The following is a 121,791-nucleotide window of genomic DNA, read 5'->3' as shown; positions in this document are numbered from 1 at the left end:
GAAGAGCTGAATTCAAGCAGAGCCCTGTATTTGACTTCAGAAGAGGGGTTTTAGTCATTTTAAGGAGAGCTATCTCTGTGCTGTGTGTAAAACAAAAGCCTGCCTAGAATTTATTGAGAATTCGTCAACTGAATGCAAATTACTTTTTTCCAAAACCTTTGATAAAAATAGCAACTTAGATGTGGGCCCGTGGATTTTTTTTAAGAGGGGTTGTACCATATCATGTTTAAACCTGGATAGGAGCTTCCAGTGACTAGATTTATTTTTATCAATGATAGAAACAATGGAAAGAGGAGGTCAAAACCATGAAAACTATTTTTTTTACCATCTAACATAACAGTGTTAATATAGCCCAGATGACATTTTAAGGTTACAGCTGCAGCATTACAGTGACTTCAGTTGTTCACACACACAGCAAAAAGTCTATTTTTACATGCTGATTTCTCTGAAGGGCCTAAAAGTGAAGTCTGAATTGTGTTGCAGCATTGTGCCTGTGAGGTCTGAGGTTGGACACCACACCGCTTTCAAGAAGCTACAAGATGTCCCTAGCAAAAGTTAATATTATGACACAAATTTGCTCCCATACAAAATGTATAGTTTGATTTTAATTGTAGCTTCTCAAATATCACATGGCTGTTGCACAACTTATCCCATCTGATGCTGTTTTACAGTAACTGCAAATAACAACATTAGATGTTGATCTCTGCTACAATCAAGTGTCCCAAAACATCCTTTTAATGGAAGACACTTTTTAAAAAAACATGTCGTACCAGGAAAAGCACAGGTAAAATTCATAGAATGAATCATTGATAAATTCCATTTACGTGGGCAGGTTTCAGGAGCCCTAGTATTTTTCATACTTGTTGGCTTACTGGTACATCTTAATGGAAAAGAGCCATTGTTAGGTTATTAGTCACAGCTTTTCCATCTATGGGTTAGAGTCTATGTGTTTCATAAAGGTCTCTCAGTGTGTCAGTGAGCCAGCAAGCAGGATAGCAAGACTGTAAAACAGATAAATAGGATCCAGACAACATTATTTAATTATATAATGTATACCTGGGATTTCCCTCCTGTTAAACCCCCCCCCCCCCCCCCCCCCCCTCCCACACACACACACACACACACACACACATTTAAGGCCTACAACACTTTGCAGTCATTTTATAGGATGTTGAAATAAAAAAGTAGAGACGTCACAAATGAACAGAATTGAAAAGTGACGTTCTCCTGGTCAATCAGTTTCATTGTGCTGAATCTTTTCCAAAGATGTTATATAGTCAGCTTCTCCGGGTGTCAGAGTAGGTCAAGCCCGTGGCTCTACGTTGACCTCTTGTGGCTGAAAACAGAACCTGCATTTCATGTGCAAAGTCAGACTACATAGTGGTAGCAAATGGAACCATCTACTTTTTAAGAAACCTGAAGTAAACCACAATACTTCTCTCCTCAGATAATATTGAACAAGCAGTTTTAAAGATATGACTTTTATTCAAAAGATGCACTGCAACAGTTATACATACAGTAGCATGCATCTTTATCTCATCTTCTTAAATAAAATACCTCCGAGAAACCTTATAGCAATTCTGCAAAGGCCTAAACCTAAGATTTATTTTCAGAATGAAATGTCCACGGGTGCAAATGATCACCACAAATCAAGAATATCCCCCCAAAATCCAAGTGCGATTTGGCACTCTCTTTCTCACCCACACTCACATACTGTAAATGTCCCACTCCATGGCAAATCCATTACTGTCTGGTGTTATAAATCCTGAACAGAACTAAAGAATCTACTGCATGAGCACCAACGATCACGCAAGTTTTCTTTTTAGCGGAATCAGAATGAGAGCACGAGTCAAGAAGAGGTTGGAGATAAAGTACAGAGGAAATGACAGCCGTAAATGAGGGTGAGGAAATGACCTTGATTAGTTTATGCTGTTGTGTCAAATCAGGTCATACTCATATCCATGCGTGCACACACACACACACACGCACTTATAATGATTTGTGGTTAATGCAATGCTTCCTGTCTTTCTCATATTGTACACTCACCAGCACAGTCATCTATTATCTATAATCTAAAGCTCTATCTTTTGTTACTCTTATACATGCATGGGATAACTCAACCACAGTGTTGTGACAAACCTAGAACTAAAAAGTAAATTTCTGGAGTGTCATAAGCGCCTATACACCTTTAAATGCTTTAACTCTTGTTTAACATTTTATTCCCCACCAGATTTGATCACAACGGACCAGTTGAATCCAGGCAAAGTTTCAGACCCCTCAGAGTTTCAACCTGCAAATAGAATGGATGTGCACACATACAGTACATACAACCACACTAAGCAGGGAAATCACCAAAGAGATCAATGAAAAAAATCATTCATTTTTATTGCAAAAACAAAACAAAAGGCACATTGAAATTTTGCATGTCACAGAGTGGATGTATATCTCTTCAATGAGACGGTTTGGCAGGTTAAATGCACAGGAATCATTGACAAAGCTATAGCTGGTTGGATGATTACAAGAGTACAGACAGAGGCATAACCAGTACACCCCACACACTTGTTGCTTCATTTAACTTTGTCCTCGGGTAAAGTTCAATGAATTTACATCAACCCGCTTACATTTTTTGCAATATCAAAAGGCAACAGACATAAAAGAAAAACACAATCAGGAATTACTTCAACTAATCTATGTACTGAAAATTAAAAGTAAAACAACTACAACAAAACAAAAACAACCAATGGAAAATAAAGACTGCTTTGAATGACAGCAAAAATAATTCATTTTATGTCACATGGAGATATTTACTGAGCTTAATTTGGGAAGAAAAGAACAGAGCTTTGGCACAATGGTGTGTTTAACAGTAATGGAAAGAGTAAAGAAGTTGCTAATACATTCAACATGATGTGAAAAAATAAGGATTCTTTTTTTTTTTTTTTTTAAATTGACACAATCATGGAGGGATTTAACCCTCAAATGGTACCCTAGTACAAATCAAAGCCTGAAACTGGAAGATTTCAAACTCACACAGCACTCACAGGGCAAGATTTCTACTAATTAAGTCGCCAACTCTCAATCAAGTATTATCTATGAATTTACAAACTCACAGTGCTTTGAGTGGCATCATAAAAGCATATTAAGCACCATATGAGGGCGAAATGTACAAACTAGGAACACCTTCCTGATATTTGGGTTACAGCTAATTTAACAGTCGCTGTCTGATGTGTCATAAAGCTTTTCTAACTTGTCTTCTTCTTCATCAACAGTTCATCCTTGGTTCTAGTTGTTATATTATTGTACTGAATCAAGAATAATGCCTTCATCAGTGTATCATTTCTACTCGCTGACACTATTACAGAAAGGAAGAAAATAAAAATCCTGTGGCTGTTTCAGCCACTAGGTGGCAAATAGGGTAACTGTGAGAAAGTCAATGAATGAATGAATATATGAATATATGAGTGCATACACAAACGCTCTTAATCTTAAAACATACATACAAAATGTGCGTAAGTCCTCACATATAAGACATATGCAAATGTATGGCTCAACTTTAAGGCCAACAACAAATTTATGAAATATACTGTATGTCAATAAAATACAGTACAATGAATGTCATTTGTTGATATGGTAATAAAGTGTAGAAAATCATAGTGCACTACAAACAACATCACCTCTCTGTCGCCCTGAACATCTTAATCAAATTTATATCCTTACTAACAAAAAAAAACAAAAAAATCAATAAAGTACCTTACATTCATCAGCATACAATTAAACAGAACAAATTCAACCAGTATACTAAAAAGGGAACCAGGGAAGTGAGAGAACTGCTAGACGTGCAAGCCATAACACTGCTATATGGCTCAAGTTGTGAGCACATTTGGTCATTGTCTGCACTTCTATCTGCTTACTAAAGCTTAAGAAACCACCTTGGTGTTGCTGTAAGAAGGCACAAATAAAGGCTTTGACATACTTATTGCATTGGTGTTGCTATAGTATATACGGAGCAGGTACAAATAAAACATAAAAGCTGATGAAACATTAGATGTGGTGCCTATTTTCCTTGTGCTGCCACCACTGCAAGGTTGCTTTAGCCCTCTAGAGAATATTTTTGGGGAAATTTACATGTCTTTTAGAACTGTTCTGAACAATATAAGTGTACCATGAATGTGCAGGGAATGATACGATAAAGACATTTTGGGCTCTAAAATGCCAATTTAACTCTCCTATGACTAGTAAAACTGTTGCTACCGCACTGAAATCCAAAACAATAGCTTTTATATTGATGATCCACCAAATTCTCCTTCATCTTATTGTCTTCACAGAGCATTTTGTGTGTGTGTGTGTGTGTGTGTGTGTGTGTGTGTGTGTGTGTGTGTGTGTGTGTGCATGTGTGCATGTGTGTGTACCTGTGCTCTAACGGTGGCTGTTTGCGAGTCTGTTTGTGTCTGTCTCCTCTGTGTGTGACCTCTGTGTCTGTGTGTGTCTGCGTGTTGCAGTGTGTATTAGATGGGCGCAGGGACCTGTTGCCTTGCAGGTCCAGACTGGGTAGAGAATTTCTGAGAGTGCCAACGGGTCTCCTTGTACACAAACCAGGCATTGCCTGCCCACACAAACATGTTGAGGTAGCCAAACACCTGGAAGAATGAGAACATGGGAAGAAAGTATAGTTACTAAAACAACATTTTGAACTCTTGAAAACACAAAAGAAAACATTTCAGACAATGTGTGGATTCTCACACTGTGGCCACATTTGTGTTCATCCCAACAAATTTGATTTTGGACATGTAACACAGGAAATACTGAGCAGAGCACGGCAACAATGTCTGAGGTAAATGAAAGTCTTATTGCTCGCTGTCTCATGACTGTGAGTCAGGCTGCTTGATGTTTATGATGCAGTCTGCTAGCATACTATTATATAAGCTGCGGTGATGGGACGCTGCCAGAATCAATGACTCTATATTTCAACTGGTCAAATTCACAGGCTAGAACCAAATAGATGAACTCATCATGAGTGTGGGTTTTAAATGGAAATGGATACATCTTTTTTGTTTCTTCTCACCACTGAGATGTTGAGCGTCCGCAGGTTGGCAAACTCTGTGACCTCACAGGTGATGTTGTTCCCCTTGCAAAATCCCAGTGTGGCGCTGAGGCCGTCAGTGTCTGTGGCGTCCTTCACATTCTGCAGGCCCTTTGCCCAGGCAGATGAACACACCAGCCACAGGAACACCAGGGCCGCTGTGATCAGAAAGTCCTGGAAATAAGAGTGAACACGTGAGAAATTTCAGCTCTGATACGTAATTCATTTCAGGATTTGATTTAAAGGACCTGTGTGTAGGCTGCAGATTGCAACCAAAATGAGTACACCTCCCCTTCACGCTCCCCTTCCAAGCGTGAGAACCTACACACAGTGGCTGCAAAAAAACGCAAAAGACCTCTCTAGAGCCAGTGTTTGGTTTCTCCATTCTAGGCTACTGTAGAAACATGGCGGTGTAACAAGGTGGCTTCAGTGGAAAAGGACCTACTCCCTATGTAGATATAAAAGGCTCATTCTAAGGTAATAAAAACACAATGATTCTTACTTGTATGGGATTATACACTGATTAAAATATACTTATGAATATTATATTCCATTTCTGCCATGTCCATTTCGCTAGATGCCACTAAATCTTACACTGGTCCTTTAAGTTTCGATCAGTACTCACAAAAATGGGTCCAAAGTCAGAGTCCTTGTAGACGTGCATGTAGCCCAAGTAAACCAACAGAGCTATCATGCTATACAGGAAGCAGATGATGGCGATGCCCACGAAGAACTCAGACGAAGAGGCAGAGTCTCCCACCATGTATGTTGCTGTGACGGAGTTATTACAAATAGTGGCGTTTCCCTCAATGAGTGGGAACTGGCTTAACCTGGCCAACAACACACGATGGAAGGTTAAAAAAATTGACTGTTATTTAATTTTCATTCCTACACATGCTGTCCTAGAATTGATTTCTTATCTGTGAAGATGATTAATCGATCATTTAACATTTCAAACCTGCGCCCGATGGTGAAAATCACCAAAACGCGCTGGAATTCTCACCTAAATGGGTAGTGAAAGTTGGCGTTGAGAGTTTCGTTTCTGCCATCACCACAGAAGAGGGATATGATGTTCCTCCCTGAGAATCCACCACAGCTTCCAAAAGCAAATATGGCCGTGAGCTGTTTGGAAAGAGAAAAGAGGGCGAGAGATAAGGGGATTTATTAAACAGGAAAGGATGATTTTATAACATTCTTTCTAATAAAGCTGTGATGCAAAATGTTTCTTTTAAATGACAGACTGATTATTGAATGTTTGTTTGAGAGCACAGTATAACAAAACTGGAACTTAACATACAGAACAAAGATGGAAACTGAGAACACAACATTAGCAGTAAAGAAGAACTAATGTCTTGTTTATAGAACAGTAACTTCAAGGACTTAATAAATCCTGATTAACGAATGAATCAAATGACTTTTAATATCTTAAGATAAAAGGAAAATTGAATTAAATAAAATACAATAAAGTGGGGCTAATGCTGCCATTTTTCTTGCAGGGGCAGAAAAGAATCTGATTCAGCGTGTAGGCCATGTGACACTAATACTCTCCTTAAAACCAACACATGCTGAATTCTTTTAGCCAGAGTGGCTGCGACTAAGCTTAACCCTCAAGCTGCAGCGGGTGAAACACTGATCATATAATGTGATGGTTATTAAGCTCAGTCCGACTCCCACCGATATCGATTTACTATAAAATAAAGAAGATCTGACATGAAAATATGCAACATAATTTACAATATTCTGTAGAAAGGATCCGAGCTGTCAACAGTTTTCATAGCTTCATATCTTCATATATTTAACACTTAAAAATGCTTTTGATTTTTATTATACTGTAGCAGACAGCATGCAGTGCAGTGGACAGGAAGTGGGTCACATCACATGACAAAGGTTTTGATCTTTATCGTAAATCACACACTGAAAGGTAATGACTTCTCTAAATAAAATATTTTCTTAAATTCTGTTTCATCAGCACGACTGTATCGCACACTCATAAAATGCTTACAACAGGGCAGCTGAAGCCTTAAGGTTTACACCACAAGACCCACACGCACACACACACACATACTGTATATTTACACCCACACACCCATACACACACCTCCAGGCCCCTTTCCAGATGTTTCTCCAGATGTCACTGGCTGCCACTTCCTGTTTTTCTTGCAGGAGACACCACAGTAAGCTACTTTGCTCGCACTCTTGTTTCACTGTAACACTTCCATTACGAGGTCATGGAGTCACAGCATGAACAACTGTAACAAGCCTGCATCGACCGAACACACAGATTTAGTACTTAGTCATGCTTCCACTAAGTTAAGTTAGAGGTTTGTGTGGATAGCTTCCGATAAGGACCTGTAATCTGACTTTAGCTGTAAAAAAAAAAAAAAGAAGAAAAAAAGAAAAATATCCTCATAAATCTGAAGTAAAACAATCAGAATAATCAGCAGTGTTCCCTCCTGTTCTTACACAGAGGTCATTGAGTCCAGGTCAGTCTGACTTTACCAAATAGCGAGCAAAGCTTGTGTCCATTTTACCACAAAGTTTCCTTCATAAGACCAGAAAAACCTGACTCGCCCTCCAAAAAGAGAGAAACAGCTTCATCATCACAATCCAGCATATTGAGTTAAGGATGCAGCCTTGTATCGTCTGCTACTCTGAAGCCCCTCTTCCTGTTTAAGATAATATCTCTGGAGGTATGAGTGTTTAGGCCAGACCACTAGTGTGCCAAGTAAACAGCCTTTTTAATTTGGGTTACTCAGAAATATACAAGCTAGACAGACATGGGACAAAAATGGTCATCCAACTATAAAAATAAGTTGGAAAAGCATGAAGTGCAGCAGTGTAACTTTTTCATACCTATAATATCTTTAGCCTTTAAATGTTTGTAGCTGAAAGTAAATAATACATTTTCTAAGATGTTATTGTTAGTTGGATAAGCAAACTAACAATAACAGAACAAGTCTAGAGTTAATTTTTTTCACAGTGATATTTGGTACCAATAAAAATCTAGTGTTTGCTCAAATATTTCTTGGTATCCATTCAAACTCTTGGATGTGCTTAATTATGTTTTATACACAGTAGATATTACTACACACTGTTGCACTATTGTGTAGGTCGGAGCCCTGTATCAACACATACTGCAGGACGTTCCAAGTAGGGCTGCAACTAAGGATTATTTTCATTACTGATGAATGTGCTGATAACTCAGTCAGAGCGACGTCCTCAAATGTCTTGTTTTGTCTGACCAAGCAGACCAAAAATATTCAGTTCACTCTCATGTATGACAAAGAAAAGTATTGAATCGTCACATTTGAGAAGCTGAACCCAGCAAATTTCTGGCATTCTTTCAATTAATCAATTAATCGTTGCAGCACGAGCATTAAATGAGTGCATAGTTGCACACAAATGTATTGTTCAGGCCCTTGTGAAGAAGAACATTTGTTAAATAAGTGTTACATAAGGCCAACACAGTTATACACACACTCACTCACACAGAGCCTTGTCCTGAGTCAGATGACTGTGTCTTTTCTGTTGCTCTATAGTTCTGGATGTCTATGAATGTGCATGGGTGTGTGGGTGTGTGAGTATGTGTGTGTGTGTGTGTATGATGAGAAATAAAACAGCTGAGAAAAACTGTAGCTGAGTTGCATTACCCACATTGGATTCCTCTAACTACTGGACTTTCAGTGTGAGACTGTTGTATATTCTCTCATGACAGACAAAATGAGTGAGTGAGTTTGAGAGAGTGTGTGTGTGTGTGTGTGTGTGTGTGTGTGTGTGTGTGTGTGTGTGTGTGTGTGTGTGTGTGTGTGTGTGTGTGTGTGTGTGTGTGTGTGAGTGACCAGGCTAAATACTTCAACCATCTGCACAGTTATTCAGGGGTAAATTATTGTTGAGAGATGCATTAATCTATAACTGTGTTATTTGAAGGGCAGGCCCATGCAACCAGCATATCCATTTGTAGCTGACATACTTCACCTCACTTTTTCTTTCAGTCTATGAATATTAATGCTCTAAATTCACAATGTTCGAGGTAATAAACTGACGCAGACAGACAAATGCAGGAAATCCTCAATTGGTCATAAACTTGTATGTTAGTTTTGGAGACAACTGTTAGCTGCAGATGTATGAAAGCTTTTAATCCTTTGTATGAGTATGATAGACTTGTGTTAATATTTGTGAGGTTTACTACCATTTTTTTCCATCTTTATTTCTAACAAATAAAGATGATTTCAGTGACTTTTCTTAAGGAATGTGATGAAAATCACCAGGGAAAGGGGGGGAAAAAAGACCAAAGAAAATAAGTGAACCTCCCTGTCCTCTGGGTATGACACACACACAGAAAGAGACACACACACTCTTATATATACACATCTAACTTACCCACTCCACCAGCTTGACGAAGCCCAGCGGCTCCTTCAACGGCGACAAGTTCAGCCGAAATCCGGTCATCATGATTTTGCTTCTGATCCAAAAATCTTTATCCAGTTGCTGCTTAACTGTGGATGTTGGTCCAACAGGGAGGAAAAAGGGGGAGTTTTTTTTTTTTTTTGACAGAGTGACGTGGTTTTACTGCCAACACTGCAAAAAATGACCAGTTGAAGTTTTTTAAAAAGTGAGTCTTACAGTCCAACTTTTCCCCAAATAAAGTGAAAACGTCCAATATGGAGATGAAATCAGCGCTTCGTAGTAAAAATGCAGCTTCAGAACTTAAATCAACAGATGTTCATAGAAAAATAATAAGTGGAGGTTTTATATTTTTGCAGTGTAGGTTGAAAGACTGGCGCTCCGCTTGGTTGGTGATGCGAGCAGGCGATGTAGCGGATAAAGCGTGGAAAGTGTGCCAAATTGCGCTTTGCTTTCGGTGAGAAGCGTCATGTAGGTTTAGTTACAGGAAAGGGATGCCAAATGAAAAAAGCGTCACACTATCCAATGGCTTCCGCACTGCTGCAAGAAAGTTTTTTTCCCTTTAGTGGACTGGAAAAGTCTCCAACTATCAAATACCAGAGAGACAGCTTCAAATAACACGCAGTTACTATGTAAGCAGTTGATTATCAGATGAAATACGCGCGCAGAAGGATTTAGGTCTTCATGAAAGTTACATATCTCCAGTGCCAAAAGGCATGGGAAGTGTCCTACAGGGAGGTTTCATTGGATTGTGCTTTTCTGTTCATTGGGTCATATGACTGATCCACATCACACCAAAGTTTTCTCAAAATCCTTTCAACACAAAAAAGGGAAAGAGGTTTAGGCTGCTTGATTGCATGTCTAATATGAGACACGTGTTATGATGAGGCTCAAAGTAAAGTTTTACCACACTTTATTTCTCTATACTAGAAAGGACACCAATTAAATTCCTCTTAAAAGATTAACAGGTCACTCTACTAATTTTACACATGAACATGAGTCTAAGTCCTCATGAGGAAAACAATTGAACCACTGATAGAGTCAGTATATCTCGACCTGTGGTGTAACAATTCTGAGCATTCTTCTTTTTTTAAACCCATCTCTTCTTACCTTATTGTGCAATGTTAAATTGCAAAACAAAAACTGATTTACTTCTTAAACAACAGCATGCTGATTTGTCTGTTGATGGCAAACAGTACATAGAAATGGATCCCAGGGATTGCAAAAGTGTGGATCAGAGTGTTTTGATTACATTTTTACTAAATGTGTTCTAAACCTTTTTGGATATATGTCTTTTAAGGTATTCAGTAAAACTGGCTAAATGTTTTTAAATAATTTTGTAATTATTTCCAAGGTTTTTAGAAAGGAGAGAACGTGGTACTAACCTGCAGTGTCTTAGTCAGTGAAGCTGAACATGCACAAACTGTGAAACAAGCATGTGTTTCAACAAATATGAAACATAAAATTCTCCTAAATCCATATTTACTTTGGTTTAAAAGTAGTTTTTAGTTGTACTAAATCACAAGCCTACTTATCTCCTGGAAACTTCTCCATTTAACATATGACTATGCCATTTTGGTACATGCATATAGTTTTTACATGTCAAAAACACAAGGTCTAAAAAAGGTCAATACAGAACAAGTGAAATGACATTTTAAAATTCATCCTATACCAAATGAAAGAAAAATAAATCAAACATTTCAAACTGACAGGGTGGCATCTTTAATTGATGTATTGTTGACAATATAGCAAGTTAGGTTAGTTAAAATATCAGTTGTGTTGGGAGAGAATTTGGGACAACCAACATATACATACAAGTAAAACAACAACAACATAAAGAGAAAAAAAAGTATTCACAAACATGTTTTCATCCATCAGACATTCTCTCTCACACACACCTGACAACACACACACACACAAACAGAAGCTAAAGGCTTGACAGTCACAAAAAAAAACATTCGCACTGCCAATTCTGTCAAGCAGTTTTGGATATTCTTCTGTTGGTACAAAAAGGGTCGTTTTGACAAAAATAATAATAATATTATCTAGTGTGGTCATCTCCCTAACCTGCCCTCTCTGCTTTCAAACTAGTTGCTGTATGTACAAGTGAGAAGGCAGTATGGCCGCATCGTTCGTAAGTAAGGATATTTACTGCAATGTGTCTGGCGTTTGTTTTTCTCCTTTGTCATACAAAATAATATTTCTCAGAGGTAAGAACAGAGACAGTATCAAAATAGTAAAATCAAAATTTTACACCCCATAATTGGAACAAAAGAAAAGCCAAACTGTTCAGAACAATTAGATAACAAATGATTTTGACAGTTACAGTAACATTAGTGACAGTTGCAAAAACAAAAAGGGGGAGGGAGAAAAAAGAAATAAAAAGAAAATAGCGTGACATTTGTTTTCCTATTTGTGACTGGCTGTGTGTGTTTATCAGCCTGTCGATGTTGGAGGAGGATGATCTGAGCCAGAGGCGAGGGAGGGGAGTCAGTGACATCACAGGTTGTGGTAGCACCCCCAGTGCCAGGAGGATGTGTTATGCTGTTAATGTAAAGCAGCATCATGTCTGAAGATTGTATGCAGGCAGATAACAAACCTGGAGTTGAATGTTTAGAAAAGATTGAGTGTCTACAGTCACGCTAGCGGCTCTGTGAGGCTGTACTTAGGCACAGCGGTTTAATTGAGCTAAATGCTAACAGACAGCATGCTAAAAAGCTTAAAGTTTAAGTGTTGGACAATTAAAAGTTTGATGGCATTACAATAAAAGTGCTAGATGCATGGAGGGATCACTGAATTTATTTCCTTCTTTTTTTGTTGTTTGATAGTGAGGTGGGAGAAATGTTGCATCCACTGCCCATCTTCTAACAAAATGTTTGATTCCTGTGATGTCACTAGCTCGTAGCCCCCCTCTCATTAAATCTGTCGTAGCTCTGCAATATGAAAAAAATCCCTTCATTCTGAAAAGGACAGCTTAGCAATGTGATGACAGCGCACCTGGAAACAGGAGTGACTTTCAACTCAGATGCTCTGAATGGGAAGATAATTATCTCCGAAAATGCATCATCATCCGCGAGATCCCATTTAGACCTGGGCAATAAATTCTACTGTAAAATCCAAGCAGGAGTGCAAGGTGGGCACATCAACATCCTTTGTTTTCCCCAGCAGCACCTTTGTTGAAAGTTTCCCTGCTTTTCACAAGTTAAGGCAGTGATACCAAGGGACACGGTGCTCCACCAACTGACAAATCATAGCTGGTTTTTAATCACACAGGAACGTGTTGCTGTCGGGAAGTATTTCTAACGCAATGTCTAACTTTTCTGCCTCTGTCAATGTTGCTCAGGAGAAACACGGCGCATCACTCCCTGTTTGTCACAAAACTGCGTTTCCCTCTGGAATGAAAGGCCGGCAAAGTAAAAAGGAAAAGTGTTTCTCTATTCCCCCGATCGACAAGTACGTTTGCATAAAGGAATACTACACGATCCTTTAAAGGAAGAAGATGTCAGCAAACACACACGCGCACACACACACACACACAGATCCAATCAGACTCACACACACACACACATCAGAACCAACATTTAACAAACATTTCAGCCCAGAAGCCACATATGTAATCTTCCATAAACACATAGTTAGATCATCTTCATTCCAGTGAAGACAATTTCTGTGATGCATTTTTTCTTTTTTTTTCTTGTTTTTTTTTTTACATCAACTCTTGGTCTTATACAGCAAAGACTGGTTTCAAGAGCATTCGCCACTATGAAGACCCAATCCAAAAATTTGGACTCTTTCTAATCCACTAGAAAAATCCAATCTTGCCAACTTATTCACTGTAGTTTTGTAAAGATTTTGAGCTTCTCCGAGAAAATTATTGATGGAAATTGAGCTTTTCGCATCACTTTGAGAATGAAAAAACCCTTCATGTACAATATTAATGATTTTGTGGTATGATTGGATTGTGGATTGGGCATTTATGATGTGAATGCTCTCCGGGCAACATAATGGCAAGCAGATGATCATTTCTATACCTTCAGAGATGCACCAATAACATTTTTTTTGGCGGAGTAATAGTACAAAATATTCAGGTAGTACTTGATACATTTTGGCCTTTTATAATTTTGGCCGTAGCTACTGATTAAAAAGAAAGAGAGCTGTGAAAAAAAAAGAATACCTTCATCACCCATAATTACGGTAAAATACATACAGTGTTCATTATTTCCTGTTTCAAAGAAGAAGCAACATACAATATTAGCCGTAAATGTTATTGGTGCACCGTTATATACCGTGATCATTGTTTTCTTTTCTTCACATAAAAGACAAAGCTAAGTAGATTCAGACATGTAGTTTTTTCTTTTACTAAACACTTCTGTACACAATACACGGGGCACGGTCATTGGTGTGGGTGTGGCTTCATATTTCTCTAATTTTGTCTCTTTCTCTCGTAAACTTTCTGTCTTTTGACTCACCATGGGTTCACTCCACGTGCAGCGCCCAGAAACTCCTCCAAAAGAAAAAAACCTACAATCATCCGGTTTGTTTGGGGGGTTTTTGTGTGTGGAAAAGTCTGCTGACACACTGCTGACACATTGCCTATCAGCAGCCAATCACATTTCTTACCTTGCAATATGTCCAGTCTAGTGCAACATGCCATAGTTGAATTTGACGTTTTTTTGGGTGGGGGGCGGGGCGGTGGCATGGGGATGTGAACGCATGGTTTATCATCATAATCTGCAACTTCTCTCCCTCTGCATGACTCTCACACATCAACATCTTTCTTTTTTTTCTCCCCACTCTAAAACTCACTGGGGCTGTTCATCCGAGGTGTGTGAGTTTTTCCAAATCTCTCATTCCCCATTCCGTCGGAGAACTACTGAGCTGAGGGTGAATTTTAGGATTTTAGGAACGTTTCAGGGACTTCTCAGGCTTTGGGGTGTGGGGTCTATTAGCAGTGCACGCTACCTCCATAGTCTGGGGTGACGTCGGAGGCCAAAAGGTGAAGGGTTCAGGGGATGGGAGGGAGGGAGGGAGGGAGGGGTAGTTTGGAAGATAAGGGTGGTTGGGTGGGGGGTTCATAGCGCTGTGCTTCAGTGCAGCAGCTCTTCAAGCTCACTCTCTTTGAGCTTAGCATTGTCTCTGACATCGTCGAATGTGTACGTTTTCACAATCTTCCCGTTCTGAAAGACTGTGTGCAACAGGTCCTGGAGATGAACGGAAAGGAAGAAGAGGAAAGTGACAAGGGAGAAAGAGAGAGAGAGGGAGGGGGCAAGAGAAATAAGGGAACAGAAAATGTGAAGGTGAGTGTTGGAGAAATTCATCCCTTAGTGCTAAAATGTTACAGGGTATATCCAAACTTTTGACTGGCACTGTATACAAAACTGTGTGTCCTATTGTAGGTTGTTGAACTCACCACGCCATACTCCTCCAGGTCGCCTTTGCCCTCTTCCAGGGTCACAAAGTCTCCACTCTGAGTCCGGTGCAGAGACAGGCGGCCTTTCTTTGACCTCTTGTTGGGGTCTGCCACTGGATCCTTGAACACATTCACCTGAACCACAGCACGGAAAACAATATCACGTTAAAACGCAGGTATTGCAAGTCAAAACTTAAAAGTAGAAAGATACTGCAAACTAACTAAATGCATGGTTTACTCTGTGTAATCCTCACCCCCAAGCCGTTAGTGACCACGTAGCTGCATTTGAAGGAGCAGTTGAGCAGATCTCTGGTCAGTTTCTGCAGCAGAGCCCCTCCAGAGCCAAAGGCAATGTTCTCAATGGACCACCTGTGTTGCTTCATACCCTCCACAATCTGTAAAAGACAAATTCAGTCAAAACAAGAAGCAAAACATCTAGTCTTCTACTGAACAGTGTGGTGGGGTTTGTGTGGCCATACCTCTTGCAGTGTGTTGATATCCACTCCGTCTCCTTGTATGACTCTAATGTAAGGAGGGAGCACTTTATAACCTTTAGAGTTCTCCTTTGCATTAAACTTCTTACCAAGGATCTCCAAAACCTGACAGTAGTAAAGGAAAAGAAGAAGAGATGACAGATATGGTCATCACACAAGTTACATATCTGAGTGTCTGGGCTTGGGTTAAAATCCCTTAAAAATGTAATTTGAAAGGCAGTCTGGTCATGTGAACGCACCTTCAGAACCGTATCAAGCGGGTTTCCTGAGTCTGGTCGGACAACCAGTGGGGCGTCTGCGCTGCGTGACTCGATCAGCCCCCGGAGGTCTTCGCCCCAGATCTTCTCACAGGCGTTGTAGATGTCATAGCTGTCGCTGACTATGGATACGGGCACGCTGGGAAACTGCTTGATGATGTGCTCGAAGGCATCTTTCTCATGGTCCTTACCCCATGCTGTGATGGTACTGTGGAAAAAGCAACAGACATTTAACACATTGTAGACCAGCTTCTTAGGTTGTTGTTAGAGACAAACATAAGGAAGGTGTTTTTGCCCACATAAGGAACAACTGAATACAGTCACAAGATATTCATCATGTTGCAAGTACTTAAATTGTCCACAAGAGGGCAGCACACCCCAGGTTTTAGTCTTGGATGAAACCAGCTTTGGGCTACATTTAAGGGTTTAATAGGTTTATTTTTGCCAAGTTAGATACCATATTTATATTTATGTTATTAGGTAAGGCACTAGAACATGCATTAGGACTGTCTTCAATTACTTTTTGATTATTAAATTAAAGGGTCAGTTCACCCAAATTGAAAAACAACATATCTTTCCACCCTGAAGATACTTTTGTTTAAAGGTTTCTGAGATATGTGTCATCACCCAGTACAGTTTCACCCATGTTTAACTGGAAGTGCTATCTACAAAAGAAATAGTCCTTGTGAAACCTTTTCACAGCCTACGCAGAGTAAACTCAAGCTGCCTGGCACTCTGTCAAGATGAGAACAAACTTTACACTACAACACTATTTGATACAAAAGACAGACTTGCTCTGAATTGTACTTATAATTTAGCCTTTACAGTAAAGATCTGACTATTTACTAACTTGTGTTTTTTATTTGAACATTTTCTACACGTTTTTACTTTTCTTCTCAGGGTATTTCTGTTACAGTAAACTTGTACAATAACTGCTGGAAGAGACTCAAAAGTTTTGCATGCAAGCTTTGAAGGTGACACACCCCTGCTCTACGACAACTTCCCTCCCTTTCCTCTACATCAAAATCAAAGTGGAATTTCACTGTGACTCCTCCCTCTGAGGTAAAAACCAAACACATTTTAGGAGGGAGCTGTTACATAACGGTTGCTATGACAACTACTGCCACCATCCCACAGTGCGCTGGCGCGGGAAAGAAGGGTGCGCTGGAGCAGCAGTAAATGCCCTGGTGGTCAGGAAGAGGCAACTCTGTGTGCATACGAGCAAAAACAGAAACAGTGTGTGAATGTGTGTGTGTGTGTGTGTGTGTGTGTGTGTGCACGCAGGATTAATGGATCATTTCCATAAAACAACGCCAGGGACATGTGACGGACATGTGCGTCAGGGCAGCAGCAAATCAAAATCTTCACCTCCAGCCGATCACAGCTCCATGAAAGTGAGATAGATGAAGCACATAATGAGTGTGAGGGTCACCACGCTCTAATCAGGGGAGCAAATTAACACCTATCTCAGCCAAATGATGGGTACATTTTCACTCTGGCTGTTAAAATCCATCAACTGCTTTTGGCAGATGACCAACTGTTATTTGGAGCAATTTTGCTACTTTGAAAATCAATTTGGCTTGTGGGTGAAAAAGTTTGCTTCCAGACCTGGCTTTTAGCCAAAACGTGGACAATCTCACTAAAGAGCCCTGGAGATGAACAGAGCCGAGACGTGCCCAGTGTAGCACTGTGCTTTCTGGGAATATGTGAAAATGCATGGTCTGTGATATTAATTAACATCGAGCAAAGGAATTTAGAAACCTCAAGGGCTTCAATGTTATGCTTGAGGTTTCTGCGAACATTGTACATCCCTTAAAAATGAGTGTTGGACACTTTGGCATCGTTACTTGGAGGTCTTATTACAACTGGTGTAATAATTAAAGTGGGTGGTGAGCTACTGCCCTAAATCACGCTGAAAACAAACCTTCTGTAAAAGCCAAGAGACGTTCCAAAGCTGAGAAAAGTAGGTTACGCAGCGAGATCTCGTATCTCTAATTAAGCACGATAGGGACGATGTGAGGCTTTTGTAAACCTTAAACAGAAGTCTGTGTGTGTGTGTGTGTCTACCTGTGCTCTGCAGCAGGCACGGAGAAACCTGGCACAGGGTCCTTGGTGCCATAGTACTTCTTAATGACTCCGATGCCAGCGACCGTGTCTGTGCCCTTGAAGTTGACCAGATGGGCGGAGGCCCCGATACCTGCAGTCTGAAAACAGGAGGGAGAGGGATACATACATTTTGAGGGATAAATGGCAAAGATATCACTGTTTAATCTATTTATCTTTCAACCTTTTTTAACTTAATAAGATGTTTTATTTTAGTTAATTCTCATGAAAAGCTGGTCCACTTTACTATGTATCTCGACTAAATTTACTGCATACCTCTTGTGAGGAGACGCCCCTGTAGCCGAAGTCATGGAGTTTATACTCTAGTCGTTCCAAGTTCCCAGAAGTTTCTAGGAGGTACTTGGCGAGGATCTTCTTCTGCTCTCTGGAGTTGGTCGCCACTGTGATGGGGTACCAGATCTGCACCAGGATGGTCTGATGGACGAACAACAGTTTTTATTTTTATATCAGGGTGATATTCACTGGAAACCGTCACTTCCTCTAATATTCCAACATCAATGATTAAACAAGTATTGTGTTATTTTTCTCAGGAAAGAGGAGGAAATTTTTATTTTTATTTTTTTTAAGTATTCAACTGGTACTAAAACCCAAAACTAACAGGCTCAGCGGGATCAAAGGGATCAAACAAACGCTGGGAAGAGTACATTCCTTGAAGCCCCTTGTCAACTCTGGACCAGAGTCATAGATTACAATATGAAAACAAGTGGCTTATCTGTACTCGCTGCCACCTGGGAAATTTTATGAATACACAGTTTCTACAATCAGAAGAGGACAGTGCATGTGTGTGAAGGTCCGCCTGTCTATACTTCTGTACAAACATTAATTTCTAGGAAAAGGCACTGAGGCATGACATCTTCATGTGGGTTAATATTTTAATATAGTGATTTATTTAATTAATTTACCCCTAAAAAGAGAGATAAACGTTAAACAGAGACAACTGTGTCCTACAATAAACAGCAGATGTTTACTGTAATTAAGGCTTTTCATACATCCATTTATTTGTGGCGCTACACTCTAATAAAAGTTTGCCCAGCACAAATTGATTTTTGAGAGTTGCGCATCCCACTATCACACTCTCTTTCTCTGATTCACTCCCAAACAGATGCGGGCGCACCTGTACCAACACGTTCTCTCCTTGTGGCACACCAACACACTCCTCTGATCTCTCTCTCTCTGAGCTTTTACACAGCAGTCACACCACGCCATCTCCCCCTCCATTTAAAACATGTTAACACTTAAAGATCAATCGTGCATCTACATCGCTTTGTGAAGCGTAGACCATCGACTGTAAAAATAGGGGATTTCATGGTGCATTCAGGTGCTCCTCGTAAACTTGAAATCTATTCTCAAATGGCCACAAAGGTTGTTGAAAATGTGAAAGCTTCTATTCTTTTTTCTTTTACTGCAGCATTTTTAATAATTAGATCCTAAAATCATAACAACAATATCCCATTCGTTCCAACATAAAACACATTTAAAAGTCAGCTGCCACCACCACAAATAGTGTCTGATTCTGTGGGAAACTCCTGTAATTACACACTGTGTTTGCATCACAACTAATATGACAGGAATGACAGCTACAGTAAGTAAATGTGTGTCAAAAACTCAGGAGCAATGGAGAGATAATGAGTAAACATGATTTTCAGAACTATGCAGTGTGTGTTTTCTCTCTGACCCTTAGTCGGTCACATGCCTCCTCAGACTAATCATAATCTAAACCATAATATGGACTCGTGACTGCAAGAGCAGGGCCATTTTACTCTCACACATACAGACGGGGTTTGCCGTATTTGCATGTTGACCTTCTTTATGTGACATTTAACATATAAAAGAACTATAATATGACTGAATGTTCAAGTCTGAATTGTGTTTGTGTGTATTGTGTTATTGTGTCAATTCAAAAAGTATCCTAGAATTAAGCTGATTGCGATATTTGTAATATTTAAAATACAGTTTGTGATAATCATGTAACAGTGTGTCAGGAATAATGGGTCTGCACAAAAGTAAAAACAACACTCGGGAAAGAATGTGTGCACCCACACACCAACACACACACACACATACACACACACACACACACACACACACACACACACACACACACACACACACACACACACACACACACACACACACACACACACACACACACACACACACACACACACACACACACACACACACGGACATACACACACACGGACATACAATCACATACACACACACGGACATACAATCACATACACACGTGCCAACATAGCTCCTCGGTCAATGTCCCAGAACAAAATGGAGGGAGATAAGGAATGAGAGAGGGGGATGAGAATGAGGAAGGCAGGGGGTAATAGAAAGTAAAAGAGAGCGAGAGAGACAGAGAAAAAGGATGTGAAAGAGAGAGTGACAAAGAGAGGGAAACGACAGAAAGTAACAAGCGTGGGGGAGAAAAAGAGAAAGAGCGTTTAACCTAATGACGCGGCCCAAGGACACCGGCCGAACGTCTAAATTTACATCAGCTGTGAAGAATGACCATGCATGTGTGTTTATGAGTATATTTATATCAGCTGTGGGGACTGACAGTGTGTGCATGAGTGGTGTATCCATATTTATCAGGGCAGTGTGTGTGTGTGTGTGTGTGTGTGTGTGTGTGTGTGTGTGTGTGTGTGTGTGTGTGTGTGTGTGTGTGTGTGTGTGTGTGTGTGTGTGTGTATGTGTGTATGTGTGTGTGTTTGTTACTGTGCTCTTGTCCAAACACTTTTCACTTTTATTGCCAATAAAGTTGAAGGAATGTTCTCCAAAATTGAGTCAGCATTCAGGGGACATAGGACTTAATAAACCTGTTCAGATACCTTTAAAGCTAACTGCTTTTTTTTCTGCATCGAATGATATAAACAGACCACGTTGTGCTGTCGGTTTAATCATATTCTTAGAAATCACTGCATGGTTTTAACTGTGGAACATCATATTTATGAATGGGGCCAACATGGTGAAAGAGAGGAGTCAGATAAAGAAGGAGCCAGGGTGAAGATGTTACTCATGGTAAATGAATTTAGTTCTGCAGAGTCATTGCGGACAGTCTGTTCATGCAGCATTAAGTTCATGAAATCTTCCTGATGCATTAGCAACCGAGGCGGGCCCATTAAAAACTCCAGACTGCCTGCACAAATCACAAAAGTCAATCAAATTCTGCAGCGCTTTTTGTCACACAAAACACACATGCTTTAAAATGACAAACTATCAAAGCTGCTCACTTTCACTGATGCCACCTGTTTCTAATAACATGAGTATGATGATTAACCAGTTCAGTATTTTTAGGAAATACACTCATTCACATTCTTGTCTGGTATTGGATAAGTAGCTCTCGTGTCTGTGTAGTAAATGTAGCTGGAGTCAGCAGCAGGTTAGCTTAGCTTAGCATAAAGACTGGAAACAGGGGGAAACAGCTAGCCTGGCTCTGTCCAAGGGCAACAAAATAAAATCCACCTACCAGCACCTCTGAGGTTTACTAATTCAGACGTTATATCTGCTGTGTTTAATCTCTGCTGTGTAAAATTGTTTACAGGTGAAATTAACGGTCCTCACTCTCTGGTACAGTCTTAAAGTGAATCACACTGAAACTGAATGAAGTCGGCAGACATTCTCTCCTCTGTTCAGAATACTTTCAGTGGTGTGATACCTCAGGGTACAGATCATTGGTCAAGGCAAGGACTTGATTTAGGACTTCAATCATGTTGTCATCTATAGAGACATTTCAAAGATTTTTTTTCTGGTACTTGACTCGCTGCTCTTGTCCTTTTCAGCAAACCTGCGTGAATCACTTTGCTGCAGTCACAGCACATTTCTCTGCAGTGATTAAGCAATACGCCATGACGGGACTGTAGTTCAGTGAGATTTAAGAAGAGGTAAGAGGTGCCTTTGGGCATGCTGCCGAGCTAAATTCTTTATGGCTTTTATAAAACTGTTAACTCTCCATGGTAATAAAAAGAACATAAATGTTACAAATATCTTTTGTATTTAATCAATAATCAAATAAAGCAAACTATTAAATCCTAATGATGCGCCTATCTGTGTAGTTTTAGTAGCAATACAAGTAGAACATTACATTTTAAACTGCTTTGAGCTCATAGGGATGAGAAATCTACAATTGCTTTCCACATGATAAAGAACTGAAGACTGATATCATTAAAGGGGCACTCCAGCAATTTAGTATTGCACTTCATAAAGTTGGGGGACTCACAAGAAAAAAAGTTTCCCGTAATGAAATCTACCTGTCCCGCCTCAAGTCTGTAACACAGGTTTTCTGTTACGAGTAACGCTTTCAAGATAATATGATTAAAAAGCTTTACTTTCCATATCCAGTGGGCCTCAAGCCCAGAGAGCTTTTGTTAAAAGTGCACACTTGCATCATGTCAGGACCCACAGGGAAACTAAACAAACTTACCTCCACCCAGTTGGTGAGCCAGTAGCATTCAGGGTCTGTGCTCTCCACTGTGAACAAAACATTGCCTCTGGGAATGACGCTCCCCTCTGGCACCGCCTTGATTTCAATAGGCAGGTGTCCATTGTATTTCTGCAAACACAAAGACACACAAACGTCCCACTTAGAATCGGTTTTCTGATGAATGATGAATGAAAATGAACTAAATGACTGTTGCAGCTTCTTCTGTGTGGCTTGTGTTGTACAATACTGAGATGATCTGCAAGAGAAATACACATACAGAATTCCTGTATGCTTTCTTAACTTTTCATGCCTGGTTTGGAGCAAACTCAAATGTTTGGGTTGGATTACCAACTAGTAAAATCACAGTCCAAACCTCAGTACCGAAACCTGAGCATCATTTGTACTCTTTAAATTGATGATCATGATAACAATTCACATTATTGGTAGCTTTCAAAACACAATGAAACTGGGGAAAACACTATACTTTCATCTGTTTCTGCTACACAGGGGGATGCAGGATTCAGCAATGATTTGCAAAAAACAAAGCAGGAAGATAGAGATCTAATTAATCAATGTAGTAAGAGATGACAGAGAAAATGACTGATGTGGATAAATACGTTGTGAAGTTTTATTAACACTTCTTCTCACATGAGAAAATCTGTCAGTACAGAGTGCTGTGCTCTCTCCAAGGTGCTGAAACAGAACAGTTACCTCTCAACAATCAGAAACCTTAAACTGTTCCTGATTAATTGCTAGTTGCTGAATCTGACTTGTAACTGAAGGATTTAATTAGCTGATCCCTTCTTTCCTCTTATAGAAAACGACAGCACGTAGTTTTTTAATCATTTCCAATTTTTCTTCAATTACTTCAAACTCAAATCTTGCAACAAATTCAATCCACAAAGTAATGAGGTTGCAAGCCTGCTTTATGTGCGATATGTGTGTTTATCAGGAGAACAATGCGTGTTGTTAGTGTGTGTCTGAGACAGACCTTCAGTCACTCTGATAATAGAGGCATCACCTTCAAAATGTTGCATGTATAAACATAAGCTGGTGCCTGTGTTTACATACATCTGCGTACTTAGTTTCCACTTGCAGCTTTTTCCTCAATGAAGCATTCCTTGAAAATATTCCTTGCTACTTTTCTGGGAATGTGCTAAAAATACACACAGACATCTACAAAGTAACACCTTGAAAATGAGTTTTTCTGGGCACTTTAAGTTGTCTCTTACCTCCAAAATGTAAGTCCATCCCTTCACATTAAAAACATCATCTTGGAAGTGTTCTCTGTATACCTCCTTTGCCTCCTGGATCTTCTCTGGGGTCACTACCTTTCCTGTAAAGGAGGAAGGAAGAGGAGGGGGAGAGGGTGAGAGGGAGGAGTTGGGGAGTGGAGGGAGGAAGAGGAATAGAGAGAGAAAAAAAATTGAGAAGGATGTGAAGGTACAGGCTGACATTTTTGGAGAAACACACACTGACAAACAGAAGTCACTGGAATGCTACATTACTGTCCGCTGTTGTAATTCAATTAGAAGCATCCCGTGCTGACAAGGCGTCTTTGTCCTCACACACACACACACACACATATAGAGAAGCCAGCTCCTTGTTTCATTTTATGTTTGGCTGTTTCATTTCAAGGCTGTAGAAACGGTTATACAAAACAAACAAAAACAGGAAAAATTGTATATAAACGCAAGAGGAAGTCTTGAGTTATATCAGCCTTTTGATTTTAGTGTAATACTTTTGATTTTTGGGAGTATTCATAGAAAACTATTTTAAAAATGGTCTCCTTTAATGTGAGAACATATGGTTAAAACTCCAAATAGTAACGTCTCCTTTCATATCAGACAGACCGGTTTGGGATAATAGATGCTTTCCCTTCAGTTATGACTCTGCTGCACCACTTCACCCTTCTGACAAAAGTAGAATTACAACAACTGGACTCCACTTTATGACTTAAGTGCACTCATGATGTGTGCTTTGGTTTCATAAGTTCCAGGATCAGGGATGCATCTCTAATAGCTGGCCTGATCATTCTGCTCAGAGGGACGTTCTGCGCAGACAGCTGGCCTTTCTCCCTCATACGGTGAAAGAGCAGCTGTGCTTTTGTCTTCGCCCTCTCTGTTATCCCTGGCTCTCTGTCTCCCTCCCGCACCTCTGCTACCACACCATGAAATCCTCTTAAGAGAGACAGGAGGGAGATGAATTCTTTCTTTCTTTCACCTCTTTTTTCTATATGTCTCTCTTGCGCTCTCTCACACCGCCGTTGGGTTCACACTAAATAACTTAAACAGCTATCTTTACAAACTTTGAGTTAACTAGGGGGCACGGAATATATTGTATGCGTTACACTTTGTCTCATTTCAACTTTTCCCCCTTCCCGACTAACTTTTCTTCTTCTTAACCTGCTGGCTTTGTGTTATGCTCTGTGCGGCTTAATCAATCTGAAGCACAATGTAATCTTGTGGGTTAAGGGAATGTTACTGCGGGCCACAATAGCAAGCACCTGCACTACTGAAGTGTCCTCGAGCAATGCGCTGAATGTTGAGCAGCTGCAGACACGCTGTTCTGCCGCTGACCCTGTACTCTACCCTCACCCAGGAAGGGAGACAGCTAAAAAGATGAATATTATCCCACAGGGTGCAATTAAGGATCACAAAGCTTGCAGTGTTGACTTTTCTTACCTCCAAATTGTTAGTACCTAGTTATTACAGTTTAAAATATTTTGATATACAGCCTAAACTGGATAACAGTAGAACAGAGGTTGCACTGTGCAGCTCCCGCAGTAGGGGAGAGGGAAAACATTACATGCATAGTTGACTTCAATAAATGAAAAGGAAAGGCAACGTCTGTGTTAGGTAATCCAAGTATGGGAATGTTACCCTTATTTTTTTTGGTAAGTTGACTGAAAACAAATTTTTATTTACACAAACTGCTATAGCAGAGGTGGTGCAAAGTCATACAGCCTGGGTCGAGACTTACCTTTTAGGTATTTATGGAGGATGTACTGTAGGCCGTAGAAGACAGTTTTGTCATATTTGACTTTTCTGTTTTTGCTGGGATCGGTCCTCTTCTCACGACACTCGAAGTAGGAGTACACTTTACTTGTGTTGGGAGGGTATTGTTTGTAATGTGTTACCTGCAGAAAACAGACAGAAAGGCACATTAGCTGAACTGAGCTGGGTTAATATTAAAATAACACATTAAACTGACAGCAAAGTCGCACAATTCCCAGACACACAGACATCAGGTGTGATGTTTGAAGAGTCACAAGATTTATCAAGACCTTCTTTTAAACAGCTAAACCTCAAACTTACTGAGCTAAGTGGAAAAAGGGGGCTGTTGCTTTCTATGCCTCCCAACCTTAAAATAAGCAACCACCATACTCACGACTGTGAGATAATTCATAATCACTATCTGTTTGCTCTTACTGAACCGCTGCCAAATCAGTTATTAAAAGGAAATGAGCTCTCCATGTCTTCAAGCAAGGAGACTTAAAAATGCATGATTCCTTAATGAGGTTAATATACACCAAACGATGTGAGTACATCACTCTTGTTGAGCCCTTCTCTGCCCCACACCACACACATGTTCAAAATTAGGTCTATTTCCTGAACAGGGGTTATTGCAATTACACAATTACTCACGCTAAACCACATATGTGGGTTTTTCGGAGTAATCTGGGTCTTGTGATATCCTGGCTTTGCTAATCAGGAGCAACTTGACCTGCTATGTAGTTGACGTTTCATAATGTATAAGTGTAACATACTGGATGCTGCCAGCTTTCTGAGGAAATGATGAAATCCCCCTGATAAATGTTGAAACACCTTTCTATTGCAAAGCAAACCTTCCTTGCTGGCTAACATGTCGAATTGAAAACAGCAAATTTAGCCTGCACAAAGTCTGAGTCATTCAGGGTCACAACCTAAAAGTTTAAGGAGCACTGCCATCATGGTATTTTATCTGCGATTACAGCATACATTCCACTTCAACAAAAGACCCAGCACTCAGTTCTGTGTGTGACATTTTACGTCTATTGAAATAAATCAAATAACACTGTGCTAAAATGTCACAATCGGGTTGAGACGTGCCAAGCTTTTCCCCACAGATGCACGTTTCTCCATTATTCTACCACTCCATTATGATTCAGAGAATACAAGCTTCAGTGTTGCGTGTGTGTGTCTAGTGATCATCTAATCTGCTGCTGTCAGCTGATGGACACCAGAAGCATTGATAGTTCAAATCAAGACAATGCAATGGGGCAAACGCATTGAAAGCATGTCCAGGCATGTTTCTCACACACACACACACACACACACACACACACACACACACACACACACACACACACACACACACACACACACACACACACACACACACACACACACACACACACACACACACACACACACACACACACACACACACACAGAGAGAGAGAGAAACTGTTTCAAAGAAGGGAAAGGTTAAAGTGGCTGTAGTCATCCGGCCGTCAATTAAATCCTGAATGACTCAAGGAATTTCTGCTGGGTACACTGGGACATTTGAGGATGTAGAACTCATCCCTGTGCTGGCTCTTGCTCAAGTCATTAAACGCATCTATCATAACTTGAGTGGGGTGAAGAAACGAAGCAGCATTTGACCCTGTCTTCTCAATATCTGCGCCCAATGTAATCAACTTATTTACACGCGTTCAATCTGACCTACCTCTGTGAAATCAGCTAACATCAACGGTAAAGTGCTACAAGTCGCGTCAGATGACTTCAGGAAATACTATTGTGAGCGGAAAATGGTGTTGATCAATTATAAAGAAAAAAAATGAAGTTACAGTTCCCTCAGGGGTAAAGGATGACATTTTATTTCCAATTTCACAGGGCTCATCTCTCATTTGACAACAACCTTTGCAAATGATTTGTCACCACAGTAAATACATAAAGGTTACCGTGGAATAACGGGTATAATTACGTGTGAAAATCACCTAAAGGCTAGATCGTAAGCTAGATAAACAAGCATTATTTATGGACGGGAAAACTAAATGGAGAAGAGGGGAGAAGATAGGAGATAAATGTCAATGACCTACTCAGTTTCTTTGACCCCATCTGTCCTTTCCTCTGAGCTTTCGAGGACTCAAAATAGAGTCAAGATACACAACATGACATTAAGCCGGACCACGTGTGTGCACACATTTGATGGAAGGCGTGCCGACGAATACACACAAACACAGTTTTAAATTCACAAAACAAGTATCAGGTTCGTACACACTAACTGAACCCCTTCATTCATGATTACAAGGTTAACCACTTATATTATAAATTGCCATCTAAATGCAGCTCAAATTCTGGCAAAATCTCCACATCATATGCAAAAGACTTATGTGAATTAATAACTATTTCCATAGACTACTGCTATGCAAATATTAGTAGTTGTGGACATTTTTACTTTTATCAATACAGTTTTCCACCTCAGGCCTTTTTTTTTGTTCAGCACACAGCTTTTATAAGTATGTGTAATCTGAAAAAAAGTTGCTTGTAGTGACGTGCACCCGGAGAATTATCATCTGAAATCATTTTGTGCTTCTTTTCAACTCGCATTTATGGCACCCAGCTTCACCAAAAGCAGACAAAGGTAGCGAGTGAACATAGAGGTGCATTTATCTGCTACAGAGCCAGATATTTCCCACGGGAGTTGGTGAAGACCAATATGGAGCTAAAAGGAGGCTGAATAATGGGTTTGTATTCATCAGGTGACAAGACACTTGAGTCTTAATGAATCCTAATGTTGCTCAATGTCTGCTGGATGATCATTTTTGATAGTTTTACATGAGAAACACAATCAGTGACATCTTTAATGTTTGATCTGACTGAAGCTGACTCTACAGATTAATGTTCAGTTCAGTCTCTGCTCTTGACACATTGATTTGTATAATACTGAGGTTTTTTTCCACTGAAATATAACACCTACTTCCTCCTTTTGTCTGCACTCAAACACTGATCGCAGTGAGATAAAGAATTAGAGAATGCAGCAAGATGACTCAAAATACTCTCATACAAGCACTAATTTGCTGTGTGTATATATTTTAGCATGTTATGCATATGAATACATTTGTAGCACTGAGACGGTCAACACCTTGCAAGTTATGCCATGGTTGGCCTGTCAAGACCGTCAGCTATGTGTCGAAGCACGAGCTGCAGACTGTGGTGGAAGCCACTGCTATCAACAAAATCTGCAGAATACTCTGTCACTATTCACAGAGGTTGATAAGATGCAGATTATAGAACCAAACCTGACCACCAGAAACACATTTCCAGGTGCTGCTTCTCTTTTCAAATAGCACAACATTTGAGGCATGCAGCAGCTGTTAGCGTAGCATTATCATACCTAACGGGACCAAGCCATTACCTAAATGCCACCTTCACCATAGTTATGTTGCAGCTTCAATCCCCCCCCATCCCCCAACTAACTCACAGACCCCTACCTTCTCACTCACTGTAATTCTCTTTGGGGGTCACAAGATGTCATGTTATGTGAATGTGGTCATAAAGTGACAGACTTGTGTTGTGGCATTGCCTCAAAATGTGTGACTACGCTGTACATTTCAAGCCTGTAGTGTGCTTAAACCTGACAGACTCCTCATACCAACAATAAACCTGTGCTTGTGTGTGTGTGTGTGTGTGTGTGTGTGTATTTCCAGACAATAGGCAAGCTTGGCTTTGGGGCTGAGCTTCTCTTTTCAATCCCAACAGACGAAACACAAAGGCATTCAGATGCAGCTTTTTTTTATATCCTGTGAACAAAGTGTGTGCCTCTGGTTGGTCTGCGAGTCAATCAATGCCCCCGTTTCTCTTATAACACACAAGACATGGACAACAAAAGGTTGTAGCACAGTCATGCACGGACAAGATAAACACAACGCGCTTTCAGTGACAACAGCGCACACCTAAATACAAACACAAATGTCAGGATATTTCTGAATCTAGTTCGTACAGTAATGCTCAGTTCACCTTTTGTGTAACTCAACTGGCTGCTTAAAGAGACAATAACAGTAACTTTAGCTTGGTGTGGCAACAGCGGCTCACCTCATCTGGCAAGGACATAACATGAAATCGGATCAGTGTCCGCTCATATGTTTTGTCTTTACCCTCTTTTAGCTGACCTTTGCCGTTTCTCACGAGCCTTTACCTATCTGGACTTGAGAGGAAACCCACTCAGCAATGTTCTGCTTCACATTGGACACACTGACACATGGTAGTGACTGAGAGCGAACATCACCTTTTTTCCATTTGCCACTGAGCAGCTCTTAAAGGGAGAAGTGGTACTGAGATATATATATATATATATATATATATATATAAACATTTGCTCTCTCTTTCTTCTCTGATATCTTTGCAGTCTCCTTTTATACAACAATAATAAGATTATGTCTACATTGATAAGGCTTGAAATTAAATTTTACACATGATTTGTGAGGGTTACAGGTCATCATATATATATAAAAGTCACAAAGCTGTTTGACTTTAAATTAAGAGGAAAAGTCGTCTGATCTGAAACAAAACATCAGCTCCACGATCCAAAACAAAGCTTAAAAGTCATATTACAGGCATCTATATTTTGTAAATTTTAGGTTTAGTATTTTCTTCTGTAGGCTACAATGGTATGAAGCAATAATTCAAACCACCAAAATTACAAACAAGGTTATAAAAACGGAAGCAATATCACAAGTGTTATAAAAGAAGTTAACCACTCCCTTCACAAACAGTCGATATGAACACAGTATCGACTGTTAAGGATCAATACTGTGTGCAGGACTTTAAGTGTTTAAATAAGAGATGCGGACAATCTTTATGAGGAAATATACGTTTTGAATTATCGTTAAACTCTCTCTTAGAGTTTAGGGATACTAGAAAGATTAATTTCCACAGTGTCCCTAAACTACTAAACCAAAAACAAAACTACAAGAATAAATGAAACCAAAACTAATTGAAATGTAGTCAAACCTGTATCTTGGAATGAACACACAATGTACAAATTGAAATGAAAATGTATAAAACTAAGCTACGCAAATCATAACTATGACATTTTTGTCCTCAAACTACCTGCACCCTGTAAATAGAGTTTGGGACAAAGTTAATACAGTTTTCTTGTGAGTAGCTACATTACAAGTCAGTGCAATACCTCATGCCTGCAACCTAATAAAAGCTGTAGTGTTACTTATGTACATATGCAATATATCTGTGTGAAAATATCATAGTAACTATTAAAATGATAATTATGGCAACATATCTCATTACCTCAGTAATTATTTAGACCTGATATTGAATCAATATTAATAGCAGTAGTTAATAATGGGCATTTTATAAAAACTAATTTATCTTCACAATACAAAAATATTATGCTGTGCACAGGATTATTTCCAGTTTATATGACCATTAAGCTTATAATAGGGTCAAAATGTTAATGCTTTATATCAGTTATCATTATTCCAGACACAGTGTTCGTATACTGATGTGCCAAGTTAGAGAAGCCAAAAATGTAAGATTACTTATTTACACTACTGCGTTTATCTTGTTACATTAGACAACATTTTTAAAGTCTCCCTCCACTTAAAAATGTGTTTTTCTTCTTGTTTCTACTGTTGACACTCAAAGGCTGTTTTCACACTTAGCTGCTGAAAGTAAAACATTTCTCAGTGGTCATTGAAAATCTGATTTTATGGGGCGGGTCTATGAACATGATTTGTGACATCACAGCTCGTTTGGAAGCAGATCCTGGACCAATATACAACTTATACAAGCGTGATGTGGAAATGTGAAGCCTCCATTGCACACAGACTGGACTTTACACTGAAGTAGGTGATATCATGTGTCCAGCAGTAAAATCTGTGAAATAAAATATTTGTTTATTCAAAGATTCTGGGTTTCTAAGGGTGGAGAGAATGAGTAGTTGAAAGATAACTGAGCTTTTTTTGTAGAAAAACCATATCAGACACAAATTATTACTCAAAGCATATTATTTTCTAACATCTAACATGTCTGGAGAGGATATCATAGTTCAGAGTACATTCAGATAGCTGTAATTTGATCTCTGTCTGAATCGTTTAGTTTTAATCCTTGTCATTTGCATTTTCTCGTTCAACTCAACGTTTCTGATATCCCCCTCCCCCTTTTATCTCCATATGTGCTTCCTTTCTGTCCCATCATCACCATCACTGACCGCTGTCACATGACTGCTGTACTTGGCAACCGTCCCAGCAACCACTTGCTACGTGCTGTAATACATTCCTCCCTGCAAATACGTGTAGTTCTGTGTGTTTACATCCTCAACGAGAAGTCAGTCTGAGAAATTACCTTATATTTATAATAACATCAGTGCTTGAGAGTCGGTGTTTAACTTTTAAATGTCGTTTAAAGGCCACCCCGGACGAGTCAAATCAATGTAAGAATGTGTACCAGATAACCTAGCTGTGTCACAGAAGGTCAGCACTCCGGGCTGCTTTTAACTTTCGGTTTTGATTTCTCGAAAGTGATGCATTTCTTCACCTATCGTTACAGGATGAGACTTTGCCCATGTGCAGTTCACCGGACTACCCACAGAGCACTTGCTAGCTAGTGGCTAATAATAGCTTCCTTTTTTTTAATATCAATCCCCTGTGTCTGTGAGCTAGCACGCTAGCTAATTCAGCTAGTGTTGCCTATCGAAGCCGGTGGGAAACTGGCTCCGTAATAATGAGTCGTGCTGCTTCTAAGTTAGCCAGCTCGAAGACGGATGCTTTCTTTTTTAATTTGCCCTCTCCTCCTCTTTCTGGAGCCCATTCAGGCCTGCTGGGAACCGACGGACACCGGCCACAGAGAGCAGTGTGATGGCCTTGGGACTGATGATGAAACCACCTTGAGTTTATCAATTTCCATCCATCAGCCGCTCCCCTCCACCCAGCCAGCCTCCCACCCGCCTTCGGAAGCCGCCATTCGCACGGTACCTTGTATGAATCCGTCGCTAGCAATATGTTGAAGTCCGGGTCTCTGTGCTCCATCTTTCCCCCCTTGGTTGTGAGTCAGTCGCAGCTGTCAGTGTGTTGTGTTGCGCGCCGAGCAGTGCTGCCGGGGACTCCAGCCTGATAGTGGAGGAGCTGAGGGGGAAGGACGAGCATAGGGGGCCGGGCGGGGGAAGGGGCGGGTTGGACCGTCGTCATCAAAATTCCGGCCTCCTTCGGCTACATTCGGCTTTACTCGCAACGTTATGGCGTGTGCCTGACTGTTTATCTTTCCTAGGACGGAGAAGTCACTGTCTCCGATTGGCTAGTGCTCGTTGCCTTCGTATGTTGGGTTGGTTAAATTGAGGCTAGAGGAGTGAGATTGGTTAGTGGCAGGGTAAGAACATCAGGGCAAACCTGTCAGAGGCAGAGTAGGACGGAACAATAACTTCGCCATCCTAGGACAAATTAAATTATCGCATAACGTAAGCATAGCCTGTAAGCCAACCAGCCAATCAGAAACACCGGTTTAACCAAAGATTGTATATAATAAGCAAGATGAATCACTCAACAATGAATCATAATCTGTTTATAGCTAAGAATGGAAACAATTGTCTTCCACAAACGCAACATACAATAATAATAATAACGATAATAATAATAATAATAATAATAATAATAATAACAACAACAACAACAATAATAATAATAATAATAACAACAACAATAATAATGATAATAAAGTGGTACTAAAATTAAATGAACAATTTAATATTGATTGTACAAAAGGAAATATGGAGATGTGGTGCTAATAAACAAAGATTTTAGGTCTTATTTGGTGTTAAAAAAAACAGCAACAGCACCTTTAAATATGCATAACCATGGTTCTTAATTTGTAGTCACAGATGTGATGTTATTAACACAGTTCAATGCCACCACATCATAAAGAAACTCCTCCACCATCCTGCCACTACACTGCATCGACAACTTCCTCAGCAACAAACCACAGGATGTAAGAAGAGGCACAATAACATCATCCACTGTCATCAACAACACTGGAGCCTCTCAGCGTTGTGTCTTCAGCCCCTTCCTTTACACTCTCTACACAGACACCTGCATAGGCCCTTTACCCATCACCACATCATACAAATACTCTAATGACACTGCCAGCCTATACTACGACTACTCAATGACAATGACTCCATCATGGCCTATCAACACTTTCTCATTTCACACAATGGTGCACCGACAACTTCCTCCAACTGAATGCAGACTGAACAAAAGAACTATCTATTAACACATCAAACACACCCGCACTGGACTGAACCCCACCTCCATCTACAACAAGACAGCAGAACAGTTCAACAACTTCAAACATCTTGGATTCACTTGAGACAATAAACTAATCTTTGATCAACACATCACTGTTTAAGAGACTACACATAATCTGCGAACTTGGAGCGCCTTGTGTTGTTGCTTTACAAAAGCATAATCTGCCCGATCCGACTGTACTGTTCCTCCTGTTTCGTTACCATGGTAATTATGGACAACAAAACAAACTTTCCAGGATCACACATGCTACCTTCAAAAATCCTCCACTCCCCTACACCCAATCCCTTAGACATGAACAACAGGGATGTCTTTTGTCCTATCTGCCACAGAAGCAACTGCCTTGTTGACACAGTTTATAAATCAAGAATCATCTCAGTGTGTGTTCAGGCACTTGAATTTTGTTGGGATACAGGTGGGTTAATGAATGTTACATGATTATATATCATTATGTTTGCTGTGTTACTATCTGTATGTTTCTGTGTAGAATATGAACAGAGTGTGAGAACAAATTTTGGGACAATAAACTATTCATCTATCTATCTAACTAATGTCCAGTTTGTAGTATTGAGGGGAAGTACAGTTTGAGTGGGAGCTCTTTGCTTTAATATCCTCTCAGAAGTGATGCATAGTGAACCACTTCTTTATATGCAGCTACCAGGCTCAACAGATGGGGGCAGTGTGGGTCATTAAATGCTGTATGGCACATGAGAGGCTCATTGGTGGTGTATATGCCCGCCAGCATGCATATATTAACAGTGTCTTGTTATTTAAGAATTTAACAGCAGGCATTGATGGAACATGGTCTGTGTTTAATCTAAAATTCATGCTATGCATGGAATTAGTGTGGTCACCAAAGTCCTTGTACCAATGGCAAAGTGAAGGTTGCTCCACTTTATCAGATGCAACAACTCTAACAAGAGGAGGTTGAGAAAAGGGGCGCTCAGCCTGCACATCCTCAAATAGTCCTGAGAAGACGTCTAATCAGGGCTTAAAGGCATTTAAAGCTTTTACCCAAACAAATTAAACTCACTCCTGAGACAAAAATTCCAAGAGGTATTAAAGGGTTAGTTGTCAGTGGTTTAAACTGTACAATTCTTAATAACTTTTTTTTATTTTATTTTATTTTTTTTAAAGTTTACCATTTGTGAAGTGGTATCAGAAAAAATAGTATTTCTGTAAGATGCCATAATTGATCAATATGACAAAAGACTACAATGATAGTAAATATGTCACTAATAGTAGTTATTAATAATAAATAAACCGGGCTTTCCCATTTTTCTAATCAAGTAACTTATAATAGTGTAAATATGTTCCCTGATTATTTACTGAATTTGGGATGTTGCATGAAGGTGTGTGTATACTGTGTTGTTTCATGACAAAATGTTGCTGTTGAAGCTCAACAGATACATACAGAAAGCTGAGTTGATCTAAACAATATTGCATACAGTATTACTGCAGTAAAAATGAGCAAAGAGGAGGAGGCTCTCGTGGCCAGTTGTTTCCTGGAGGGAAAACATGTGTCGTGACATGCACAATTCTTAATGAGCTCTGTCTGGAAGGAAACTGATACGCCAATATGACATTCAACAGCATCAAATTTAGAAGCAAAAAACATTGTGAGGTTTCAGTGCTCTTCCAAGTTGGCTATCTTGACGAGATTGATTGAGATGAATTTCTCTGGGCTTTGTCCCAGCATTTGGATATATTTTCTTTAACTTCCTTCTTCTGATACATCTAAATATAGTGACGCACAGTCATTTCATCACAACCAAGAGAGCTTTCTCCATTTTTTTCTCGTCTTGAAAACAATGAAGCTGTATGGACATTTCTGTTGTATTTCTATTGTCAATGGTATGTTGGCTAGGGTTGTTCCTCTCTTTTCTCCTTTTCCTGCTTTTAAGATGGCGGTTGATGTGTTTGAGCAATTCCTGACGTCACTGGATTATGGCACCAAGAAAACAAACTCTGCATGCTACTAAACTTATAGTGTATTCATGGATTTTCTTAATCTTCTAAATGCACTATACAGTAGGGCTGCAGTAAAGATTCTTTTTTAATATATTAAACTTCAGATGGTGTTCTCAATTAATCGTCAATAGTTTAGTCTATTGAAAGAAAAGAAAAAGGTTTCCCAGAGTCCAAGGTGAAAAAGCAGCAAAATCTCACACTGGAGAAGTTCAAACCAGAAATCATTATAATGAAAAATTACTGCAACTATGAATCAATGCTCAGGGGAAAGTTTCTTTGAGCTCACATTGTGTCTTTGAGCATGATTATTGGCTTCCAAGTAATTTGGAAGCCAATAATCATCCAATAGGAAATTTACACAAGTGTGATGAGGAAACCTGAAGCCTCCAGTGCACATACACTGAGAACTGACTTTTCAGTGAAGGAGGACACATATTGTGTCCAGCAGTTCAACTTTTGAAATAAAAATATTTACATATTCATAGATTCTGGAGTTTTTAATGAGGGAGAAGCAGCAGATGTCATTTTAAGAAGATAATTGAACTTTTTTGGGGGAAGAACTATTACACACATTATTATTCCAATCAGAGTATTTTTACATATCTTATAACATGACTGGAGGGGATCTTTAAACTTTTCCCCATACACTTAAAAAGTTTAAACTAACAATATAAAGGTTTTTCAATTCAACACATTTAGCAACAGCTGATAGTTATCTACCCTATACAAAAAATTGGGATCTAGTGTATGGGAAAAGGTGTGATGTATGAACTATGACACTCCATTGTGAAGTGCCTGTTTGAGTCTGGGCGATGCACTCCTTCAGCGGGAGGGTGAGACATTCCAACCCGCTGGAGTGATCCTCTCATCTGCCTGTAGCAGCGAATCTGTCCGCTGTGAAATCCCGGAGGAGGGAGGAGCTACAGTACAATCACTGCTGGACAACGTGACATTTCCGCATGTCAATAAAGGTCATTGTGAAGTCTAGAGGAGGATGTTTAACGTGGATAATGGTTTCACTTTTACAAGCGCCCAAAGTTAACATGTAAATACTTTTGGGTCACATGATGCCAAGCCTGAGGAGACACCAGCTGCAAGGTGCTGCCGCTTCTCAAGGAAACAACAAAGTTTAACAACAATAGCGACTTCGTGCTCAGACTACAAAGGTACAGAGTGAGCTTTAAGTTACACATGTTGAAGTTAAAGCCGAAGTTTGACCTGCACAGAGATGTGGAGTGTGATATCCTCAGAAAGGAGGCGTCGGTCTGCAGGGTGAAAGGTGAGGCGTCACGGTCAGCAGCATTTTATCATTGTTTCTTACTGCTAACTTCTAGCACTGAGTAGCTCTCACCAAAATATACTGTAGGTTAACCTGCTAGCCAACATTAACACGTTCTGCCCCTTTTGTTATTGCATTTATGTGCATTATACATGTAATGTGTCGAAAAGTGATTTTCCGAGCTAAACTTCTGCTAGTAAGTGAGAAAATCCTGAATTCCTACAGTAAGTGATAGGAAGGTGTTAATATATTGATCACCAGTTGGCACTATTAACTTTTCACCTTTACTGTCTAAATAGTGTTGCCGTATAAAGACAGCAATTAACTTCAAAACTGATTGCACGTCTACACTAATGTCCTAAAGATAGAGTGGAATGAAGGAGAGAAAACTTGCAACTACTAGACTAGATTGGTTTACAATAGAGATGCACTGATACTGAATACCTGATATTGGGTATTTGTGACAGTGTAACAATTCGATCAGTTTACATCACTGTGTCTATTTTTTAAATTTTGTTTTACAAAGTTAGGAAAGCAATCTTTAAGTCAAGCCTGAGTGTACACAGTAATTACACACGTATCAGATCTGTACTTGGATCTGGAAAAAGTCAGATCAGTGCATCCTATCATTTTCACTATAAACTGTGACTGAGTATGCATAAATTCAATGAAAATGTGTTGAAAGTGCTGATGATTTAGCTCTGCGATATATCAGACATCATTATGTGTTCAATCATTAAGCAGCTTCTTATGTGGGCATTTGAAACACACTCATTTAGCATCACACTGGGTATGTTCACCATGAGGAATAAAAGCCTAAAACAATTTGTGTTGTTTAGTTGTGATAAACTGAATGGGTTCATAATAATGACGCTATATCTGCAGAATACTCTGGAGCAGTGGACATTCGTATCCTGAACATTGAGAAAGATGGGGGCGTTCTTTATTCCTGGAAGGTAAATCCATAATAAATACACCGTATGTCAATTTGTCATTCAAGCACACACAGTTAATCATCAAATTTGTAATTTCAACATTATAATGTACCTTGAGTTTGCATATGTTCAGTATAACTTGACGTTGTGTGCAATGCATATACATACTGTGTATTCTATTATTCTATGCTATTCTGCTGCTTATTTCAGACCTTTGAGGAAAGTGTAGTGTGAGAAATTCAGTATTCCCAGATGCCACTGATATGTCTGAACCATTCATCATCAAATGGACACCATCAAAACAGAAAAATCTATATTCTTTTATACATATTTCTCTGTAATTCGGTTTGACATATTTTCTATTTTTAGAAACCTTTGTATCTTTACTAGAATGTGAAACAGAGTTCTGTGTGTTGAACCGTGCGTCTCTGCACAGCATACATTTTTAATGATAGACCCACCAAAAAGTCTGTGGGTTTCGGAGGTTAAAGACGGTGTGCAGCCTGCAGAGAGAACATAATTTCTTTTTTTTAGTGCAGGGTTCGCAGTTTTATGCATGTCTGGCTGTGCCTTGGGTTTCAGAATGCACTTTTTCTTTTAAATATTTTGAACCCAAAAATGTGGCAAATCACTGGTTTGAAGTGAGGCAGGTCAAGTTAGGATAATCGGAAAGGTCAGTCAGGTTAATGAAGAGGTCAAGCATGACATTCCACACATATCACTAATAATCTACTAGATTGGGACAGATAAGGATCATCCATCTCTGTAGTTTGATTTAATGACCTAACTAGTGGACTCTATTCTAATAGGGAGCTACAGGAACCACCAGAATTGGGAAATTTGACTGGAACACCAAGCAGAACAAGGTATTGTGTGTGTAACCTTCCTTTCAAATGCTGTAGATTCTGCTTTATGTGTGTGTGTGTGTGTGTGTGTGTGTGTGTGTGTGTTAATGCACAGCTTTACCTCTGCACACCCGTCCCTGTATGACCGTGTGTGTTCTTTCCAACAGCTCCTGTACACGTTTGACGAGCAGGTGTGTGTCAGCAGCTGTTCCCTGAACAAGGAGGAGACACTGTTAGGTGAGCCTCTGTAATGCACAGATACTGAATTACCTGCCACAGACATTGTCACAGTAACAATACTGTCCCTGACCCAAATTGAGGCAATTAAGTGAGACTCAGATATGAATTGAGAACATTTTCATGTGACTAGCAAGTAGTACATTGTAATCATAGTTAAACAAACACTGATTGAATGTCACGAGTTAAGTGTCAGAGGAAGTAAATACACATGACACCTTGCCTTTGCTTTTTCCCTCTTAGCTGTCAGCTTGGTGCAAAATACCAGAGGAGAGGCGCGCCTCAGACCAAGTAACATACATTTACACATGCTCTCTTTCTCCTTGTTTCATTTACAGACCATGGCATGGTTTTTTTTAATAAAATCTTTCTGGTTCTTCATTTCTTCTTTCAACCCCGCCTGTCTTTGCAGTATCCAAGTGTCTAACCCTGCTGATTGAGATTTATCCCATCAATAACACTAAAGTCCTCAAGGCTGTGGACTGCAGGGTCAAAGTACAGGTAAAGTGTATTTTCTTGGCCACTTTCATGCAGGTTTTTACTGCAACAGATGGACTGACTTTGCAATTACCGAGCATCTGAGCTTACGGTTTGTTTATTGTATAAGCTTACTGAAAGTGCACTAGTCACTGTGGCATGCTATGACAGGAGCACTGTTTACTGTTTGTTGCTCGCCATATTGCCAAACCACAAATGTAAAGAACTGCCAAGATTGTTTGATCACTGCGTTAAAATGTAAAAATCAGCAAATTGGTTTCTCCATCTGGTTACTGTTTTCTGTTTTTGGTCTACTGTTTTACTGGTTTCTCTGTGCAGTTCCTTCATTCAGAACCTGACAGGAGGTCAGTGCTGGAGAGTCACCTGCTGCTGCTGACTGAAGACGGATGTAAGTCTGTGTGTTGTCAAGCCATCTTTCCTTAGTCTGTTAAAAAACAACACATTTTCACATTTGTAGAGGACAAAACAGCATTCCTCGATCTTTTCTGTGTTTGTTTCTTACTAATTTTCAACTGCTATAGTGGTTTATCAGATTTACTATAGTTAACAGTTATGCATTGTTATCTTTGATGTACTATAGTTACAGTTATACATTGTTATCTTTGATGTACTGTAGTTAGTTATGCATTGTTATCCTTGATGTACTGTAGTTACAGTTATGCATTGTTATCCTTGATGAACTGTAGTTACAGTTATGCATTGTTATCCTTGTGTGCATTTCAGATGTAGATCTGTACCATGTTCTGCTGACCAGACAGGAAGGTTATAGAGTGGTAAGCTGGAATCTACATTCACTACATTGCTGGCTTTAGCCCTCCATTCCTCCCCTGTTTCCTTATTGAACGAAGTGTCAGTGGCCTCAGCTAAAATATAAATTGCATAAAGGATTTGTGCAGTTTTTTGGAGGTATAAATTATCTGCCAGAGTGCACATATCTAGTAATTAATAAGTAATGTAGTTGGAGTATATTTACATAACCCAACAAAAAGAATATATTGGTTCGACCTCATTTTCAAGCCGTAAACTATACTGTTATCCTCCTGGGGAGCTTTGCATTAAGAATTCAGTGCGTCTGCAAAGCTGAATATGAATGTGTTTGTGTGAACCAGGTGATGGCGAATCCTGAGCGTCTGTCCAAAACAGTAGAGCGAATAGTGGAGGACTTCTGCTGGGTCCAGTGGGACGGGCACACGCAAAGACTGTACTATCTCACACACAAGGTAACACACACTAGAGATTTGTACTATTATACTTATGAAGACACTGCATCAACTTTTTTTCAACTTTTATCCATACATGTATCCAGACAGCTACAGTCAAGTCAGTTTATTAGTAAAACACATTTGAGTAAACAAATGCTGACAGAAGTGCTTTGCAGAGAGATTAAATGATGGGACTATTTGATTGATGGTTACAATCAAATAGAAACACATGAATGATCAGATATAAACAGTAGAAGGATCAAATAAAAAACACTATTCCACAATTTAGAGCCAACAGCTGAAAACTGATTTTTAATTGAGTGTGTGTAATGGACAGCAGTGATTGGTCAGCAGATCTGAGGGCTCTGCAGGTGGAATAGGGGACACACAGTTCAGAGATGTAAGCTTTATAGCCCAATAGCAGGATTCACAGAATAACACAAAATGCATATCACACATTTTCCACAGGACAAGTTCCTGCTGCGATGTGTTCAGTTTTACCCCAACCGCAACTGTGAAACTATGGTAAGTCCTCCCTGTGCCACACAGTATAAGAAATTATCAGTCTTTTGCACACACTCTCAAAATAAAAGTTAGCATTGTTGCATTTGATTTACTATATATTATTTGTGCTTCTGCCTGACAATAGTATATCTTGCTTTATGTTACTATCTTACAGTTGGAGCTCCCATTAGAGCTGCCTGCTAATCCTTTCCGCACAGTCAAGTAAGAGAACTACCAGTAGAGTATGACAATAGAAATATGTTGTCTCAGCAGATAATTCTATATTCTGCATTTTTTTGTATGTTTGTTGGTGAATCCCTGTACACATTTTAATTATTTATTTGCTTGCATTCTAATAGTATGTTCCTATGTACAGATATCCTTCACAGTAATATTTATAACTATGATGTGTGTGTGTATGTGTGGCAAACAGGTTCGTTAACTTGGGTTTTGACCATTATCACACTGAGAGTCGTGATAAGGAGCTCGTAAGAATGGAAGTGTTCACAAACAGAATAGGTAATGCTGTACATACTTTCTCACTCAAAATGGATATGAAACTGAGATTTCAAATTACATGGCTAATTCTTTATATATTTGTGTTTGTGTCGTACTTCTCTTTGTGAAAACCAGAAAGTAAGTCCCTTGCGGTCCACAAACCATATTATAATCTGCTGTCTGCAATGATGCAACACCTTGTCTTGTTATATAACACAAAGCAGCGGTTAATGATGAATCAGCTTTTAAAAATCATGGCTGTAGGCATCCTGTTATCCACAATCTCACTATTTAAATGATGATATAAGTTTCCTTCTAAAATGAGGTGCTGATCATCAAGGTAGTTTTTATTTTGCAAACCTAATGTATAATCTTTGGAATTAAAATCTGTGAAGTTATTATTATTACCATAATACAAGGGGTGATTGATGATTAAGTAATTAAGATGTTGATTTAATCTGTAATTTCTGAATCTAATACAAAACCTCAATAATTCAACACATTTTGAATATATCCTTGGATTTTTCCTGATATCTACAGCTGATCTGCCTTGTGGTCTGTTTTTAGGGAGCATGTGTGTGTGCTGCAGCCAACCCCTTAATGACAAACAGGAACTGATCTACAATGTGGTTTTAGTTCACAAAGGTGTGTGTCTACTGCTTTCTATTCCAACTATGTACAGTATCTAGATGTGTTGCGCGTGGTGACACATTTTTGATTTCCTCACTTTCTACAGATTGCAGCAAGACATTCAGAGTAACTTTGGACGGTGACGAGTCGCCACAGAAAGACACAAATCTGCATCCACTCTTCATCCCCATAGGTCATAGCACACACACACACACACACACACACACACACACGTATCATCATGCTTATGTATTCAAATGTGTGACTTTGTACGTTGGATTGCCAGACATGTAATTTCCTGCTTTCGAATTTAAAACAGAAGCACAGTCACACAAATACAAATGAGAGCATGTGTCCTCATTGAGTCTAATAAATGTTTGGTGTGCCTAAAGCATACCAACACACACCCTGGCAGTGACACTGTGTTATTTTTGTATGTAGGTTACTACATCGTGGTGTATCTGCAGGGTTATTTTCTCCACTGTATCAACACCAGGCAGCAGGAGATGCTCTGTCACTCCCTCTTTCTCTCTGGTAAGGTTATGTCTCAGATGACTGATTGCTGTGAAGCAGTTAGTTTACATTGCTTCTTAGCTACAATACATGTTCTCCATTTTCCATGATAGTGACTTTTAAACCTGGCATCTGTAAAAACGGAAAACTTTTGTGGGTTTCGGTTTCATTTCCTCGTTTTATCCCCTGTCCGTCTGTTTCAACAACCTCAAGGTTATGACGCAGACTTGGGCCTCCAGTATGATTCAGCAAACATCACAGTATTGCATGCAGAGGAGGAGTCCAGCACTGCTTTGTTGGACTTGGCCAGTGGGAAGATCCACACTGCAGAGTTGAGCCCTGCCTACTTGCTGCGGATACTGCGATCAGACACACCCTCTAGGTAAGCATGATTTATAACTTATGGTGTTTATATACATAGCATTAGGGATTATAGGTAGGCAGACTTCTGACAGGTGGAAAGGAAAAGTTTTTTTTTGTGTGCATACCTGGAAGTCAAGAAATAAATCAAACAACTTTAACTTGAATCCTGGCCATTGAAGCCTTTGTATTGTACCAACCTGTTCAAATGGGATGCATCAGTGATTATTTTTCTCAAAATCTTAAAACAAATACTGTATGATGTATTCATTCATTTTTAATTTTTAGTTTTTAAATTTTAAAGCATTATTTAGCTTTCGAGCACATACAGCACAGTACAACTCCTGAATCTCGGTTCTCTGCATGTCTGTATGCTTATGTTGTATAAAAGTAAATTTGCTGTATGTCACATCTACCCCACAAGGTATCCCAGTAGTAAGGCTGACCCTCAGCGCCTGGCCGCCCTTCACTGCCTGCTGGTTTACATGGGAAATGACCCAAACCTGGAGCTGAAGGTACAATAGAAGTAGGAGGTGGAGATTTTGACCTTTTAAAGCAAATTTAATGAGAGTTCTTGTGTCAAAGTTTAGCCTGAGGTTTTTTTCTCCCCAAATAAAGACGTAAGACACCATCTTGCCCCACAGAACACACTCTTTCGTCCAGCATTGCATTTATATATAGCAGTATATCATTATTTTTTGTAGAACACAAAATCAATAAAAAACTTCAATTGTTATCAATGTCACCCACACAAACTCTCAAGATCAGTAAGTTCTCGATGTAGAAGACAGAGACTGAACCAAGAAATGATTGAAGGTCAAATAAGGAAAAAAGTGGAAAATGCAGCAATTTGTTAGATGCTTTCCCTGAAGGAAAATTGATGTACAGCTAAGAAGAAATGAACAGATGAAGAAGCCTTTCTGCTTTTCCGTGTAAATGCAGTAGGTGTCAACCTTGAGTAGGTACTAAGCAGATGAAGGGAAGAAGGAGGGAAAAAAAGGAAAAGACAATACGCTGTAATAAAACAGCAGAGGAGAGATGACATGTGGACAGGGATCAAACAAAGACAAAAAGAAAGGGACAGATATTTTGTTAGGGCAGACTGCTCGCTATGACTCAGACTCTATTAGAAGCACACCTAAATTAAGATGTTCCAGCTGCTCTGATAGATTGCAATAAGTTCTTTCTTTAGAGGTTAAATGAGTCACCAGCTCCATTAGTGCAGCTAGAGATGGGAAATTGGACGCTGCATGTAACTTTCATATCTTTTGTAGACTCCGTTAATGGGACCGGCAGCACAAAAAGTAATGGCTTTAATAAAGGTGATCGCTTGTTAACATTTTTCGCTTTGTTCACAGCAGTTTGTAACTTAAAGACAATGTTGTGCAAATTCAGTTCTTCCACCCTTACTTTTGCTTAGTTTTCATCCCCTACATATAATGGTCATAGTTGTGTGTTTCTGGACATAGGACTCAATCAGGCTCTGGCTAAGAGATATTTCTTCAAACAGCTTTGCTATTACCAGTAGAAAATGAGTTATCACCCTGATGCTCCGTGGCTGGGGGCCTATCTGTGAGGGTATCATTCATTTTTCATATTTCTGTAATGCAAACATTATACCCTTCAACCCTACATCATCTCAAAAACTCTTATCAGTATCTGTTTTATAACCAAACAAGATATCCATAGTTTGAACAAGTGCAACAGTATACAGCCAATGCTTGGGGCTGTATCGTAGCACAGTGGTACCTGAGCTAAATGCTAATATTGGGTGCTAGCATGAAAAATCACTACTGTCATTTGGATGCATTATTTTGAAACCATGAATTCCTGTACCAAATTACATGGTAGTCTACCCAGTCATTAAAATATTTCAGTTTAGACCCATTGACCTGAACTGGAAGTAGTACACTTATTAACCGTCTTGCCATGAGTTGGATGAGAAGAACGATACTCCTCATGTTTGTGTGCTAAATATAAAGCTACAGCCAGGAGACAGTTAGCTTAGCTTTGCATAAATACTGGATACAGGGAAACAACTAACCTACTCTGTTCAAAGGTCAACAGTCTGCATACCCGCACCGCTTAAGCTCACTAATTAACATGTTACATTTTGTTTGTATAATCTGTGCAGTGTTGTTGTCATTGTGAAGTTGCCAGGAAAGGAAACTCCTGGTTGGCATTGCATACGGCCAAGAAATAGTGCATGACATATTGTTACCTCCCATGAAAGCACTTCTGCTTGTGTTCAGAATGAACAAATGAGAAATAAGTGTTAATTAGTGACTAAGAGATGCTTTTATTTCATTTCTTTTGGACAGTCAGGCTACTTTTATCTCTTTTTTCCCAGTTGCTATGCTAAGCTAGGCTAACCATTTCCTGACACTAGCTTCACATTTTCCTCACAATTTCCCCATCTACTATAAGTTTTGGCAAGAGACTGAATAGTTCCCAAAATGTCAAACTATTTCTTTAAAAAGGTAAAAGATGATTCACTTAAGTCTTCTAATTTTTCAGCAAGTTTTTAGAGTGAACTGTCCACCTTATAAAAAAGGTTCTTGAGCTTGATGTGCAGCTGTAATGTTGAGCTCTCAGCTCAGTGACGCATTCTGTGTGTTTCTATCCTTCCTCTAGATCATTGAGTGGCTGTGTGACAATGTGAACCCCTTCGAATCCTTTGATCAGATCCAGGAGTTCATTCTAGGTCAGTGGCAGCTGAAACAGGGGGTCACAAGTCTCTTGAGTATCACTTCTTCCTTTTAGAGTGTAGCCACTCTCTTGCCTTTTGATGTGCTCCTCTGTGTTTGGTTTTTAGACTGCTTATATCTTCTCTGAACAAAGGCAATTCTTTCATCAACTCTGTTTTGCTCTGAAATTTCTACTCGCTGACTTGTGCCAGGAATGTCTGGAGAGTTAGAACATTTATTTGTGTTATTTTGAGACCTTGGAGACTTGTGGTTTGCACAGAAAAATATGGTCAGAGAATTCACACACCACCACATTTGTATTTCCCATCTGATACGCTTCTAAAGAAAATAAACCTGGCGCAGTACTTGATATTAATTTCCGTATTTAGGAAATCAGCCCTGACCTATAGAGTATATGATCAGATTGCACCTTGCTGCATAAATTTACACATTATTGTTGCTGCTATAGCTACAGTGGTGTATCCAGGACATTTTCGACTGGGGTGGCTGAGCTGGGACACAAAGCTAGTGTGGGGTAGCATAGCAATCCTTAATGAATTGCAGGTGATCAAAATGTGTAAATACAGATAGTCAGTATATCGCATTGCTTCAGCCTATGCACAGATAAATCATAACTGAATTCCAAAACTCGTGTTAGCATCCATTCTCATGTTTGCACTCTAGGCCAGGTTGATGTTTTCATTTTTCATAAAAACAGCATTAAACTAAAAGGTGGTGTGCTGACCACCTTCAAAACCTACAGTTAATAAATTAGATCAGCACTAACATGCAGTCACCATTTTAATTATTTTTCTATTCCATGTACATAACATTTTCCGTTTCTACTCATCACAGCCTCTGGGAAGCAGTGGATGTTTTCTATTTTCAAATCAGTATTTCTGTACAGGATAGGCTACACATTTTCTAAGATCTGTTTTCCTGTAGTGGACTAAATATGTTATATGTTACAGGTACTGAACAAAGTTTTAGGTCCCAACTGGTGCAACACGTTTATTCACAGGGGTTACCTGTGCAATGTTCCTTATATTGTTGTAGCATTAGCTCAGCCTGCGGTCACTGTGACTGGAGTGCTAATGTCGAGCACATACTTTCGATGTGGAAACGTGCTTTTTTTTCCTGACTCAAGGTCAATACTCTGACGACTGGAGATCAGCTTTCACAGTCTCAGTCCCAACATTACTATAGTAGAAGGAAATTTGCCTGTCTTTGTACGTATGCCTGTCTTTGTAAAGCACTTTATAACGCAAACAGATTTTGCCCCAAAGTGCTATATAAATAAATAAACTTGAAATAGCAAGCTGGCCCTTTATCAGCTGATCATCTATTACCATTGAATGACCAGTGTTTGTCTTACCTTATTGTGTTGATGAACTTGACCAAAAACCTGTCAGATCTGGGGGGGCCAAATAGATTTCAGGAATGTCTGTGGCAACCACAGATCACCCACTAAAACTGCCATTTTATAGCGACTTTAACTTGCTCTAAAATACAGAGTTTAGACACATATTAATACAGATGTTGCTGTAAGAAAAGACAATTATGTTAACCTAATAAATGTCAGTAAGCTATACTCACTAGTATTTCATGGTGATTATGGTGGGACATTGGCTGAAGTACCTCATTAAGATAAAAATTCTACATAACTGTGATTTAAAACAAGGAAATAAAAGTCTGACTACACTGTCTGTCACACACAGCCTCTTTGTACAGAATAAGCTACAAGAAGGTGCTCAGCATGGACAAAGTCCTGCCCTACTCCTCTGTATTCAACAAGAAGGTACCAAGCACACACACATACATTTGCACACACATAAATGTATCGAAATAAACCGAATGTATGTATTGAAGGCAAAGAGGACACACTCTTTTTACTCTCTACTTTATGTGCACCTGAAGTAGCTCACACACACATACACACACAACATGTATACATTCTTCAATGTCTTTGCGTGTTCTAGGAGGTTCCAGAGTGTCTGTTGGAGGTCCCTGGCGTGTGGTGTACAACTGAGATGCATACTGAGTCTGTCTTCAAAGACAAGGTAACAACATGTTCATCCATTTTTAAAACACATTTATTACCCAAAAAGTGATTGCAAGCCATTATTATTCAGTGCAATGGAGCAAAGTCTTCCTACTAGTCTGTTTCCTGCTGTATTTCCACAGCATGTTAATAAAACTCAGCCTCACACTGGCGCTCAGTAATCTGAAACAATACTAGGAAATGACTGTAGCCGACTTCATTCAGACATTAAAAAGGCATTTATATGTAAAACAGTGTGATTTTAGATACAATTCAGACACAATTATCCTCAATTGTTTAGCAGCAACATCCTTGCTGTGTCACTGTGGTGCTACCGTTTGTGTGTGTGTGTGTCTGTGTGTGCGTTTGGGTATGTGTGTGCGTTTGGGTATGTGTGTGCATGCACGTGCAGGCCAGGAGTCTCCAGGGTTTCTGGTCAGAGCTGCAGTGGAACATGGACAGGACAAAATATCTGGAAGCTGTTCCCAACCCCAGATACAGAACCTCCCACATACAGGCCGACTGGGTTAAACTGGTGAGTCTGAGTGGTATTTCCAATAGCAAGAACATCTCATGTATATTAATGAACACAAATCTAAAATTTCCGTACAGGAAATTTCAATCAAATGATGGTAATTATTTGACCGTGCTAACTGATGTGGGAGAGGGGAGAATGTGTGTGTCCTAGTAAGCATACCTGTGGGTTTTTTTGTCAAACAATGGGAGCATATTTTCAGCCCTCCCATGATGGTGTTGCTTGTTTCAGAAGTCTGAGAGGAGACCGTCCAGCCACATGAATCACTTGGAGGAGAACACAAAGAAGTAGGTCTGCCTCCCACTGGAGCCTTGTTAAGAAAAGTACAACAAACACACTGTTCGGAAACTGCAGGGAGAGAGCTCACAACTACACCTCTGCACTGTGTTCAGAAAATTACTCTGTTTCAAAAAGGCAGCATAGCATCCAAATTACATCATCGATTGTGTTTTGATAAATGTTGGATGAAGGATGGAAGGATGATTCATTCCTAGTACCTTGTTTAAGTTTTAACAGTATTAGCTGACTGTCAAAATTGGGTTCGGAAATGTCTTAAAGCATCTGGAAATTTGGCTTTAAATAGAAAAATGCATATATGATATCATAGTTGAGTGTCTCATTAAGCATCCACTGAAATCTGGCTGAAAATAAACATTTATATCTATTAGAAAACCTAGATCAGAACACAGTTCATTTTGCTGTTTAGACCATTTCTCCAGACTGTGAAGGAGGAGCAGCAGATCCTGTTTTGAATAACCTCTCCCTCGTTTTGGATTACATCTCCCTGGTTACTGGCAGGTACTGCGAGTTGGGCGGTGCTTGGTCTTGGCTCGTCCATTCTCAACATGGCGGATGGGTCACAAACTTTCTCATATTACAGCCAAACATTAGACTAAAATATGTTTCTGAAAACATTTGAGGCAAGAAATAGGCAATGCAGTAACAGAATCTTGATTCATATTTGATCAACAGGGCATACTTTGACAGTTTGATTTGGGTTTCGTGAGATGGAAGAAGCTGCTTTCTCTGTGTTTCAAAACACATTTCACACAAAGGGAAGGGAGGCGGGGGACACAAAGGGAGATGGAGGCAGGAATGCTAAATGATTGTTTTGCAGAATTGATTACATAATTTTGGTAATAAATGTCCGAGCATAACCTTGCCCAATTCTCACCCAGTATTAGGGAAGTTTAGAAAAAATTGACAACATTTCGACTTTGGACTGGATTGAAACTCATTTCTAATAATTCTAAAATGGCCTGTTCAAGCAATAAGAAAAACATAGAATATCATCAGCCTTATCCTTCACATGCTGTAGTGTATTCGCACCCAAAAAAATGTTAAGTGAATGAAAATCTGAAGAATAATCAATCACTCGACATTTGAGTGCACCCCTGATGCAAAATCATCAAATATGCATACAATTGATGCGTCCAATCTGGAACTTAAAATAAAATTAATTCCCTTTATTTCATAACCTATTAGGAAACTTGATGAATATAGTACACCCTTATACACCCTCCCCATTGTGGTAGGAATATAAATGTGGAATAGGATTGTGGATGGCAGAGTGGTCACAGATTGAGTTTTTATAACCAAAGTCAGTATAAACCATGCAGGACAACACACACTACAAAGTACAGAGACGTCTGGCTCTGTGTCCTATTACTGTGTTAATGTCACAGCTCACTTACTTGAGCTTTTACTTTGAGTTTGGAGGCTAATCTCTCTTGCCCTCTGGCACACAACTTTAACGTTTGATCCAACATACCCAAAAAACTGCCAAAACTTTTAAGTACATAAAATCCAGTGCTCACTCTTTTTTGAAGCCATGTATCCGGTTATTCTTTGAATATAAAATCACCACGTTCAATTGAAATACCCTAAAATGGGATAACTGCGTTTTATGATGACAGTTTATGATCAAGTGACTTAATGATGCACCACTGATGAAATACCTGTACTGAATGGACATGAACTCTGTCCTGGCACCAACAGCTTTTTGGCTCATAATTAGCTTTTCTTCCCCCAAGTCAGACTCCAACACCTGCTTACAAAGTTTTTGCTTTTATAGTTTTGATATATTTTTGCTGCCGACTGCTGCAGTGTAGCATTATAGTGCCTTGGCTTACAGCATAAAGAGTAAGACTCTTATGATAATGCTGGCTTGAGGGATTGTTTTCACACAAAGCTTTTTCTTCTTATTTTGTAGAGTTCTATCAATGGTGGACACCTGGTGTCTTGGTAAGCACACTGAACATACACACACATATACATACACACACATACACACGGAGTCTGAATATCATAAATAACAAAACCTTGAGTGAGTATTTGTTTTTGTGTATTTGTGTGTTGTTCTGGGGTCGCATTCTTCATGCCCACTGGAGAATTCAGCTGAACAGAACCACCACACTAATTTATCATGGGAGGGAGAGGTTGAGCGAAAACGAAGGAAGGCAGAGGGAGGATGGAGGGGAAAAAAGGGAAAGAGGAAGAAACAGGGGTGAAGAATGCTACGATTATATAACAGTGGGGAGTTCGGTACTTTCTTTGCCTCTCTCTCTCCCTTCTTTTCTTTATTGTTCTGTCTGTCTCTCTCTCTCTCTCATGACTCCACTGAAGCTGTTCTGTATAATCACAACATGGGACCTTCCCTTACCTCGGTTAATTCACATGGATGATCTCATACACCCGAAATCCGTCTCAAATTCACTTGAAAAACACACAATCACGAAGCATTTTGATCACTCATACTGCACCAGTTATTTTCCACTCATGTAAAAAGGGGATTACTGATTTCATAATTGCTATGTGGTTTTGTATCACATGTATAGCAGCGCTAGTAATAGGAGGCTGGGGGATTTTGCAGCTATATTAGGGTAATTTGAACTGAATGGACATTTTAAACAAAGTATTTTTGTGTTAAGCTATCTAAGATGCTGTTATCTATATATTTTCATAATCCATGACAGACTTCCTGATCATCTGTCTGCTGCTATCATTGTCTAAGATGGCTCAAAGTGTGGAGATTTGGTTCAGTCAGTTAGTTAGTCTGCCAATGGATCGGTCCATCTTTGGTCCAGACTGAAATCTTTCAACAACTATTTGATGGATGACAATACTATGAAAATGTGTACAGACATTCACAGTCCTCACAGGATGAATCCTATTGACCTGTTGTTTGACCTTAACATTGACATTTGTGGTTTTAAATGAAATGCCTAAGCTATTTGATGGATTAGTTTGTAATTTGGTACAGGCTTTCATTTTCCCCTCATAATGAATTGAAAACACTTTAGTGATCCCTTGACTTTTCATCCAGTTCCATCTCTCTCAAAATGTTAATTTGTCCACTTTGGTTTATGACCAAATGCCAACAAAGCTAAGAAGCTTTGTGGGGCTGTTCAAAGGCTCCAAGTACAGCCCAAGCTGTACTTTATGTTTGGTGCTAAGTAGCAGATGTTAGCATGGTAACACGTTTAAACACAGTAATCATACCTGCTTCACATCTGTTAACATTTTCATTATGAGCATGTTAGCATGCTGGTGTTGGCATTTAGCTCAAATACAACCTCACAGAGCAGCTAACGTTGTTTCTAGTCTTGTTAGCATGTAATTTACCCACATTTAGACTTCAGACACGTGAGACTCGTTTCTGCTGTCTGAAAGTGTGGAGCTTTTTTTCATGCTTAACAGTTATTTCCATTATTCATTAATTTGTTGATTTTTTTTCAGTTAATCCATTAAAAGTTTTGTCTATAAAATGTCAGTATACAGTAGTGGGAAAAACAATGCGTCACAAATTTCAAAAGCCCAAGGTAATATCCTCTGGCTGCTTGTTCTGTCTAGCCAACAGCACAAAACCAAAAATAATCAATTTACAATAATATTAAGAAAAAAGAAGCAAATCTTCAGTCTGACTCAATGACTTAAACAATTAATCAGAGTCACAGTTGCGGTTGACTAATTCACACTAGTTTAGTTAGCGAGACCACCTTCAGTTAATAAATGTTAAGAGCTAGTGTGTCCATCATTAGCTGTGTCTTGTGGATGTGAACGAAAAGTCACACACACACACACACACAACATATTTACCTGCTGTCTCTTATTAGAGCGTCAGCAAAAATGTCTAAAATATGTAAATTTAAGACGGTTGATAACTTTGAACCTCTATCAGGCATGCAGCGAATCTGGCAGCGCAGTCTGTCAGTTAGCTGTGCCCTGCAAGCGCTATTTATATCTGTTACATATTACACTGTAACATCAAAAAGCCAGCTTCTTGCATGTGTGTGTAAAAAAAGTGATAAAAAAGATGTGAGTATGCAAGTGTGAAATAATGAATATAAAGCACCCAAGTTGAAGCGCAAACCACTTTTGGTTGACTGACATGAAACAGCTGCAGCGTCTCACCCGCAGCAGCAGCCTCATAACCCCCAAGCTCTGTGAAAAGCCACCCCTAAAGAATCCATAATAGGTTTGGTCCTCTTTTTATTTTATTTTATTAAAGTCATAAACAAGTCAGAGTTTGTTTTTCTTCCATTTCTACTGATGGCCTGTTTAATGATGTTACTGCACTGACATACCTGAGGCTACCTGAAGTGTTCAGCCTAGCGTAGATGCATCATCAAAGGTTTCTTCAAACGTCTCTTTTATTTGCGGATTCTCACTATTGCCTGGTCTCCTCTAGATAAGAAGCTGGTGCCACTTTTCCAAGAAGAGGACCGCCAACAGAGGGAGCTCATAGGCCTGGTGAGAGAGAGAGAGAGAGAGATGTGACAAATCAATGGCTGCACCACACATGCATGTACACTTAAAAATATGTTTATCATGGTTTGGGTCAGGCTTGCTTTGCACAGTGATGATAGATTAGACAATAGTGCGCTTTCAACTTTGTGGTAACATTTAAAAGGGAGGTCCTTTTGTTTTTTAACATGACATAGCCCCTGTGCACAAAATGAGTTCTGTTAAAAAATACTTTTCATAGATTCTTGGAAGAACCTGACTGGCTTGCATAGAGTACCGACCTGAACCCCGTCCAGCACCTTTGGTATGAAGTGAAAGGCCACTGCTTGTCATCCAACATCAGTTCTTGACCTTCCTAGTGATCTTGTGGCTCAGTGAGGAAATCTCTGCAGCCAGATTCCAAAATCGTGTGTAACCCTTCCCAAAAGAGCAAAGGCTCCATTTTAAGGAATAGTTCTCCTCCACTCTCACTCTCCATTAAATGTTAAAATTCAGCCAGCAGATGATTAGCTTCCTTAGCATAAAGACTGGAAAAAGAGGGAAACAGCTAGCTTGGCTCTGTCCAAAGGTAAAAACATTTGCCTATCAGCTGTCATGGGTGTGTCTAATAGGCAATAGGAGGACCCAAATGCAGAGACTAAGGACAGGTACATTTATTAGTTTAAGGTAAAATTCAAAAGGGTTACAGAAACAGGGGTGAGGCAGGGAAGGTTGAAGAGAAGGTAATAGTATGGCTGAAACACAAAGCCACACAGCAACATTGACGACCTAGCAGGGAATGGATGGTATATTAGCTTCTGGGACTGATGAGTTAATGAGCAGCTGCTGAGCATTATTGAGGAGTGGCAACAGGTGAGCAGGTGGGTGTGGGAACCAGGCAAGAAAGTCGGGGGGGGCATCTGGTGGACAGGTAGAGAACGGCACTAAAACAAGAGAGTTTGGGGCTGATCGTTACACCAGCACCTCTATAGTTCATGTTTTATGACATCTTCCTACATTACAATGAACATGGGCACTGTAGGTTTTTTTTTAGTCGATCCCACATACACCTTCCCTGCTCTAAATGCTCACTTAAGCAGCAAATATGTGTTAATCCGTAGCTGAAAATAGTCCCCAATGAATGCACTATTTACTCCTGTTTGAGTAAAGTTTGCTTATAATTAAAATGCCCAGCTGTTGAAGAAAATTAGTAAACTTGAAAATGAAACTGTATATCTTTCAGCCCTCTTTTTAAACATTTATGTCTTTAATAGGAACCAGTGAGGATGGGGCACTTGGAAAGAGCAAACACGTTGTTGGTGTTAGACTTTCCATGAGATTTATCAATGGGAAAAACTATAGAATACAGCTGGACTTTCCCTTTAACAGTGTAAAAATGACTAAAACATGCTGATATTTCAAAAGCAGAAACTTTCCAGAAAGGCAGTAGTTAACATCAAACATTCAGCCACGCAGAATCAAAGAATCAAAGAGGCAGAACAGAAAAGAATGAAACAAAGCCTCAGGCTGGATTGTTTATCAGTAGCTTGTGAGATACAGATCCTACGTTGGCAACAGTATCACAAAGTTTAGCAGAAGAAGATGAGGCAGAATGAAAAGAAAAAGGGTGAATGATAGTTAATGTACAACAATTTCATACAGCTTCATGTGTTGAGGTATTCCAAAGCTCCATAGTGAAATGCTAACAGCTGATTATTTCCCTCTCATCTTGTGAGGTAAAGCTGCTGCGATCCTTCAGATGAGTCAACACTTTTTAAAAAAAAAAAGAAAAAAGAAAAAAGGGCACATTCCCTTTCCTGCATTTTTCCCCTCTTTTTTTGTTGCACACTGTTTGATGGACATATTCATATCTTCCAGCTTTGCCTGTACTCAGCATAGTTTTTAAAGAGCGGATAGCTTCAATTTAATGGAGTTCAAGCTAGATGTTAGCAGTCTCTTGGCTATTCTTAGAACAACCCAGTCATCTTGTCATTCTCTTTTTATTCCCTCCATTACTGCATCCATCTTTCCTTTCCCCCACCCACCCTCCCCTCTCTTCCCTTCCATTCCTTTCTTCTGTAAGCACCATTCTCTTTCTTTCTCTTATCCTCCCTCCCGTTTCCTCCTCCTCCACGAAGGATATCAGGTCATTCTGTCAAGTTGACACTGCTTTTAGGCTTTCATACTTCTTTTTCTTTTCTGTTTGTCCTCACCACAGATTTCTCCACCTCCTTCTCCTCTCCTCTTTCCTCTGCATGGTTAAATCAATTTTGGGACACTGTAATCGAGGGAGAAGTGGAGGTGAACTCAATTTGACCCAGTTGAGTGCACAGCAAAGTATGCTTAAAACACTCACACATGTATACATTTACAGAAAATAAACTGTGTGTGTTTCTTGCATTTTAGACCGTGGACAAGCTGCGAGAGCACCTCAACAGACACCTGCCTCGACTGGGGAAGAAGAAAATTGACTCCCTGGTTATCAACTACGTAGCCAAGCTGGTTGGTATACTGTGTTTGTGTGTTTTTGTGTGTGTTGGTCAGAGATGGAGAGAGGTCCAGGAGCTGTGTGTATCCCTATGCACCTGATTTTTCTTTGAAAGGCACATAGTTCACCAAGTTATATTTATTTAATGTTTCCCCTTGCTCTTTTTTCCTGAGAAGGTTAAATGACGCTCTTAGCAAGGATCAGTCAGTAGAAAAGGCAGCAAGTTTTCCACTTTAGTTAAATGGTCGACAGAGCTCACAGATGGATGTGTGCTTTTCAGTATAGAGAGGTTGCTGGAAGCCAGCAGGTTGCCTCTAAGATCAGTTCTCTGGTTAAGATGGGAATCCTCAGCCACTCAGCCACTTTTTTTTTTTAAGCTTTGCACGTCCACTAAGAGCATGATCTCCATAGGGGGATTCCTATTTTTGTTCCCACCCATTTTAATATAGTTACAGGTTTTTTTTTTGCATACTAAAATCTCTCTAAACAGTGTGGTCTGACTATCTGAAAAGAGAAGCTGATAAAATTCTTCAAACACTCATCTGTGTCACCTTCAATTATCATCAAGCATTCAGAGCAGCAGCAAGTGATGCAGAGACTTTCTCCTCTCATGGGTTTCGCCTCTTAGACTGCATAAAATCTGTCCTGCCTGAAGTTTTAGACTGTGTAGCCATTTAGAAAGAAGACGTTTGCATGTTTTGTGGGCAAAAATCATTATTGTAAGAATGAGCATCATCACTGTTTTTATCTTCAGTTAAAATTCTCCTAAAATATGTTAAAATCAAGCATCATTCAAAGCTCAGAGCTCTTCCTGTTAAAGATGCAAATCGTCATTATCATCAGGTCAAGAAAACTGAACACGATGTTTAGGTAGAATTAGTAGTTTTTACATTGTAGGAAATTCACTTATTCTTTTTCTGACAGAGATTTGTTGTTTTTATACATTGGATTTTGCAGGGAATAAATACAAATTATAAAACATGTTCATTAGTGTGCCTTTGGTATCCACACAGAGAGCAGCAGGTGGAATATATAAATTAGAGGACGGAAGTAACCACTCTCTGTCGCACTAACCTACAAGGGCTGTTGATTCTGTAAAGCCAGTCTTTAGTATTCCTGGGAGGTAAATCCCTTCACAGCTAGGAGCTGCTGAAAGCAGACATAGAACATATATCAACACAACAGTATTAAATCAGACCAAGGGTAAGGCTCGAATTGAATAGAAAGCAGGATGCACCATGTTTGGGGACTTTATGGAATTGCAAATGACAGAGTTTTAAAAAAGACTAAAGAAATCTTCCCTGCTCACAATTGGATTGGTCGATGGCTCAGCGAGCTATGACAGGCTCATGGGTTTGAACCTGCACTTTCAGACCTTCAGGTTTCAGCCTCCAAAATGTATTCAGCTCAGTGAGAGTGAAAAAGTCTCTCATCCTGGGAGGCACTTATTAAAACACACTCACACAAGGACCCATAAGAAACAGCCTTGAGGGACATTTTTACTTAAAGAGTCGACTAACCCCCGGCCGTGTGATCGTCCCTCTACGTCAAGCTGACTCACGCTTTAAAAACTCAGGGTGTTACTGTTATGAAGACGGCTGACTTCACTTTCAGAAATAAGGAACATCTCCCCCTCTTGTCCGTGCTTATTGAGACTAATGGCTGCGTTGACACAGGGGAGAAGTTGTGGGTGAAATAGATTATAGCTTTTAAGAGCCAGGGAACTTTTACTATGATAGATTACAGTTCCTCAGTACATTATTGTCATAGTTATTTGTTTCCTCTCCCTGTTGCTACAGACAACTCAGATACATTCCTTTTCATAACACAGCCAATGAACGAAGAACAACCTGTTAGTAGCAGAATATAAATTGCTAAAAGCAGGAATATATATTAAAAGAAATGGAATGAATAGAAATAGGACGGAATATTTTTAATGTGTTATTCTAAACACAAGGTTATTAAACTTCTCCTCAGCAGGGGACCCACACTGAGTAAATGTAGTCTTTGCCGAGCCGAGGCTCATTAAGACAAATCACTGATATTAGATTTTATTCTAATAGAAAGACGCACAGGGATTACGACACGAGTCTGTGGTTTTAAATAACTTGTTTGGCTTTTGTTTGCCTTTTTTCTGCTTAAAAACATCTTAGCTACAGATTTATTATCTATGTTACTGATCTTTAGGGACCCAGATTACATCAGCAACAAGCACAAGAGATGTAAGCTGAAAAAGAATGAAAATCAGACTGTTAACACACCAATGTAAGAATTGAACAGCAACTTTTGACTATTGGAGCATTTTTATATTAATACAGAGAGAGCAGCCAAAATAAATCCACGTGACATTCAATAAAATATGGCAAATCATTTTTTAAAAAGCAGATAGGCACATGTATGTAACCACTTTCAGTGATAGAGGAAATGTATTCAGGCACACTGCTATGTTAGAGTACTTAAGTTCAAAAGTCTTGATTATTGTGTCTAGATGATTGAAAACAAGACCAAACACTGGTCTTGCTCAGGGTCCAACAATCACAGTGAATGTAAGCATAAGCTTCAATCACACACGTGAATCTGCATGGCAACATCTGGCTCCACTCACTACACTGATTATGTAATCAGTTCACTCAATGAATGAACTATCACTGATATTAGTAATGGAAACTTAAACATATGGATTTTTCAAAAGTGTATAAGATAAGAGCAGCAAAAATGACAAAATTATAATGATACAAAAATAAAATTAAACAAATAAATAAAAAAACAAACAAATTAAAAAATAGAATTAAGTTAATCTATTCAATAAGAAGGGTGAAAAATCAATATTGATTAATTTATTTATCTGAGAAGGAAATTGGTTTGCACAGGTACATAGAGTATAATCATTAGACCAGGATTTACTTTGGCATACAGCTCAATGTGTTTTCAACCTGTCACCACCTCTCATAGAGTTACTGCAGGACTGCAGTGATGCAGGATCACCTGTGTGCCTTTCTGTTTTGGGGAATCTGTTTCCTCGCTTGTGTACAGTCAATAAGACAAATTTAGTGCAGACAGTACAGAAATAATATTATTCTTTTGTGATTTTTGCAGTGTGATACGATTTAAAAAGAATGTGTAGAAACAGTGTAAAAAAGGGAAAAGACATGCATCTGTGTGGGAGAATTAAAAGACCCCAGAGGAGCCTATTATTATTTCAGTCTTCAACACCTCTTTTTTTTTTGGGCAACATTGTTACATAAATGAAGCTAATTAAAATTCCCACTGAGGTCACGGGAGGACTTTATTGTTGACGTTTGGAGAGTGTTGGGGTGTGTGTGCGAGGGGGGGCTGACGGAGGGTTTCCCACTGGTGTGCAGGATGTGAATGAGGCAGATCGTCTTCCTGTTATTCTACAGGAGTTGGGAGAGTGGTCATTTGTGGGGGGGAAAAAAAGAGTATGCATGTTCCAGCATGCAGCGAGCACGTTTCAGATGAGTCAAGTTCAGTTGAGTGATTCTGTGTGATGACAGATGTGTGGTGAAATGATGTGGTCAAGCTTGTGCGTGCTGTAATCTGTGATCCACTGGGTTGTACTTCAGTGGAAATGAAAATGGGAACTGGAGAAAATAAAAAGAGGGAAGTGAGGAACAAGTTTAAATGCCTACGAACAGAAATGCCAGAACATTGCAATGTCTTTTTTCAGGTCACGGACAAGATGCACGATGTGCAAAATTTCCAGGCTTTTGCCTCGAGCTGCAAGTCGAGGAAAATATTTCATTTGAATCTAATGGAGCATCTCCTCTCCAAACCACTAACGTGTGTGTCTGTGTGTTTAGCTGGAGCTCATCAGACACATGCTGGAGTCAGTCTGGCTGAAGTACAAACTGGGCCCTTGTGTTCTGTGCCTGTGAGTAGCCTTCCCTCATCAGTGTATGCCTTTTTAAAGTCCTTCGGTCATGTTTACAACTAATCTACATAATGTAATGTATAAAGTGTTGACAGAATTTGTGTGTTCATCTTCAGGCATGTGTGCACACTCCCTACTGTGTGTGTGTCCACATGTCCAAATAGTCAACGACCCCTCTTCACGTGATCGTTATGTAACAATACTGAATTTTTCTGTGTGTGTGTATGTGTGTTACAGCACGCAGCAGGGCAGTCCGGCACAATGGTCCGTGTTTCACTTCATGTTTCGGATCCTGGAAGCCACGAGGGGTCTCTGCCTGCCCCTCCCACCTGGTATCATACACACACACACACACACACACACACACACACACACACACACACACACACACACACACACACACACACACACACACACACACACACACACACACACACACACACACAGTTTTAGCTGTTATAATCCAGTCTGTCTCCATCTCAGCCAGAATAACAATGTGTTTGTTGCACTGAGGGACAACAGACCCGCTCTCTTCAGCGCTAATATAACCAAAAATATGTTAAACATTAGCATAGTGCAGACATGGGTAAAGCAGTATGTGAATACATTTTCAAAAATTTGAATTCATTCTCCAATACGTGTAGAAGAAACCCCCTGTAACGCAGTCCTATGACGTTGCCACACAGTTTATCTGACTTTTAGCTGCTTATGAGTAAAAGTTTGAGGGCTCAAATCCTAAACAGGCTGAGAGAAACACCCTGAAGCAAGGCAGATTAAATGTGAGTGTCAAGCTGTAAAACTACAGGCAAACCAAGTCAAGTTCCCTTTGGTTAATAACATTTTTAACACATTCCTGGTGGCTTTATTTTATGTGTCAGATTATAATTCTTCTTTTTCTGCACCTGCCCTATCTTTTTCTTCCTCTCTGTCTCTGTCCAGGCTATCACACCCTGTTAGCAGTGTTTGCTGTGCGTTGCCTCCCTCATCACACCTTCCTGCAGTACATAGACCATGGTATCCTGCAGCTCACTGAAACCATTGTGTCTCGGCTCATGACAGGTAAACATGTTGGCATGTGTATATCGTGTGTATACTAGTAGATAGTGCAGATGCTCACAACATCAATGTATTCAATTGGGGGACCACCATTTCAATTATTAAAGTAAAACATAATTGACTATGTGCACTTGCCTCATTTAGTATTGACACAGAAAAGCAGGCAGGTGGGAACAGGTGAGCGTCACCTACTGCCCCCTGGGTAATGCAGTTCATTTAGGGCTATTATGAATTGCCCAGAGAACTTTAGAATCACAGTGTGGGAGAGCTCAGAGAAAATCAGGTGGGCCTAACCTTTCCAAGACCAATCACTACTATTAGGTTCTGAAATGCATAGTAACCAAAATAGGTCATTACAACTATATATACTTGTCTGAATGCAGCACAGTTTAATCATACAAGCATTATACATCATCAGAGGTAATGTTACAGGCAAGACAACATTAATATTATTATTAACGGCATCGTATAATCTGGCACAGCAGCCACATATTCAGCTATTCATTCACACACACAGCTGACAGATGCTACAGCAACATTAGTCAAGTGTATGGATAGAGGTTCACCACATACAACAAGTTATGTAACATTAAAAATGACACATGAACATAGCCTGACATGGCGGCTACATAAAGCAAGCGCACGCACACACACACACACACACACACACACACACACACACACACACACACACACACACACACACACACCCCAAAATCAGCATGAAATGCAATTGTACACCCAACAAAAATGATACCCAATAAAATGAAATATTAATGGTAATAATCAACTGTGGTCAGAAACTGTACATTTGTACAGTGTAAATTAGCTTCAGTTTGATGATTTCAGCAGGAGACGACGGGGCTTTTGTTCAACACTGAATTGTTTCATTATAGTCCAACACTTCAGTCAGTTCTCTTTCAAAGGAGAACAGGGACAAAGAGTTCACTCTGTATGTCATCATTAATGCCCTGATGCCAGTTTTTACCTGACTGACAGTTGAAAAGAGTCTTTCAACAGTAAAGCTCGTTGCTGCTACTGACAGGGAAGGGGCTGAATTAGCAGCCATGTATATGCCTGGAACCAGCAGGAGTCTCTTCCTCCTGCTCCTCACTGCATATATCTGTGACAAAATTAAGCGAACTGGTTTGTTTCGCCATAGTTTTATCTTAACCTAGATTAAAAGCAGGAACTGTAGCTAGCGAAAAGTAGGTTTCTGTTCCATCAACATTACCAAGCTAACACACGAAACAAGAGCTGTTTTATTTTTATTGGTCACATTGTCACATTTGAAACAGTATTCATTGGCTGCTAATCACTGGAGGATCCAGCAAAAAAGGAGACCTTCACTCACAGCTGCACGTCAGGTAACGGCAGCTTGTGAGAAGTGCTGGTACATAAGAAAAAGTCAGTCAAATTTAAATGTACCGGTGAATATTTCCACTTTTGAGCACTGTTTACACGTTTAAAAAAAAGTTTTACATAAAAGATGATCATGTTTGTCTGTTTTTTGGGGGGGGGTTTTAGAGCTTATTCTCCAAAACAAAAAGCTGCCCGCTGCAGCTGAAAATGATGCTATTAGAGCGCTGTGAAGTTGCAGATAACAGCTGAACAATGAGCTGAAACTTGCCATAAAGCTCCGATAAACCGAGAGGAGCTGAAGAGTCGGCTGATAATTCTCAGTAGCTTCATCACTATGTACCATGCGACATTGAATATTGTTATTTCATACACTGTTATTATAAAAAATATAGATTATAAAGTACACAATACAAAAACCCAAAACATTTCTGAAATGATTTCAACAAAAAATGGATGTAAAGAGAGTATGATGTATAATATTATGAGTATTTAATGAATAGCAGGAGACCAGAAAATAGCACAAACATTTCTATACAAAGAACTTATGTAAATACAAAAAATATAAGTAAAAAACCCTAACCCCAGAGGAAATACAAAAGGGAGGTACAGCATTCAGTATTTACAAAACCATCATTCAGATTTTTGTTTTAATGTCTATTGCGCCTAATAGTTATTTTTCTTATTGATCAATCTGCTGGTAATGTTCTTGATTGTTTTGCCTATAAAATGTAAGAAAATAGAGAAAACTGCTAATTTTGTCTTATCAACATTCCAAAATGCAAAAATATTCAGTTTACGGAGTTTGAAGAAGCTTTAAATATGAAACTGCAATACAGGGGATGATATTAGACGTCACTAAGAAACTCTTTCTTTGTATTGGTTTCTCTCCTGTCACGCTTTGAAGCAAAGAAATACAGGAATGGATTTAGACAGTGAGTGAAAAAGTAAAAACATTCCACAAATGTCAACTTCTTATTAAGAAGCAGCATCGTTTTCGAGTCTGTGAACAGAGCAACCACATACAGTACGCGAACAAAGAGAGGAAGAAAGCCAACAACCAGGGAGACGGCGATTATTCGAATGAAAAGTTGATTAACTCTAACACTACGCTGTTTCTTGTCAGGTGTTTCCCCTTTTTTGACCCCTTTAACAAGTAGCCTGTAGAAGGACAACAAGACTAGTTGGCTCAAAACTATGATTAAAATATACACTGCTTCAAGCTCCGGTGCGATCCTCTGATTCCTGCAGGAACGGCCGTCATTCTGCTCTTCCTCCGTTTTCTCCTTTATCAGTGAAAACACAACAGGAAGAGCTACAAGGGCTCCGAGCAACCACACAGAAGACAGTAAAAGCCGCTGCCACCTCCGGTGAAGCTTGTGCCACTTTTGTGGGTGAAGAATCTGGCAGATAAAATGGAGAGTTTTAGTTTCATGTATGTCATCACATATATCTGTACTGACCAGGGAGTTTTTGGTCAAAAGCACTGTTGAATGGAAACACCTGGAATCAGAAATTTAAAAAAGAATTTGAGAAAAATATGTAGTGCTACTGTCTTTGTGCCTACAAATAACAAAACCTGTCTGGGACTGGTGCCTACATACCTGGTAGTACCTCTGGATGCTTATCATCACCAGAATGTTCAAGTCCGAGCTCATGCAGAAACAGAAGATGTAAAAGAGAAGTTTACAGACTCCAAGTGTCAAATGTGGTCCATAATAGAAAATGACAACAGCAATAGGCAGGCAGAGCAGGCAGAGGAGGTCCGACACCGCCAGGCTGAAGAAGAGGCGCTTCGAGATGGTTGATCCACGCAGATCATGACTGAGTTTTGCTATTACGGCGATGTTAGCAGGGATACCCAGCAGGCAACTGATCGCAATAATCACACCGGCAACAATGTACCAGTTAAAGAGATCGGAGGTCGGATTCATTTCTGGACAAGAGCAGTTGGTGATGGAGGAGTTACCGGATTGGGTGAAGCTGCCGTTAAAAGTCATCATGGAAGGCGACTGAGAATTTACTTTCGTTTTGTGACTTCTTCGTCTTTGTCCTTTAAAGATAATAATATATCCTCTTGTGTGGAGCTCAGGCCGTGTGTCTTGGTAACACCCGCTACCTTACTCTTATACCCACACTTCACTGGTCTGTGGTTTTTGGTGTGCAAGAAGTTCAGCTTTCTTTTTTTTTTTTTTTACAAGTGGTTAACCTCAGTTCTATTACAACTACAGTATATCTGCTGTGAACATTTGACTCCCACTGTGACAATAACTGGAATACATGAAATATCAGTATTGGAATTTTCTAAGAACATGACATTGTGTCGTCTTTATGTGTATTTCACCGTAAGGGTGGTAGCATCACGGAACGCAAAGCTCCACTGTGCTGAAGTATAGCCTCACAGACAAGCTAGCGTGAATGTGCAACCACCAGCGCAAATAGCGACATGAGAGTTTTATATTTTTCTGACCTTAAAAATGGCTTTGTGGAAGGACAAGCCCAATAAAGTGGTGGGAGGTTAATTAAATTGAGGCCATGCAAAGTAGGTTCTTAGTATTTTGGTGGAAATTGGGTCTCTGATGTTGTGCTGAAAATAGATGTCTGTCTTGTTTTTGATACAGCATCGCTTCTCTGGCATCTTGCTTGGAGGAAATACGCAGTAATAACTATAATTTACTATTTAAATGAAACATCCTCCATTCAGTTGATGTCTTTAAACCACAACCAAAAATGAAGAAACATTTGTATTTCTTTTTAGTAAGAGATGATGTAAGTTGTTTTTCAACTGCTCTATATCGTATGATATTTTTAGTATTAGTGCAGTCAGCCAGATGGCCTATACTTTATGATACGCCACCTGTAATGAACTACTTTCAGAATTTCCCCAGAAACTAGAATATGTGCAAACCCACAGGACGGCAACTGTGATAAACAGATGTGAACAGCTCTGTCACAGCTAATCACAACATCTAATTTCCTGTAACATGACACTTACAGTCGCCTATACATGTTAAGATACAGTATGTTGCATTCATGAGGGTCGTGATCATGGAACGTGTAGATACATGTGTACTGCTTATGTCTTGGTGTGGATTTCATACCAAAGACTTCTTCTTCTTCTAAGGGCAAACATCATGACTTGGCATGGAGATCAACCGAACCAAAATATCTGGCCTTCCTCATCACTCTTGATCTAGTTGTAGTTTACAGGGTTCTTTCTCATGGACAAAACAAATAAAGATCCTCGAAGATGAAAAAGGTTATTTAAGGGAGCGAGTCCAAATGGTTTCGAACTTGAAAGCGAGAGAAAAGGATGTTTTTATTTGGGACTTTGAAGTGAGAGAGTTCATGCGTCACTTCTCCCTGGGGATTAATCAGATATCTATATATTTTACCCAGGGTAAATGGGCTGGGTAGGTGTGCACTTTCTGCATCATTACAAACACAAACATACAGTTGGGTCCAAAAATCGACTTTTGGATGTTACTGTATATTTCCCTCTGAAATGCTGCCTGCATCTCCCATTTTTCCAGCAATTCACACAAATTATGAAAAAAACTAATTGATAATTCAGTTTGTGATACCCAACAATAGGTTAACAACTTGTGCTAATTCAGAGACCAGTAGGCTAAATAGATGATTAGGTGCAGCGAATGTGGTAACGGTGCCAAAGTTTGGAAGAAGAACTTTTGAGTTTATCTTGTGTTGGTCCACATTTTTAGGAACTAATTCAGGCAAGTTTCTCCTCCTCATAACATCACAGTCAGAGCAGAATAAGACAGAATGGAAAAACTAGATGGACTACATCTCCGAGTATGCACTAGGGGAACCTGAGAGTCATCAAAGAAGTGCTGAAGCAAGTTCCAGGTTAGCTTTATTTGCTATCAGGCCAAAATGTTGTCAGGCAGACTTTCTTCTCATGGTGTGGCAAAAAACTGGTGTGAGGGGGGGCAGGAAATACTATAGTGGGTAAGGTTGTTAAAAATGAAGTGCTTATTTCAATTCAGCTACAATTAAATGCAATTTCAGTTGGACTTTAAAAGCAAAGACCAGAAACTTCTGCTGACTCATGGTCTTTGTTGCTTGGTTGATTATCCGTGAACCTTTGTGTGCCAATACACTGTCCAAGTGAAATATTCCTTGAATACTTTTTTTTAAATTCATGGAGATCCATCAAGATAATTGTCTCATTTGCAGCAGCATTTGCTAATCACAGTTATAGGTCACTATTGACACATAGGAACTGCCCAATACAAGCATAACCTTACTCTGCTGACCAATAAGTAATCTGGGATTTTTGCTGATTGTGTTTTTTAGTGTTTTTCAGAAAATGCAACTATTGAGTCTATTGATGTTTCTTCTCCAAGTACAGAGAGAAAGTGTCCCGAATGTGGTTATTTTTGGTCAGAAGAGTAATTACCACCACATCTTCTCTCTTTCTCTACATATAGATTTGGACAACAGTGATGCCAATGAGAAACTGAAGTTCAGCATACTCAAGAGGCTCCCTCAGGTACTTCTGTGTTTCTGTGTGTGTGTGTGTGCGTGTGTGTGTGTTCAAACAGGTGTTTTTATGCAGCGCTTGGAGCAGCTTAGATTTTGTCTAAGAGGAAACGATTGAAGGAAAAAGAAAAGCATTCAACCGTTTCTATCTAATGTAAGATACTCTTTTCATAACATCAGCCATCCAGATAAAGACGTGCAGTGTGAACAAACTTGGGAGGACGGAGCTGGAATGCCCCAGAACTCGGCATCAGTGAATTTTTCAACCTGGATGTTATGAGGAGTAAAAACAATGCACAAGGCTATTATAATCTGATCTATTAGTGAGGGGGACGTTTTGATCTTCTCTCGAATGGCTCTTTCCCGAAACTTCCCATTCTGGTCCAATTAAGAGTTCAAAGTTATTTTAGGTCTCATGTCCCTCAAGCCCCCCTCAAGCCAATCACAAAGCACTTGTGTAACCGGCTGATGCGCGTGCGTGTGCGTGCGTGTGTGTGTGTGCCTGTGTGTACGTGTGTGGGCGTGTGTGTGTGTGCGTGTCTGTGTGTGCGTGTGTGTGCGTGTGTGCGTGTGTGTGTGTGTGTGTGTGTTCCGTCCGCATTGTGATCAGAGGAATGTTGAGTGTTTAGTGTCTCTGTTCTGTTTCCTGCCCATCAGACCTTTGTTGGGTGAGTTTGGCAGGCAGGAGAGATTTAGCAGGTACACACACACATACACACGCAGAGAAAAGTTTGAAAACAGGATACTTTGTCGTCCCATGATAAGTTTTCATCACATTTCTGCAAAAGTTCAGAGTCATTTTGTGAGGTTTCTGAACCACATCAATGCATTTGGTTATTATGATATATATCATAAATGTTGTCTTTTAGGCTGTGTTACAGTTGAGGTACCGAAATGGTTTTTTTTTTTGCTTATTTGAATGGTCTAGCACAATATGACCATCATATTCACTGCACATGTTCTTATAAAATTGAGCACTGAAAGTTTATTCTTGACCTTGGAAAGAGCAGTTATGACAAAATAACGCTAATCATGGGGTCTACTTACTTTTTGGGGAGTTTCATACACATGGCAAGAGATCATGCAGTCGTTTGCTGCTTCCAGATTCTCAAATGTGATGCTTTCTTAGTCTTCCATGATGGTAAACTTAATGTTTTTGGAAAAAAACAAGACATTTGTTGACATGCACTTTAGGAATTTATAACTAATCAGCAAATGGAATAATCACAATACAGTAATATTCTGCAGATTAATCAATAATGAAAACAATCGTTAGTTGCAGTCCTAATTCATTGATTGCTTTTTTGTCAAGCAATTTTAAAAGTGTTTCCAAAAGAACCAACAGTGGTTCCCACAATATATTGTTGCATGTTCATAGAATATGAATGTGCTATATCCCTATATCTGGTTATTTAAACTGTGAATGGTCTCTCAATTTAACCTCCAGAAAACATACCACATTGTGATATGAATTACATGTAAGATTTCCCACTGTCAGTAAGCATTATTAATTCAATAGCAACAGAGCAACAGCTGTTGCTTATGAATATCTCACTGTGACGCTGACACCTAAAGAAACATTCAGGCAAAGTTATTTTAGCCCTGATGATGCACTGTAAAAATATTTGTATTAATGAGTTGAGGTACAAAAGTTAAATTCTTCAGTGAATGTTTGCAGCTAGACTTAAGGAAAAGCTGCTTTCTTTTTATTATTGTCAGTCACGCTTGCTGTGTCTTTTTGCTTTAGTGTTCATTATTATTGTGCTATGAATTTCACAACACTGAAAAATGTGATTTCCCTGGCATCCCACATTAGCAGTCAACTCCTCAACAGTGTTCCAATTGGCACAATAGAGAGGGACAGATGTTCACATGCTCCAGGGATAATGCTTTAAGACAACATGAACTGCATTCCCAAAATGTAATCTCTTGCCTGTGTGTGTGTGTGTGTGTGTTTGAAGCCAATGGAGCAGAGGATCTACCATATGTGGGACCATCCTGTCAGTTCAGCTTCAATCTCCAGAGATTATGTTAAAAGTCTGCTTGAGAAACACAACAAAAACAAGGTAACACGGTACATATTTTCTCTCTCTTTGTCATACACACTTCATGAAAATACAATTTGTAGAATTTCGAAGATGAGTTCATTAATCATTAAGTCAATTTTAAAGCAAAAATGTGAGGATGTCATCTTGGGCTCTGGATAATTGTCCTGTTTTCTCACATTTTATAAACTAGATGATGATGACAGACACTCTAATCAACAATAAATCTAATAATTCCTGTCTGAAAAACTCGAGAAATCATTACATTTCTGTTTGCTGAAGAAATGCGAGATGTGCTTTTTGATTAAACGTGTTAAAAGAGTGACCCTGGTTAACATAACTGAGTGTACATCCACTTCATTATGCTACTGGCCGGTTTCAGTCAGCTAATTGGCTAGCAGACTGCAAAATGACATGAGGAGCCAGTGGCACTTTGTGCGGTGACAGGAAGGGCAGGCTGCCTGAAAGTTTAATTGGAGCCAACTTTATCCGTTAGAGGAGACAAGTGAGTTAAGGTGACTAGTTTCTGGATTTTGCTACAGATTTGTCTTGACTGAGTGTATCCCCAAAAAAGCCTGCAGTATCCACAGTTGTGTTTTTTTGTTTTTCCTTCCTCCTCAGGGCTTTGCATTCACCAGCAGGGATAAGCCAGGTTTCAGACCGGAGTTTCTGCCTCTTACCTATCTGGCAAAAGTACTCTCTGATATAGAGGAACAAGGTACTGTGTGTCTGTATGTATCCTGCCTGGTTTAGATACAGAGGCCTCTGGAGGATTAAGACAGAATGTGTGCGTTTTATGTGGGTGCTCGGTCAAAATGCCGCAGTCTCTAGCACGGAAGGAAGTGTGTGTGTGTGTGTGGATGTTGAAGCTTTATATCACCGTCTAACTCCTCTTCCTGTGTTCCAGCTCTGAACCCGTTCGAGGAACAGGAGAATGTGGACGCCAGGTTTGTGGAGGAGACAGCTCTGAAACAGACACTCATCCTGTTGGGCTTTGAGGAAAAATGAAGAATAAGGAGGAAGGCGGAGAGAGGATGGATGGACTGAGGCAGAAGCAGATGAGGGGGAAAATGTGTTTGAGAGAACAGTCATTGACTAGGCCTTGAGGACAAATAACAGATGGGTGGATGACTGAGGGCGAGGAGTGAAAGATGAACTTAAAGATTGAGAGGCAGAGCACTCATAAACAAGCTCTCACTGTTTGATGACAAATCGGGGTGTGGGATGAAGAGATAGATGGATGGAGACATCCAAAAAGGAAAGGTGGAGCAGAGCACCTTATTTCAACCCATTTATAAACGGTACCAAAACTTTAATACAATAGGGATCTTCAGTTAGTGGTCTAATTCATTTTAGGGAAACATACTTGTCAAATTTATATTGAAAATCAATAACTGTAGCTATTTACTGCAGCTATTTATATCAACTCAATTTCTGTAGCAGCAACAATTCTCTCACACGTCTCCCTTGCTGCAACTTCTCCATATTCTCTCCTACAATTTATGAACATTGGTGTTTTATACCGCAAACAGTATTTATAAATCAAACACCCTTGTTTATCCTCCTGTGCTTTCTGTAACACTGCACCCCATCAACTTGATTACATGCTGACAAAAGCTTTGCCGACACAGTAGCTTGATTCGCTCGCTTGGTGGCTACTGTGCATTAAATCTAATTTTGACTTTTTTAAAAGGGGCTTCGGCATAACTCAGTGGGACTAAATGTCACTTTTAAAGTGCCTAATATTGTAAACTGAACTTACAGATCAACGGATACACTGATTATTACTTCATACCAAATATAAATGAGATTATGTGACGGGTGGCAGGTGAGAAAGAAGGATTTTCAAGATTTGACATAATTTAGATGTGGATTAAGCACAACTGATTGCAACTTATTATTGTGAAGATGTCATGTTGACGTTCCTATGAGGGAAACTTGTTTTGTGTATTTTTTTATTTTAGTGCAGATGTTTCACTTCAGCACAAACAATACCCTACTTTGAGATATTCTAATAGGTTTTAGCCAAGTTTGGTGATCCAAATAATCCAGCATGGCCAATTTAAAGTGAGACTATACTAAACTCGCTCTTATAAATAAAATGTGGAATTCTTAAGCAATAAGACACATTTTTGCTTTATTCAATACACTCAGGGGTTTTTCTGCTCTATAATGGTATCACTAGGTCCAATCTCCTCTACTGTTGGTACTGTTACACTGTGTTTTTAGCATTTTAGCATTTACCATTATCCTGTAAATGTCACTAGTGGTCAGCTATAAATAAGGAAAAAGACAGCAGACTTTACTGTTTATATAGAAAAAAACATTGTACATAATGCTGTATAAAGCATAAAACCAAACAAGACAGTATAGGGTTAATGATATGAACCTGACATTACTTAGCTGTCTGTACGCACACACACACACTCAAATGTCTGGTTTAAATAACATGGCCATGTGCCCTCAATCATAACAGTGCTTTTACTGTAAGTGGAGACGTTTTATTGGTAGTGGTGTGTGTGTGTGGCATTGGTTCATAATCCTTTTATAGTGTTGGCACCTTAGACCCCATCTGAGACTAAATATTATACATTATTTACATGTCATATCATGTGATTTGAAAAGTAAAACCTTCCTATGAATAAAGGGATTTCTTAATCACTCATGTTTAAGTTTTGTATGATGAATTGTAAATAAAGAGATTTTTTTAAAGTTCACTGCATTCTTCTCTCTTACTGCCATTCCTTTGAAAAATAAGTGAATAAAAGAGTTTTTGGCTAAACTTTGGTTGGCTTTGGTTAACTCTGCTTCCAGTGAATGTCCCTTGAACCTTTTTCTTTTTATTGGGAATCCGATTGCAGTGTGGAGCTTGGAGAATAATTTGTAAATTATCTCAACATAAAAATCTAGTGCAGAGCGGGAAGTGAGTGTTTTGCACAGCCTTAGCAGAGTTCCACAGAAGTAGGAAATAATGTCAGTGACTAATCACATATGCTGAGGCAAATTTAGTGAAGGAAAACACCCATTGACGCCTACATAAATGCTTATTTAGCATTATCTACACGAATGCCAAAATCTTTTCGAAATCGTGTCCACCACCGGGGCATAATCAGCTGAAATTATTTCGATTCTAGGAATTCCTCTATTAAATGTGAACAACTTGTTCATTCACCATTTGATTGCCTCCTCCACACTCTGTTATGCAGGCAGTGTTATGTAGCCAGCTAATAATGCACAAACAGTGAGGGGCTGAATTAATCCGACAGCTCTCAGCGTCAGCCTGCAATTGATGATCACACACACACACATCACCACATGGGTGGACAGGGCTGGCTCAAAAAATCTGATAAACTCAACCTGCTGCCTTTTTGAACCTTTTAGGAAGTTGACTCACACAGCATGTACTGCAAACTAAGCTCAACATGGTGTACACCAGTGGTTCAGTTCAGTACCCCAACATCCCCGTCTGTAGTTCATCAACACCATCCAAAAAAATAAAAATACGAAAGGAAAACCAATCTAAAAACAACACAACACACTGTAATGTCCCCTGGTTTGTCAAGGTATGGTATCTCAGACCCACAGAGAGAGGAATAAAAAATTAAAATTAGACATGATAAAATTCCCATTTCACTCACGTCACCTAAAGTTACCAGCAATTAAAGCAGAATTACCAATAAGGTAATATGCTTAAAAAGAGTCACCACCTATATTTTAGTTATTGTGTCTTCATTCCTGATTTCACTGTAATCTGTTAGGTGTTGCAATACCTACATATGACAATAGATGGCGCATTAAGCAATATACACTGCTGTGATTAAACATAACTTATTATGTAACTTCTTATTTTAATAATGAAATGTACCCCAAATTAACTGTAATAGGCAAAATGACTTCCATCATTTCTTATCCTGCATTTATGCACAAAACAGCTTAGCTTCATGCTATTGTCTTGATGGCTGCAGCTACTTTAGTGTTTGCATTTTTTCAGAGAGATGTTTTAGGTCTCGTTCCCCTGTCGTTATCCACAACGTTTCGGTGCTGACACTTTGAAACAGCAAACAGATAAAGCAATAAAAGGAATAACTTGCACTGCATCCAGCTAGCCAGCTCCGTTTATAATAACAGCAGCGGGAGAAGCTTCGGGTCTCAGCTCGTCTTCCACCACCTGCTGCTGCTGAAGCCGCTCCGGTCCAAACTGCTTTAACGTCTTTCTCTTTTTAAGTGAAAGTCTTGTGAAATTATGTCTTTGTAGAGAAATTACCAAATAATCTTCTTTAATTTCCGCTTCTCCACTTCAACGTCATCTCCTGAAACTACCGTCAACAGGAGTTTGGGTGACAGCAGCTGATGAGAGGGCGTGAATGACAGCCGGAACTGTCCAATCACATTAGATTAAAAAACATAAAACAACAACAATTCGCTGCCAATAAAAATGGGCGTGTCCCGGGTGCACTGAGCTGCGCCCCGTGGGAAAACTGAAGGAGGCCAATGAGAGAGCAGCTTCAGGTCATGTGCTTGTCAAAAGTTTTTTTTTTTTTTTCAACTTTATTTCACATTTTCACAATTTACAAAACTCCTTGGAGGAAACATTTAACTTCCATACTGAAACATTACAAGCCTACAACCCATAAAAGTATATGTATACATATACATTTCCATTTAAGCTTGTAGACTCATTGTATACATCTCAAAAAACAACATTTGCAATTGGCAACAGGACAAGATAACATGATAAAAAATAATAAACAAAATAAAAGTACATAAATGCTTGTCAAAAGTTTGAGAGCTTACATTGACTTCCATTAGGCCGGCATACCGCACACAGGAAGTACATATAGACATTAATAAAATACCATTTAGAATCAATTTATAATGAATGCTGATAGGTGCTGAGAGACTAACAGGTGCATTTTATAAGCAAATACTTTTTATTTCATAATTATTTAGCATTATCTAATTAATTTATATATTTAATATGTTTAAGTAGACTTTCTCTAGATAATTCGAGGGGGCTGCGCCCCAGCGCCCCGCATTAACCAGCCGCCACTGAGGTTCGGTATGTCTATAGCTAATTATTTCAACTGTTTTATTACTTTGAACCATTTCAGTTGTTTTATCCAATGTTAGGTTACCTATTTATTTCATGTTTGTAAATGACTTCATTCTTTCTATTACTTTTAATTAAGCTTTCTGCTACCTTACTAACTAGTCAAGTCAATTTTATTTATATAGCACCAATTGAAGCTGGTGGGAGGTGATTTCTGTGTAGTGCTGTGAAAATTAATTTACTACAACACAATGTGTCATTTTATTTAGATGTTTATTTTCCTCCTGAAAACAATGTGGATATATTTTTGGATCAAATCATCATTTCTGTGATTTCACATTAGTTGAGCTACTCCACAATCTTTCCATGTACTCCATCTGGGACCCATCATGTACGCAGTAATGGCCCCCACATGAACTTGGTATGCAAACACACAAAAAAACTGTCTTCATCTCAAACTACAATCAGCAGATCAAGCCCCAGAAGCTTTGAAAGCAGGCAAACTTTTTTTTTAGTCACAAGTAACCAACTCTAAACTAGAGCTCCATATTTTCCTTTGACTCTCCTCCGCCGCCTCTTCCAAGTGTCATCTATCTCTCGTTCCTCTTCATTTAAATTCTCCTCTGTCTTTGTCATTCTCTATGCTCTTTCATTGCCTGATCTTCCCCTCTGTATTTACATTTATCATTTCAGGCATTAATAAGGCACTCTTAACCTAGCTCAGAGCTTAAAGCAAATCCAATTTATTCATTGTCAACGACATTAGAAGTGCGAGGGTTAAAATGGCAACAAGGCAGAATATGTAAAAATATTCAAGTGTCCCCGAGAAATGGATTTTTGATATGTTGCTGGGTACAGAAATAATCAAAATCTTTTATTGGTGGACATGATGTAACAACACAAAGTTACACATTTCATCTGTTACTGTGTGTACTCTGTTTTCACTTCCACTCTTCTACAGTATTTGGTGTTGCTGTAAGCAGAGCGTAAACAAGCTCTTTGCCAGTAAATTTAAAAAAAGGGACAAGATTAGACCCAGATGCAGTCCACACACAAACGAGATGAAACAGTGGTATGCTGGACAGTGAGTAAACAAACACAAAAAGCAAGAGGAAGGAAAAGGCAGGAGCAGATACATATATAGGTGTGTGATAGGAAAGAGCCAATTCTCAAAAATGCACTGGAAAATATTTTAAATGCTCACTTGCTTTTACATTTTTCCTCAAGTGGAGATGAAATGTTTCTGGAGGACACTGATGTGAACTGTGTGGATTATGATTAAAAATAAATCCATACTACCACTCACTATGAATTTACAGTGGTCTTAATCTGAATGTATGCACATTGCTTTCTATATCTCTACATGTTTGAGTGTTGGTTTGCGGACATGTCTCATGTTTGCTCCTGGCTGGGAGGGTTTGAAGGGGGCCTGGGCTCCGTAGGGTTTTGGTAGGGGGAGCTGGTCAGACTGGGGGATGTATGCGTTGGGACGGACTTCAGCTGTGGTGTACTCTCCATTAGGCAACTGGTTCCACTCGTTTTCTTCAGCCAGCTGCAGCACATAAGCGCACGCACACACACACACACACACACACACACACACACACACACACACACACACACACACACACACACACACACACACACACACACACACACACACACACACACACACACACACACACACACACACACACACACACACCAAGGAGCAGGTTTAATATTTAATGTGGTGTATAATAATGAATAACCTTGGACATAAAAGTTCAAATGTAATTTTCCCAATGTTTAATCATGTAAATAGAATAATTAATTTGACATATTTCTTTGTTTTTTTTATATCTGAAGACAAATAGAGTAGCATGAACAATTGCGAATTCATGAGCTCACACTTACAACGCTGACTGAGTTTGATTTTTCTTTTTTTGTTAAGATTATCTATAGTAATTGAAAATACATATTAGACAGATTATGGATACTGATTCTCTGTGAGATGTGATACACAGGATTTAGACAGTAAGCTGCACCTGTGAATCCATCAGATGCAGCTTATGTTGCAAAGATGACTGGCTCATGTTCAGTGTTTTTCTCTCGAGACGTTTCAATGGTTGAATGTTGAGTACAAAAACAACAAAAAGGGGTGTTGCACATTCCATCGGTGCCTTAAATGCCACTATTTATATTCCAAGCGTGACTAGGTGAAAGTGTTTCTCTCTGCAATAATTATTTTACCTTTTGTAACACAATTTAATTCACGTTGCATTCATCTGGAAGACTTTTCTACAAATGCAAGAGAGAACAAGTGATTTGCTTAAGAACACTTGGTGTTACGTTTTGTATTAGTCTTGTTGTGGTTGCCAGGCAACTAGCGGAGACATCATAAATGTGGAAAACCTGTTGTTTTCACATTTTTGTTGTGGGTTAAACAAACAGGATGCTGATTAGTAAGTTGTAGCTGTATCCCCCTGCTTACAATCTTCATGCTAAGCTAACACTAATTACCTCCTGGTGCACAGGCGTGAGAGTGGTATCGCTCTTCTCATTTAACTGTTGGCAAGCGAGTGAATGAGTATATTTCCAAAGATGTCAGACTATTCCTATTCTAACATCCGTCCCTCTCTACCACCTGAGCTACAACTGCTAAATAATTGAAAACAGTATATTTTAACTGTGGCTGGAAACATTCTCCCTTCCTCTAATAAAATTAAAATATGGCTTGTAAAATCCTGACAGTGGCTGGCAAAATTGATTTGGACTCAGTATGGCTGATGGATCAATTTGTAACCATGGTGGAGTCCTGCTGAGAAAAAGTATGCCCACGTCCTCATGACACTACAGTCATGCCTTTGACTTTCACCTCACAACAGCATGCAAATGAACTGTGCCTAAATCTCACAGAGACTTCAAAGAGATGGCGATTTTCTCATGCATATGAACAGTTTATACTCTGGCATGTGATCTAAGGAATGCACACAAAACAACGAATACTGGCTTTGAATGCACAAAAAAAATAAATAAGAAGAAGCATGAACTGCCAATAAATAAACAGGAAAGATCACATTTCCTCTTTTTAGGTTCACAAAAACACATTTTAAGGAGTCGAGTCCAAATGTAGAAATATGCAATATGGAGTAACATTCAACTACAGATTCTGAATGTTTCTTCCCATTTTTTACTTTTACACTGTGCCTGTAGAATATTGTGGTGTCTTTTTGGGCTCTCAACGGGAATAAATTGGGTATAACAGGCTGCAGACAGCTGGACGGGTATCAGACACAACTGATCCCTTTCTTTTGTAGACAGCCTCTACTTCTGTCTGCCCTTCTTGTCCTGTGTTTGTGCTTCAAGATAATACTACTCTATTTCCTGCCTATTCTGTGTGTGTGGAGGATCGCTCACTGCCGTCTCTACCTGTGCATGTTCAGGTATACAGCAGCCCTTTTGTGCCTCAGAATATTAATCGATTCCTGCTGTGTGTTATGCCCCGTTCCACTTCTTTTCTTTGTCACTCCTTCTTGTCTTGCCCCTCAGTGCTTTAATCAATTCCTGAGCAGTGATCTTTGTGTGTGTCTGTATTTCTTTACCCTTTCTTTCTCCTCTTTGTCCCTCTGCCTCCTCTTCTTGTCCCGGAGCATCCTTCTCCATTCCTCCTCTATCTCATCATAGAGTGGCAGGCCCTGCTCCAGCCGCCGTTGGCACCTGTCCATCTGGAAACACAGGGGCAGTGCGAGAAACATTCACTTTGCATTCCTATCACTCGGTCCACTCTGCACTTTTTTGGCCTGATTCAATTCAAACTGCACCCAAAAACAGATGGTCGTATTAGTGTCAGAACTTGGGCAAAGTTATGCATCTGCATTTTCTACTTCTAGCTGTGTCTAAGGCTTTGTGCAGGTGTACATCAGCTGCAGGGGCTCTTCAAGTTATTAACACATATTTCTGGAAATACTTCAAAGACGTTGGAAATCTGTTCATACTTTTTATTGAGACAAAAGGCTGTTCAAATCAGTGCCCAAATTCAATATGTCTTGCTTAAATGATGGCTTAGCCAATGTTTGTCATTTTTCTCTTAGATTCACAAAACCCATTGTGCTTGAATACTCTATTCATATTCTGCAAAAAACAAACAAAAAGAAAACATAAAATGACTGATTATGCTTGTCATTTCATATCTGAATGGAAATGGATGATTGGATGTGAAGCTTGCAAAGCTACATTTAGTATTGTTTAACTCTCTCCTTCACTTTGTCCTCAAAGGGGCAGAAATGTGTTGGAATTGGGAGTACTTAATACTGAAAAAGCTTGAAACTAGCTATGTATGTAATTTGTATTAAGTAAATAAATGTATACTTATAAAATAATACTTTTCTGTTGGCTAAAATAAATACGGTAGCGTAAATAGTTTTTTCTCAGTGTAATTATACAGGCTATGACTGTTAAAATTTAATGAATAAAAATGTTTCCTTAAAGCTGCACAAATCAATATTATTAAATAAACGATGGATAATTTACTAATTAATTTTGGTTTTCTGGCCTTCAACTTTACTGTTTTAGTTCCCTCTCACAGATCTCATCAGTGTCATTTACAGCTGCAGCAGGTCACTGTTTTCGGTGAAAGAGCTCTGATAAACCCACAGTACACTACCTGCCCACTACCAAAACAGCGGACAAAGATAGCAAATAGTCGGGAATTTAGCAGCTAGAGAGCCAAATATAACCCGCTGGTGCAGACCCAAGCAGAGCTAAAAAGGAGCTAAAGTTATCTTGTTTGCAGATAGGAAATAAAAAGGAAAAAGGTAAATATGTTATACAGCAATAGCATGAATATGCAGAGGTGGATTTAGCTTGTGTAGGCAAAAGTACAAATACAAATATTAGCTTTAAACATCAACAGAAGAATGCTGCATAACTACATGTAACATTGACATTTGAACAGCAAATTAAGACGACACAAAATCACAAGGAGTTTAACTTACCGTGGATGTGATTTGAGTCTTTTGAACAAACTAAACCTAACCCTTTTTTTCAACAGTTTATGACTTGTGGTACAAACAACAACAATGGAACTCCTCTTGGTTGCTATAGATACAGATATTGATGTTCATAAGTGGCTAGCTGCTAGCTGCCCTAGCTATCTCTCAGTTCCAGTAAACAAACAATATAACTGCACAGGTACAATCTGTTTCAGTAAAGTCTGCTGACTTCAGGATCAGTAGTGCCTGAGAATGCTAAATATAGTGATTCCCTTGCTGTTTTTTATTTCCTGTATTAGCCTTAATTCAATTAAATTCTTATTTCACTGTTTCTTTTCTTTCATTAAAATTGTTTCATTTTTATGAAAGATTTTTATCTCATTTATGAAAATAAATTATTGCTATTTTGCCCTTCTGTGTCCTTGATTCTTTTTACTGTGCAAATGATCAAAATAAAATGGGTTTCAAGTGAACACTGGGACATTGTGAGAAATTATTTAAAGATACTTTTCGCTGTCTTCGATCGCGGTCAGTGGAGAGTGACAGGAATAATGGGAAAGACAGTGGGGACGCTGAGGGCAGAACGGTGATTGCAGGTATGACTCCAGAATTCACATTGTTGTGCACTGGGTGTGCTGTGATGGCATGAGCGACCAGGGACCACCTCTGACCTGGAGCTCTTTCTCTTTGATCTGTTGCCGGAGAGACAAAGAAGCGGCTTGCTTCATAGCCAGCTCCGCGGAGACGGCCATCATTTGGTGACTGGTGTCGATTATATGAGATCGAAGCTCATTCAGCTGGAGGCAGATGACACACACACAATCACACACGTAGATTAGCTAAATCACTACTTCTTACACTGATTTGGGAAAAAAAACCCACTGTGTTGCAACTAATGTACATTTGGTGAAGCTGATGATTCAGTATGATTCAATAAAAGCTTCCTGCCACACTCTATAATGCAATTCAGTAACCTTAGCTCTGTGCACACATTTGACATTTTACACTGCTAACAATTTATGAGACAAATAAAGACAGCCCGCGAGAGAGAAATATAGACAGCAGGTGAGAGTAAGACACATTTGTAATGCTCAGTGAACTCCTTCATGCCCACTCTGCGGGGCTCCTCACATGGACCGCACATGCTCTGCAAGCAATGTGTCAGTGTGTTTATGAAGGGAAAGACAGGAAAAAGACATAAAGACACTGAAGTGATTGTAAATGGACAGATAAAGAATACAACAATTGCCTTTGTGTGTGTGTGTGTGTGTGTGTGTGTGTGTGTGTGTTAGTCTGAGTGTATATTCTTTTTTTGTGGAAATGTATTTTTGTCCGTATTATCCAACGAGTGTGATTGTGAGTTAAGCCTCCTCTGTGTGTGTGTGTGTGTGTGTGTGTGTGTGTGTGTGTTTGTGTGTGTACTGTAAGTGGATCTTCTTGTCTACCTTCTTTGCCAGTGACAGTCTGTCCTGTTGGCAGTTGTCTGCCTGCTCTCTGAGCGGCTTCGACAGCCGGGTCACCTGGTCCATGAGGAGTTCTTTTTCCAGCAACTGCCTCTCACGCTCCGCTAGATTCACCTCCAGCTACGTGCATAGAGACACGCACATTTTCACCTTTCAAACTGTCGCAATGTTTGCTTTAAAATGGTCTAAACAAGTTTAAGGGATCACTAAATACACAGCATGTGTGCAGCTACACTTACACTCACTAACACACATTAACAAATTGTGATGTTACAGTGTACCTGATCAATCTTCTTAACCAGTTCCACAGTTGAGGGGTCTGTGCCTGTTAGCTCTTTGTAATCAGCTGTTCGATTTAGACCCTCTAGAGTCTGATCCTTGGCTTCTGACAACTGAGAGACACAAAGAATTAGAGGATGAGAGAGGTAAACACAAAGCCGAGAAAAAATTGTGCAGATAAAGTGTATTCACTTACGCAATATAGGCATTTATACTGTACATGCAGGCCAAACTGTATTCATCAATTTGCCGTCATTGATGTCTCATAATGAAAATAATGCCAGTAATTTCCCACAGGACAGCACACTTCACATAAATGAATGTGTATACATACATTAAAACATAAAAGCAGACTGCTACTGCCTGTTTTTCGAGTGCCTTTTCCTCCAGGCATTCAACACACTTTCTGAACTGAGGATTTAAAAAAAAAAAAAAAAAGGAACGCCTGAGACAGGTCTAAGCTAAATGCAGTGCCTATATAGGAGCCATTTCCCGCTAGGTGACAAGTCACTGGCAAAGTGTGATAAGAGAAACTAAGAAAGTGCTACAGGAACCCTCTAAGGGACTTGGTTTTTAATTTTCTTTTCACATTTTCTGACATCTTTTAAGACAGCAGAAATAAAATGTGAGGTAAGGATACACAAGAAAGCACAAAGGAGATGAGTTAAAAGAGCAGAGAGAGACAAAAGGCCTGCTCGAGGACAGGAGAAGACATTAAAATTAAGTGAGGGGAGAGCGAATGCATTTTAGATTCATGCCGTAAGCTGACATTTTTATTCTAAAGGAGTGTTTGATAGGATACTTCTGTGACGTACATTGGCTGTTATGAGATTTGCTAATGCTGTGATTTCTTCAACCATGCAGACTGCCTTACCGCCCTAAAGAACAGAAGAAAAAGAGGCCAGGTACCAAAATCCAGTGCTGAAATGATTAGTTGATTAATTGATAAGATGAATGAGAGTCATCGTTCTAACACTTAACTTAAAATCCTAAAGTTTCCAAAAAATACCAACTACTTCATTATGAAGTTTCAGCAAATCCTGTATGATTGCATTTGATTCCATTTGAAGCCATAAAAATAAAAAGTCTGACTGAGAGGGCAACTTACAGTACAGATAATATAACATTGTCTGATGTAGAATATAAGTGTGATACTGAGAGACAGTGTGGAATAAAGTTATTCTCAACCTTAAAAGACCCTTAGATCTTTCTATGATTCATGGAAACATTCATTTTGAGTCATGGTTCTGTCCAATATTCACGCTCCTTTTAGCTCTGCTTTGGTCTCCATCTACTCCTCAAGGAAATATGCGGTTCAATAAACAAAACAATGAGCTGAAAGATGCTAAAACACCTCATAGAGTTGGTTGATAATTGTCTGTGGATTCTTTCACATAACCCTCTAACATTTATTAATACAGAATGATTGATTGAAGCAGCTTTAGGGGGTTAACTGAATGATATTTAGTGGACTGTGGATTGCAAAACATTTTATAGCCTGAATTAAAGAAATAAACTGATTAATTAATACATAATGAAAGATCATTATGCAAAACAGAAATGATTATAATATTTTGTATTTAGTGTAGATTATAGAGACAAAGACAAATAAGAGACTGCTTGAGCTGAAAAAGGGACTGCAGATGGAAATGAGCAATTACTATAACTACAGCATCTCAAAAGGGAAACTAATGCAAATATACCCAATGGACCCATTACAACAGAATAATCATAGTCTATATATAAAAATATATGCAGTTGAGATAATCAAGGCGCAATGACAGGGACTGTAAAAGAAAAAAGACTTAAGCGGAAAATAGTAAGGAGAAAGAAAAAAAAAAATCAACAGAAGAAAGAAAAAAGTGAAAAAAAAGAGAACACATGAGAAAATATTAATAGATGCCTGAGGAGATCGGAGCAGGAGACAAACAGAAAGTGAAGAAGAAGTGATGGGATAGCCAGCAGAGAGTAAAGACAGGAGTTTGGATGAGCTGAGGAGAAAAACAGGGTGTGGAAAAATGTTGGACGCAGGCGGTCTGACCTCACCTGACCTGGCTTATGAAACAGCAGCTTTTCTCCATCCAACCATACGGGGTGTGTGTATGTGTGTGTACGTACATGCACCTGTGTATGTTTACGTGCCGGTATCTGCTGTGAAAGTGTCAGGCATAAAGACAGCCTGATTAAAACAGACTTTAAAAGCTGTTCATAAAGCTGCCTCTCCCTCAACGTCATATGACTTTGGTTTTAACTTAATAGTATGCCTGTCATGTGATTAAAGAAGGTGTTTGTGAGGCTAAAGTTACAGATACTCAAGTTGAAAAAAACCAACAACTTGAAAGGCATAAAAACACAGTAAGCAGCTGATAGACTGAAAAGCCGAGATCTAGATGCATTCAGAGAGACTGATAAAAGACTGACGAGGAATACGCAATGAAAAAAAGGAAAAGGAAAGCAGAAAAGAACATGAGGGCTATTGTGAGAAAAGGTTGGAGGGATAGGATGTGAAAGCAGACAAGAAAATACAGAATTAGAGACAGACAAGAGATGCTGAGAAACAGGAATTGTGGCTTGCAGAGAAAATGCCTGGCAACAAAACCTCAGTGCGAGCAGTTGAATGCACGATTAGATCATTTCAAAGTCAAAATCAAGCTACAAAGCCGGAAAAGTTATTCCATTTATCTTCTGAATATGCAAAATGAAGAGCACCGAACTGTAAATGATCATACCAGTGACACCACCGGTGGCGGGGGGGGTTCTAGCTAGCATTAGAGCGGACTCTCATTCAGCACCCCGGTGAATCAAATCACAACATGAAGTAACATTTAAAATCTCAACATCAAGCTCAAATCACAGCTGGAGGCAACAGTTACCATGTCGACCCTCCTGCAGGTTAAATGCCTATGTGGCTACTGCGACTGAAATGATAGTATATTTTAGTGGCTGCATACACACATATTGCACAAATTAAAGTTGAGCTTAAATGAAAAATGTAACCCTTTTAGATCACATCCCCAATCATATTGTGCACCTATATGTGTATGTGTATACATATATATACACATATATATACATATATATACACACGTATATATATATATATATATATATATATATATATATATATATATATATACACACACATATATATACGTATATATATATACATATATATATACGTATATATATATATACATATATATATATATATATACATATATATATATACGTATATATATATATACGTATATATATATATATATAAGCAAATAATTCATTTTAGTTTTAGTTTACCTTCTCTTATGAAGGTGTATATACTTACATTTATATAAGTTAGACTTATATACACTTGTACTTATATAATGATCATATAATTATAGAAAAAATCAGTGTGGAGACACCTGCTACTGCAATTAAGATTTTTTAATTCCAAAGCTTTAAAAGAGGATGAACTTTTTCTGACACCAGTATCTGCAAATCCCCAACTGAGGCGAGTGTGTGCCCAGTCCTCACTTTTGAGTCTGATTGATGTGTGTTCCGCCTTCATACATAACAACTCTGAGCCATTTAAACACTACATGATGGATGTGGTACAGCACTTCTCTGTCACTCTCCTTCTCCTCTCGCCGCTCTTCAATCAATCTTTTTTTTTCTCTTTTGTGCCCTTGCTCTTAACATTTTTATACCCGTCCTCTCCCTGTTGTTCGTATGCGCTGATGTTTGTCTTTCTCTTTGTATTCATCTGTCTCTGTGTCAGTGTCTCTGTTCTGCTTGCCTGCCTGCCTCTCTCTGTTTTCTTCATCTGACAGTCAAAGAATAGCTTCTTCCTTGGCTCATGAATGCTGTAAAGCATTGTACATGTGACAGCATCCACGCAGAATACAATTTGCATCTAATTTACATTATTTCAGCTCAGTGAGTAGTTAACATGATGTCTTAAAACCCCACATAATAGATGGCACACTCCATGATTAATAGTATACTAATAAAAAATAATGACCTTATTTATATACCACATACCAAAATTGGGTTACAAAGTGCCTCACATGACAAAAGACAAAAGGGAAAGATCAGTAAAGCAGAAAGGTCGGCAAAGTAAAAACAGCATTAAAATCATAATCATAATAAGGTTAAGTAAGGTAAATTACCAGAATGTGTGGACACATGAGCTGAACTTAAGCTTCCATAAACCCCAAATGAGGAATACATTTTAATTTGGTTTGAAAATATGCATTTTTAATATTTTTTCTTCTTCATTAGAATTTAACTGCACATCATATTAAAAACACATAATATTGGTAAATGGATTCACACTGTTGGTGTCAAATTGAAGCATTACTCCAGAGAAAACCCATGTCAACTGTTTTTCCTTTGAGTGACTGAATTCAAATCTGCCTCGCTGCTGGTGAGTGTTCAATGATGGAAAAAAACAAATTCACCACCTCATGGTACCTCATGAAATTGAGCAAGCATTGATTACAAATTTAAGAATATAGAAGATCTGATATAGTCATGTATTTAGATGGGATTTAAATGATGATAATTATTCTCAAATCATTTAACAGCATTCAAGCCACTGCCAACAACAGCCTTCACTTTCAGTCTCTTACTGGTTTGCAGAAATGAAAGCTCCTGCGTGTGGAGAAGCTCAGACTACACAGAGTCTCATAAGACATTAAAAGATAAATAATGAAGGTCATGTGTAACCTTAGATGAAATCGGTAATTGGATATGATTTGGAGTTACCATTCCCATACTATATTAGCAGTTAAGGTGGACAGTGCAAATACTTTAAGAATGCAAAGTTAATTGGAACACTGTTATAAATCGACATTTTTAATTAATAAGATGTTCGAAGATAATAAGTACCTCAATAAAACATGGAAAAAGTAATCAGTAAAATCAATTATAAAACGGGAAATGAATGAATAAAACACCAGGCCTCATGTTTTAGTTGGTTGTGGTAAGATTTGTTTGTGCCGATTCATTTTGGATAATAAAATCACAATGTCAACTTTCTTTTTAAAGGTTTTTGTGTAAAAAGTTAAAAAGTTATGTTTTCCACTTGAGATCCGCTGTGTGAACTTCGAGCAAAGCTAACTTCTAGATGTTCTTGCAAAAAAAAACATCATGATGGCAGTGTGTAGTGGTTGAGAGAGGTTAGATTTAGGTGAGTTAACAAATTATGTTTAAGAACTGTAGCGTGATGTTTCTCACACACATGCACAAAATTCAAATTACAGCAAGTCGCAGTATTATCAGCCTGTCTGTCTCTGTTTACTTTATTTTCTGGCTTGCTCTCTACCAGCCTGCCTTTAGTCTCTCGCCTACAGTTCACACACACACACACACACACACACACACACACACACACACACACACACACACACACACACACACACACACACACACACACACACACACACACACACACACACACACACACACACACACACACACACACACACACACACACACACACACACTGTCTGTCTGTCTGTCAAAAGCCACAATTCACAGAGGGATTCCCCATGGTAATAAGTTTCAGACAGGTTGGACAAAGACTTAAGAGAGGGACCGACAAACAATATGACTCATCACCATAGGGATGGTGCAGTATTTTATTAGCCCCACCCTGTTATAAATCTCACTCCATCGCTCTGTGTGTGTTTTCTATAAATATCTCTGTTTGTGATATTTTGCATGCATGTGGGTGCGTATAACGCAAGTGTATCTAGTAATTAGAGGACTGTTGAACACTATTTAGATGTTGCTGCAAAAGGTATTATCGCGTGTGCAATGAAGTGTATGCACCTGTATTTTGTGTTAGAGATGTCGACATGCCAGAAACTCATAAACAAGTAGTAAATCCAAAATTCAACTCCAACCCCTGTTTATTTGTGGCAATTAAAATTCCTTAGAGCAAATGAAAGCCTCTGAGTATATTGAACTTCAATAGTCTCACAGATGGCACGATCTATCTCTGTCAAAATTCCCCATCAAGTTGAAAGGGGGGGGGGGGGGTATGTCTGCAATGAACAGATAAACTGGTAACAGATGAATACAAACACACAATATATATGATAAATCGACAGCAAGGCCATTGCATGGAAATTGAATTTGTGTGGAGAATGAATTTGCAAAGAGAATGAATTGGGCTGGCAAGCGTCCCACAACAGGAGACACCCCTTTGATTCACTTTTTGCACACAGGGGAGCTGGACGGTTATACAAGGGAAAAACAGCGATTTAGAAGATGATTTGCTATTTACACAGGAAGGACAGAGAGGATGTATAGAATGGCTGGGTGGCTGAATGTATGAATAGATAGATGGGTTGATACACTCATCAGGGATGTAAGTGTTGATTGTTAGAAAGTTGCGGGAGTTGCCTTTGCATCCAAACAACATTAAGAGTCTACAGCAAAACTGGCAGCTCTGTGAGGCTGCACCTGAACACAGCAGTGCTTTGAGCTAAAGGCTAACGTCAGTATGCTAACTTGCTGATGTTTAGGTTCCATGTTTAACTTGATAAGCTCAGTGGATTTGCTAATTAGCACTAAAGTTTGATCTGATGCTGCTGCTACTTGATGATGATACTACATGAAAAGTTAATAATCACCAATACAAATATCCCAAGGGGAAAATCAATTTCTGTATCAAATGTCATTGAATAGTTTCACTCAAAATCAATGTCAAGCTCACAGTGGTACTGTAGGAAGAGTCAGAGGATAATCAAAGTCAGTAAAATTCGTTGTCTAGGACCATGAACATCTCTACAAAATTGGCAATGCATCCAATAGTTGTTGAGATATCACAGTTCTGATAAAAGTAGTGGACTGACCGCGAGACTGACATCTCCATCCCTAAAGTCAGGCTTAATTAGAGAGAAGGAAGGACGGGGAAAAAGGAGTCTGTATTTACAGCCAAATGCAAGGTCAAACAGAAAGGGAAAAAGGGAAGGGAGGATGAATAGATAGAGTTACTTCCAATTAGACAAAAATCTTAATAGTTCCTGGGAATGATGGTCAAACAAAGGCAGGGTGTATTAGGTGAAGAGTCCAAGAGTGAAGGGATTCCTGATGATAATGAGAAAAACAATAGAAAATAAGAGTGAAATTCATTGGAAAGCACCACAGAGGCCCATTGTAGCAAAAAATGATAGCAGCAGGAGTAAACAGATGGAGGAAAAGGACAGGGTTGTTATTTATTTATTTTTACAAAAAGCAGCACATGGTGAAATCTATTCCAACTCTGCGTTCATCCAAAAGAGCAAGAGATTCAGTTGAGAGGAGTCTGGTCCAGCAGCATGTTGAAACTAGTCACATTGATACTGTGCAGCAACACACCCAATCCCACGACGCAGCCACTGGCAGGGAAACTCCCGGGATGTGTGTGTGTGTGTGTGTGTGTGTGTGTGTGTGTGTGTGTGTGTGTGTGTTTGTGTGTGTGTGTGTATTAGACGTTTCTCAAATCTCTTTCCTTCTATGTGTCTGCCAATATGCATGACAAAGTTGCTTGAACATGTTTGTGTTTTCATTTTATTTATTCTGTCTTTGTGAAAATTGCGGCAGTGTGTGGTGGTTTGGGTTTGTCCCTCCTGGTTTAGATCTTCGTCTTCTCTGTGCATGTCTGTCTTCAGAGTTTCGTTAGCAAATGCACTGCTTCTGTCTGTTCAAACGTCTAAGAATGTTCGACAACAGCCAGCTCACCTCAACAAAACTGAGTGAGAGGATCGGCTCTGAAGGCGAGTATATATAATGAACACTTTTGATGAGTGATCAAAGACAGAAGAGTAGAATTTCTGCAATTCTGTTTTTCCAAAGACTTTGTCTTATGGGTAAAATACTTTTCTGAGATGTATAAGTAAAATTCACAAAGACAGGTCAAAATACACTTGCTACTGCTAATAGGTATAAGCCAAGTAGACAATGAACAATGCCTCTACTCAAGAAATCCCTCCTGCAGTATATTTACTAGTCTCTATTATTTCAAAACAGATCTGCTCATTTGTGTTGTTCTATGCAAATCTTCTGCTGTTCGCATTATTTTGTACTTCAGAAGATCTTACAAAGACTCTCCACTGATATCACTCCACCCCACTCGCATGAATGTTTAAAATGGCCGTCTTTTACAAGGAAGTAGAGGAACATACACACACATTGCTGGAGAATGGCCTGCAGCACTGTTGGATAAAATGACTTGCAGACATAGACATACGGACATACACACACACATGCACACACAAAAATTACCAGAGGATTCCAGGAAAGTTTGCTGAGCTTGTGCACACAAAGCCTGTGGTTAATCCTGTCTCCTGAGTGCAACTTTTATCATCTGATCACACTGAGAAGAGCTAATTGACAGGTCTAACTGATTCCAGATAGGACTTTGAATCTGTTGAGACAAGCTACACCCTGATGTGTTTGCGGTTACACATTGGACGTTTGGGAAATGTGCACAGCAGTATACTGGAGGCAAAATTTCCACAAAAAGTGGTTATCTCAGCAAAGCTATTTAAGGGGAACTGTAGAATTAATATACAGAAGCCTACAAACTGAGCTTCTGTCTGCAATGCTCATTCAGTACATATAATATACCTGATGCAGGCTCTAAACACAATTCGCCTCCGCAGTAATTTTCAGTAACTATACAATGGGCTCTATTCACAGCAAATATTCATTAATCAACTTTGAAAAGAGTTTATTCTTTGGAAGAAATAAGGGGAGGAAACAAGAAGTGGAAGTGGGCGTTGGGAGTCATCGAGGCACTGTCTTCAGTTGTTACACAACAGAAAAGATTTTACAGTAATGACTGATTTCCATGAAACATGTTGGCAATTACAAGGAAATCATTCTCATGAATACGCGCACATTTTCCCATCCAAGGTGAACAAAATATCAGTATGCAGATCTAGTTTGTCTGAACTACACACTGCCAAGTGTGCTGGTTTATCTGCATATTTTTTCCCACCTCTATCTGCAGCATGGCAATCTCTCCCTCCAGCTTTTTCTTGACGTGCACTTCCTTCTTCTTCAGGTCAATCTGTCTCTTCTCCTCGTTAATAGCCAGCTGTAAGTCTCTCATCTCCTTCTCCAGGGTCTCCAGTGTCATGTTGCCTTTTGTGATCACTGCCTCCTGGATGTTCACTTTCTCATGGTAGTTGAACAACACCTCCTCATGTTCCAGGAGCTGAATACCACTGCAGGACACACACACACACACACACACACATTATTGGACATTAACAGTTTACTTGAATTCAGGTATCATTGTGTAAGCTTCATATTATGAACGTACAGGGAATTGCGGCGCTGTATGGCCATCTCATGATTCTTGTTTATGTCCAGAAGTGCCTGTTCCTGGAGGTTGCTCATTTGTGTGAGCTTAATCAACTCCAATTTGTTGTCTTCATACTCCTGACTGATCTGTCGGTGCTTCCAAGCAACCTATAAGATTATGTTTTTAGATCATAAGAAGACACAAACTGATGATGCAGGGATACTTCAGGTTCAGCAAAAGTTAATCTAAATATAGATGCATAAACCAAACCATACAAACCAACCATTTTGGCCTTTTTATTTAAACTTAGTTCTCATTAAACACTTTTAAACAACACATAAACAACATTTCTTAGTGTAAGCATTTCTAAGGCATATGTTTATTCTTTTAAATAGAATGCTTTTAATGCCCTAATATCACTTCTACCCTAGACAACACAAGAGTTCACAAACTGCTGTGAACTGTGTTTGTCTAGCTGCTTTAGTGTCTTGTGAAATACACAAAGATAAACACAGAAAAATTTGACTCCACAGCCCTTAAAAAACTTTAAGGCTCCAGACAGAAATTTGTACATCACTTAAACCAGCATAAACAAGTATCTTTGTCAAAATCTGGACCCCTGAAGCATTCCCTGTAACATGCTGAATGTCTTTTCATTAATTGTTAATATAAATATGTTAGCTTATAGCAAACAGGACCTTGGATATGTCGTTACATAGTCTGTCCCTCGTTTTGCAGCTGTTGGAGATCTTCATATGAGCCTTTGTGAGTGATCTGGAATGGGCACACATACCGAAAAAAAACGTGTTAACTTTACAAGGTCAGCATTTGTTAAAATGCTCTGTCAGTATTTTGTTTGATGGATGTGTATACTCAACCTTCCTTCCGCTGCTCACATGTACACACCTGTCCTTGTTGATGACTATGCTGCGTTGGATCTCTGTCTCATTCTCAAGAACCTTAACCTGCTCCGTCAACTCCGTGATTGTCTGTGAGGATATCTGCTTCAGCTTGACATATTTATTCTTCTCTTCTGTGATCATGTCGCACAGTTGACAATATTGTAATAGTCTGAAGGACAAAGAAAACACTAATTAGCAATGAACAAATTCTCGGTGTTCATTTCAAAGTCTGGCTACAATCATGAGCAGTTTTCTGCTCAACACTTGCTTTAGCTGTGAAAATGTGTCACCAAGAATGTGTTTCGAATTATTCTCATCAGTGTAATACGCTAGAGTTGTTCACAATGCTTTTTCTCCTGTTGCAATTACATGGTGAGAAGATACACAATAATGAACTACTGTTCCACCCTATGGCTGCCTGACTAGACAAAGTTTTAGGTGCTGGATCGAGTATGTGGTTGTGACCGAGATGAATGTGTTGTAAAACCCTTCTGTTGTATGGGGTGGTGCCAGATGCATTTGTCTAAGTCTGAACACTGAAGTATGACCAATTAGTAAGATAAGGGTTTCTGCCCAGGCAACATGTGCAGATGTCTGAATTAATTGTGCTCCCAGCCGTTACACAGATCAGAGGAGCCAAACAAATATCCAGGGAATCAATTATCAGTTGTGGGACTGGTCACATCAATGTACTGTAAACAGGCCTACAGCAATATTAGCTTAGTAATCATTGCACAGGATGATCACATGAATTTCTACCAAATCAAAGCTAGAAATTAATTTGGTGTCCACACTAATCATACAGGTACTAGTTGATATTGGCTGATCTCCATATCATACAAAGAGAAAGAAAAAGTAAGAAAAGACAGAGAAATGAACAGGAGACATGAAGAAAGTGAGGATGAGGTAATTATTTCTTCACTAATGCTACCTATTAACAGCTTAGTAGCTTGAAAATCCTCTTTATCATGACACACACCTTTGCCTTAAATGAAAAGAGGCTGACAGAGAAAAGAGAGATGAGAAAACAACAGTGACACCTGCGCTGCAGCATAGCGTTGAGCTTGTTGTGGTCCATGATGATCAGGGCTTTTTGTCGCAGTTCCTGCTGGATGTTTTGGTTCATTTGCTGCGGATAGGTTCACATAGGAAAAACTACAGTATCATCACCTCTTCGCAGGTGTGTGTTTGTGTGTGTGGAACCATAAACACCAAAATATTTCAGGGGACACATTTTTCAGTATTGTTGCAGCTTCCCTTCCCTTCAATACTTTGAATAAATAAAAACAAAGACAAAAATACATTCCTAAAGTAGCAGTCTCAGTTGATTCTACACATTGGTGATTATGTTTAGCTTCCTGAAGTCATTATTTCATTTTGGAGCGGGTTATTGGTGACTTGTGAATGTCCCATCAGATTCTATCTTCAATTTGGCTGAAATAAAATTGCATGGTATTCTAAACATATAGTATTTTTTCAATTCACACTGAAATGATCACTCAGGACAATGTAACCCTGTATTTATTCTCCTTGAATTTGGGTTCTTGCTACTGTAACTATGAGAGTACCCAAACTAAAGATCTCCTTTAGTCTCTCTTTGATGTATTGGAATATTTGTGTGTGAAATGTGCATATCTGTATATAATCAAATGCACCATTTAAGACATCAAAACCTGATGAAATTGTATTTTTCTGCATGTGTGTCCCCTTGCTGTTGTTTGCCTTGGCATGTGTGTGTGTCTGTGTGTGTGTGCACATGTTGCACCTCAGCCCTGAGCTGCTCACGGTGCTTTTGGCCCCTCTCCTCAGCTTTGATCTGTGTCAGACATCTGAGGTTGTGGAGTTCTTCTCGGAGGCAGTTTGACTCCCTCAGCAGCTCCTGAATCATTCTGTACTGCTGCTTCTTGTGGCTCTCCTCCTCTGCTACTGATAGCTGGTAGGGAAGTTGAAAAGTCCTCATGAATCCACTTTGACTGAAAGTGATGTGCTATTGATTGTGTTACAAGGAACACGGATAGAAGATGGATACTGAAACTAAGCGGCCACAGTTCACAAGCTCTTGCCCCAAAAGATCATAAAGATCACAAAGGGAGAAATCTTATACATAAAACTGGCATGTATTTTAAGAAGATCCACACTTTGCTATCACAAAAAAATGTCAAATCATAAGCTCCTCAAACATACTGTAGAGGGCTACCATAGTACATTGCATTAAATATTGCAGTTGCTAATAATGTTGTATGCACCAACACATGTTCCACACCTGTTTTTCAAAGCTGGCTTTGAGAGCTTCCACCTCTTTCTGGAGCTCCACCCGCTGCTGAATACAGGTCTCTCTATTGGGAACAGCATCCGACTGGAAATATATAGTGTCACAAATCAAAAAGCTGCAGAAATTTCCAGTGTGCCGTAGTAATTCCTGAATCTTAGTAAGAAGCTGATTACATGTATCAGTATTTGATTCCCTGATTATAGTCTGTTAAACTTTACATACTGTGGAAGGAAAGACCATGAGAATCCACCACAAAGATTACCAAAACTATTAAAGTCAGCGCATAATCCATCCGTCATCAAACAGTGAATAAAAAATAATTAGTACCATATATTTTCCATTCCTTTAGGCCTCTCTGCTCGCCGTTGGATTTTGTGACACTTAAAGTGTTCACCCAGACTATTAAGAAATGAATTCTTTTAGGTGCTGGGATTGCCCTTCACTGCAGGGTTGCCAGGCTTTCTGCTCAGTGCTGCCACATATTTAAAAATGTCACAAAAAGAATAAGAATAAGAATAGGAATAACAATAAGACTATCAGTATATTTAGGACGTTTTAATAAGACAATGCAATACCAATTTTTATTTCAGCTACATACATGTAACACTTCACTAAACACCATCATTAATTTAAATTCTTATTTGCCCTCATTATGTTTTAAGTTTATAACAACATACTGTGTAAATCAATCACTTCCTACTTGAGATGAATGAGATGCATTTTTGTGGTAAACCTATCTAAACAATCTTTGTCAAAATGTATTATGTGTAATTGCTTATGTGGTTGACATTGACAGTTTAATAAAAATGAATGATTCATTTTATAAAGCTGCTTTGTTATGAATATTTCCTATATATGAAATCACTGATGTGTCATAGTGATTTCCTTTCATATTGTTATGTGCTTGTGAAATATGCTGACACACTTCCTGTGACTCACCTGTGCCTCTTCTTTTTCTGCTATCTGCTGTCTCTTTAAAAACTGCACACCAGTAAAATGACAGGAAACTCAATAATGAAAAAAAAAAGGCTCCATGTAATTCCAATTGGCGTATGTGACAAAGTGGGTGGGAGCCTTTGTCCCCAAACACGTTTGTGCCATCACTTATTAATTTCACTATACTTGTTTGTTTGTTTGGACCATAAGTTAAGTTTAGTAATCAAACTTTGCAGAGACTTACTATCCCGGGTTTGTTTGTGTTTGCATATTTGGTTATAAGTTACATCTCAGCAGACTTTTGGGTAAAATAAAACACACACTGGTATTAAGTTTAGTTAGAGTTTATTGGTTTAGTTTAATGTCACAAGTTTAGTATTTTCTTTCTTTGTTATTCATATACTTACATGTGCTCAGGAGACAAAGGGAGGAGGCGGCCTATGTTTCCTTGATTTATAGACTGGTGACATCATTAGTGATGTCAGTAGGGAAGAACCATGTGGAGGGGTGGTCTTAGAATTATTGTACCACATAATAAGGGGGGTTTTGATTTGATTTAAGTTTGGTTGCAGATGGACTATAGGGACACTCTATAAAAGTGATGCTGTGTGACTGTGATGTAAATGTTAATCTTGTTGGTGCTTACCTGTTTCAGGAGGGGATCAAGACTTACCTGATGAGTGGTATAGTCCACCTTCATGCAGAGTGCAGGCTGATGAGAGTGCTATATAAGCAGTAGCTTTAAGACTGCTTTGGTAGTGTAGCTGTGTACACGTTCCTTAAACTTGATTTCAGTTATACTTATGAGTTAAGTTAACTGTTTAGTTTTTTCTTTAGTTCTGTGTTTCTTTAGTAATTCCAATTGGCGTAATGTTCCTGACTACTGGCCCGATGACATTTACACAAAAAATGTTGCCACACATGCTAAGCCTGGAAATGTTTCCGAACCAAAGGCCAGTAACAGTAAAAACATCATGTTCCGAACCTCAAGGATTATGTTCACTGTTCAACAATACGAGACTTACTGGTAAAATCTGAACATCCAAAGTAATATTACCATCACCTGTGCTTGTAATTCAGTGTACGCAGATTGCGTGTGTTGGAGCTGCTCATCAGACATGGTCAACGCATGCTCCATCCTCTTGAGTGCTTGCATCTGCCTGAGGAGAAACACAGCCACCTTTGAAATATGTATAATCATAATAAGACTACACTTTTTTCAGGTAATGTAGTGTCCTAAATTTGACTGATTAGACACAGATTCCTGTCAAATTTTTCAACTGTGGAACCCAGCTTAAAATGCTTTGAACTCTTGATCTTTTGTTAAAATAAATAATGAAGTATATAAAAAGTACTATACACAGAGATAGGGACTGAAGATTACAGCAACAAGCTGACAAGACTAACATTTATAAGTAATTAAGGCGTAAAACCACAAGCTCTTCTGCTGAATGTCTCTAAAGACAATGCATACACTGTTTATTTTAAGGTCAACAGTACAAAACCCCCCCAGGGACAGTTTGTGTTGAAGTTTTATTGGTATGTGGGGACTCATTTTACTGGTGGGTTGGATTCTCAGTTTGACACTTTCTGTACCTATTTTTCTCCCTGAGCTGCACAGATTGACTCTCATACAGGTGCTTTCTCTCGCACAGGATGTTCTGCAGCTTCATTTCCAGGATACCCCTGGCAATGAAAAACACATTGAAATGTGTGAAAACAAAAAGAAAAAGTTAATTTCATTCAATAACATTTGCCTTCACGGGTGTTTGTTTTTGACTGCGAGAGTATATACCTGGTCCCCATGACTTCAACCTCCTCCTCCCTCATGATCTCCTGCTTTTTCAGCAGCTGTCTGCACTCTTTCTGATGAGCCTCTACCTGGGCCCTGACTCCCTCCAGCTCCTTCATCAACTCCTTCTTCTTCGATTTGAGGGAATGGTTACGCTCTTCCGCCCCCTTCACTTGCTGCTCCATTTCTGAAATCTCTGTGTTTAGTGTTTCTGTCTTCTTCATTGCAGCTCTGATGTGTGTTTGTGGGGGTAAAACAGAAAGAAAACGAGTGTGAATATCTGTTTATTACTACAGACTGGCACTGTCTACTCTACACTGTGCATATCTTATGAAATAACATCATATGTATCCATCTTTTACATACATCCCCTCAGTACCTATCAAGTTTGTGAATTTGAAGTTGCGAGTCAAATAGCTCACACAGTCAATTTTCACTGGATCACTTGCAAGCCATATTTTAATATGAAATAAACATAAAAGAGACTGCAGTGAGGCTTCACTAGAATATGAAATGTATGATGCCTGATGCATGTGGTCACAATTTCCAATAATTTAAAAAGGCTTGACATTTTCACATTCCTGTGAATGTTGCAACAAATAGTAACCCCTCTTTCAGTTCCTCAATTGAATTAAAGTACGCCTTGTCAAAGAGACGCAAAGTCTACTGAATATCACGAGGGGTGGAGAGATCATTTGCAGAAGCAAACAAGTATAAAACTGGAAAATGATGGTTGTGACAGGAAACTGAATAAAAAATTGATATTTGATATTGATATATCAGGTCCTATTTTAAGTTTTCACTGAGAAAAAACAAGTAATAGCAAATTCCCTTTCTGTTGTAAAAACTACAGTATGATAAGTCAGTACATCCAGTTTCTTCTTGTACTGGAGATCAAGATGAAGTGGAGGAAACAGATTACAGAGGGATTTGAGCTAACTGACAGGGGGATTGTACAAACCAAGGAGTGAATTAATTTGAACTGTTTCTGTTGTCTTGTCTTCTCAGTGTTGTTTCACCAAAGGACCCTAACTGGCTCATTTTGGGTTTTTATCCCCAGTGTTTGGGGGTTTCCTGCACTTCCTACAGTGAATACAGATTGTTAAGGGGTTAAATGTACTTACTCCCTCTTAGAGTGTTTCCTTCCTATCTCCTTTAAAATCTGGTCAGGTACGCTGATGAGCCGGGCTTTCTCAGCCTAGTAACACACAGAAAGAGAGAGAGAAAGACAGAGACACACCAACATATGAAAGAAAGCAGATGATTTGTTATTTTATTGATGGTGTGCTGTAAGCTATGTTCACTCTCACACACATGTACACATGTACACATGTACACACACACACACACACACACACACACACACACACACACACACACACACACACACACACACACACACACACACACACACACACACACACACACACCTCTCTGAGCTCTATGATGTTCTTCTTGTCTTCCAGCTCTTTCTGTTCCTTCAATATCTGCATTTCATGGGTTTCCACGTCTTCCATCAGACTTCTGTGTAGAGAGTAAGTGCAAGACAGACACAGAAGTACATTTGTTCTGTTTTGTTTAAAAAAAAATGGGGATTAGATTAAGATTCAGCTGCAGTGCTTCTTATTAAAATGGGCAAGTTTAATAAGGAGAAAACACATAACAAAGACAACGTCATAAACAGTGAATGTGTTCACCAGTTTCAGATTGCAGGGCAATGCAGGAAAACTACATCTATGCTCCCTGCACCACCAACTGGATAACTGTAACTGAAATACCTGACTTCCACTTGTCTCTGAGCCACCTCTTTTCTCAGATCCTCGTATTTGTCCTGCAGGGCCTTTGTTCTGCTCTCCAGCTCCTGGAGGATTCACCAGCAGTATGAAGATTAAATCACATATCAAGAATATCAGGTCAATGATAAGAGTTTAATTCAGATCAGGCTGCACAGCCAAAATACCATTGTGTTTTTTTCTCCCTCTTTTCTTTGTTTCTGATCCTTATTTTATAGAGTTGGTGTGGATTTCAGTTCTTTAATTCATAAAAGCCATAAATAGTTTTGTTCCATTCTGTCTTTACCCGTCTGTATTGCTTGTGTGTGAGTGAGGTTTGCATATTTCAGATATTAAAGTCCTCATGTTGTTTCACTGGTAGGAGAACTCTGCAGTGTCATAAGTAGTTCCAGTTTGATTCCCAAAATGTAATAGTCACCATTTTCTGCCATGAAACAAAGACATGCTTGCAAAGTGACCTCAGTTGTAATCCATCATTTTTCAACAATGTTGAGTGTCAGACATAAGTGTGAATTTAATCAGCTGCAACTATTTTAAAGCAGCTGTCTTCAATCCAACTTCATAAATGCCATGTGCGTTTCTATGCCAGTATGCAGTATATCCCCTTTACTATACATATAGCAAACAATTAGATTTGTATTCGAAAACAGAGCAATGACACATTCGGTGTTAATCATGTTTGACAAGTCTGTATGTGTTTGTGTGTGACAGAGAGAGAAGAATGTAAACTCTCTCCGGGCGCCTTTGAATATCTCATTAGATTTAACATGAAGGTCCAATCCAATGAGACACATTGTTTCAATAACAATGGGAGATGAGCTCATAAAGAAAATGGCCCTTTTGCACATACACTCCATTACATTAACATAATAACTGGCTTGAACTGTTCTGGTAAGTGCAGCAGTTTCTGTTATTCATACGAGCAATACCTTCTTCTGATTTAATATTTCAATGTTATTTGACTGTTAACACATGACCTCTTCTCTCCCCTGAGGTTGGGAATTGTAAGTATTTTTCATCAACTTCCTAGTGTCGTGCGTTCTCATGCAGGGCTGGAAGTGAAATGCTTTTATTCACACAATCCCGCCTCTCTGAAACTTAAGCAATGACACATAGTGAGCTCTCAAACTGCAGCAGCTGGTTTACTACAATAATGGTTCCCTATAGCGTATCTTGCTGATGTAAATTTACTTTTAATGATTAACCTTTCTGTTACTCAACACAGGGGCTCATCATCTGGATCAGATTCAAATATTTGGTTGAGTTATAGTAACTGATAATTTAGCAGCTTCATTTCTTTAATATCACATTTTTTCCTGTTGGTTTGGTTAGTTGAATGTCACTAAATACTGGCTCACAGTTAAAGCTAATTTAGAATATTTTGTGGCTGGGATCAGTAATAAAACAGTAAAACAGAGCCAAAAAGTATCCAAAATCTAAAAGTTAATTAATGCGAGCTGTTAGATTAATTAAAAAGTTATACAAAGCACAAACTCTAACCTTCCATCCCCATTAGCAGCACAGTCAAGAGAATTTTAAGTTTGATAATTGGATTATTGTTGATGCAATCCTCCTTGAGACAACCTTTAAGTTGTTATGTGCATATTCTTATACCTCTGATCAGATTTTCAACCCGGGTTTTTAAGTGCTGATGTTTCATCAGCCATTTAAGTGTTCCATGTCCGTCCAAGTGTTGGAAAAGCTCATTCTGCACTATATTGTGGTATCAGGGACTTCTAATTGACTAAATAATAAAGTAATACAGTTTTTAAATTCCCCCAAATGTTATAAAGAGTGCTGTACATATCTCACAGCATCAAGCAGATACTGGGATTTAAGTGTGATATCTGAAAGTTCATATTTTTATTGTGTTTCCCTCTAAAGCAACATGGAAATATTCACATATATTACTATTTACAATATAGAGATAGTTAAAATCTCTTAATCTGATTGGTTGATAGCCGTGGTGTCATGAACGTTTTCTACAGCCATGACATTTAATGTCTTTTTACACTTCTATCTTTAAGTATCACTTCGTGGCTACTGATAAATGTTGCCCACCATCTGTTATCAAGCAGGCAGTTAACGAAGAGTTACACCAACCACTGTCTCTCCAGCAGCACTGTGCCAAAGATTTTGGATGCCTTGAAGCAAGAGAGATTACGTCTTTAAGCGGGCACAAATGTGAGAGCTTTCCCCAGAACTATTGGCTACTGAAGCTTGATCATCACCACACCAAGCAATGCATCTCCTCACAAAATTAGTAGACCTAACATTGTTTGCAACAGTTTTTCCATGAGGGTACAATCAATGGTGACGTTCAAATTCATGTAAATACATAAACTGTGGTTAGATCTCTGACTACGTTGAACATTAATTTATCAGTTTAATAAAGCTGTTTTCTGGGTTTTTTTGGATTGTGTATATTTTTATATTGTAATGATTGACAGCTTTTTTATAAAAGCAATATCCCATCCCAATAAACCAAAGCCAGTTTTGCTCAAATATAGCGTGGGCACTATTACAGTATATATAATTCTTTGAGTTGGAGTGGGAGTAGATGTTCATACAGGAACCAAGTGTGCTACCAACAACCGCCCACTGACCAGACATATATAGCTTTGAGAATCTGAGTGCAGATTTTTAAGATGTTTTTTTTTATTTTTTTTATACCATATTTAAATATTATATTTACATCCTTTGTGAGGTATTCCTATGATGTGAAAGTGAGTGTGTTTTCATGCTATCAGTAACCTATGTGGATGATTACCAGCCACTACTAACTTGATTTAAACAAAAGGTTAAAACCATCTCTTTATCTGACACAAGGATTAAAACTTGTTCTTCTGAATGAGAGATTGTTATATTAAATAATTTAACTTCACATTTCTTCACATGGTTCAAACAGCCAATTGCAAGTCTTCTTACTGAGGGATTAAGCCTAGATGGAGGCTTAAAGTAAAACTCATATTTATCTTCTGTGAAGACTATTGTTGCAGTTGTAATCCACGTCTCTGAAACTAGACCCCAAAGGAGCAATGATGAACTTACAGCAGGTTTCGTCTGACTCTCATTCTCACTTTCCAGACACCGCTTCTCTTCCCAGAGACTGCGCAGGGGTGAGGTAAGGTGATGTGAGGAGAGGATGTGGAGGAAATGTGAAAAAGAAAACAAAACTAATGAGTTATTAAGAGAATGAAATAACATGTTTCAGTTCCTGGTTCAACAGAAACAGGATTGCATGCAGAGGAACCTGCTTTTTAAGTGTTTAGAAATACATAAATGCGTGGTTTCCTGTCGATCAAACCCTTGCCAAAGAAGAAAGAAAACATTGAAAAGAAAAGGATGAGGAACCCTTATTATTGAAAGGTTTGAATATAACAGTACAATATGCATATAAAAACATAATTTCTATGAATGTTTCATCTCTCTGCGGCAAACACTTTTTAAACAGTTGATTAAAGTTTGCATGAAGCAATTCTAAGTCAGCTCTGTCATTGTGAAAAACCGTACAATGGCATATAGTGTACAGCTGCACATTGCGCAAAGTAAATGATATTAATCTTCCTGACAAGTTGATGTATTGGATATTAACCACGGAAAACTGCATTAATGCTAAAGTATGTGAGTGGGGTGAAAAAAATGTGCTGAATTTCTGTGTATCTGTTTGGCTGGAGATAAAGGACGCAAAGATTTAAAAAAGGCGCATTAGCATGGTGAGCATCTGCTTGTCATATGCAGACTGCCGGCCATTTGGACCAAGGGAAGGGGGAAAAAAGAACAGAAGTCAGGAAGAGGAGAAGATATTTAATCTGGAGGAGATGAAAGAGAAGAGATGATGAAAGGACAAGAGAGCTCACAACTGCCACAAATAATATGCACACTCACTGTCTAATACTGTCTATTACTGCATCCTGGGAGAATGCTCTGTAAGTGGTTTTCATTTAATATTTCAATTACTGCTGGGCCTTCAACTCCCTGCCTCAGTGTGTGTGTTCTGCATTAAAAAAAACACACTGCATCCTACAGATCATATCATAGCAGTGCAGTGGTGAGCTTATGTGCAGCGAGTGGTTTAATATTGCTGAGGCAATCCAGAGTCAAATGTAATTCAGAGAAGATAAGAAGAAAAGAGATCAGTTTAAAGGAGTATTACACTGTTGAGTAAATAAGAAGCAAAAGGAATATTAGACTTTCTAGAGGCGATCCTAGGAATTTAGAATTTAAGCGAAATAATTTTCCTCTCATCTGGACCTTCTACTCCTTCATATTTAATCATATTTTTACACTTCATTTATACTTTAAAACCAGCCACCAGATTAGTTCCTCATATGCATCCTGCTTTCATAGTTCTTCAGTAATCAGAGTTCATGCTCTTTTTCCCTCTCAATATGTTCATCACGCACACTCTTCCTCTTCCGCCCTTAAACTTTTCTCAGCTGTTGAACCGACTGACACGTTAACTATTTACACTGCATGCACGTCAACTATTTCTGGCGCTTCTACTCCGACAGAAATTTCAGCTGCTTTCAGCCTCAACACATCAGCTGACACTGAAACGACTAATTTTTACACTTCAACTGACAGCTCAAATACTCTAATTGACATTTCAGCTGCTTTCATAACAACTGACACTTAACTATTTACAGTGCACACACTGAAACTGTCTCGGGTGCTTAATCTCCAACTGACATTTCACCTGCTTTCATCTCTCACTATTTAAATGATAGTTCAACTGCTTCCAGTGCTTAAATACAAATGGACCATACAACTGCTTGCAGGGCTTATATCTGAAATTAAAATGTCAAATGCTAGAAGTGACTACACCTCAACTGATTTCAACTGCCTTTCGGTTCTTACACATCAAATCCTGTCAGTAGTTACAGAGCCATTAAAATTTCAAGAAAGAAACCTGTTTACAGAGTTTGACTCAGGTAAACTGCACTTTAGTTGAACTGCTAGCAACACTACATGCAAGGGGTCCCATGGTCGATATTACTTTGTTTAAGGGTGAAAATGTTTGAGAACCACTGGTGTGTGTTATCATGTTGCTAAGCAGTGTTCCCGTAACCTTCCATTTGGTCCTTGAAAAGAAGAGTTTGTGTACAGCATAGAGGGAGATACTCTAGTGAGTGCGTTCTTTTCCATTTCTGTGAGTGTTTGACCTTTTGGACGCACTGATAGCGGTGTTGAGTGAGCTGTAGGAAGGAAAAGAGAATCCTGCAGCAGAAGAGGGGAAAATGGATTGTGATGGAAAAAAGAAGCTCATGAGAGCAAAAGAAGGGATTAGAGGAGAGGAACAGAAACGATGAACGCTGTTCACGTCAAAAAAAGGTTAGGCAGGTTACCACGTGTCATTGATGACAAAAAAATTCACCAGTTAAAAGTAGCAAACTTTTTCTGCTTATTATTGTGACTTATTTTGGTCATTGTGACTATTTTTTCTATTATCTATTATTTTTGAAAAAAATACTTTCAATAAGAAAAATAATTCTGCCAGGCCAAGCAATACATACTGTACCAATACTGTGCGTGTGTGTGTGCACTTCTTATACTCACACTATCACCTTCACTTCCCTCTAAAGTCAATAAAAACTTTTGAACTGCCTCATGAAGCTCATGTCAGTGTTTGGTCCCTAGTTACTCATCTGCGACTCTGTATGTGTGCGTGTTTATGTGTGTGTGTGTGTGTGTGTGTGTGCGCCTATATAGCTGTGTGTGTGTGTGTGTGTGTGTGTGTGTGTGTGTGTGTGTGTGTGTGTGTGTGTGTGTGTCCATGACACACAGGTCATCCAAACGTACGATCTGCTACTGTACACAACTTTTCTCTTTACCACTGCAGTTTCACTTCTGTGTTTTGTCCTTACTCTCCTCTGTCTCCTGGGTTCCTGTCAGTGGTGTGAGGTGTGTATGTGTGTATTTTTGTGTGGTCTGTCATAGGCTTAATGTTTATGGTTAGGCAAGTAGTGGTGATGGTTGGGGTTAGGGTAAAGCTCCATTAATGTAAGTCTATGTCATTTCCCCAAAAAAGACCATGGTCTTATGTGTGTGTGTGTGTGTGTGTGTGTGTGTGTGTGTGTGTGTGTGTGTTACATAGACAAAGCAATAGATATATTTGAGAAGTTATAGTAGTTTGTAGTATTGTTAGGTAGTAATTTTAACTTATGCAACTGGCATTTAATTGGAAAATGAAACTTGTAGCGTGACTGAATGCAATATTAACTGTTAGATGTGTTTATGTGTATATCCTGTACAGCTCACCACTTCAGTTTGTGTTGTGTCTTGTACTCTCTGTCCTCAGCTGCTTTCACTTCATTGTATGCTTGCAGGAGCTGCTGCCTCAGTTCGTTGACCTCACTCTCAGGCTCCTCGGAGGTGCTCTGCTCCTCTGTTCTCTCCACCTCGGTATGCAGCCTCTCCCACTCAGCACGATACCTCTTCGCCTCTCCCAAGAGCTGGATCTCAGAGTCCTGAGAACTGTTGGATGAGCAATTATTTAAGTGTGTGGTGTGCAGTGTTAAGATGCTAACTGCCGGGGGAAATGCCACAAATACAACTCCTGTAACAATAACTGGTTTAAATAACCTTAACCACAAAGACTGTGGTATCATGTGTACAGTATATAAACACAGCCACGTATTTTCATGACTCCTGTGCAATGAGCCAGTGAATTTAAACATGCACATATCGATTTTTAGCCTCAAAAGTTAATTTCTACTTTGTGCCTTAGTGAGAATTTGGAGAATCATTGTTCAATTAAGTGTTTACCAAGATTTAAAGGGATGTTTGGTTTGGTGCAGTCAGTTGGGATAATTGTACCTTACTCATACTACCTCAGCTACATCTCTGCTGTCACCCCTTTTTCTTAAATTAGGATTTTCCGGCTCAACTAACTGAGAAGTAACCCCAATCCAGGCTTCAAAATGTCCCCTCAGAAGCAAGTGTCTGACTGAATTGAATCAGACAAGAAGACTTTTTCAAGGACATTTCAGTTGGACGGATTTTGGCTGTCAGATAAACTGAACGCAAGTCTGATGCAACACTTCTCTGCTGCGCTGTACTCTCAGGATCTCTCCAGTCAAAATGTTGCTTGAAAATATACCATTAAAAAATATAACTTTTGCTCCAAGCAAACATACCTCTTCAGTGTGTCAAGGAGTTGCCTGTAGCTGGCTTTCAGTGTGGCCGCTTTGGTTTTGCTGATTTTGCCCAACAACAACAACTGAGGAGCACAAAAACAGTAATATTATGCAGATTATAATTACTATTATGCAGACATATAAAACAGATAGTAAAAAAGATTATTTACATTTAATAAGAATTTCAAGTGGGTGGAATCTGTTTCTTGTATGCTAGACTGACTACCTGAGATTTACTATTTTCCCCTTTGTCAATCATCCACATCTAAAGAGTCCAGCTACAGCCAGACATCATAAACCTTTTGGCTTTATTCAATAAAGTTGGCTACAAATCTTCCTGCATAGGTTTGCCAGATCAGGTTTTCCCTTTTTCAAAAAGTCTTTGTTCTGACCCGGAGCTGCTGCCTGTATATAAAGCTAAAGGTATTAATAGAATATCTCAGACTGTGGAAATCTCTTGTTGCCATTTTCCTCTCGCATTGAAATATTCAGCAAGGCAATACCGCTAGAAACCAGATACAATTCTGACCAGTAAGCAGTTTTGTGTAATATTGTTTGGTGACAAAATTAAGTTCCAGAAGTTGAAAACTAAATCCCTGGAGCCTATAAAAGAGTTTCAAATTTTATAATAGTCAGAACTGTTTGACAAAAGTTGCTTCGTTCCTGCTCAAATTTGCTCAGATTTCAGTTATTCATAAGAAAAAATGGTCTTGAATCGCTAAGAAAAATTGTGATGGAGCACAAAAAAAACCCCTGATGCCTGAAAATGGGATTTTAACCCAAGTTGGGCTTTATCATAACAGTTCATATCACAGTATCAGAACACCTTATCCTGATCTGTATATAAAATAACAACCTCCAACCATCTGCAATCTCAAAAGGAGGAGAACAACAGTTGAAAATGGTCCATAAATAACAAGTAACTACAGTTCACAAGATTTAAAAAAAAAAATACCATTAGCCATGAATGTTAAAAAAAAACACTGATAAAGAAGATACACACAGCTGTGATACCTTAGCAAAAAGAAAACAAAGTACCAAAGACAAAAGATAACAGGTGAACGGCACTGCAAGAAAAAAAAATCATCTGTAAGAGTTGTTAAATTTCTCTCTGTGGCAAGGTTGTGTGTGTTACAGTGATAGAAAACAGGTGGACAGGTGTTGTTCCACTCTTATCTTCAGAACCAGGTTGGTAGAGCGGGGTGTAATGAGGGATAGCCTCATCTCTATCAAAGAGCTGCAGGACTGAGGATATCTCGGGTCGGACTGTGTAGCAGGTAATCTAATGGCAATGAACACAAACACACACAGACTGATATCTCTCCCCCTGACTTCAAACAATAGGGATAGCCGATTATGTTCTTAGATTCATTCCATTAAATTGTTTATTGTGGGCTTTTGTCAAATGTGCTCGTAAGTGCCCGTCCGACCACGTTCCAAGGGCTGAAAGGACGGAGATATGAATGTTGTGAATGATGCAGATTAGGGGTTTCTCATTAATAAGATTTATTCAGATGTTTTTGCATTAGCCGTCACCCAAGGTCACACCACTACAAGCCAAACACATGACTAATATCACATGATCAGCGCTCAAAACATTTAATGTGTAATTAAGTCTTACAGTACATCTTGAAATGTTAAGCCAGTCATCTGGTCCTGATTGATCTCCAAGAGCAACACAATGCTACAACTTTAGTCATGTAATCTAATATTCACTACTTACAAAAACAGGAAATTACGGGAACCTGTGAAATTATCCCATTCTGCTGAAACACAAATAGCAATGTGAGGTTAAATGAGACATCAAATGAGGTTGCCTTTGTGTTTTCAGCGACACAGATGTCAACGCAGATGCCAAACCGGCGATGCGACAGACATCCTGAGCGATGCGACAGACATCCTGGCCTACACTGGGCATTTATCTGAGAGAAATAGCCTGAAGCGGTTTCAGGCAGCCTCTCTAATTCTGGTGCCAAGATTTATCTTCAGCTCAAGAGTATTGGAAGCTTTTTATAGGGTGGCTGCTTGAGGCTCACATGTGGCGGACCATCTTTGAAGTGAGATGGATACAATCACTGAAATATGTTTATGCAAGCACACAGAGCACCTGTCTGTCTACTCTCCCACCCACCCACCCACCCACACACATGCATGTGCGATAGGTCTGTACTGCAGAACAGCACCAAAAACCTTCCAGTCATGCAAGTTTGCAGTGCAGCAGGTATGTGTAACAAAGTGAAGCTGTGGGCTTTAATACTATTCACCCTCAGGGAGAAAAATAATGACCATCGCTAGGAGGCACAGCACTGCATCACCATCTCTCCCTGTGTGTGTGTGTGTGTGTGTGTGTGTGTGTGTGTGTGTGTGTGTGTATCTCTGCCATCATGTCCCGATATTGACTGTTTGAATTGGAGCTGAGCCGACAGCCAGAATGAATCACTTTGTAAAGGGATGTTTTGTGCAGTAATATTTTCTTTCTAGAGTGTTCCTCTATCAGGGCAGAGCGCCACTTCTGGAGATGAAATCAATTAAATGAAAGTGTGTCACTTCTCTAGAAATACGTCGTGTACTGTATACAGACATCGGAGCCCTGGAAAAAAACAGATCTAGTTAAAGCTGTAAGCAGTGATGAACGGGCCCCTGCGTCTCATATGTGTTGGAGGGAGTGGCAGCCGTGGTATCTCCACTAGAGGTCGGTTGACACGGCTCTGAATGTTCAGGATAATCGGACATGGTTTGAATGGGTAAAACATTATTTCCTGTGTGCCAGTATGTTGCACTGGAGTTGACATATTGAATATATTTACTTGAGGGCAAATAACATTGAAATACATTTTGATGACACTTTAAATTTAATGTAAATTAAAGGATTTTTGTAACATAAGGCTTCCTTTCTGTTGGCAGTAGCTAGTGCTATGACTATGACGCAATACTACTATGAAGAAAAACTTAAGCCTGAGCTCTTACCAAACATGTCAGGATTGGACGATGTACAGTAAGTTACATCAGCTTCCTGTTTGATTGCAAAACATGTTGTTGTCCATGACAACGCTGTTCCATAAATCTAAAAAGCTTCACAATTTAACATCATCAATAATAATTAACATCGGTCTGTAGACTTTGCTGACCAAATTTGAGGTGGATCTTGTAAATCTGCTACGTGGACTTGTAAAACTGAAGCACCTGTAAATGGTCAGAAATATATTTCAAATGATCTCAAACTGGTCAACTTCCTGTTGAATTTAGGGCGTGACACCAAAAGTCTGAAACTTTCATACATCTACGTCAAATTTAAAAGTTGGGGCTTTGACTTTGTAGGGGACGCTATCGAACTAACTCGCCACATCCAAGCCCATATCACATCAATTTTAGCCACTTCTGATGTATGTGCAACGTTTCATGAGTTTTCCAGCACTCCTAGCACCTCAAAAATGCTAAAAAGTAATAAGACGGTGCTATATAGCCGCTGTGTAATGCATAAGCCCAATTGTATTATGAAATGGAAATATTGACTAGTTTGAACATGGATGTAAAGTTTTTGTGCATTCTAAAAGACTTAAACATGTTTGTAAAATGAAGGTTGACAGGCGAAATCGAAAATGGCGGACTCCCAGTCAGGTGAAAACATTTCAAATAAATGTATTGTGTCTAGAATGATAAGGGCATTGATTTCCACTGAATTTCATGAACATGTTCTCATTTGGGGGGGCCCTATGGAGCACACTGGCCACTGCCGAGCCCAATTACTACAGAGTTTTCAAGCATCTACAGCCCCTAAAAAAGCAATGGTGTACAGGAATAATAATTATATCCACAAAAGCAATAGCTTCCTGGCACTTTTGTGTTTGGATCCTAATTACATGACCTATGGTTATGTTACAAAACATTATATTAGCACACTGAAGTACTAACTATGCCCCAAAAAACAGATAATCAGCGCTATGTTAATGAGCCTACTGGGAGTCTAAGAAGGGTAGCATCCAGACTGTAAAAGTCACTGGGTGATGATCCAACCCCACACAATAAACAATTTTAATTATAGCTGGTATGGCTTCATAATTTCTATAAAATGCTCCATTAAATTACGTAATGTATGAGAGTATGAGTGCAATTTCAATCCCACTAATCCAAAAACCGCCAAATAATGACCACATAACCACATGATCATCACATGCAAAAACAACAGCATTATTTATTGTTGATCAAAGATGTGTTTGGTTGTCAAATCTAAACAAAGTACGTAAACCAATTCAGACTTTTGTTACTGGTGACATCAGATTAATTTAAGTTTTAATCAAATCTAACCACTGTGTAACATAACAGCTGCAGCCACAGCATCGACTGACGAGGATGAGACTATTGTCAGTCCTGTTCTGTGAGAAAGGCACAAAACGTTCTTCATGAACTCATCGGCTGAAATGCCAGTCAAGGCTTTACTGAATAGATTCGTATCCACTTCAGAAAACTTGGTGAATTTCTGATAATTGGTTTGTTGTAACAACTTGTGCTGCCAAACTAAAAACACTGGAACCCATTACTGCATTCAGTGGTTCAATTCAAGAGAATCATTAAGTGGCACAAATAAATAAAGACCAGCCAGCAGTTTCAATTAATGACATCCACAGTGATGACAAGTGAGGCAAGCAGAGCCACTCTAAGTGAAAAAAGGACTGTTTTTCAGTGACATGTTGCAGGTGTACCCCGCCTGCTGTTGCTTTAAAATTGCTTTTGATTTCCATGTCTTGTTCATCTTAGAGAAGAAAGGCTGCCTAAATCCAGACTAAAAACTTTCACTTGTCTCTACACAAGGATTTACAAAACACCAAAGCTTGTTTTTGTTAATTAAACTGACTTAACTGTCAAAACAGCTAATTTTGACTGGCTTTACCTATTTTAATGTGAGCTTACTTTAAGCTACATATGAACTCTGTGGCTGTATTATGTAAAAATATAAATATCGCATACGTCACTATGGGGTACATCAGCAGAGGTTCAATATTCAAGGACGCTGATCAGGATTAAGGGGAAAAAATGATTAAATTAATTTGCAATGTCCTTAAGCAAGTCTTGTAAATCAGAGAAAACTGGAAAAACAACTTGTTAGTACTAATTAAAACAAATATTCTCTAATGTTTCTGTTGCCTAACCGTGGAGTTTACAGTAATTGTGACCACCTGAGTGACTGGGGGTGTTGTTTCTGTGTTTACAGGAAGGCTTTGGAAACTGAACTGGGTCAGGGAGATGAGACCTTTAAATTTTGCTCCCCCCGAAAAAACAAAGCGTGACAAAAGTGTGGAAAAACAAAAAAAATAAAAACGTCAGCTGAGTGAAGAGTTCCTGCGTACTGAGTCACTTCGCTCTTCAGGGAAATGAGACGACTTCAGAGAGAGAGCCAGGACGGTACCATGCACTGACTGCAGGCAAAGAACCAACCTTTTCTTTCTCCATATCTCTCTCTCCCTCTTTTTCGTCCCCCCCCCAGAACACACACACACACACCCTCCATAATCTCCGTCTGCATCTCTCTAGTTTTTTACAGTGCTGCTGATATGGTGTTTTGCATTACGCAATAGTGCTGCCCCTCCCATCCTCTCTAACTCAGCACCCTCCCTTTCTCTCTGCCTCTCTCTCCCTCCCTCACTCGTCCTGATATTAATGACACAGCTATCTCAGGCAGCGGCAGTTCCCCTGCGCTCTCTCCCTCCTGCAGGCTGCACACACATACATACATACATACACACACACACAAACACACTTTTAAACCAATAGGGTACTGGACACACATTCACATACTCCTATTCTTACAATTTGCACCTGCACACACGCGCACACACCTACACTTACTCTTTAAGTTCATATTAGAGGCAGTTGCGCACACTCTTTCACTTTACACACACTTATTTCTCCTGTTCCAATCTCACGCAAGAAAATGAGGACAACTGTGTTTTGCGTCTGTGCCAGTCTCCTGCTTACAGCCACCTTGGTGCCGCACACCAGCCGGGCAGCGGACTTCCCCGTGAACTCACACCAGAGATGGGACGCTAGAGGAGCAAACACGTTGGGATCTGAAACTGGTACCCCCACCTCCTGTCCCATCAAACTGAGACCCTCAGGTCCGTGCGGGAGCTCCGGAGCAGAGGAGGGGGAGGACTGCCCCTATCAAATCACCCTGCCTCCTCTCACCATCCAGCTGCCCAAGCAGTTCAGGCTGCTGGAGAAAACAATGAAGGAGCTGCAGAGCCTGAAGGAGGTGGTGAACAAGCTGAAAAGCGGGTGCCAGGAGTGCCGCGGTGCACGGGGCAGTGGAGTTTTTGGACATCAGCAAGCTGACCAGGGACAAACACGGGTGCCAATTCAGAAGGACACCGGAGAGGTGGGTGGACTGGACCTGACAGCACAGGAGCTGCAAGGTGGGTCCAGCCAAGAGGAGAGGGGAGATGGGATGGTCCCTGGAGCTACTGTGGACGGACCAGGACTGTTGCAAGGTTCCATTTTTGGGAAAATCACACCGAGCCCGAGCACTATGCAGGAGATGCAGGTAAGAGGCACAGTTCAGTCTCAATTCAGTTTAAAGAGGCAATTTTTTAAAAAGGATTTTAGCAAGGAATGAATGTTATTTCCCTAAAAAAAAAACCTCTTAGTTCAGTACAAGGATGAAACCTCCAGGTGGATAGTCAGGTAACATTTCTGAAATTTCTCATGACTCAAGTCAGTAATAGTTAAGGCTATGCTGTGTGAGCCAAATCTAAATCTGGGTAGGCACCAGTCAAATGAAAGAATAAAATGACATATTTGTGTGTTTCTATCAACACCATGTAACATTTCCAGTAAACCTGAACAGCTGTGTGAAAATTCTAGTGACATCTGATTTAAAGCTTATTTAAAATGTGCTTTATAAACACTGTAGAAAAAAAACATCACCTAAATGTGCCCAGCCAAATTTACCCAGCTGGTATGTAAACTGAACAGATGTTTAAAGACCTGTAAAGTCCAACCTGGCACCAATCCACCAGGGACAATTCCTGGCACTGTAAACAGGGTGGGGAATCAGCATTAGACACCAGCCAAATGGCGGTAAATTTGTGCTCTGTCTGGTGAGCTTGTTGAATCTCACAGTCACCCTGGCAGACAGCCAACCATCACGCAGACTCTATCTATTCTAAAATTAAAATTGGCTGGTAAAAAACAATGAAGCAGGTTGGTTACTTCAGTAATCTCTGGCCCTTCCCAGGTGAAACTGAACAGGATGTCAGCCAGTCTGCGCAACGCCAGGAACCAGATCACGGATCTGCACGGTCGTCTAGAGGGCCTCAACCTGCTCAACATGGATAATGTGCAGGCTATGGTGGACAGACGGGTGGAGAACATCACTGGAGTGGTCAACAAGATAAGCTCTACCTGCACAACCCAGTGTGCAGTGCAGAACACCCCTCAGTGTGAGCGTGCTTTTCTTGAGATTTTTTCTCCCACCATTTTTGTTCCATTCTCTCATTTCATCCTTTGAAATTCCTCTCCATCCTCTCAGCTGTTTATGTATTCCTTTTTTTGGCTTGAAATCTTTTGTGTCTTCTATTGTATGTTAGAATATTCTATTCTTTTCCATCTTTCAGCTATTTCAAAGATGACTCTCCTCTTCTCTCCTCCTCTCATGTATTTGATTTGCTGTAATCTCCCCAAGCTTGATCAAGAAGCCCTTCCTCTATTCTCTCTTCCTCTCCCTTTAACTCTCCACACACACACACACACAAACACCCCGTCTAAATGGATCCAGCGTTTTGGGTTGTTGTGAGGTGAATTTTCTGGCTTAGGATCCATCTAATCATGCCTAAGTGGACATGGCGAATTTTAATCACTACAAACAATCCAAGTCTGGGTGGTCACCTTCACCCGACAAAGCTTTTCTTTCTGGGAAATGGGAAATGAAATCTTCCAGGGTGACAATGACCTTGTTGACAACATGCAGTGGTATGTTGCGAAATGCCTTCTCTATAACCAACATGAAAAACATTGTGTGTTTTGGGGAGATTTATGTAATCATGAAATAGGGAATTTTTCCCATCACAAGAAAAGAGTGTTCAAGATCAATCAATATGCCAAATGTTTGTAATGAGAACACCATGCCAAAAAAAATATAAAAGCTGCCCATGTCCACTTTATCTGAGCTGCAGCCTCAGTGTAGCAGCAGAGAAAAAAAACCCATCACTATAGCAGAATAGTTTTAGGTTGAGGTCATGTTATAGTGAAGCAATATGACTAGGGTCAAAGTGAGATTTCCAATTACCTCTTATATAACTAATTCAAGTGCTCTGACATTCCACTTCTCTCCTTACGCACAAACTCAAAAAAAGTGGAGAGGGAGGACAAGAGAGAATGCGTCACGCCTACGTCTAGATAGCCTGAACGTTTAAAAACATTGGCTAAAAGGCAACAGGTTCATATGGAGACTTATGGGGGTTATGGAGAGTGAAAGCTCATGGTGGAGACTGAAAAAAACATATCAATAAGGACTGCAAACTCGCTAAGCATAACAAACATCCCATTTTACACTGATGCAAAAGCTTATGCGGATGACAGCACAGTTGAAATGCAGGCCATTTTTCAGTCTGAAACCAAATTTTCGTCCCGATATTGCATGAGTGGAAGAGAATGTGACACTGTATTGGGGCTTTTATGTAGGAAACAGATGTGAGCTTATTTCTAAGTAGATTAGCTGGGACAGTGGTGTGAAGGGAATCCCAGATTTTTCTCTTCTTGCCTCTTTCTCCTTCAAACTCCACTTCAATCCCGTCCCTTTTCCCGCCTCATACATTTATCCTGAGTGCATCTGTATTTCATCATTTGCAATAATTCCTCCATTCTATTTAAAAGTCTTGTTTTTTTCCCCCTCTCTTGCCATAAGTTTCTCTCTCTCTTTCTCTATTTAATCCCCTTACCCGGTGCCTTCCTTTCACTTGCGTCTGCCTCTCCCCCTACCTCTCTTCCTCTGGAGGTCATGCTCTTGAGTGCTCATTCCTGCATAAAACAACTAATTCTTATTATCTCTTGCCAACAACACAAGAAGTAATGTAGGCGGCTTTCCTAACATTAGTCACGGATGGCAGACGGGGTCAGTAACACTTGTCTTTGTACATCAAACTGTCATGTCAAGCTCAAGAACCAGCAAATTATTCTGCCAAGTTAGGAAATTGTGCCTGATGGTGTCTGAACAGAATCCAAAGAAAGAGACAAGTAACAGCTGTTGTTACCATGGCAATAGACCAAAATCTGATAACTCCTCTCTCCTTAAATGGATATAAACAGTGTTGTAATTGCCATTTTAATCAAGTGATGGTTGACAGAAAAGTTTAGATTTTTTGGAGGGTTTTCTTTATTCTCATGTCAGACCAATCTTATCCCATTTTAGCACACAATGCCAATTCTTTTAATCTTTCAACTACTTATTCCCAGATGCTATGCTATGGTCCTCCACTTGTTATTACCGCTACATCTAGTGATAAAAAAGGACTTCCAGTGAAAAACATGTTTTCAAGTTGTTTTGACACAGTCAGAAGTGCTTTGTGAAGCAATTCACGATTACATGGTTCCCTTAACTGATGAATAAACTATCCAGCTGCCAAATTGTAACCAAGTCATTAAATAATTTTTATAGGTTTTTAAAAAGGGGGAAGCATTAACACACACTGAAGATATTTTAACGAACAAAATTTTGATTCTGCTGTCAGCCAACGTGGACCTATAAGGGGACCAAATCTTTTGAAAACCTTATCAAGATGTGTGGGTGGTGTGTTTGTATCTATAGAAGCAGTGGTGATGGATCATTGGCAAACAGATGTTAAACACTCACATGTGTGCAGACATTCAGAAACCACCCCATACTGGACTGGTACAGCTCATTAGACTACACAACAGAGTTACATTTATTTCCCTGCAGGTTTAGACAAAGGTATCTAAGAACACAAAACTATGTTAAAGTATACAATTTCAACACTTTTATCAGTTTTTCAACACAATTTTATCACTTACAGCTCACAATGTAAGCATTTATTTCACCCTCTTTGCCAATGTCCATACCTGCTGCGAGCACTAATCTTTACTATTACTCCTGCAAGACGTATTAGGGCCTCGAGGTGAATAGACAGCACTTCATGTTGCCGTTCAGCTACATTAACTCAATTATAAACAAAGAGAATGGATGCCTAGTCCTCTGTTTTCAGGATCTGCTTGTCTGTGATATGGCAACACACAACTTCCTAAAGGAAGGGTGTTGCTTTTTGATGAGCTTCTTTCCATCAAAACTGACAATAGTAAGCTGTTTCTGTGGGGAAAGGCTACCCTATCACTTTGGAAACACATTTCCTTTCATCACAGGCGCTAATCGTACACGAGGACTGGTTGTCACGAGGCACACTTCATTTCTGCGTTAACAGTCATCTTTCTTTAATGCCAATAATTCATGTGGCTGCACTCATTCAAAAGAGGCATTGTGGTATTCAAGCAGTCAGTTTTCAGTCATTCAGTCTAACGTCTGGCTCATCAGCCTATAAGAAAGCGGTCTACCACTTATGGAATCAGTCAAAACAATCAGCCAGAAATAAGCCAATAATTTGACTCAACAGTGAGACAGCCAATCAGCCACCATTCATTTGGGCATCACTTAAGTGACTGATATTAGAGTTATTTAGGTCAGGCACAGAGCCAGAGGTAGTGAGATGAGATGGCTGTTGTCTGTCTAAGCGCACCGGCTGCCCAAGCAGACAGATGGGGACCGACAAGGGGGGTGGGGGATAGAGGAGGATGTGAAGTGGATAAACTACACAGTCACACACTTAAAGTGAAGGAGACATTGAAAGAATTTACAGGTCAGTTCTCTGAATGCCAAGTGCAGACACGACCATTAACGTGACAAGGATATATGTTTGACCTCACACTCTTCTCTCACTTCTTTCCATAGGGAGTGATCTACCATTTGCAGCCATTTTGCACCTGAAAGGCTCTGTGTAACTTGACAGGAAGATGGCCTTAGAGTCAAAGCAACTGACAGTGTGCACCATGTACTCAAGCAAGCAAACATATGGCTAACTTTGCACTATAGCAAGAATTACCATTTACATTTCTCCACTCCACTCCACTCCGCAGACACTATTCAGTCTAGACTTTTATTCCCTATAGCTCAAAAAACCTGACGTCCGGCCCTCTGTACTCAGCATGGGCCTCCCTTATTCTTTCTCTAATATAATCTACCAAAGCACTAAAAAGATTTCATAGTACAACAAAACTGTATCAGCAATGGAGTGTGTCAAACAAACTCAGGAGGGGTCCCACATGCTGCCTGCCCAGTGTCAGGATGATTTAGGCCCCAGGTGCCGAACATGCAGGGAGGGGGTACACCTCTCTAATCCAGTTTTACACTTTCCCACGTTTTGACAAGTCTGTTCCTTTCATTTCCCAAATGCTAACTGGCAGAGGCTTTCGGACTCTGGTTTGGGTTGGGGCAATGCACAACAGAGCTCTATACAGCTGCATGCAGTGCAACACAGGGGACTGGAGTAAGCGTTAGAGAAATAAGTGGACAAAAAAAGAAATGGGGGGGGGGGGGGGGGGGGATCTCAGAGAGTATTGGAGCTTTATGAAATGAGCCTGTGGCGCAGCATAAGGGAAGGTCACTGACTTTTGTCCTCTTGTCAGTGGCCTTTGTCCTTGAAGTCCTGATTCTCAATGTGATTTCCAGATAGGGGACACAATATGGAGAGGCAGGTATTCAGTGATACACATGTGACTGTTACAGATTTCTCATGTTTTATGCTGAACTGTAGTTTGGTTCACAGCAGGAACAGTTTTGTTACGTAATTGGAAAAAGCTTTGTAACAGGTTGGTTAGAGAACCCCGCGAACCGTTTTGTGTTTGAATACGCTGCCCCAGAAATTAATGCAGGGATGAAAACTTCCACGGTGGTTAAAGCTGAATTTCCCCACTAACATATCTCATTTTCGTTCCTTCTCTTCAGCCTTCATCAGCTGCAGGGGCTGTTTCTATTACTGTCTCTTGGCTGGGCAAAGAGAGAGAGAGACAGACAGACAGACAGACAGAGAGAGAGAGAGAGAGAGAGAGAGAGAGAGAGAGACAGCGAGACAGAAATAAAGCCAGTCGCAAAGTAAAAAGATTACTGTATCATTCAGTACCATCCTTTTAAAAAAACACCCTCTCTTCTTTTCCCCTTTGTCCCTGTCTCCCAGCAGTCATCTTAGCCCCTCGGGACTGTTCAGACTACAAAGTGTTGGAGACGAGGAAGAACGGCGTGTATCGCGTGACCCCTGATCCAAAGAATGGGACATTTGAAGTCTTCTGTGACATGGAGTCCTTCGGAAGTGGATGGACGGTCATACAACAACGACTTAATGGTTCTGTTAGCTTCAACCGCACCTGGACTGAATACAAGAAGGGCTTCGGAAACCTCAGGTACTGATCATCAATCTCTCCTGAGTTCCACTCAAACAATGTTTTAGTGGGGACATAAAACATCTGCTGGAAACTAAAGCCTGTAAATGTTGCTTACAGGGTTGCATAGACGATGAATTATAACCAACTGGGTCTTATCTATGTAAAACAGTGGAGATGAATGGGTAATGTGTAGATTTAAAAGAAGGTCATTAACAGTCAAAGTTGAAAAGAAAACTAAAAAACCCAAAAGATTTCTGGCATAAAAGATAAGAGGGTTGAATTCAGTTACCTCCACAGAGAGGTTAAATTGGAGTTTCATCTGTTCATGGAAAGGGCAGTAGATGTCATGCACCACTGGAAAACTTTAAACTGGATTTTGCAACACTGTAGACAGGAGTCAATGCAAAAAAAAGTGTGGAATTTATTCCCAGATATACTAATAAAATGCAGGAAAAAACTAAATGCTCAACAAAAACAATTCAAAATTGAAGAAAGGGGGGAAAGACTCAACAGCAAAAACCCACAGCCTCATAATAAACTGCCATCTACTCTACTGTTACAAACAGACCAATCACTAGCCTTTTACCCTCTCTATTTGGTACCTACCATCTGCTCAGGTAACTGCGGGTCGAGTTTTCCTGATACAGAGCTTTCAAAGAATAAACATGAAGAAAAAGAACATTAATTCAAGAGTCCTCTGTTCATGCTGACCGCTGCAATTTATCAACAGGCGCCCATTTGCACCTATGAGTGTGCCAACTTTAACAGAATGTAATTTTCTACAGAATAGTTTTATCTCTCCTTCCACCATTTAAATGTCCATTCACTCTAAAAATGCACACCTGCTCTCGCTGTCATTGACTTTTCACCACCTGTTTTTACTGCATGAATGTCATGTGTAAAATAACTACATAAATATAAACCCCCACAACAGGGATAATACTTTTAACAGATTAAAAACTTGGGCTAAAATGAATGATTGAAGGCAGTAAAAAAAAGTTAATATTGAAAGACAGGGCCTAGTGATAAGGGAGGAAAGCAGCCATTTCACAGTGACTGTTTTTAACACAGTGGCTCAACTATAACTGGGTTCAAATTTCAGTTCATTTTCTCGCCTCTGCGCCTGTAGGAATGAGTTTTATATGGGAAATAACCATGGTTACCAGTTGATAGCCAAGCCTACAGATCTAGTATAACCTCCCACTGAAAGGATAATTTCTCCTCTCATCCTACATTTACTCCTTTCATCTCCTCCCCTGTGGGGATAAATAAATTCAGTTAGAGTGACTGTATCCCACTCTCTAATCAAGTGTAAAAGTATATGAGCCTGTATATAATCTATCCCTCTGTCCCTTTCGCTCCAATCCAACCCCCTTCCTCTGTCACCACCTTCTCCTCCGCTGTAGAGGTGAGTTCTGGCTGGGCAATGACCATATCCATCTGCTGACGAAGGGCAAAGACATGGTCCTGCGTATCGAGCTGGAAGACTTTGAGGGTGTCCGGGAATATGCAAAGTATGACCAGTTCTATGTGGCCAATGAGTTCCTCCGCTACCGGCTGTCTGTCAGTGGATACAGGTATAATATTGGTTTCTGTGTTTGCATGCGAGTATGATCAATTATTTATAGTACAGTGCCAATGCAATTCAAATTTGAACATTACATTGAATATATTAATGTGTCATCATAGCGGGACTGCTGGTAACGCCATCAGTTTCAACAAGCACTTCAACCACGATCAGAAATTCTTCTCCACACCTGACCGCGACAACGACATGTACCCCTCCGGAAACTGCGGCGCTTACTACAGCTCCGGCTGGTGGTTTGATGCCTGCATGTCTGCCAACCTCAATGGGAAGTACTACCACAAAAGGTACAAGGGAGTCCGGAATGGGATCTTCTGGGGGACATGGCACAACATGTCGACAGAGTACTACCCTACCAACTACAGGCAGGCCTTCAAAACTGTCAAAATGATGATACGGCCCAAGAATTACGCTCCTTAAGAGGACAGGTAAATATTCATGGTTATAGAGAGATGGACAGATGAACATAAACACAAACAGTAGACTCACATGCGCATAGTCATGCATCTGCATACATTTACACATGCATACACGTACACAGAAAAAGACAATAAGCCCTATAGACAGTCTGAACACAGTTTTAATGAAAAATAATTGTGAGAAAAACTTAACAGTACCATTGCTTTTTTCCACTGTAGTGAGTGCGGCCTTCGGAATGTTGGATTAAAATGATCACAGTAAAAGACAATGGACTATTAACAATGACGGACTATTAAAAAAACCCATACATGCAGTGTAAAGGCTGGCCTCCTGCAGGTGCCATAATATTATATGGAGGGTTACTATGAGAGATTTTTCACTGTTTCTCTGACATTTCTCCACTTTCTGTCCTGCTGCCTCCTGCTATAAAACCAGCTGAGACATAGCACAGCACAAAGTGGTAGTAAAAAACTAATAAGCTATCATTTTCTCCGCTCTAAATGGTTTCATAATTAACAGCAGCCACTCAAGTGAGGTATACGAGAGCTGATGATACAATTTTGAGTGGGTCTGAAATTCATTGAGAAAGACTTCAATGCTAGGGGTCAAACTGATAAAAAAAAAATGTACAGGCAGTGATACATACACATGTTTTGGGCCGGAGTGCACATGTAATAGCTTCTGTGTCATTTATTGAATTATACTCAGACACCTTGGTAATGTATCATCATCCTATACAATATAAAACATCCCTGCATTATGCAAATTGAGATACATTTCTATTGGGTCGCACCCAAGTGCATTGAGCATTATTGATGCTTTCATAAATTCTACTTGACAGCAGCCAGGAAGCAGGACACTGCTGCAAGGAAGAAGAAAAAAACTCCAATTGTTTTTCTACCCATAGCTCTGGGTGCACTGGACTACTGCACATCTCTTGATGCCAGACACGCACATGCACGCACACACACACACACACACACACACACACACACACACACACACACACACACACACACACACACACACACACACACACACACACACACACACACACAATCCCCCCCAACCCTCCCTGATTCACCACTTGTACAATACTGCTGCCTAATGTTAAAAAACTGTATTGCATCATTTAATCCATTCTATACACACTGTGAATGGGAAGGATGGGGAAAGAAATGTTTCACTTTAAGGACGTGTACAGTATTTATTTTACTTTGTGGAGGTATGATAGTTTTTATATAATAGATGGGTCATGCTGTATCAGGTCGGATGATTGTTGATATTCGAGCAATGATAAGGACTGTGCATTATTGTGACCATTCATAGTAATTATGTGTGTATTTGGAGCGTTGTGTGTGTACAATATTGATCTTTTCTATCATTCATATTCAACTGTCATGCCAAAAGATATGCACTTTTTATATTTAAAGAAAATGAATAAAGTTCCAACTACATGGCTGTGTACATTGCAGTGTTTTGGCCCTTTTTAAATCACACTGACTCTTCATCTTTAAAAGAATTACCTGTATTTGAAGCACATTACAATGAATGGATGTAAAACTGTATACATGCAAAGTAATACTGTAATCACAAACTCGGTACTGTATTCCACTGAAGTCTACAATGCAGGGTTATTTGACACCAGTAAATTAGGAGGAACAAATTGCCTGCTGATAATAACTGGGTTAATGAGGTGTACATGTAACTCGATAGAAGAATGAGATTCATATTATCCTTACATAAATGACAAAATCGTGACTTATTGTGTATTGTGATTAAATTGATTTTTAAAAAAAGTATTCATGCTCATCCAAACAGCAGTTTCAATCTCGCAGTATTCATTTGTATTTCAATTCAGTTCAAAAGTTGTAAGACACACAATTCATCTACAATACCAAATTCTAATCTGGAAAGCAGTTTTGCTGGAAATAGTATTTTAAATACTGTGGGGTTTTTTTTCCTTTCTATTACCCTAGCCTAACCTCCAAAATGCCACCAAGAAACCTCTTGATCCTGCCCAAGAAATGATTTAACAGCCTGGGAAAACACAATTATGAGCCTTACCTCATCTAGGCACTGGAAAGCAGGACTAGCAGACACATCAGTAGCAACAGAAGGCAGCTCCTCTATGATTGAAGCATTAGGTGCAATGGCGAATAGAGGGGTGTCCTCCTCTTCTTCCTCCACTTCTTCTTTGCTGGGAGGCCTGCTGACCTGCTGCTCCTCGGATAGACTCATGCTGATACCAAACACAGATAGATACTAATTGACTGATTGACAGGTAGTCGATGGATGGAACAACGGAGACAGCAAGGGGAGAAACAGCTTTACAGTACAGGATGTGTGGTAAAATTATACTACTCAAAACAGAGGTAATATATAAATAATAAGTCAAGAATTCAAAGTTATGCTGATGGTAGAGCCCCTTCTTCTAGCTGACTAGCTATAATTACACGCCATTTGATTAGCTTAAGCTTTCTGGGTGTGGTGCATGTACAACCTATGCGGAAGCTAATGAGTTAATATTTACGCAGAAGCTAATGAGTTAAAATTCACGCAGAAGCTAATGAGTTAACATTTAAGCAGAAGATAATGAGTTAACATTTACGCTAACACTTGGTTAATGTTAGCTAACTTACAGGTGGTTGTGTCTGTGTTTGTCTCCTAAACAATGAAAGAAACACGTCTGTGAAACCGTTCTACCTTAAAAAACTCTTCAGTCTTCACTTCAGTATTGGTCTTTGTATGACTTTCTTCGTTTATCCCGAAAACAGTAAAACAATACCTCACAATTAACTTAAACAATTGCTAAAGTGAGCAGAACTAAATCACAGTTTTTTCTCCGATTGGTGGATTGGAGTGTTGTGGTTGCCACAGTAACGACGCATTACGTCCTCGGTAAAGCCAAGAGAAAAAAAAAGGTATTTTCACATTGCTTAATGTGTATATTCTTATTGAGTTTCAGAAAGTTACTCAGCTATTAATATAAACAAATGTTACGGTTTTAAACAAGTTAACTCACATAAACCAAAATCATATTTTACACGTGCAGTTATTGTCCAGCAGATGGCGTGACATAGTAATTTACTGCAGACTTCACAGCACATAATCAACATCATGCTGTACACATGCAGTTTCCAATGGTTTCAGTGAAAACACTAAT

General features: G+C 39.4%; 5 protein-coding genes across 8 annotated transcripts; 2 read left to right on the top strand and 3 right to left on the bottom strand.

The window, feature by feature from the left end:
* Positions 1-3,678: 3,678 nt before the first annotated feature.
* sypl1 (synaptophysin-like 1) lies at positions 3,679-14,339 on the bottom strand. Its single transcript, XM_062443823.1, has 6 exons — positions 14,288-14,339; positions 9,458-9,573; positions 6,081-6,199; positions 5,703-5,907; positions 5,060-5,251; positions 3,679-4,634 (listed from the first exon to the last, which is right to left on the bottom strand). The coding sequence occupies exons 1-6, from the start codon at positions 14,337-14,339 to the stop codon at positions 4,503-4,505; spliced, it is 816 nt and encodes a 271-aa protein (XP_062299807.1). The 3' UTR covers positions 3,679-4,502.
* Positions 11,191-32,301, bottom strand: nampt1 (nicotinamide phosphoribosyltransferase 1). The gene is made up of 11 exons (XM_062443899.1): positions 32,178-32,301; positions 25,184-25,340; positions 23,434-23,537; positions 22,202-22,330; positions 18,022-18,180; positions 17,710-17,846; positions 15,625-15,850; positions 15,371-15,490; positions 15,146-15,286; positions 14,892-15,026; positions 11,191-14,682 (listed from the first exon to the last, which is right to left on the bottom strand). Exons 1-11 carry the CDS (start codon positions 32,229-32,231, stop codon positions 14,569-14,571), a joined length of 1,476 nt encoding a protein of 491 aa, XP_062299883.1. The 5' UTR covers positions 32,232-32,301; the 3' UTR covers positions 11,191-14,568.
* A 4,178-nt stretch (positions 32,302-36,479) lies between these two features.
* gsap (gamma-secretase activating protein) lies at positions 36,480-70,998 on the top strand. Of its 2 annotated transcripts, XM_062444020.1 has the most exons (32): positions 36,480-36,750; positions 37,636-37,706; positions 38,495-38,551; positions 38,698-38,767; positions 39,011-39,058; positions 39,180-39,268; positions 39,584-39,653; positions 39,989-40,038; positions 40,375-40,485; positions 40,936-40,992; positions 41,147-41,193; positions 41,405-41,490; positions 42,037-42,114; positions 42,206-42,292; positions 42,541-42,633; positions 42,826-42,994; positions 43,397-43,487; positions 45,607-45,676; positions 47,378-47,457; positions 47,639-47,719; positions 48,113-48,235; positions 48,467-48,522; positions 50,448-50,479; positions 52,926-52,987; positions 55,367-55,462; positions 59,270-59,340; positions 59,578-59,672; positions 60,280-60,399; positions 66,207-66,268; positions 68,220-68,324; positions 68,925-69,021; positions 69,211-70,998. In XM_062444020.1, exons 1-32 carry the CDS (start codon positions 36,663-36,665, stop codon positions 69,309-69,311), a joined length of 2,613 nt encoding a protein of 870 aa, XP_062300004.1. In that variant the 5' UTR covers positions 36,480-36,662; the 3' UTR covers positions 69,312-70,998. The 2 variants fall into 2 exon arrangements, with proteins under 2 accessions (XP_062300004.1, XP_062300005.1); XM_062444021.1 differs by lacking the exons at positions 68,925-69,021; positions 69,211-70,998 and adding an exon at positions 68,686-68,769.
* Positions 70,999-74,449: 3,451 nt separating this feature from the next.
* ccdc146 (coiled-coil domain containing 146) lies at positions 74,450-120,866 on the bottom strand. The gene is made up of 22 exons (XM_062443341.1): positions 120,693-120,866; positions 104,183-104,265; positions 103,305-103,520; positions 100,095-100,152; positions 97,029-97,111; positions 96,681-96,774; positions 96,375-96,448; positions 95,254-95,481; positions 95,055-95,144; positions 94,522-94,618; positions 92,514-92,606; positions 92,016-92,183; positions 91,291-91,379; positions 90,255-90,419; positions 90,047-90,122; positions 89,367-89,515; positions 89,040-89,268; positions 80,071-80,181; positions 79,772-79,909; positions 78,998-79,123; positions 76,938-77,060; positions 74,450-74,905 (listed from the first exon to the last, which is right to left on the bottom strand). Exons 1-22 carry the CDS (start codon positions 120,864-120,866, stop codon positions 74,705-74,707), a joined length of 2,865 nt encoding a protein of 954 aa, XP_062299325.1. The 3' UTR covers positions 74,450-74,704.
* Positions 109,884-120,092, top strand: fgl2a (fibrinogen-like 2a). 3 transcript variants are annotated; one of them, XM_062443347.1, is made up of 6 exons: positions 109,884-110,720; positions 111,414-111,618; positions 116,419-116,638; positions 118,027-118,197; positions 118,310-118,633; positions 119,470-120,092. In XM_062443347.1, the coding sequence occupies exons 1-5, from the start codon at positions 110,112-110,114 to the stop codon at positions 118,623-118,625; spliced, it is 1,521 nt and encodes a 506-aa protein (XP_062299331.1). In that variant the 5' UTR covers positions 109,884-110,111; the 3' UTR covers positions 118,626-118,633; positions 119,470-120,092. The 3 variants fall into 3 exon arrangements, with proteins under 3 accessions (XP_062299331.1, XP_062299330.1, XP_062299329.1); XM_062443346.1 differs by having other exon boundaries at positions 119,467-120,092; XM_062443345.1 differs by having other exon boundaries at positions 118,310-120,092.
* Positions 120,867-121,791: the final 925 nt, after the last annotated feature.

Source organism: Scomber scombrus, chromosome 22 (genome assembly GCF_963691925.1).
Source record: "Scomber scombrus chromosome 22, fScoSco1.1, whole genome shotgun sequence".
NCBI classification, from domain to species: Eukaryota; Metazoa; Chordata; class Actinopteri; order Scombriformes; family Scombridae; genus Scomber; species Scomber scombrus.
This window is presented reverse-complemented; position numbering and strand designations above follow the sequence as displayed.

Excerpts from the sequence above, each read along its gene's own strand:
- sypl1 (XM_062443823.1), bottom strand. The coding sequence starts at position 14,339 with ATGGGGAATGAGAGATTTGGAAAAACTCACACACCTCGGATGAACAGC. Across the intron at positions 6,200-9,457 it reads TCGTCAAGCTGGTGGAGTGG|CTCACGGCCATATTTGCTTT; the intron begins GTAAGTTAGATG and ends CTTTCCAAACAG. Across the intron at positions 4,635-5,059 it reads GGACGCTCAACATCTCAGTG|GTGTTTGGCTACCTCAACAT; the intron begins GTGAGAAGAAAC and ends TCATTCTTCCAG.
- nampt1 (XM_062443899.1), bottom strand. The coding sequence starts at position 32,231 with ATGGAGCACAGAGACCCGGACTTCAACATATTGCTAGCGACGGATTCA. Across the intron at positions 23,538-25,183 it reads CCTCCATAAATACCTAAAAG|GAAAGGTAGTGACCCCAGAG; the intron begins GTAAGTCTCGAC and ends CCTCCTTTACAG. Across the intron at positions 15,027-15,145 it reads TGGTCACTAACGGCTTGGGG|GTGAATGTGTTCAAGGATCC; the intron begins GTGAGGATTACA and ends GCTGTGGTTCAG.
- gsap (XM_062444020.1), top strand. The coding sequence starts at position 36,663 with ATGTTGAAGTTAAAGCCGAAGTTTGACCTGCACAGAGATGTGGAGTGT. Across the intron at positions 42,293-42,540 it reads TCCACTCTTCATCCCCATAG|GTTACTACATCGTGGTGTAT; the intron begins GTCATAGCACAC and ends TTTTGTATGTAG. Across the intron at positions 42,634-42,825 it reads TCACTCCCTCTTTCTCTCTG|GTTATGACGCAGACTTGGGC; the intron begins GTAAGGTTATGT and ends AACAACCTCAAG.
- fgl2a (XM_062443347.1), top strand. The coding sequence starts at position 110,112 with ATGAGGACAACTGTGTTTTGCGTCTGTGCCAGTCTCCTGCTTACAGCC. Across the intron at positions 111,619-116,418 it reads AGTGCAGAACACCCCTCAGT|TCATCTTAGCCCCTCGGGAC; the intron begins GTGAGCGTGCTT and ends GTCTCCCAGCAG. Across the intron at positions 118,198-118,309 it reads CTGTCTGTCAGTGGATACAG|CGGGACTGCTGGTAACGCCA; the intron begins GTATAATATTGG and ends GTGTCATCATAG.
- ccdc146 (XM_062443341.1), bottom strand. The coding sequence starts at position 120,866 with ATGAGTCTATCCGAGGAGCAGCAGGTCAGCAGGCCTCCCAGCAAAGAA. Across the intron at positions 95,145-95,253 it reads GTTGAAGTCATGGGGACCAG|GGGTATCCTGGAAATGAAGC; the intron begins GTATATACTCTC and ends TTTCATTGCCAG. Across the intron at positions 94,619-95,054 it reads CAGCTCAGGGAGAAAAATAG|GCAGATGCAAGCACTCAAGA; the intron begins GTACAGAAAGTG and ends GTTTCTCCTCAG.